This window comes from Lepidochelys kempii, chromosome 18 (genome assembly GCF_965140265.1).
Source record: "Lepidochelys kempii isolate rLepKem1 chromosome 18, rLepKem1.hap2, whole genome shotgun sequence".
NCBI lineage: Eukaryota > Metazoa > Chordata > Testudines > Cheloniidae > Lepidochelys > Lepidochelys kempii.
In genome coordinates this window covers 18,367,946-18,493,963 of record NC_133273.1, presented here as the reverse complement: position 1 = coordinate 18,493,963, position 126,018 = coordinate 18,367,946, and the positions used below count along the sequence as shown (strand labels likewise).

Sequence of the window (126,018 nt, the reverse complement as noted above, 5' to 3'; positions counted from 1 at the left end):
ATCTGATTTGAGGAGGCTGGTTCTCCCCAACAATCAGGGATGCATTTCCTAAGACACTTTGTGTGGTAAATATCACATGGGGGAAAGCTGCCTCCAAGTGGCTTTGACATACCCTAAGAGACTGACCTGTTCCAAAGAACTAAAATTATCACTTAGAGACCCCAAAATGTCAAGAATTGGGTTACTTTTGCATTACCTTTGTTAAAGGAGCAAGGTTTCTATATTTGCTCTATTTTTTTCATCCCCAGCTGCTGGTGTATTTGGCTTGGAGCATTGCCTGGTTGTTCCGTGTATAATGCACAGTAAGTGGCTGCATTCCCAAGTCCAGCTTTTAGCTCATAAAACAAACATTTGCATTCACATGGATTATTGTTTGCATTTCCCTCTTCCCTTCATTTAGAATTGTTACATCACCATAGCATGGCCTCCCTCTGGACAGTTTCCACACAGATCTGGCTTTGCTACACGGGTCAAACTTTTAAGGGTAGAATTCACCCCTGTGCAACAGGCTAGCACAAGGGTTATGCACCACTCCTGTTCCAACAACAGAGGGCTTAAGAATGGTCTCATGTACGCACAGCACCTCACACAGTGGGAACCTGATAATGGTGGGGACCTATAAGCACTACTGGCCCTCTGCACAGGTGTGAATTTCACCCTAAACTAAACAGTGCCATGTGACAGATCAGGAGCCTGGAACTCCTTTTATGTCTCTACAGAACAAGTAGACCATGTGCAGTGGCAGGGCACACTTCCTTCATGTCACCCCTCCGCCGGTCCTCAGCTCTGTTCTGGAAGGCCCACCTTAGAAGTCAGAGGATAGGTCCGTCTTCATCCTCCATTCATGTCACCTTCGATGTCTCAGGGCATCGGCAGCGACCTTTCACCTCCAGGACACCAGTTCAAATCCAGCCCAGGGTGGTGGCAGCTGAACGGTATTTTCCATGCGTTGGCTGCTTGATGGCCCATCTGAAAACGGTTGTTGACTCTCAGTGGAGCTCTTGGTTCGCAGAGCAAAAGCTACCCTTACATTTGGGTAGCCCTGGAGGCATTCCTGCCTGGCTACTTCACTGCTGCCTGTGGCAAAGGCAGGAAAAACTTCTGCCTTGTAAATGGACTATGCAGTATAAAGGATTATTAATCTGCTGCAGCATTGGGAAACATCACAGTCCAACCTGAGACAAAGAATATCTGCCACCCCAGAGCTTCATCTCTCTCAATAGCACATTACTCCTTGTCATCAGCTTTTGCTGAAGCCTTACAGTTATCTCTAGAGGGGAAAACAAAAGAGAGAGAGATCTGCCGTTTAGAACATGAGCTGAAAACAAGGTCTTCCTCTAGCAGGCAAAGGAGATGGAATATTTTGCTAAAGGGTGGATTTGGAGCAGCAGCTCAGAAGCATCCACCATAGCCTGGCCCTACGAGGGCTTCAGCCACACCAGAAGCTCAGTGGTCGGTCAGCGACTGAGAGGACGCAGCAACATTCACCAATGCATGAGGGGACAGTGTTGAAAAGGGGGCAGAAAACTGCTCACCAGACTCACCCTGTAGCAGATATTATTGCTGCTGTACTTTGGCCAGCTACATTAGTACTTGACCTGTAATTCTACCCGTGTATCAATCCAGTGTTACATTCACACTGAGGGAAGCAGTATGGTCCAGTGAGAACAGACCTGGTAATAAAGGAGACCTGGGTTTTGTTCTGAGTTCTGCCTCTGCGTGATTTGGGGCAAGTCATTTCACCTCACTGGGCCTCAGCTTTGCTCATCTGTAAAATAGGGAGAATGGGCCAGATTTCCCAGGGGGATGGCTGGCTATTGAGCACTTTGGAAATGCTGGCCCAATGACACGCTGTCACATTTGGGATAGGAATGGGGCAGGAGGGGAGGGAAGGGGAGGGACGGGACAAAGGAAAATGCCCGACACCTCTAAACAGTCAAGGAATCTTCAATGCTGGGAGGAAATGCTGTTGAAAGCCCAAAGATCTCAATGGGAAAGTAAAATACAAACAAAGAGACAACAGGCATTAAAATCCCAGTCAGCAACAAATTGCTAGGATTTTCTTGGGTTGTTTCTTTTCGGGGGGAAGGGAGGGAGGAGTACTGTAGGACAATTTGCACCAGAATAAAAAGAAACAACATTCTTCCCCAGATAGTGGAAGATTCTGAACAGGCAGAAGAACAAACATTGCTCATAACCGCTGAGAAGTCGGAAATGCAGATGGAGAAGAAAAAACAAAATGAAACAGCTGCCCTCAAAAGAGCTACTCAACAATTTCATCCATTTGTTCAGAGCATAAAAGCAATGGACAGTTAAGCCATCTGGCTAAGGGGATACAATAATAGGCTAGGTAGTGACTTTCAACTTCTGGTCACTGGATAGGGTCATCGTAATAACTGTGTATCATATTTACTTCTTGTATATTAGTCAGCCACTAAGTGTCTGTGTGCCACATACAGACTTCTAGATAGGGTGTTGTCTCTGGTAAACAAGAGACACAAAATTGGAACTCAAGCTCTGTGGTGGACCTGTTTGTGTGATGAGGCCATTTTCTTTAACAAATGCTCCCTGTTTAAGGATGACTGATTCCACACATCATGCTAGTCACCAAGAATCATTTGCCCTCTTATGCCTAGCTCAGAGCCTGGAATGAGTTTGGTGTTTCTTAATTTCAGTTTTTACTGGACAGGTGTCCTCGTTGTATCAGGGGAAATGGGATCCAGTGGTTACAGCATGAGACTACCTTGCAACCCTTTCCCCAACTGAAAAGTGAAATATATCTGCTTCATTCACACTGGTGTTCTGGGTCTGATTTTGCAGGTACAAAGTGCTCGGCAATCAGGGATACCGTACCTCTGATGGACGAAGGGTCGGAGCAAAGCACAATGAGGCCAATGGAAAGCCTCCCATTAACCAACTTCAATGAGCTTTGGATCTGGCCCTTGAGAGGCTTCCAGTTTCCAGGGCTGCTTTTCCCCCCCCCACACCAGCACTAAATTCACATATTAAGAGCAAAGGGAGGGCTGTGTGTGGTGGGGAGATTCCCAGAAGGGCACTCTCAGAGGAAAGCTTAAAGAATGTCTGCCTGTCACGATATCAGCATCTTCTGATGAGCGGGGCAGGGGGAAAGGCTGAGAAATAAAGCAGGCTTTGAACTCCACCGGAAATAATGAAAGCCATTTACAGAGCTCTTACAGACATTTGTGAACCAGCTGTTAGCCCAGGAGCTAGGTCAATGCAAAGGCACAGGTGGCTGTTCTCGTTTAGAGAGATTCCATCCAGTCCTGCTTTATACTGGTGCTTGGGGTCTATGTCAGGGAATCGCACCGATGTAATTGTAGTCACGCTGGTGTGAGTTCTCCTAGTCTACTCTAGACAAGCCCCAAGGATCAAGTATTCCAAGTATCAATATAATAAAGCCAACCCTATTTAACACATGCTCCTGCAGGTTTTAATGGCGTTTCCAGGGCAGGAATCTCTTGACCATGCAGAGTTTTTCCATTCTATAAAACTGGAATTTCTTACAGGCTCTTTGACAACACCATGACCACTGCGAAGCACCTCCACTGCCTTTAAATTAACATTATTGCTTGTCTGCATTAGGTGTTGGCCCTGGGGCAGCAACACTGAAATGGGGGCAAATCCTCTGAGTCTACAAGGCCTTAGAAGAGGCAGGAGGAATCGGAATGAGATTGTGTCCTCTTGCTGCCCAGAATGGAGGCAGGTTTGCAGAAATGACTTTCCGTGCAAGACCAGCTGCACAAAAACTGCAAACAAAATCAGTTGCCAATTCAAATACCAGGCTCCCAGCTGGATGAGAATAGGATTTGCCAGGAAAAATAGAAGAGCACGCACAAAAAATACTAACTCAGCCACTTTCCTCTTGCAGAATTTCTTGAGGCACTTACCCTCAAAGTGAGAGTTGCGGGGGCTAGAGCACCGACAGGGGTTGTTCTGAGGACTCTTCTGTGGTTTTGTCACTGGGTACTCTACTCACCGCTCAGTGATTTCCCCTTTGGGCTGGGCGGGAGTGGAGGCGGGCAGGACTCTAGAAGTCTCTCAGCACCAGCAGAGTGGGGCAATCCTCAGCCCACTGCCCTGACTACATCACTCCAGCAGGGAGTCAGGCAGCTGCCCCATTCACTGCCCCAAGCAATGCCACTCTGCAGGGGATGGCAGGGGAACCGAGGCCCACTGTCTACTCTGGGTTCCAGTCCAGGGCCCCATTGTGAGCAGTTAAGGCCTGGGACTGCACCACCCTTACTGCTCTCTTCCCTGGGGACTGCTTCCTACCATGCTTCTTTTCCCAGCCTTCCTAGTCAGCCCCTTCTCCCTCAGGCCTACGAGATAAACCCTTCCTCATGGGTTCCTTCCTATCCCCTTTTCTCAGGGGTTCCTACCTCCCCTTCCTTCTCCCTTTCCTCAGGGACAGAGACTGCAGGTTTCCTCCCTGCCATGCCCCTCGCACGGTCTCCAGCCTCCTGGCTTTATAGAAACACTTCCTGTCCCCTCACAGGTGAGCCTTCTTCTAATTAGTGCCTTCCACACAGCCTAAATCTCCCCCCTTTGCAGCTTAATTGACTGATTGGGCCCTCCTGGCCTAATTCAACTCTTTTTTTTTGATACACTCCATCACTAGGGTTGCCAACCCCCCAGGTTTCCCCAGGAGTCTCCCAGAATCAGGCCCTATCTCCTGGAGGCTACTGAAGCCAAACTGGGAGATTTTAGGCGCTGAAAGTCCAGCGGCGCAGAACAGCTAAGGCAGGCTCCCTACCCGGCCTGGCCCCACACCACTCCCGGAAGTGTCTGGCATGTCCCTGCGGCCCCTGGGACGGTCCCAGGAGTCTCCGTGCGCTGCCCATGCCCCGACTCCATGGCTCCCATTGGCCGGGAACTGTGGCCAATGGGAGCTGCAGGGGTGGTGCTTGCGGGTGGGGGCGGCACATGGAGCCTCCTGCCCCCCACCCAGGGGCTTCGGGGACATGCCAGCTGCTTGGAGCAGCGTGGGGCCAGGGCAGGCTGGGAGCCTGCACCCCGCACCCTCTCCTGCACTCTAGCCCTCTACACCAGCCCAGAGCCCCCTCCTGCACCCAAACTCCCTCCCAGAGCCCACACGCCCTACCACACCCCAATCCCTTGCCCCAGTCCTGAGCCCCCCCCACCCAAACTCCCTCCCAGAGATTGTACCCTGCACCCCCTCCTGCACCACAACCCCCTGCCGCAGGCTCAACCCAGAGCCCCCTCCCACACTCCGAACTCCTGGGCCCCACATCCCCTCCCGAACCCCACCCCCTGCCCCAGGCTCAGCCTGGAGCCCCCTCCCACACACTGAGCCCCTGGGCCCCACACGCCCTCCTGCACCCCAAGCCCCAGCCTGGTGAAAGTGAGTGAGGCTGGGGGAGAGTGAGCAACGGAGGGAGGAGGGTGGGGCCTCAGAGAAGCGGGGAAGGGCAAGGGTGTCTGGGTTGTGTGATTAGACAGTTGGCAACCTTACCCATCATAAACCTTAACAAAGATTCCTAAAAACCAAGGAGAGAAGACGGACCAGCTCTTCCTCCCGCTAAGCCAAACTGACAATGAAGGGAGGCCCGCGCCTCATTCAGCGATTAGTTGGAAGAAATCAACATGTGAAACCAGTGTCAACTTATAAATTGCAGCCAAGATTTTCAAGTGACTAGCCGTTTTTGGGTGTCCAACTTGGGATACCTTAAGAGGGCCCAGCTCTCAGAGGCAGAGTATTCTGCACTGTCTGAAAAAGATGTCTGAGACTGAGCATCCGGCAACCGAGTCACTGCAAAACCACTAGTCATGTCTGACAATCTTTGCCTGGATTTTGTAAGCCAACATGCTCCTTTAGCTGTGGTAGAGAAAAACACCTTAAGAGCATTACAATGGTCCATTTTAAAAATTCCGTTATTTCCCCTCTTCATGCGGTTAGTCTACAGCGTGTATTTATCTCAACTTGGGCAAATGAAACTAAAAAATATCAAAGAAGTCTGTTTCATTCTTGTTCATAATCATTTTCATGCTCACGATTTCAGAGCCATCCTATTTGGGTGGCAATTACTGCAGGGAAACGTGGATTCCTTTAGGAGGTGATCCTGCCAATGGTTAAGAGGAAGGATGGCAACTCAGGAGCTCTTGGTTCAGTTCCGTGTTCTGCCACAAACCCTCTGTGTGACCTTGGGCTTGTTGTTTAGTCTCTCTGTGCCTTAGTTCCTCGTCTTTAAAAAGGGGATACTAGCATTTCCCCACTGAGGACGAAAAGATCATGAGATGCTCAGATACTACCATGATGGGGGCCATGTAAGTACTTAAGTCAAGCATATTCGTAACTACGCATGTGAGGAGAACTGTTGATTTCACTGCAACATTGCTACAGGATCAAAGGCTTCTACAACATAATTTAAATTCCAATATAGACAGAACATCCATGGGAGCTTTGGTACTGGGTTTAAGCTTTGGTAAGAGCTTGCTTTTCCAAGCTCTAAATGTGGGAATAAATTTGAATCAGTAGGGCCGCTGTAATGCAACAAAAGACATTAGTTTTCTGGAAGAGACTGGAAACCTGACCTGAAATGTTGGTTAAAGGGGATTATATATAAATCTCATTAGGCTATAGCATTAATCTGTCTCAGCTGCTGTCTCTTATTTTAAGTCTTATACCTTAAAGATCCCAGTCTGGGATCTAATCTTTGCTGCCATTGCTGGAAGGTACGAAACAGCATTTCAAGGGAAGACAGGCAAATGCAGAGGCCTCAGAGAACAAGCAGGCAACCCCTTAACCCGTTCATCGGAGTGCCTGCAGGTCTTGTCTTGAGGCAGATAGATGGTAATAAACTGTATCTAACACAGAGTTCATCAGGATCTGTAGCCTTTGACTGAATAAAAGGCCATTGTGTGTTTTTTTGTGTTTAAATGGGTGCTGGCCCACTGGCTAAAGCGATTTAATTGACCCTTCTCGGTTTGTTACCACTTACATGATCAGCAGCAAAGTGGAATATACCACTCTGGGCCTAAACTGGCTCCTCCCATCAAACCCAACTGAATTTAGAGTGAGTGAGTGTGTGTGTGGAGTGGAGTGGAATTCCAATTCCCTACCCTAGTCCCACCCAAATTGGAAAGGTCTGGCTGTCTTAACAACTTCTTCAGACATGGCTCAAGTTGTAGTCTCGGGTGATTGATTTGGGTGCTCTTGAGCCCCTGACCCCACCCTTGGGTTCAGCCTTGGACCTGCCCCCTGGTAATCTCTAGCTAAACTGAATGCCGAGCCCAATCTCACCATCACTTCTTGGCCCATCTCTGCCTAGCGGGAGGAGTCCTCTTGTCATACATTAGAGATTCGGCCCCCACTGTCTCTGTCCTGGGGCTGTCTTGGACCCCTAGCAAGAAAATAGCCTTGCAGGCAGCCGGATGACCAGGCCAGCCAGGTAACCTAGCCTACCCAGCAACAAGTCTCCCCGAGTCAGCAGGGTCACCAATGGAGGCAAATCAGTGCTGGATTTCCTCTCCCCCCTAGCTACCTGGGGCCTCAGAAGCCCTCAGTTCAGCCCTGGCAAGGGGGCAGAGAGACCATAGCCCTTACCTAGTCCATCTCGGTCTCTTTCCTCCCAGAAATGCCTCAATCCTCCAGCTCCAATTGTTACTTCTTCTCCATGTTCTGAAGGAGCCTCACATGCAGAACGTCCCCTGTCCCTACTTCTCATCAGAATGACAACTTGCATTGCCGCAGGGCAGGGATTCAACAGCTGCACTGTTCCACAGACACAGAGCCCACCACGGATGTCGCTGGCCAATGCCAAGGTGCAGAGGTCGAAGGAGCCATCCCCACTTCAGCAGAAACCATTTGATGCTCTTTTAGGCAGGGCGGTATCTGCCTCAGTGCACTAGAGTCCTGGCTCTTCCATACACTTCTGCACACGCTCGTCAACCATCTCATCACTGCAACCGCCAAGCTATGGCAAGGAACTCCACAGACATGCACGATGGCCTTTAAAATGGGTCGTGTGCTCAGGAAATGGATTCTGGGAGTGGACAGCTCAGACTCAGAGCTGATAAAAAAGCCAGGACAGTAATTCCAGAAAGCAAACCTGCATTTGACACGCAGCCTGGAACAGTATTTGTGAGGTGAAGTTTGCGCTGGGGAATTAACCCCCTGCTTGCCAGCGGAGCTGAATATGAAAAGTATTGTCTACCAACCCCATCCAGGTGAACCGATGGGGGTCTGGTATTAATGGGCCAATGCAATGATGTTCATGCTGCAGGGGGAGGACAGAGGTTCTATCAGGTAGTCAGGAATTGAGAACACTTACCTTTTATGTAGCGCTTCCAATCTTCTGGAGTGCTTTATAAACCTTAATCAATTCTCACAACCCAATCATGCATTTTAGAGATGGAGAAATGGAGGCAGAGAGGTTACGGGACTTGCCAAAGGTCCTGGAAAGAATCATCATCAGAGTTAGGAATAGAAGACCCAAGGATTCTTTGGTTTCAGTCCTGTGCTTAGATTGCTAGGTCCAAACCCTCTTGTCTATCTGAATCCTTCCTCTGCCATCAAACGTCGCTTAGGGAATCTGCCTTTTCCAAGTCAAACCCTGGCCTTTGATAATCAGTCTTAGGTCTTCCTAATGGAAAAACAATCTTGATTTCTGGCAAACTGTGCATAACTTGATTATTTTTCCTAAATGGCAGGAAAGGCTGGATAAACTGATTTCCTCAAACCCCTCTGAAAAGCCACTTAGAAGATCTTCCTATCTTAAAGCACCACCGAAAGAGGGGAATGAGTGAAAATTGTACTGACTGCAGTCTGGTTCAAACTTTCAGTATAAGCCTACCAAATATAAGAGACTGGAAAATGGTAAAAATCTCCGCTCAGATTTCTTATTGAAGACTAAACCAATGGCAGGAAATTAATTTTATTGCTCCCTGGAATCCACCTATAAAAAGATACCCATAGCTCTAAAGCGCAGACCATACCAAATTCCACCTCCACTCTGGCAACACAAAGGGTCTTGATCTATGCACAAGATCTGAAGAGCCTGGAAGGAAATTTTCATTGAGAAACCATTAAAGTTGAAGAAACAAATAAAAAATTAAAAGAGGGAAAACAGGAAAAAAAATTTTATTTGCAGCAAAATGGAAAGACATTTTCTGCAGCAGCTATGCACCTTGAAGGTTGAAGACTCTGTATTCTCACTACAGACAGCTCCCCATTTTCACAGGCCCAGCAGTGATCCAAGATACCTTCACCTCGGGCACAAAGAACTTTTTTTTTAAAAAGCCAAAAAGTCAGAGATCCGATGCATCCTTTTCTGTGTACGCTGACAAAGTCCAGCATCAGAGTCTTCAAGATGAGTGTGACAGAAGCTGCACGATATGCAGTCCCCCAAGCAGCACAAACAGACGTCTGACATACAGGAGAGTGCATTGGTTTGTTTTTCCTTTTGTCAAATGCATTGGTGGTTGCTGCAGCAGAGGCATACTTTTGAAAATGTCCTTTTAATGCTTAGTACCATATTGGATTTAAGTACAGCCTGTAAAATTATTAATTTACAGCAGAGAGCAGTAAGAGCAGCAGTCACTGATTGGATAGACTCTGACAGTATTGTACTTTGAGGACTGTAAAGCTTATTTTAATTACAAAGGAGATGCCTAGCACTCTTGATGTTATTTTTCCCCTAACTCTTCAGACTGATTTGGGACCAGCATTCTGATTTAGGGCCTGATTCAAAATCCACTAAAATTAATGGAAAAATTCCTCTTGGCTTTAATTGGCTTTGGATCAGGCCCTGATAGGGACAGCGTCAGGTTCAAAGAAATCAGATTATTATTATTATTATTATTATTTTTAAATGAAAAATGTTCTGACCCATCTTAATCACACCTTAGATTATTAAAGAATTTTGGAAAGTCCATGGTGGAGTTTTCAGATGATCTTAGCACTGGGCTAACCATTCCCACTGAACTCCACAGCAGAACTCCCACTGCATTCAGTGGGAGCAGAGTCAGGCCAACAGGAAGTCCTTATGAAAATCCAACTGTAAATGTACTTCATGCTGTTACATGTGGATTATTTGCTTTCGGCATTTGTCCAAGCTTGGACAATAAAAACAAGGCTCGTCAATGTCACTTTTCTTTACAGAGGAGTCCCATTTGGCCATATTCTATCACTCTTACGGTGAGTAGCAACCTACTTCATAAACAGCCCCATTGCACTGAATGGGATTACTTGAGGCATCGCATGGGGGTGGGGGACATGGGGACCACGGGCCCCGCCCAGATTTTCTGCTTGGCTTGCACTGAGCATGCTCAGTTACACTGCTGAAACCGGCTGTACCTCTCATCATCAGCAGGCACTGGTAGTCTCTGGTACCACTTCCTATGAGAAAGGGTAATAGAAGATGGACATTCATAGTCGTTTTCACTTAGAACGATGCAGCAAACACAAAGAGGGGAGTGTTTGTTTATTAGAAAATCTGTTTTCTTGGGAATAAAATATAGTTCTTGAAACCTACGTCTTAGTTTTGTCAAAGCTTATTTTTACAAATAATCTACATTTGGGGGTTAAATGTGACCCAAGATTGTACCTTTGCCTGGGAAAGAGCACAGACATTGTAATAAACTCGACTGAGAAAGCATTCTGAGATATTATCCGTACCAAGTGGGGACTGTGACATAAGGATTTCCTGGAACACTATGGCGTTACTACTAGGCAATATGTATTCCTGTAACCACTACACACGCACAAGGATTCAAAACTAATTTGAATCCTTTGCCACCCCTTTGGTAATGAACGAATTTAAGAAAGAAACGCTGTGTTCCAGTTGATTTTATGCACTGCTTTCTAGGTATAAGAAAAGATTATACTGGTCTGCAGCATAACTGCATAGAACAAAGCTACATACAACACACACAGGGGAGCTCCTCAGGGAGACACCCTGAGAACCTTGTCACAGGTACAGGTGAGAGTTCACAGGATGGTGCTTCTTCCCAAATCAACTGGTTGGAAAACATGATGCAGTTGGAATCGAGCTGACCCCAGGATTTACACTATTGTTCACACAATCCTATTAATGTTCTATGGAATATAAGGGTCCTATTTTAATAAATTTTTCTGCCAAACAGAAAGAGAAAAACAAATTTCCTCTCCTCTGCCTTAGTCGTATTTTATTTTATATTTTTACATTTTGGTTGGAATATTTGACACCTGCCTTTGGCATTATGGGTAAAAAGCTCAAGAGTCTCTGGAATTATGGCTGCAAAAAAAAGGTAGATTGCTGGCAGAAGAATGTCACTTAGAGGTCAAAAATACGTGCTGCAACAATGTTTTCTTCAGTAAATGTTCACTACTTTATCTCTAAGGCACACGCTCTCTCTCTCTCTGGGAACATGTCAGTTCCAGACTCCTCCCGCCTGCCCAAATCCAAGTACCTTGTCATGCCCCAAAGGCTTGGTTCTGAGAACACATTGTCTAACTAGCGTCCCCCACAACTGACAACCCTGCGGGAGAGCCGGGGCAGTGCCTGATCCCACTGGATAGCGCCTTGTGTGAAGTGCGAGAGTATTGCTTTGCCACAGCCTGCCGGGGAATGAGAAGGACTGGGCCGCAGCCTGTCCTGCCAGAGCTGCGTAAGGCTGCAAATCAGACGCTGCAGAGAACTAGACAAGAGCGGGACAGCCTTTGAAATGTCTGCACATGAAAGCACTCTTTCCAGGCGCTGATTTCGTAGCCCCTCCAGTCGTCAGCACAAAGCACGGTGGCATCCGGTCAGCATTCCGCCTGGCGCCGTCCATGCTGGGAGAGGAGCACAGGGCGGGAGGGCTGGTTCCCCACAAGCTTGGTGGCTCGCTCTCATTACGGGGAGAGCGTTTCCCCCACGACTGACTCTTGTGATTTATGTTCCCCCTTTCAGGATGGCTTCACAGTCAGACAAACACAGTGGATGGGTCATGATTCTCAACTAAATGGACGCACAAAGGGAGAAGGAAGGTAGGAGCGGGAGGGGAGGGCGCAGATCCTCAGACGAAGATCTGAATCCTGTCCCGGATAGCCTGCCTGCAGATGGGGCAGACAGTCAGGGCCTCGCTGCACTCAAGGCAGGAGCCATGTCCGCACTGGAAGACCAGTTTGATCTGGTTGTCGATGCAGATCGGGCAGGTGATGCGCTCCTCCATCTGGCGGTAGCGGCTCTGCAGCTCCTCCATCAGCTTCCGCTGGTCGGTGGACTCGGCACTGGGGCTGCACTCCACCTCTGTGCTGTCTGTGGGGAACAGGAAGCAAGTTAGTGGCTGGGGACTCTGCCTATTTCCTCCGCAAGCACCTTCCAATGCACTCCCTGTCCCTGTCTAGACAGTTTGAGAAGTAAGAGGTAAGTATTTTGTGAAAGGGTGGCCAGTGCTTCTCTCTCCTTTGGTTTGTGCTGAATTGTTAAGGGGCATATAAATTGTAGTCTGAGATGCACATCCTCCCACATCATTCCAGAAGCAGCTGCCACTACCTGGAAGTAGAGAAAAGTGCAATGCTAGCAAAGAGCTGGGCACGCTGCTCCTCAGTAACTGGTCTGCGACATGTTATGGCACTGCATGCCCTCGCTACGCTGAGTTTAAATTCCTGTCTGCAGTACTGTGTCAGCTCTCTGCTCTAGCTTTTCAGGCTATAGATTCAGAGCTGTGAAAGTTGGTAGAGAGCATTGTGATCTCCTGCACAACACAAGCCACAGAATTCAAGAGGGTGATTTAATTCTCCTTATGTGCAAAGTTCAACAGAGCAGAACTTGTAGAGATACTTGGTTCTAATTCAGATGAGATGAAAGAGCTCCGTGTACTAGGCAAATTCCAGCTGGGGTAAATAAATTCCATCTGCTTTCAGCTAGAGATAATACTATTCACATTCTGTTCCTAAACAACTAGGTCATGTTGCTGTGTGCTTTTAAACAGATGCCCTGATTCACCCCAGAGGCAGTTGCATTCCAGTGGTGGGTGAAGTGACCACATCAGTTAAGTTTGTAAGGAATTTTTAGGATGAAGTTAGGGATAAATGGTGACGATGGTGTGGCCCAAGCCAGCTGACATCCTGCTGATATGCTCAAAAGCCTGACTGCTTCCATAAATCTCTTTGCTGCAATGGACTGGAATCTTCACAGAGATTCCAACTCGGGAGGGCAGAGCCATTATATTTTCCTGTATTCTATATGGCTGAAGAATGCAGCAACAACAGGGCACTCCTGCCTATGGATGCTCCTAGGGAGGATTTCTGCCCTGGCCAGCTCTGTACATCTATATCATGTGACAGATTCTTGGCTCCTCTATACTTCTGTTGAGGCAACCAGCTGGCATCAGGCCCATTTGCAAGATCACAGCCTGGTGCCACCCAAGTGAGCAGCAGCATGTTTGTCTTCAGTGACCTCTGCCAGAGGGGTGCAGAAACATCCACTCCCACATGTCCTGTTTGCCAGTGCTGCAGCAGGCGACATGGGTGAACACCATGGCTAGCAGGAGTCTGCTGCCCCATGGCATGGAACCAGCATGCAGCCTTCATTACAGTATTATTCCCTGTGCAGGAGATTGAATTCTGGGAATGAAAGGCACTCTCTGTATAAAACTGCGGCGATCCAGGCTAAGGTAGGAGAGGAATTCCATCAAAGCAGTCAAACCTAACTGCCCTGGGACTAACCGCAACCCCGCTTACTTGGCTCCCATAAGTGGACTTAGGTTAAAATGCCTTTAAAGCACAAGGGCAAAGCTAGGCTCTTGCATGTTACAAGCTTTCCTGGATCACAAATTTCCACCATGAAGTCACTGCTGGTGCAAGGAGCTGGACGGACGGACCTGGAGACAGATGTCTGCTATCGATTCACAGCACAGGCTGTGGCAAGGCAAACACACTGCCCTGCCAACGGGGCCCCTGTGCTGGCCTGTAACAACTGCCTCTAAAGAGGAAAGACAGTTCACCCGTGGCTTCTCTGCTGAGACTAGCTGTGGGGTGATTGCTGTGAGAGCGCTGCAAGACAGACTGAGAATGTCTTCCCCAAGCTAATTTCACCGAGATCAAGCAGTCATCTGTCGGGCTGTAGCCTAAACAAACATTCAGCGGGGCCTTTTCTATTCAAAGCCGTGGACAACAAGAGCAAACCTACCTTGCTTGAGTTTTTTGGTTATTGTCACTTGACATTTGATGCACTTCTTCATCCTCCTGGAGCATTCTACCGGGAGCGGGAGAAGAAGAGAGATTTCAGCTAACCCCAGTGGTGCTTGAATGAGCCCAAAAGCAAAGAGGATACACAAGGACATCACATTTTTAAACCATCCAAGAATCACCTGGACTGTAAGAGACTGTCTTTGCCTGCATGGAGCTGAGAACGCTGACTTCTCCCTGAGTTACATGCTGGTCCTGTCGCTTCAGCTGCCCCTTCCCTAGAGTTACACATGCAACAGTCCAACACTTGAGCAGCTGCGGTACCACAATGGCCATTATAAACCCTGCCCCTACCCCCCAGACTCAAATCCCCGCAGAGCAGCTGCAAAATGGTCCCGTATTCTGACAGGAACAGATGGGGCTCTCTCACTTGTTCCTAACCAAAGTCTGCGGCCAGACGGAGGGACCCGGCTGAGGTAACAGACTTGCTGATCTGTTAATACGATTTAAAGGGAAACAGAAGACGACAGCCAGAGGGGGTAGGGGTGGAGGTGGGGGAATCCCTTGGAAGTGGTTTTGTTGGAGAAAACATTGCTGGCTGGAACTGGACCGTCCGCCACTTCCTTCTAAACCATCCAGGGCAGCTGCAATGGGTCCCAATCCAGCAGCACAGTGGGAGCTTCCATGACCAGACCCTAGGGTGTCACATCTAAAAGGCCATTGCAGGAATTGCCCTGGGGTTGCTCTGGTGAGCACCCAATAGTCCCATCCCAAGATGCTCCCCAGACAAGCAGTATGGGGAGGTGGAGTGAGCACTGGCAAAGGAACCAACGGGAGCGACCTACCTTCACACACGATGCTGTGCTGACATGGGATGAAGTGAATGAGCAAAGCCAGCTCAGAACAAACCAGGCATTCGGAAGGGGCCATCATGCTGGCCACGCTGAGGTTGGTCATTGTGTTGGGGGTGGTGTGCACTCTGTGCAGGCTGTAGGTCACCACAGAGCCGTCTGAAGAAATCTGCTCATCCCTGCAACCACCACATAGAATTACCATCCTCGCTGGCTGGAGCAACACCCCGCACACAGAAGGCGGCTCAGCAGCTCTCCCCAATGGCCTTATCACGGCAGGGACGGGTATGGGGAAATGCTTCAGAGCCAGACAACGGGCCAGATCCACAGCCGGCGCAAGTCTATGAAGCTCCATTGACTTTGACAGAGCTCCCTTTGTTTACGTCAGCGGAGGATCTAGCCCAAATGCATGAGGGGGAGGGGAAGATATTTGTGCAGGATGTAACACTTCCTATGGATGAGGACAGCGGGCCCCTGCCAGTACAGCCATCAGAAGTGCAAAGTCAGCGAGCTGGGATATTTAGAAAAGGCCTTTGATTACACTGCTCTCGTAAGCACATGGGACAGGCCTGACCTCAGTGCCTACATCTGAATCCCAGAGAGTCTGGATTCTGAGCCGGACCCTGACCTCAATGGTGTGACTCCTGAATCCACAACATTCACCGTAACTTTGGGAAAGTCTGGATTCAACTCCACAGTCAAACTGCATAGACCCCCCTATAGATTTGGATTCTTGTCTGGAATCTCAGTGCAACTTTGTGGAGCCTAGGTCATGACACCCTTGAGCTTTGGGGAAGATCCTGAGGCAAGTACCACCAATACCGCCCACCTCAGCTCTGTGTTGGCACAGAAAACAAAGACAGGCTGGTTTTGGTATAGATGAAACCTGCCCTTAATTAAATCTGCCCCTCCATCATTCTGGAGCAGTTGCCGAGTACAAAGGACGTAACGTAAATCAAAGGAGTTACTGAACTGGTAAACACCATCTGTCTTTTTCACACAGCATTATTTAAACTTGACAGGTCTAAGATGGCATCTGTCACATGATGAGCCACTAAATCGTATTCAAGTTCCCATGCAGAAGACGCAGAATTGTTCGGTTAACCCCTTGGCGTCTGATTCTTTCTGTGCTTCTCCAATAGCCAGCTACCATTCTAGCAGACACTAACGGCATGGATGCTCTTTCCTAGTTATCCTGTATGTATCTAGCAGTGTGCGAATGGAAGGGGCCAGGGAAGGAACAATCATGTTGCTGATGGAGTCTACCCATCTTGGGATACTGCTAAGTCATCCCCTCTGAAGAGGATTCCCCTCTCCCCCTTTTTGAATGCACCAAATTCAAAGCATTTTCATGGGGGGAAATGTTCCCTAACCGCTTATTGGGTTTTATTACACACAAACATGCTTCCCCTGTTCTCCATTGAGCCAAGCTAATCGAGCAGAGGGAAGAAAGTGGATACATGCTAAATCACAAAACCAAGGAACTTCACAGATTATACGAAAATGATCCCAAACCCTAAACATTTACCGAACCCTTGCTCCTCTCCAGAGGTTGGGGATGCAAATAAGTAGGACCCTACTAAATTCACGACCACGAAAAATGTGTGTCAGACCCTGAAATCTGGTCTCCTGCCATGAAATCTGGTCTTTTGTGTGCTTTTACCCTGTACTATATGGATTTCATGGGGGAGACCAGCTTTTCTCAAATTGGGGGTCCTGACCCAAAAGGGAGTTGCAGGAGAGTCACAAGGATATTTTAGGGGGGTTGCAATATTGCCACCTTTACTTCTGTGCTGCCTTTAGAGCTGGGCACACGGAGAGCGGCGGCTGTTGGCGGGGTGCCCAGCACCCCACCAGCAGCGGTGCAGAAGTAAGGGTGGCAATACCAGACCATGCCACCCTTCCTTCTGTGCTGCTGCTGGGGGCGGCTCTGCCTTCAGAGCTGGGCTCCCAGCCAGCATCTGCTGCTACTCAGCTCCGAAGGCAACGCCGCCGCCAGCAGCCGTGGAGAAGTAAGAGTACCGCAACCCCCCCCCCCCCCCAATAACCTTGCAACCTCCCACCCTTGCCCCAAACTCCTTTTTGGGTCAGGACCCCTACAGTTACAACACTGTGAAGTTTCAGATTTAAATAGCTGAAATCATGAAATTTAGTACTTTAAAAATCCTATGACCATGAAATTGACCAAAATAGACCGTGAATTTGGTAGGGCCCTACAAATAAGATAGAATTCTGATGACAACCACCTGTAGTTTCAGGTCTGACGTGCCAAAACCCAAACAATGAGGTTTTGCAGAACTGGAACCAAAGGCCAAGCCATTTTTGATGTTGTTCTTCCTGTGGGTGTATCAGACAGATTTGCTCATCTGTTTCACTTATCAATTTAAAGATCGACATTGTCCAGCTACAGGGGCTTCCAGAACCCACCCTTTACATGGCATTTGGGGTTCACTGCCTTCTGTACTTTGCTTGGATCCTGTAATTAGCAGATTAAGAGTGAAACAAATCCCAGAACTGCACTGCAAGATAGAGGTCAGCTCCAGTGATTCGATGTTCAGAGACCAATAGGGTGAAATTCACCTCTGTGCGAAGAGCCCAGGTAAGCGGTGCCCAGGCCCTGTTACAGGGCCAAATGACATCCCATCCTGCAGTAAGAGGCTGGGAGGCTAACATGCAGTTGTCTCTTTATTCCAAGTCAGGCTGCTGAGTTTATCCAAGTGTAGCTAGTCGGCTACATCCTTCTCTATGAGCTGCAGAGGACATCCTGGAACCCAGCAAGAAGCTGGAAACACATTGCCAGCAGCCCCCAAACAGGAGAGGCTCAGACCTCGTAGAGCTGTTTTGCTGGTCTAGCTTATACCAGTTCCCCAAATGAAACAAACAAGGGCTTTTTCGCCAGCATAAATGTGTCTACACTAGGGCTTTTGGCAGCATAACTACATGGGAAGTGATGTAGCTATACCAGCAAAACTTTTAAGCATAGGCCAGGCCCCCAGACTGGCATCAGAGAGATGTCAAAGGCTGGGACCGACCACCAGCCAGTTCTCCTAGAAGACACCGATTCTGCAAGGCATTCACATAAGATCAGTTTCTACAGAAGTCAATAGCAGCTGAAGGTACCCCACACCCTGCAGAGCAGACTAAGAGGGTCTGGCATGGCTAGCACCTATACATTTGGGGTTAGGAAGTGGTCACACTGTGTAGCCTACCTGAATTTCTGGGAAAAGTTCTTGACGATCTGGACTATCCTTCCATCTGCAATGAGATCCAGGGGAGACTTTCCCCTGTGGTTGGCGTAATTAATATCTGCTCCTTCCTGTGCTAGGTAACACGCAATCGCAGCACCAACGTTCAGCTCTACATTTCCAAGGAAGCCGGAAGCCTGGAGCTAAGAGAGGGGGAGAAAGTCTCTGTTAAGGCACTCAGAAACCTGGCTATGGGTCAGACCCTAGAAAACCAGCCTCAGTTCTCGGGCTTGCAATTTGCAGGTGCAAAGAGCTGCGGGTGTAATTTTGCACCCCTTATCTGTGAACACAATCAGATACTTGGACATCTAAGTCACATACTTATTTTTACTACAGTAGTGCCTAGAGGCATCAGCCACGACCGGGCCTCATTGTGCCAGGTGCTGTACATTCTTGTAGTAAGAGATATTCCCTGCTCCACAGAGAGTGATCTAAACAGATGAGACAGACAAAAGGTGCGAGAAAGGAAGGATTATCATCCTCACGTTAGAGGTGGGGACCTGAGGCACAGAGAAATTAAAGTGACTCAACCAAGGTCACACAAGAAGTCCGGAAATTGAACACTGATCTCCTTAGTCCCCAGTCCAGTGTGTTAACCACAAGGCCTTCCAATCTCTCTCAGTTACCCTGCCCATAACTTACACATACAATTTTTCAGACATAAAACTAGTGACTCATTTAGTGCCAGGCTGAAGAGCAGGGTCTAACTGTTGGTATTTGCAATTTCCAACACAATAAAGGAGAAGGAGGAGGAGTGTGCGTGTTACAGGGAGAAAACCACAACAGATGGCTCATTAATTTGGCAATAGCTTATAAAAACTGACACACAGCAAGGCACCTAAGCTCTGCACTACTCTAATGAGACATGAGGGTAAGGGAAGGAAGCAGCCTGGTCAAATCCATCCATGTCAAGATGAGGCTAAAGTATAGGGAGGACAGTGTTGTTGTTAAGGCATGGGACTGAGACTCAGGCCACCAGGGTTGTATTCCTGGCTCTGCCACCAGGTCACTTTTCATCTTGGGAAAACCGCTTCCCCCCTGCCCACTGGGCCTCAGTTTCCCCACCTGTGAAATGGGGATAATAGCTGATGCAGAGAAGGCTCCATTTGTTAGATTTGTGAAGATGCTAGCTGGTTTTGTAAAAAATGAAACACCAAGTGCCAATTTCACACACCCCAACAGCCATTCTATTTTACAACTCTGCCAGCAAGACCCAACTTTGCTTTGCCTTTCTATGCTGCACTGAAGTCAGAGAGCTAAATTCAGAGCATGTCTGAGTGGCACCAGATTAGGCTGGCAGGCTATCAGTCAGTTTGTTGAGCTTGAAGGTTTGCTGCAGATAAGTCCAATGATACAAGTCTGATCTGCTACACCGAGAAGCTTAAAATATGGAAATGTAATTCAGCTCTGGGGATTCCCTGGGGGTTTGGCCTGGAGACTTATCAGAACAGCCTGATAACAGAGGAAGTCTGTGCTGTATCCCATCCTCCACCCCAGCCTCTTCCACTTGACCCTTGTTCTGCCACCAATTCCTTTTGTATTTTGATCTTAAGGCTCTTGGCAGAGCTAGTCCCAGCGCAGGCAAGCAGGATTTCCCCCTCCCACCCGCTGCTCTGATAGCCAAGCTCTCAGCTGCAGGCCTCCTGAGATTAGACTCCTGGGCCTCCTGGGAGCAGAGACAGGTGACAAAGCTGCATTGCACAGAGGCAGCACAAACATATTTCCATTACAAGGTACATTAAAGACACTACATTAAAGCTTCAGGGATGAATAGTTAGTGGATGGAGTCCCAAGTGGCGGCTATTTAGCGGGAGGGGAACAGGGAAGGTCCCTGCCTTCTTAGATTATTGAATGCACCATTGCATCCCAGGGGAATATCCACTGGTTGGCCCAGTAGGTCATGTGCATGCTGCAGAACAGAAAGGACTATCTGAATCTCAGCACACTCCAGCCTCCAGTTAGCAGCGGGTAATGCCATCTGCTGGCCCACCTGAAATGAATGCAGGGATCTCAGCCCAGGCCCCAGCAGAAAGGCGTCCACAGCACAGAAACCACCACTGCTATTTGCACCCTACTTGCCAGTCACAGCACAGAGGCCAGGACTGAATGGGTCACTGAGACTAAATTGCCCCCCATGCCTGGGCGATGGTGCCCCCTCCATGCTAGAGCTAGGCACGTTAATAGCTAGGGGGAAGTGCATATGGGAGGCTAGCCTGGGCTGCTGGGTGCGTAACTATTCTGCAAACAGAGGATGTTATTTGACAAGGGCTTTACATCAGGCCCTATAAACTTAGAGTGGAAGGAGTTGTACATTTAGGCTGAGACTGTCAAAGCCCCCGGAGGACACAATCCAATTAATAGTAATGGGAACTGGGTATCCAAAACCATTAAGATAGCTTTGAAAAATCTCTGCCTGCAGTATTAGCTCCTAGGGCCTGCAGCATGGCAGTCCCAAAAGCTAGTCAGCCTCTGTAAAAAGAGCTCAGTGAGTTACTAGAAACCTGCCCGTTCTGCAGCCACCTTTGCTCATGTTCCCAGACTGGTAGAATAAAGAGTGAGGAATGATTGACAGACTGCCCGCGACTAGCAAACAGTGGGGATGCTGGGGCTGGGCTCTGATTACCGAATCAGCAATCAGCCTCTGCCCTGCTGGCGGGGACCTATTTGTGCCTCCCGTACCACCCACTGGCATCATCAGTTCTTGCAATCAAAGCTGGTGCCATGGCTTACAGCAAGCTAATGAACGGAAGAGGTGGAATTTTCAGAGCAGATATGGGTAGGATGGGGGTGGGGAGAAACAGGCAGTTTGGCGGACTGTGTGCAGAACTGAATTATACTGATTTGTTGGTTTTCTAATCATTGTAAATTGCGTTTGAATTTGATGTCAGATTTTTAATTTGTCAAATTATCTTTGCACTGGAATAATTCTCAACTCACCCAGACTGTGTGCACTTGGTATTTGCCCACGCAGCTTCCGCTGTAAATTGGCACACAAGTGTAGATGTACGTAAACAGGTGATGGAGTAGTTTGAAGGGCTAATTTTATGCCGAAAGCCTTTGCAGGAGGGCTAAGCTTCCAATAGCTGACATGCCCGGCTAAGCTTCCAATAGCTGACGTGCCCTGGCCCCTCTATTTGAGGCCTAAGGATCGAGTTTTCCTGAGTTCAGATTGAACGTGAAATTCAGCCCTGGAGCGATTACAACTGAAGTCAGCCATGTGACACCAGGGACAAGTTTGGCCCAGAGAGATAGCAGGCATGCTGAAAAGCAGCTTTTCCACTACACTCGTGGCCTTGCAGGATAACGGCTCCCGAGGTCTGGTTGGGGGTGCCCCGCAACGTTCCCCCCTCCTAGCGTGTGTTTGTTTTGCAAGCGGGAACTGTAAAAGGGAAGCCTCCAGGCCTTCAGAGCATGCGCAGACAAGGACTATAGCAAGAGGTGGAATGCTGGGAAGCAATTACTTCAGTCTCCAGCTCCTCCTCACAGAGGGGAACGGGAGATGGGGGAAAGACGTGAAACAGCCACACTCCTCTGCTCAAATTCCACTGCCTCTCACACCTTTTGCCCCAAACAGAGTGAAATCAATGATGGGGGGGGGGGAAGGGGGAGGGGAGTAGGCATGATTCTGGCACCATTGACAGTAATGAGTGTGTTGCCATTGACTTCAGTGGGCCAGGATTTTACCCTTTATAGAGTTCAACAGGCAGTACGTGATACTCTCTCTCATGCCCCTGGATGGAGCTACGGTGACAGATGAAAACTACCCCTTGCTTGGATACGACGTAATCCCCCTGCCACATGCACACGGTGTCTTGTTCCCTACCCAGCTACTTTCACACCATGCAGGTCAATTGTCCTTATGTTCTTAGTACCATCCAACAGGAAAAGTAAGCCAGTGCAGCACCGTCTATGAACTAAGGCCAGGACTCCTGGCTCTGCTACTGGGGCCCAGCCACTTCCCCTCTCTCTGCCCCATCTGTAAAATGGAGAAAGGGATACTGATGCAGCTCTTGGGGGCACGATGGGGGAGTTCACGTCCGAGAGCCAAGTATCATAGGACTCAGAGATAGAAAAAGGCCCCTTCGGTCACATCCAGCCCTTCTCCCCTTGATCAAGGCTGGGTCATTCCCTACAAACACATTCCCAAGTGCTTAGTACAGTCTGGTTTAAAAGGACTCCACCATTTCCCACTGGAGACTGCCGCCCACCCTAACCGACTGTCCATGGCCCTTCCAACGCCACAAGGCACTTCCCTGGAGCGGCGCTGTTCCCTCTCTCTCTCACCTTGGAAAAGAGGGACGGTCCCTCCCCACCTTCCTGTTCCTCTGCCATGATTGACATCAGTTGCTGCCGTTCTAAGACAATGTGCATGGCTGTGTCTCCGTCCTCGTCCTCGGCGTTGACATCGCTGCCTTCGCGTACCAGCAGCTGCACCAAGTCCATGTGCCCCTGGGTGACTGCCAGGTGCAGGGGAGTCTGGTTCCGGCTGTTCCTGAGGTTGACATCACAGCGACCCTTAAAGGGAGAAAAACACTAAATGGAGAAATAGTGGCAGAGTTCCAGGAACACCCCCATTGAACACTAGTTTCATGGCACAGGGAGAAGACCTGGACTATCAATTCCATCCCCATGCAAGTGCAGTGTAGGGGGGATCCAAAAGGGGGCAGCAAAGGGATCCTACTTTTCATCCTTGCCCCAAGGTCCAGAAAGCCTCGACAGTCAGGTGATGCAGAGGTTATTGCAAGGGAACAAGTGCATGGGAATTTCCTCCTGGCTGGTAATGATCTGGAGGTGACAGCTAGTAAATTACTTGACACCTGCAAACTGAAGGCCTGGAACAAGTCCAGACAGTCACGGACCAGCTCCTAAACTCAACAAAGCAAGACTGATTCCTTGTTGTGTCTTTTGCTTCGGTTTCCCTCAAGGACTCAGACCGCTGAAGGAGTAATAGGAAAATCTCTCTAATGCCAGGAGACAGGATGCAGCAAACACACAGCTAGCCTCTCCTGAAAGGATACCCTATTAGAAGGCTCAACAGTCATTTTGCCAGCACTGGGTCTGCAGAGGACAGTGCTGGCGAGGAGTCAGAATGCACTTTAAATTGAAGCTGGGTTAGCAGTGGGGACTACACCAGACATAATAAAATCACCTTAATACTTTGCATTACACAGTGCCCCCTAGGGATCTCTGTGGCAACAAATATTGATTAATAAAGCTACTGCATCCCTGTGAGGCAGAGGTACCCACCATTGCAGAGGTGGGGAAACAGAGGCCAAGCACAACAAATCAGAGTCTGAAACAAAACCCAGGAGTCCTGAACTCCAGCCACCACTTTCTCCAAAGCTGGAACTAGATCCCAGGGTTGAAACCCTGGCCCCACCAAAGTCAACGGCAAAACTCCAATTTACTTCCCAACTTCTGGTCCCCTACTTTCACCACTAGAGAATATTGTCCTGAGGGGCAGGAGTAGCACCTTGAAATCAGGGCTCCTAGTCCCCTTTGATCCAAGCTATGATACTTCACTCCTAGCCAGAACCTGCAGCAGTTGCCCTAGTGATTCCTAGTCCCTCTGCTCTACGCTCTGGACACCGCCCCCTTCCTTTTAGGCTCACACCTTTTAGACTCACACTCCTTTCAGAACTGGCGATGACCCGAAACATGAACTTGCCACTTCTCATGCAAGTTATTTACCTCTCTGATTAAAATTTCTGCTGCTTCCATGTGGTTATTGAGGGCAGCAAGATGCAGGGCGGTGAAGCCATCTTCCTTTTTAGCATCAACCAACTGCCGGGCTCTTGCCAGAATCTTCTTTATGGCTCTGGGAGGTTAACGAGATTAAAGGAGAGCCCAGAGAGTTACTTGTCAACAGGAGACTGATGCACAAGAGACAGGCCTACCTCCTCTGTTGAGCAGTGATTAATGTTCCTAATGTTATAACAGGCAGTGTCACGAGCAAGGACAGTGATCCAGAAAGCTCCATCCATCTTACAGATTGGATTAGGAAAGTCAAACAAAAGCCCTCTGTTTTCTTTTAATAAAGCGGGATAAATTCACAATGTCAATGTTAGTAATGAGCTGGATGTATCCCCAGACCAGTCTGATGGAGGACGCACACAGGGCGGATCTGACCCAGTGTTTTCAGTCATCATCAGCAATGTCCCACCCCTAACAGCTGAATGCTCCAGGCACAGGACTGGGGCAGACAGTCAAAGGAGATCAGTGATCGGAAGCCATGGGAGAAGTGGGGGAGGTCTGAGACATGGAAAGAAGGAGGCTGCTACAAGTGAAGGCACAGTGAGAGGAGAGGGGCAAAGGAAGAATCAGGGGGCTGCCTGACAATTTTCCATCAAGACCCCCCCCCCCCCCCCCCCCAAAACCAACAAAAAAGGGAAAACTGATTGTGTGTTCTATATTTATTTTTGGTGTCAGCAATTGTACGCATTTTCCCCTGGTTCTTTTGCCTCCTCACAGAAATGGATATCTGGCTATCTTTGAGTGCTAGCCATTTGACTTGAGGCGTCAAAAAAAAATTATTCTCCTCTTCTCTAACCAACACAGCAGGGTTCACTGGACCCTCTCAGTCTTTTGAGAAGTCAGGAAATCTGTAGCCTTGTCTCCACTAGAGAAGGTTTGCTCGGATAACTCCCAGAGTGGAGAGGAGGGTTATATCAGTTCCTCCAATGAAATAAGCTACACCAGCAAAAGGTTTTTTTTTCCATCTATACCAGAGCTTTTTCCTGGTATAAAAATGTTGTAAAGAATCCCACCCCTCACACTGACACTATTACACTGGCAAAAGTTTCTAGTGTAGACATGGCCTCAGTTTTTATAAAAGACACACAGAACCATGATTTTTAATGGATCTACAGTGGCAGCTTTACCTAGGCAATCACAACTAGACACACAAGACTTCTCCAACTGCTTTAAAATACAGGTCTCAGACGTGTAGCTGGGAAGTTTGCGAGGGGTGCAGCCTGTCTGCAGGTAGTTGTCAGGAAACTGAGCTATTTGTACTTTCACAGATCTCATAATCCTTGAAAAGGCTTCAGACCTCTGCCAGAAATCGCATCTGTGTGTGGGTCGCTTTCCAGGGCTCAGAAACAGAGGCTGCTCACAAGGCAGCAGAGAAGAAATGAACAAACGAACGAAGCACTTTGCTGCCATTTCTCCTGAAAGATGAGATGAGATTTTAGGAATGTGTTCATTGCTCCCTGGGAGCAGAGGGACGGGACTCTTTTCAGCTAAGGCTTAGGAAATCGCCTTTTGGAATATTAAGCACCTATTTCTGGTTCCATCTCAGAAGATGACTCTGCTGTGCTTCGCAAGGCTAAATGCACGGGCGTATTGTAGGAGAGAAGGTGGGAGAGGGGCAGAAAGGTGACTGCTTAAGACACTGCTCTGTGTTTGCACTGCCGACAATCACCGATCCTTGGTGTAATGATTGTGGTGATCTCAGCCTCGTCTTCCCTGACTGAGGAGCCATTTCTGCAGAGAATTAACAAAACTGATACAGGACCATGGGGTTAGAGATAGGGAAAGGATCTGAGAGGTCCTGAGTCCACCTCCTTTTGCAAGGGAAGCACCTGTCCCCTAACAGGACAATATCAGATACTACAAACTGGTTATGGAGAAGCACCTAGTTCACCCCCAAGGAGAAGGGGATTTCCTCTGGGAATTGGCAGAAGGGGTCTGGATGAGGGGTGGCACAAGCAACGGCAGCCAGGGAGCCAAGTTCTGCTGGGAGGGTCATTTCTGCTCTGTACATTTCCATGTCCTCAGCCTCAGCCCTTTCCTCAAAAGGCTTTTCATCCCCTTTCCCCAGCCTCATAGAGAGTCCGCTGGTCTCCCAATGTCCCTTTCACCAACCGCGGTTGCTGTCCCCGATTCATCACCAGCAGAGCAGGGAATTTCTAGCTCAGACCCAGGCTCCGCTCCCTGTCAGGATTACACAGCATGTCCTCAGCCCGTCCCAGGGGGCCTCCCATGCCCTGTGGGTTTCCCAGCGACGCACACCACACCCTGATCAACAGGGTCACACGCTAAAAGCTCCCCCCTTTCACTTACAGCTTGTTGCCCTTCAGAGCAGCATGGTGCAGCAGGTTGAAGCCTTGGCGATTCTGGATTGTGAAATCGATGTTCGGTACCTCGGTGAGGATCTCGATGATGTTTTTCAAATCGGCAGTGATGGCATAGTGCAGGGGGGTGTCATCAAATGAATCCTACAGGGAGCCATAGCAAAGCACAGGTGACATCAGAGAGACTCCCCTCCAACAAACCATCCCTGAGGGGCTGGCTGAGACAAGGATACAGGGCAAGTGCAGGCCAAACAACCATGAGTCACCACCACCCGATGGCAGTTCGATGGCCTACATGAAATGAATTTTTTGGGCCTCAGCTCCTAGTAGACAAGCATCCACATCACCGAAAGAGCCACCTCTGCCACTGGCCAGCCTTGAAGCTGGCAATCTTGATGATAGCCTCAGCAGGGAAGCCAAGGTCTGAACGGGACTGCTGGAGAGTGGGGGGTCTCTCCTTTCACTCCTAGGAGGAGTCCTTATGAGTTGAGGCTGAGGCACACGGACAGGGGAGATGGGCATGCTTGTGTAGCCAGAACCTAGATCGTGGGGGACAGACAGAGGCCTTCAGTTTCCTGGGCTGCCAATCCCCTAATTTCATACACCCCACAAGAAAAACTACTTCACTGGTCTCTAAAGACTAGTTACAGACCAGTCCGGTAGCCCTAGAAACGGGACAGGCCCAGTGACTTCATTGCTGCTCTCCCAAGTTCCTTTATACCAAATTGAAAAATAAAATCTCACCAGCCCGATATCGGGAACAGGAAGAGGCATCGTTGGAGCCTTCAAATATAATGCAATTAACGGGTCACCCTTTGCTGGAATAGCAGAAGGTGCTACTGGACCGGATTAAGGCAGTGGTGCAAGTAGGGCGGTTGGTCCGGTCCGCCGTACCAGTAAGATATTTATAGCCAGTCCGCCACACTGGAAAGACACAGGAGGAGCAGAACGTGGGGCCATCCCCCTCCAGCCCGGCTGTACCGCCCCCAGCCCTTCCATGCAGCTGCGTCTAGCGTCTCCTGTCTGGGGTTTGGAGGCAGCCCCGCCTGGGGGCAGTACTGTTACAGCCGTGCCGGAGCAGCTGCTGGCATGGAGCTGCACAGCAGCCCCGCATTCTGCTCCTTTCGCTGCTGCGGTTCCCGGGAGAGCCCCACGGTTCTCCCAGGAATGGCAGCAGCAAACGGAGCAGAACCCCACACCAGCTGGTCCTCTGGCGCGGACAGAGAGGTGTCGGTGTGCAGGGAGGGACCCAGAACTAGACTAGCAGGGTGGCTGCGAGTTCTAGGCAGAAGCCAGCCCAGCACCACAGGACACTGCCAAGCTCTCAGGATCGACTTTCACCCACAACCGTTAAGCAGCAAAAATATCTTCAATTATACGAGGCATGAAAATAACCTACTGGGAGGTTGACGTCACAGTTGTGCTCACAAAGGATCCGCACGATCTCCGTGAATCCTTTGTTGACGGCGACATAGAAGGCTGTGCACTTGGCATTGTTCAGCAGGTTTGCATTGGCTCCTTGGCTGACGAGCACATGGACAACCTCAGCTTGATTCCTGGTGTAAAAAAAAAAAATTGGACACTACGATCAAAAGATGGAGATTCTCTGTCTACAACTATTAGACATGCAACATCATGAGTATCTTGGTTCTTGCATCCTTCTCTTGTCTCATAAAAAAAAAAATCCTAACTGGAGCACCAGGCTTTGCTCTCTGTTGGCGTAATGTAAATCTGGAGTAACCCCTGTTGACTTTGATGGACTTCCTCTGGATTTACACCAGGGTAATAGAGAACAGAATTCAGCCTCCTGTCTGTCTAGACTGTACACAGACATTCAAAAAAGGAACTCAAAATTCAGTCACCTTCTCTTCCTTTCACATACCCCAAACCCCAGTAACCCCCGTTTTCTACCAAGGTGTTCATACTATGGAGAATTCACCTTCGCATGGAGATTGGGGCTTCATGCAAACCAGCCCCTGGAGTTTGAGGGCCACATCCTCAGCTAGCATATATTAGTGCAGCTCCATGGTTGGAGGCCTTTTCCCTCTCTGTGGTGCTGGTTCAAATCTAGCTATGCTGATTTGCACCAGCTGAGCATCAGGCCCTTGGCACAGAGCATCACTGAGGTTACACTTGTACGAAGGGAGAAAAAGCTCCTACCCAAAAGCTGCATAATGGAGAGCTGCGTCCCCCTCTTCATCCCTCAGATCGATGTTGGCATTCGCCTGCAGTAAGATCTTCACAACCTCTACCCGGCCCAGGTGGGCAGCGACTTGCAGTGCGGTTCTGCCCTGATTCTTTATATCAACCTGCAATAATGGAAGGATCCAGGCACATAATTGTTTAGGAAAGGTCTCAATGTGCACTCAGGCACTGTTCCTGCTCCAAGACTCTGTATAACTTGATGGGAAAGAGAGATGATTACTTGTATTCTACAGCACCCAGAAGGTCCAAGCAGGATCTGGGGCCCATTGTGCTGGGCACAGGCCACGGAGCTGAAGATTGGAAGAAAGCTAATGTACCAATCTTTAAAATGGGTAAATGAGATGACCTGGGTAATTATAGGCCTGTCAGTTTGACATTGATTCTGGGCTGACACAGGACTCAATATGAATTAAATAAGGATAATGTAATTAAAGCAAATCAACATGGATTTATGGAAAACTACTGTCAAACAAACTTAGTTTTGTTTGTTTTTTTAATGAGAGTCTGAGTTTGGTTGATAAAGGTAATGGTGTTGATGTAATATACTTGGACTTCTATAAGGCATTTGACTTGGTACTTGCATGACATTTTGATTAAAAAATTAGAACAATATAAAATTAAAATGGCACACATTAAATGGATTAAAACCTGGCTAAGTGATAGGTCTCAAAATGTAATTGTAAACAGGAAATTGTCATCAAGCGGGTATGTTTCCAGTTGGGTCCAACAGGGACCAGTTCTTGGCCCTACACTATTTAACATTTTTATCAATGACCAGGAAGAAAACATACCATCATCACTAAAAGTTTTCAGATTACATAAATTGGGGGTGTAGTAAATAACTAATAAGGTAGGTTGTTGCTACAGCGTGATTTGGAATGGTTACACTGGGAGCAAGCAAACAATACACATTTTAATATGGCTAAATGTAAACGAATACATCTACGAACAAAGAATGTGGGACTCTACCCTGGGAAGCAGGGACTCTGAAAAAGATTTGGGGGTCATGGTGGATAATCAGTAGAACATGAGCTCTCAGTGTGATGATAAAGCCAAGAGAGCAAATGTGATCCTGGGATGCATAAATGAGGGAATTCCAAGTAGGAACAGAGAGGTTATTTCACCTCTGTAGTTGGCACGGGTGCAACTGCGACTGGAATCCTGTGACCAGTTCTGGTGCCCACAATTCAAGACGGATATTGAAAAATTGGAGAGAGTTCAGAGAAGAGCCACAGGAATGATTAAAGGATTAAAAAACAGGTCTTACAGTGACAGAGTCAAAGAGCTCAATCTATTTAGTTTAACAAAGAGAAGATTAAGGTGTGATTGGATTATAGTCTGTAAGTATCTACATGGATAACAAATATTTAGGCTCTTCAATCTAGCAGAGAAAAGTCTAACACACTCCAAGAGCTGGAAGTTGAATCTAGACAAATTCAGACTGAAAATTTAAGACAAATTTTTGACAGTGAGGATAATTAACCATTGGAACAATTTCCCATCTCCATCACTGACCGCTTTTAAATCGAGATGGCTGTTTTACTAAAAGTTCTGCCCCAGGAACTATTTTAGGAAGTTCCATGGCTTGTGTGATACAGGAGATCAGACTAGATAATCACATTGGTCCCCTCCAGCCTTGGAATCTATGAATCAGAGGCTTGCTGTGCCCCCAAAAGTCTGATGCCCCCCCCCATTGAGAACCTCTGTTCTAGGGTTTAGGAGCGGGGCGGCGCACTGAAGTTTACTGTATGCAGGAAATCTATGCCCCCAACACCACTTTAAATGGCACTGCACAGCCCTGGCTGCTGTACAAAGCTAAAATAAAAGGCACTTCCTGCCCCAACCAACATATTGACTCATTCCAGACCCCAACGGTGAAAGGGCACTTCCTGCCAAAAAGGGAGTGGTGCAAGCACAGACCTGGATGCTATGTCAGGAACTCCTGGGTGTCTAATCCCAGATCTTGTGTCAAATCCCACAGGGACCAGGGCTGATTCTTAACTTCTCTGCCAAAAGCTACAGTAGCCAACAATATCTCCCTGCCTGGCAGGGGGACGAGAGGTCAGTTGATGTTCGCACTGGGCTTTGAAGGAGGCGAATATGATATAAGCACCAAGTATTCTCAGTCACTCAGACTTACATACCGGGCAGCCTGGAGGGCTAATCACAGTGCTGACCTGCTGCTGTGAGATTTAAGGATCAAGGAGTTGAAGATCAAAGTAGAAGGCCAAGACAGGAGGGCAGGGACACTAATGAAATCAATGAATGGCTAAAGGGAAAGAGTGAGGGATCTGGCAAAGGCTTCATGGCTTGGCAAGTAACACAGGGAGTTTTTCTACAGCTGATCCTGTGCAAAGCAGTAGTTTGTGCAGGGTTTCCTTCTTGGGCTTAGACAGGATGGTGATTCTGGTAATGACACACTGGATGCCAATGCATCCCCCTTACGTAAAGGGCTTAACATTGGTATCTGCCCCATTGGGAGCCCCTTGGCAGGCAATTCATCTCACCTTGCTGAGCAAGCCCTTGGATCCGCCTGCCTCTCGCTATTTATAACTGTCTAGTAGAAAGAACAAATTCCTCTCCGAGGCCAGGATGCAGCGAGACTATTCCTGACCTAATCCTGACACGTGGCACTTTCCCATTTCAGATTAGACCCCATCACTGGTGCCTGGCTATATTCTTTCCCTCCCCGTATCTCCTAACTTTGCATGTAATGAACTGGAACAATTATCTGGCAGCAAACCATTAAGTCAGACCTTAGATCTCAGCTTCATTATAGTCCTCTCAGAATGGATCCTGGTGTTTGTTAATGTCCCATCAATCTGCTCTCGCTTGCCACATGGCCAGGGCCTCCAGAGGATTTATGTTCCTTTCCCAGCTGCTTCCAAGGACACCATGCGAAGGCATTCTGCTCTCTAGTTCTCTGGCTTGTGACAGATGCATTTACTCACGCACAAACCTGCAGCTTTTAAGGGGGTAGCTAGGATCTTGGGCAATCTTCCAGTGTTTGAATAGGTGGCTACAGAGACCACCCAGCCCCCAAACTGTACTGCGAAGGTATCTGTATACAAACTCTTCTCTTTATCGGCAATGCATTAGGATGAGGGCCACATCATCACAAGTGCCTAGTATGTGTGCACGGAGAATGCAAACAACAGGTACATAGTAATACGGGTTAGCTCTTGTATAGCACCCTTCATCAACAGATCTCACTATCCCTATTCTACAGAGATGGGGCACTGAGAAGCTAAATGACTTGCCCAAGGTCACAGAGGAAGGCGATGGTGGAGGTTGGAATAGAACCCAAGAATTCCGAGTCCCAGTCGAGTGCCCTGACCACCAGACCATGCTGCCTCAGTAGAATGGTTTCTGTGTTCATGTAATTTATTCTGGGATTGGCTCCACTGGTCTGATCCTACCAGACATCTCTACTCAGTCCCGATGCAGCAGAACATAGCAGGTAGCCTGGGGCTGCACCTCTAGCCATGCTGCCTGGCTCCTGGAGGATTCAAGCAAAGCAGGCCTGTCACTGAAATACACATTTCTTGCGTTGGTTGCCACTAGAAACTGCGCATGTCAGGTTGCTTATGTGAATTCTAAAGAGTGGATATAGGAAAGGAGAGGGCAGAGTTCAAGCTGGTGGGTCTGTTAGCATAGAGCCTGCATGTACTTTGGTGCGTAAGGGAGACTGCCCAGGCTAGATCAGTGGGGTTTCCTGCCCAGCCCTAACCCAGGCAAAAAGTGCCCTGCTATGACATGGCAGTTATCCCGGCTAAATTCCTGGGATAATGCCTCAACGCCCTCCACTGGATCTCAAAGCAACTTACGCACACCAGGGAATTCAGCCTCCCGCCCCGTGCTACAAAGCAGTGAGTTTTGGGATCCACCGTTTGGGAGGGGAGGAAAGGAAATTTAGGCACACAAAAGGTGTCTAAGATACCACAGCAACTCAGCTCTCGACTTCTAGTCCCCCCTGCTCTAACCACTGGACAACGCTTCCTCTTGAGCTACAATGGCACAGGGCAATTCTGCATGCCAGAGTCCCACAGCCCTGCCAGGGGGAGCAAAGGACCCCTTGAAGCAGAGGCAAGCTCTAGGACTGTCAGTTAAAGCAAAAAACCAGTCACCTGCTGTTAATTCCTTACAGTAGGTTTTAGCAGCCCCCCATTTGCTTTACACATCGACGACAAAAGACATCGACCTTGGAGGGTTTCTCTGAGACTTGCCTTGTCTGGGTATTTTTGAACCAGGTCCTCAACTTTAACAGCATTGCCATGCGCCGCCTCAACGACCAAGCGCCCTGGATGATCCAATTCCATCTTCTGGCACAGCAGTTTCTCTAGGATGGAGATCAAAGTGCCTGTGTGGGGATGAGAAACAGCCCCAGGTTACATAGTGGCAATGAGCAGCTGTATGGGTGACCACATGGACCCAGTATGGGCCTTTGTCCCTCTATACTGACTAGTCCATATAAAGAGCTTTATGAACTTGTTACTTTACTGCCTCCAGCTAACAGACATAGTCCTTTAGCTCAAGCAACAGAGGCTGATACTTCTAAATCCAGAGATCCCAGGTTCAATGCCTGCAGAAGACCCCTCCCTAAGGGTCATTATATGTGGGCAAGCAATAACATGAATTCCTAGCTGTAGGGAAGGAGGGAGTTGGAAGACAATAAAAGGCTTTCTCCTGCAGGAGAAAGGAAAATCCTGACCACAGGATTTCAGATTTGGTTTGCACTCACGACACTTCCCTAGTGTCTGATGGGAGTTCCACTTGTTATTTTCCATCAGAGAAAGTGCTAAGTCACCGAGTTTGGCTCTAGTTTCCTCCAAAGTTCAACAGGATTTAAACTAATTCCTGAATGGAGCCACAAACTTTGTTCCCCAGCAGTTTCTCTCTTTTTTTATGCTAACTTTTCTTGGGGTACGTGATGTAGGATCAATTTATTCTGCAAGACAAATCAACAAGCCTTCCCCTTTCTCAAACATATGGCCATAACTTTCATGACCAGATTCACAAAACAGGAAACAACAAAACCAAACCCCAGCTTCACTGCTAGCGTGGGCTAACCTTCCCACCCACTGCAAAGTAGGGAAGCATCATTATACTCATGCTATGGACTGGGAAACTGAGGCACATGAGGTTATGCCATTTACCCACTGCCAAAATAGCAATCCTACAAAACAGCCAGGAAAAGAACCCAGGAGTCCTAAATCCTAGTCCTGAGGCTTAACCTTGAGGCTATCGGTGCTCCCCTGATTTGGTTAAAATGGATTTTTGGGACTCTGCTTGGAGAAGGGTAATGAAGCGATTAGTCAATTAACATCTGACACGTTCTAAAGAGAAATACTTTTGTTACCCTAGAAAGATGAAGTGGTTATTTTTCAGCCCTGGCCAGAACTGGACCACATCTCCCTCCCTGCTCTCTCACTTTTAGATTCCTTGGTGTTCTCCGTTGTCATGAGGTTTGCATCCTCGTCTCTCTGGTAGGCCGTGAGACAAGCTGGGTTAAAGGTCCAGGACTGCCCTCCGACAGACACTCTCAAGTCTCCATCCCCAAACACCTTGATCACCTTGCCAATGTGCCCTAGCGTCTGCAATGGGAAGAGATGGGTTTTTTTTGTTTTGTGTTTTTTTTTTTTAAAAGGAAAGCAACGTATTTCCTGCTTTTCAGAACCAAGGTAACGCTTCTAAGGGTGGATTCCCAGGCAGCATTCCCAGCGTGTGAAGAGAAGCATTCACTGAGACGCTGCAGACGACAACTCCCACTTCAAGAACACACAAAAGTGTTCTCAACAGTTTCTTATTTGGGTGTATACAAAACGGATGTCTTTTCACATACTAGGGGAAGAGGGAGGCCAAGGTACAATACAAACATCTGGAGAGGAAGCCAGTGAATCAACAAAGCATGGTTTACAGAACCCTAAGAGGCAGACAAAGCTGGCGGTCTCTGCTGTGCATTTTGCTGCTTATGGAGCACTCTGTATTCTGCTCTTTTGCCCCATGAATCTGATCAGAGGAGAGTTTTCCATTTGCAATGGTTTGTCCCTCACCCTTGAGAATTAGAGAAGAAAAGAGGGAGACATTAAATTTGTTTGCTTAAAATTTCAGCAGAATTTCCTTTTAAACTCATGGGTAGCTATCTCCTTTGACAGGTGTTTCCCCGTCCCCAACTCACCCTTTGCCCTTATTTTCTGAACGCTGCTGGGAGGCCGCATTGCTGAGGACCAGATACATTAAGCAACATTCTTTCTCAAAGCCATTAGCATGCCCACATGTCTCCATGCACTGACCAATAGGGGGTGCTGAAGAGCAAGGAGGCTAGCATATCCAGCCGCTAACGTTTTTTTTTTATGGATTAGAAATTGCAAGTTACTGGACTGTCTTGGAACTGGAGCACACTCACAGGTGCCATTTCATCTGTCCACTCCCCATGACCAGCTTGGAATCGCTTCACTGTTTCCATATCATCTATCACACGGACAACATCATCAACCCAAAAGGTGTTGAGCTAAAAGAAAAAGAAAGGCATATGCTTTTATGGGATGAAAAACAAAAAACCAAGGCAAAAAAAAAAGATAACCCATAACAAAACAATTCCATAAAGCACTAACCTTTGCAAAAACATCAGTCATGTTATTTAAAAAAAGCCACGTGCAGGATTACGCAGGGCAAATGTTTTTCTTTTGCAGCCACTCACACGTGATTTTACACGTATGAATATCAGCTGGGATTGCACAGGGATTTCCCCAGGTCTGCCCCGTTTCCATGCCAGATGCAGCACTCAGGGTTCAATAATATAGTTAACTCTGTACTGGTGTTAACTTTGTTCGCTATTTCCACCAGATATGGGAAGTCAGAGATCATCCATTTCCTTCCTTTGCCAGATGTTCCTGCTCTATGGAGAGGGACCAGTTTGCCCGTCTATGCCCGTCACCCACATAACCAAGTATGTTTAAATGCATCCACGTTCCAAAAGACAGATCACTTTAGGGAAGGCTGGTAACCTCAACTTTATAAAGCAGGGCCCCAAGACAGGAGGAGTTGGACAAAAAAAGACTTGTATCTGTCAGAGAGCTCAGGCAGAGATGGGAAGGGAAGCCAGAAGTGACCAAAGAATGTGGCAAGAAAGCGTGCAAAGCCAAGAGAGCAAGAGGAAAGAAAAGGTTAGTTCCAGTTTGTCAGGTGCTCTGAGGATGACAGGTGCTTGCTAAAGGCTAGGTGTTATTGCTGGAAGCCTGGAAGAGCTAAAGATCAGCAGCCGAGACAAGACACACGGGCACGGCGGAAGTGTGGGGAAGAGAGAAGCAGCTGAAGGAGATAACCAGAAGGAATTGCCGAAGACAAGCGAGAGGTTAACATGTCTACACTGGCATTCAGACAGGTGCAAGGAAGCAGGAGCCACCAGTGTGGCTGCACTGTTCATACAGGTCCTGCCTTGGAGGGTGAGGCTCATCAGCTTCTCCTGGGCTCTGTGTGTCTGGCAGGGGGTTCATTTTAATTAAAAAGAAAAACCCCAGTAGCTTCCCTAACCATAATCACTGGGACTTGTCTGCTTACAGCCACCTCCTCACTTCTCAGGCCCACAAAGGGCCCACGGAGTCCTGACAAGCAGAGTGCTGTGTGGGACGAACACAGAGTTAAATAACTGTCCCCAGGCAGCACCCCTGGGAACGGAGATGCAATTTAGAGGGGCCACCTCCCCTTTCCCATGAGTAAAGCTGCTGTGTTACAACTCATTCACACCAGGGATACAATTGTGGACAAGGAGAGGCCAGGCATGCCATAACAGCAGCGTCGGCAATGGTATGGCCCAGGAAGGGGACAAGGGGGTACTTTCCCTAGAAACCAGGGGACACGCAAGCTTTTCATACCAGACAGAGTCACTAACTAGGTGCAAGTGGTCAGATAAACTACATGGTGTTGCTCTTGTTCCCTGATTGGAGGAGCAGCGCGAGCGCAAGCATGCATGCAAATATAAAATGTGATTAGTGCAAATTCTCCGGCATGTGACTCAAGCTCGCTTCTGGCAGACGTCTATTCCAGTGAAACACAAAGAGGCTCAGAGAAAGCGACGCAGAAAGGGGCCTCAGTGCAGTGGAAGCAAGTCAGTTTTAAATCAAGAACGAACGTCGGCAGGGAATATTTTTGCACTGCTCACTCAGACCTTGATTCAGGAAAGCATTTCAGCATGTAAATAATTACCTTCCTGAATCGGGGCCTCCGATCTCATTATTAGAAATCACTAATAAACACAGATAGCCCCATATGTCTACCCTTTACATATGTTGACAAAGAATATCTGCTGGTCCCAAAACCGACAGCCTAATGAGCAGACCCCTGACAAACACTGGGTCAGCCCTTCCTCGACCAACAGCCCCGTTGGCGTCAATAGGGCCACTCGAAGAGTAGGAAGTTATCCAACAGGATTAAATCCATCAGCCACTGGCCCCAAACAACACACACACAAGGCAGAGATTAACAGGGGAGGGGGAAATTACTGATGAGAAAATGGATGGATGGATGGATCATAGGAAGAGGTAGGATTTAAAGGTGAGCTACAAAGGATTTCTTAAAAATTGGGCTTATTTCTTTGCTGCTTGATTTTTTTTAACCTAACAAGTATCAGGCATGTCACATCTGGTCTTCCATGATGCTGTTGGTTGTCTCAGAGAAAGTGTATTCACAATAAACCATAAACTGAAAGGGCCAGGAGCAGAGACATCCTCTCTCTAAAACTTAACTGGCATTGGAGTTAAATATTAACTAACTACAAACCAACAACTGCATCCCCCACCCAGGGCTTGAAATATTCTAACTAAAAATTCCCTTTCCCCCCCATTTGCTCAGCTTTCACTCTTCCACATTATTTCACTAATTGTCCAGTTGCCAGAGTCATCCAAGGGCAAACAAGGCTTGAAATCCTAATGCTGACACAAGCAAGAACAAAACCAGACCAAAACCCTTCTAGGCCTTTTTAAACAAACAAAAGAAACAATACACCCCACCATGCTCAGACCCAATTCCCCACCCATTTTTTGCAGATCAGCTTCAAGGACAAACCTGAAGGAGCAAAGAGAAGGTGCTTGCCAGATGTGACAGGGAAAGCATTTCACTTCCATATAGCACTCCAACTTTTAATCCATTAAAGGCCTGATCATGGACGACTGATGTCAAAAGAAGTTTAGCTCCCATTAGCTCTTAGAGGAGCAGGAGCAGGCCCTAGCTGTTACGAGATTTTGTCTGTCAACAACTTTTCAGCTTAGTTATTGACAGAGTCCAAATTATTTAGGTAAATACAAACCCCACATTATTTTTGCCTTTTACCCACAACCTTTTCGTTGGAGAAATCTGTGCAAGTGGTTTGAAGAGTCGCACTGCAAAGGAGAGAAAACCAACCCTACAGTACCTATGCCTCCCTCATCCATGTTAGCATCCTTCTGTAGGAGATAGGCATTAAAAATCACATCCTTCCGATTACCACCCTTCTTTTGAACCCCAACCTCTTCTTAGCAGACTCTCTCAAGAGCTTATAGAGCTAGAAATCAAGGATTTTCTTAGCCTTGATGGCTGGAAAGAAATTAAGCCTGTCCCCACTCTCTCTAGTCTAGCAGCGTTTTCTTTGGCACTTGTCCAAGACTAATTATGGCACATCCTAGGGGACCACAGTCATTGTCATTCTACGCACAGCTGTTGTTCTGCTCAGTTTCCCACATCAGCACTTACCTTAGTCAGAGCTCCTGGGTGGAAAGTCCAGCGGGTTTCACTGTTGAATTGAACTCTGACATCCCCTCTGTCAGTGATTCTGTGCACAGTGCCTGTCTGGCCAATGAACTTTAAATATGGAAAGAGAAGAGAGAGAAATATTGATGAGTTAGGATAATTTTCATCAGCCAAGGATCTGCCGCTTGCTGGTTAGCCTATTTTTAATCATTATTTGTATTACCATAGCACCTAGGAGCTCTAGCCATGGACTGGGACCCTAATGTGCAGGCGCTGTACAAACTAAGATACTGTTTGCTAAACAACAGATCTTGTTGAGCTGCATAGCACTGGCTGATGCAGAGGCATATTTGAGTTGCCATCTGATGGTGTTCATTCGAAAAAAAATTGTTCACGCGGACTTCTGATTTCAAGGGTGTGACTTTTATTTGCTTTTTTTTTTTAAAAAAAAAAGTACGTAAAATACACAAAATATTGTTTCAGACTCAAACTGGAAAGGAATTGCACCTGTTCTCACCAGGCTTCCATTGAATGAGTCTCACGGACTCGGGCTGAGCAGATATTAGAATTGTGAGCGCGTACGCATGCAGCCTATTTCATGCGGATTCTTGCCCCTCCCCGACAGAGTCATCTTTAGTCTGTTTTGTAATAGGTGCCTGGAAGCAGTGTCCTTGCAGTCAGGACTCCAGGTGCTTTTCATGTATGCACCAGAGGTCACCAAAAGGTGTCATGGCCTCACTGGAAAAGTCCAATGGGACAGTGACGCTACTCAGAGACCTGCATTATCTTCTGTGTGGTCTGATGGTACATTTACTGAAGGATGACTACCTATTTCTGGCAACCTCAGCAACGTATTAAATCCCAAGTGAATAGATTTGTGGGGGCAGGGAAAAGATGGATCTCTCCATTAAAATCAATTAATTTGGCATTCATCATTAAAACGTCCATCATTGGAGTTTTTTAAGAGCAGTTTGAACAGACGTCTGGGATGGTCTAGATAACACTTAGTCCTGCCATGAATGCAGGGGATTGGACTAGATGACCTCTCGAGGACCCTCCCAGTCCGACGATTCTATGATTTGTGTCAGGGCCTTAGAGTTGAATATTAAAGCTTATAGCTGAATGATCTTTCAGCTGTGTGACTTGCCAATCAGGGCACCTTATATTGGGCTCCCAAACCCACATTTAGACTCTGAACGGCTCTATCCAACTTTCACCGAACTCAGCAAAAAACCAATATCATTGACTTTAACGTCTGCAGTGTTGTAGCCATTTGGGTCCCAGATGATGAGTCCCCCAGAACTTTTTCAGCAGTGCTCACCAGCTCCAGAGCCCATGAAAGTCAAAGGGAAATACAGGTACTCCGCACCTTTGAAGAACATGACAGTTCAATGCAGGTGGGTAGCTTTGAGCATGCAGGTTTTAAAATTTTGGCCAGTGATCCAGTCCGGTAAACCCATGATTCATGTGAATAGTTTTTACACAGTTAATCCCAGTCATTTTCAGTCTGCTCAGGTGAGAAAGGAATTGCTAATAAGAGTCAAGGGTTTGCAAGATCAGGCTTTTTTTTAAATGACTGCCCCATTCTCCTGCAATGACAACAAAACTTCCCACAGCATTTGCTCTTTTCTGCAGCTTTTTCGTTCCTTCCACTATGGCGAAATGGTCCCTTGAATTACTCTAATTGTTCCACTAAGCCCTGGTCTACACTAGGACTTTAGGTCGAATTTAGCAGCGTTAAATCGATGTCAACCTGCACCCGTCCACACAATGAAGCCCTTTATTTCGACTTAAAGGGCTCTTAAAATCGATTTCCTTACTCCACCCCTGACAAGTGGATTAGCGCTTAAATCGACGTTGCCGGCTCGAATTTGGGGTACTGTGGACACAATTTGACGGTATTGGCCTCCGGGAGCTATCCCAGAGTGCTCCATTATGACCGCTCTGGACAACACTCTCAACTCAGATGCACTGGCCAGGTAGACAGGAAAAGAACCGCGAACTTTTGAATCTCATTTCCTGTTTGGCCAGCGTGGAAAGCTGCAGGTGACCATGCAGAGCTCATCAACACAGGTGACCGTGATGGAGTCCCAGAATCGCAAAAGAGCTCCAGCATGGACCGAACGGGAGGTACGGGATCTGATCGCTGTTTGGGGAGAGGAATCCGTGCTATCAGAACTCCGTTCCAGTTTTCGAAATGCCAAAACCTTTGTCAAAATCTCCCAGGGCATGAAGGACAGAGGCCATAACAGGGACCCGAAACAGTGCCGCGTGAAACTGAAGGAGCTGAGGCAAGCCTACCAGAAAACCAGAGAGGCGAACAGCCGCTCCGGGTCAGAGCCCCAAACATGCTGCTTCTATGATGAGCTGCATGCCATTTTAGGGGGTTCAGCCACCACTACCCCAGCCGTGTTGTTTGACTCCTTCAATGGAGATGGAGGCAATATGGAAGCAGGTTTTGGGGACGAAGAAGATGAGGAGGAGGAGGTTGTAGATAGCTCACAGCAAGCAAGCGGAGAAACCGGTTTTCCCGACAGCCAGGAACTGTTTCTCACCCTAGACCTGGAGCCAGTACCCCCCCGAACCCACCCAAGGCTGCCTCCTGGACTCAGCAGGCGGAGAAGGGACCTCTGGTGAGTGTACCTTTTAAAATACTATACATGGTTTAAAAGCAAGCATGTGAAAGGATTACTTTGCCCTGGCATTTGCGGTTCTCCTAGATGTAGTCCTAAAGCCTTTGCAAAAGGTTTCTGGGGAGGGCAGCCTTATTGCGTCCTTCATGGTAGGACACTTTACCACTCCAGGCCAGTAACACGTACTCGGGAATCATTGTAGAACAAAGCATTGCAGTGTATGTTTGCTGGCATTCAAACAACATCTGTTCTTTATCTCTCTGTGTTATCCTCAGGAGAGTGAGATATAATTCATGGTCACCTGGTTAAAATAGAGTGCTTTTCTTCAGGGGACACTCAGAGGAGCCCATTCCTGCTGGGCTGTTTGCCTGTGGCTAAACAGAAATGTTCCCCGCTGTTAGCCACAGGGAGAGAGGAAGGTTGAGGGGGTAGTCACGCGATGGGAGGAGGCAAAATGCGACCTTGTAACGAAAGCACATGTGCTATGTATGTAATGTTAACAGCAAGGTTTACCCTGAAAGAGTGTAGCCACTGTTTTATAAAATGTGTCTTTTTAAATACCGCTGTCCCTTTTTTTTTCTCCACCAGCTGCATGTGTTTCAATGATCACAGGATCTTCTCCTTCCCAGAGGCTAGTGAAGCTTAGAAAGAAAAAAAAACGCACTTGCGATGAAATGTTCTCCGAGCTCATGCTGTCCTCCCACACTGACAGAGCACAGACGAATGCGTGGAGGCAAATAATGTCAGAGTGCAGGAAAGCACAAAATGACTGGGAGGAGAAGTGGCGGGCTGAAGAGAGTAAGTGGCGGGCTGAAGACAGGGCTGAAGCTCAAATGTGGCGGCAGCGTGATGAGAGGAGGCAGGATTCAATGCTGAGGCTGCTGCAGGACCAAACCAGTGTGCTCCAGTGTATGGTTGAGCTGCAGCAAAGGCAGCTGGAGCACAGACTGCCACTGCAGCCCCTCTGTAACCAACCGCCCTCCTCCCCAAGTTCCATAGCCTCCACACCCAGACGCCCAAGAATGCGGTCGGGGGGCCTCCGGCCAACCAGCCACTCCACCACAGAGGATTGCCCCAAAAAAAGAAGGCTGTCATTCAATAAATTTTAAAGTTGTAAACTTTTAAAGTGCTGTGCTTAAAGTGCTGTGTGGCATTTTCCTTCCCTCCTCCACCACCCCTCCTGGGCTACCTTGGTAGTCATCCCCCTATTTGTGTGATGAATGAATAAAGAATGCATGAATGTGAAGCAACAATGACTTTATTGCCTCTGCAAGCGGTGATTGAAGGGAGGAGGGGCGGGTGGTTAGCTTACAGGGAAGTAGAGTGAACCAAGGGGCGGGGGGTTTCATCAAGGAGAAACAAACAGAACTTTCACACCGTAGCCTGCCCAGTCATGAAACTGTTTTTCAAAGCTTCTCTGATGCGTACCGCGCCCTCCTGTGCTCTTCTAACCGCCCTGGTGTCTGGCTGCGCGTAACCAGCAGCCAGGCGATTTGCCTCAACCTCTCACCCCGCCATAAACGTCTCCCCCTTACTCTCACAGATATTGTGGAGCACACAGCAAGCAGTAATAACAGTGGGAATATTGGTTTCGCTGAGGTCTAAGCGAGTCAGTAAACTGCGCCAGCGTGCCTTTAAACGTCCAAATGCACATTCTACCACCATTCTGCACTTGCTCAGCCTGTAGTTGAACAGCTCCTGACTACTGTCCAGGCTGCCTGTGTACGGCTTCATGAGCCATGGCATTAAGGGGTAGGCTGGGTCCCCAAGGATACATATAGGCATTTCAACATCCCCAACAGTTATTTTCTGGTCTGGGAATAAAGTCCCTTCCTGCAGCTTTTGAAACAGACCAGAGTTCCTGAAGATGCGAGCATCATGCACCTTTCCCGGCCATCCCACGTTGATGTTGGTGAAACGTCCCTTGTGATCCACCAGAGCTTGCAGCACTATCGAAAAGTACCCCTTGCGGTTTAGGTACTCGGCGGCTTGGTGCTCCGGTGCCAAGATAGGGATATGGGTTCCGTCTATAGCCCCACCACAGTTAGGGAATCCCATTGCAGCAAAGCCATCCACTATGACCTGCACATTTCCCAGGGTCACTACCCTTGATATCAGCAGATCTTTGATTGCGTGGGCTACTTGCATCACAGCAGCCCCCACAGTAGATTTGCCCACTCCAAATTGATTCCCAACTGACCGGTAGCTGTCTGGCGTTGCAAGTTTCCACAGGGCTATCGCCATTCGCTTCTCAACTGTGAGGGCTGCTCTCATCTTGGTATTCATGCGCCTCAGGGTAGGGGAAAGCAAGTCACAAAGTTCCATGAAAGTGCCCTTACGCATGCGAAAGTTTCGCAGCCACTGGGAATCGTCCCAGACCTGCAACACTATGCGGTCCCACCAGTCTGTGCTTGTTTCCCAAGCCCAGAATCGGCGTTCCACAGCATGAATCTGCCCCATTAGCACCATGATACATGTATTGGCAGGGCCCATGCTTTCAGAGAAATCTGTGTCCATGTCCTGATCACTCACGTGACCGCGCTGACGTCGCCTCCTCGCCCGGTATCGCTTTGCCAGGTTCTGGTGCTGCATATACTGCTGGATAATGCGTGTGGTGTTTAATGTGCTCCTAATTGCCAAAGTGAGCTGAGCGGCCTCCATGCTTGCCTTGGTATGGCGTCCGCACAGAAAAAAGGCGCGGAACGATTGTCTGCCGTTGCTCTGACGGAGGGAGGGGCGATGGACGACACGGCTTACAGGGTTGGCTTCAGGGAGCTAAAATCAACAAAGGGGGTGCCTGTACATCAAGGAGTATTTCAGGCAGGACTTCACGGAGGGTTCCAATAAGAAATGGTGCACCTAAGTTATTGTTCTTATTGGAACAAGGAGGTTAGCCTGGCCTCTGATTGATACATGGCTAGATTTACCTCGCTGCACCTTCTCTGTGAGTGACTGCAGTGTGACCTAGAGGAATGAGTCCCCTAGACAGGGGAGGAGGCAAATGAGTACAAAACAAATCTGGTCTATTTCTTGTTTTGACCCACTCCATCTATCTTTTACATCTTTGGCTGGCAGCAGACGGTGCAGAAGGACTGCATGCCATCCACATCTCATGGCTGCTCGGCAGAAGATGGTACAGTACGACTGCTAGCCATCCTCATCTCTTGCCTGCCTGGCAGAAGATGGTACAATACGACTACTAGCAATCCTCATCTCTTGCCTGCCTGGCAGAAGATGGTACAGTACGACTGCTAGCAGTCCGTATCGCCTGCCCGCTCACCATAAGATGGTTCAATAGGACTGACTGCAGGACTAAAGAGAATGACCTGGTCAAGTCACTCCAAATTTAGTCCCTGCGCCCATGTCTGCCCAGGCGCTCCCAGCCGACGTGGCCAGGAGCACCTCGGACACGACGAGGACGACTACCAGTCGTATTGCACCGTCTGCTGCCAGAAGGCAATGGGTTGCTGCTACTGTGCAGCAAAGCCGTACCGCGTCTGCCAGCACCCAGGAGACATAGAGCGACGGTTACCTGAGCAGGCTCCATGCTTGCCGTGGTATGGCGTCTGCACAGGTAACTCAGGAAAAAAGGCACGAAATGATTGTCTGCCCTTGCTTTCACGGAGGGAGGGAGGGAACGGGGGCCTGACGATACGTACCCAGAACCACTCGCGACAATGTTTTAGCCCCATCAGAGTGCTCCATTGTGACTGCTCTGGACAGCACTCTCAGATGCCCGATTGTTTGCTTTTGCTCTGACGCCGGGAGGGGCGACTGAGGACACGGCTTACAGGGTTGGCTTCAGGGAGCTAAAATCAACAAAGGGGGTGGCTTTACATCTAGGAGTATTTCAGGCAGGACTTCACGGAGGGTTCCAATAAGAAATGGTGCACCTAAGTTATCGTTCTTATTGGAACAAGAAGGTTAGCCTGGCCTCTGATTGATACATGGCTAGATTTACCTCGCTGCACCCTCTCTGTGAGTGACTGCAGTGTGACCTAGAAGAATGAGTCCCCTAGACAGGGGAGGGGGGGAAGCAAATGAGTACAAAACAAATCTGGTCTATTTCTTGTTTTGACCCACTCCATCTATCTTTTACATCTTTGGCTGGCAGCAGACGGTGCAGAAGGACTGCATGCCATCCACATCTCATGGCTGCTCGGCAGAAGATGGTACAGTACGACTGCTAGCAGTCCGTATCGCCTGCCCGCTCACCATAAGACGGTTCAATAGGACTGACTGCAGGACTAAAGAGAATGACCTGGTCAAGTCACTCCAAATTTAGTCCCTGCGCCCATGTCTGCCCAGGCGCTCCCAGCCGACGTGGCCAGGAGCACCTCGGACATGACGATGACAGCTACCAGTCGTACTGTACCGTCTGCTGCCACAAGGCAAGGGGTTGCTGCTACTGTGTAGCAATGCCGTACCGCGTCTGCCAGCACCCAGGAGACATAGGGTGACGGTTACCTGAGCGGGCTCCATGCTTGCCGTGGTATGGCGTCTGCACAGGTAACTCAGGAAAAAAGGCGCGAAACGATTGTCTGCCCTTGCTTTCACGGAGGGAGGGAGGGAACGGGGGCCTGATGATATGTACCCAGAACCACCCGCGACAATGTTTTAGCCCCATCAGGCATTGGGATCTCAACCCAGAATTCCAATGGGCAGCGGAGACTGCGGGAACTGTGGGATAGCTACCCACAGTGCAACGCTCCGGAAGTCGACTCTAGCCTCGGTACTGTGGAAGCGCTCCGCCGAGTTAATGCACTTAGAGCATTTTATTTGGGGAGACACACACTCGAATATATAAAACCGATTTCTAAAAAACCAACTTCTATAAATTCGACCTTATTCCGTAGTGTAGACATACCCTAACAGGCCTTGTTTACATTTACTTTTCATCTATAGCACTGGATCTACTGTCTGAACTTCTTTAGAACACAACAGATGACAGCAGATGGGTTGCTGCTTCAAAACAAAATTTAAAGAACCAGCTAAGTGCCAGCAGGAACATATGGACAGGGAAATCTTAGTCACATATAGGGATACTTCTTCATGTAGGGGACTGCATGTAACTGCCGTTAGCACTAATGCACATTACAGCAGAGCCAAGAAGGGAATGGAGTCCAACCCTCAAGGACCTGACCCAATACTCACTGAAAATCAACAGGAGTTTTTGCATGGACTTCCAGGCTTTGGATCAAGCTCTTAGAATCTGCAAGACTAGGTATGGCAAATATCTCGCACTACAGATTTATATGCACCTAGAAATAATAATCTGACTCCAGTGTTCTGGCACTAAAGAATACGAGTGCACTATGCTATGTATTTAGAACAGAAGGTAATAGGTTATACACACAGAGTTTCTGGAAATTTCTTAGCCAAAGTAACCAGTAATTTTTCTAAGGGTAGCAGTGAGCGGAAATAACTGTACCTCAGCCATTTTAGGGTTCCAGCCACCATGCCCCTCTTGCATCTCTCGTAAGATGTCAATGTCCAGCAGGCATTTCACTTTGTCCCCATGCTGGAAGGGATGCCTCTCTGTGCTCTCTTTCCTCTGCAGTTCAGCAGGCTTTCCTGAACGGAAGAAAGACACCCCCCCACACACACACACATAGAGAGTAAAGCATCTGTATTTGTTGCTCCTTTCTAACATACCAATGAACGATCCCCCAAATGGGAGATGGGACAGCATTAAGGCCAAAAATCCTGCTCACTTTCCTCAGGCAGTCGTGGACACACACACTGTGGGAGAGCAGTCTATGGGATTACTTCTGTGAGCCGGATTTGGCCCTAACTGGATAATACTACAAGTCAAGAAGGGGGCATCTCTTGCAAAGGCATTTTGGTCCCTTATGCAAAGGAATCTATTTGAAAGCTGACCCCTGGTGACACCAAACTCCTACATCTGCTTCCACCAATTAACATCTCCCCCACCTACTCTTTGGCAAATACCTGCTCGCTGCTGAAGACTAGCTCCTCCACAAGCAAGTGCAGATCTTGCTTTATGGAGGGTCTCACTCGTGTTCTCTGCCCAGATGTACTTCCTGCCCAACCCTTCCATTCCCTGACGCTTGGACAACAGCCTGCGTGGGCCTGATCCTACCCCCAACAAAGCCAGTGGCAATCCTTCCATTGACTTCAAGAGGAGCAGGATTGGGCCCTGAATGCCTGGATTAAATATACCTCAGTGGGCCTTAACGGAAAACCTTGAGGCTTCAGAAAGGATTCTGTGCTGATTCCCTCATTCACTTCCCTAGAGCCTTAGAAGCTGAGATCGGCTGAGGCATGGTGCTGAACTAGACATCACCAATTACCACAGCTACATTCCTATCTTCCCAGGTAGGGCAGATATTCGGTGCTGGATTCTCAAAACCTCCCTCAAGCCACAGTCCCCGCAGCATGCCAGTCCAGCACGAGTATGCAGCTCAGACCCTCCGAACACAGGAGCACTGGCTGCCTCGTTACAGCTTGAAAGGATGAGAAGCCTTGGATTAGCAAGACGCCCATTGTGCTGAACTCTCTGCTCAGTTAATGGACACTCCCCAAAGAGTTTCCTACATTTACAAAACCAACTAATTGGCCTCTACGTACCTTTCCTACCAATGGGACTTGATATCCAAACCAAATGTCCAAAGCCAACTACTCTCATATCACTGGAGGACCAGGCTACCTGACACACCTGTTTTTTGACTCCTGTTATTGTTTAAATGGCATGTATTACATGGAAACTTTATATATCTAGCTATTCAATCTTCTCTGCCAAATCAGGATGGGCTTTAGTAATAGATGCTCAGGCATGTTTGACAACGACCAAGTGTTATGACAGTCCCGTATTGTAAAGTCAACATGCCACGTACCTAGTCTCGGGAGATGCTCTTTGTAGTAAAAGCCGCCAGATGCTTCCACAATGCATTTCAGGTCCACCTTTCCCTTGTGCCCGACTCTGTAAACGTTTGTGGTGCCGTCAGACCACGTGACGCTGGCCACGCTGCGGCCAGTCTCCACATCCCAGCCACGAATATCCACCACTCTCCCGGTTTTACCTTCACCACCTGATTTAAAAAGAGAAATAAGAACCAACTAACTTACACTCCCACAGAGCCTTACTACACAGACATCGGCCTGCCACTGAGGTGTTCATTGCCTGAAAATGGGATGACAGACAGCTTTGTAACACCAGAGCAACACTGATTAATAATGCTTAGCATGTCTATGGTCCTCCAGAGATGTTAATTAACTGATTCCCTGTGAAGGGCAATAGCTAATATTATCTCTATTTTATGGATAAGGAAACAGGCAAAAAAGAGCTTCTATGAGCTGCTCAAGGCTACAAAGGGAGTCAATTTCACAGCAATAATTAGACATTTCTAACTCCCAGTCCCATATTCAGACCACATCTCTCCCTATTCAGTAGTTTAGGTCAGGAAGGGACAATGAAATACCATTTAGATGTCCATCACCATGTTCTAGCCTAGCAAGAATGGACTGGAAGTTAGTATTGGGTTGTTTTTTAAATTTATATAAAGTGATGAGACTAAGATGGCTATTGCATGAAAGCTCATCTAAAGAGTGAGTTTTGTATTTAGTTCCAAATCTGTAGAGGGATTTATGTTAGCAGAATGTAATTAGCTAGACTAGAATTTAGCCTGGACATGGGGGCCAAGACCTCTAAATTATGCAAAAAGTGCACCAGGGGATGTTTTTAAATGATTCCAGATGACTGGGGTTTTGGTTTTTATCCTCATCTTTAAAAAAATAAAAAGTATGTTCTCTGTAGAATTTTAAGTTTAAATAAATAAAATATGTATGTGAGAGAGAGAGGCCAAAGCAAATGAATACACTTGTCAGCTCTCCAATAAAGTAATACCACAGAACAGTGGGCACAAAGCCACCAGATGGGCATGGGGAAGGAGGGAGAGACTGTGGCAGTGAAATTTCTGCAGGTGAGCGTTTGGGTCGGATTTCTGCAGGGCCCTTTCTGGGAGACCACAGGCTGACTCCACAAAACCAATGCAAATGCGCGCTTTGCTGGCAGGCAGCATGCCGACTCCATACAGCACAGAGCCCCCCCAACCACCTATCCCTTCTCGGGGGAGAGGAAGAGGGAAAAATCAGGAGACTTTGCAATTATTCTGGCCCCTTTATGTTTTTCCATCTTGAGCCTTGCAACCTCATTTCATGCTGCAAAGGGCACTGTATGAGTGCACAGTTATTTTTAACTGGGGAAACTGAGCTATTACAGACCCCAGTCTCTGCTGGCTCAGAGAGAATCATTACATAAGGCTCTATGAATGCTGGACAACCCTTCCGCTCGCAAGCATGGATGGGCAAAAGCCACACTCTGCAAGAGGATCCTTTAAAAAGCCACTTCCCTTGGCCCGTAGAAATACTGTCCAGACAGACAGTGCATGGTGCGAAGGCGACACAGTGTGGCCAGGCAGAAACATGGCTGTTCTCTCAACTCCTACCTAGTTCTCTTGCTCTCTATCATTCGTGAGATAAGCCAAAAATGACAAGCTTTGTTTCACCGTCCTCTTCCCTGTAGGTATGGAGACTGAAGGGTATGAACAAGCTTCCCCAGATCAGGCGAGCATTGTGGCTCTGCTTACAGGAAACATTCTCTCTCAAAGGCAGTGTGGGCTATCAAGGGATAAGGAGTCGACTCATGGGTTCTGTTCTCAGATCTGCCACTGCCTCACTGTATGACCTGGAGCAAATCTCCTGCCCTAGTTTACCACGTTCTAAAATGGGCACAGTAACACTTTCCTAACTCACAGTGTCGATTCTGAGGCTCTGATTGTTTGCAAGGCTCTCGGAAATCCTCAGATGAGCAGTGCTGCCTTCTGCATTTATGACACACCCATAACAAGAGCCAACTGTGCAATGTAAAAGAGGACCAGTTGGCCCAGGAGACGTTCCCAGTCCACTCCATCACGGATTAAGAGGGAGATTTTCGAGACAGAAATAAGAATTTGACTCCCAGTTCCTGCCAACTTACAGTGGGAATGGACTACCCAACTCCCCCACATTGCCTCTGAAAAATCTTCCCCCAGGAATAGCAGACACAAACAGCTCAGCATGTGATTCACACCTACACCCGTTCCTAGGTAGTGAGCTGGATAACCAGCCAGGCAGTCCGTATTCAGTAGTTGCAATTCATAATCGGTTGCCGACTGTGTCTGCAGGATGCAACCTTCACAGTTAAGCCTGGAAGAGCCTTTAAGATTACGAGAAGGCCCCTAGCTAGAAGGCAGCTAGTCACAATCTTCATCTGCCGAAAGACTCTTCCAGTCAGTACAAAAGGTCAGCCCAGAAGGGACAAGGCATCCAATCCACATTCCCCTCTGTTGAGCAGGGCCAGCGCCTTGCAGAGCAAGCTGTTTGCACTAACCCAGCGGAGGAGGATAGCATTCTGGGCTGCCAGTGACGCACACGAGAGGCAATTAAACACACTAGTGGCAGGCTAAGGATAAAGGCCTCATTGAACAAGTGGACGCAGCACTTGATTAAAACTCGGGGGTTAATGCCCAGCTCTGCCACAGACTCCCTGTGTGAACTTGGGCAAGTCCCCTCATGTCTCCGTGCCTCAGTACAATAGGGAAGGCAATACTTTCCTTCCCCTCCCAGTCTGTCTGGCCTAGTTAGACTAGGCTCCTTGGTACAAGGACAGTCCTTGAGCTCACTCGGAGTCTCTTAGCCCCACAGCAATACAACAAATGTCAATAAGGTGACCACTCTAGATCAGCAGCAGCCCCATAGGAAATACACAGGACTTCACAGCGTGGCAGTGGCAGACCACTATTGACGAGCATGGAGGTGAGGAGTCCATGCTAAGTGCGTTCACCTTCCAGGAGATCTGCATGAATGCTCTCTCCTTCTGGGCATGCTGGATTCGGCTCTCTGAGGAGCAAGGACAGAGGAAAAGGAGGAGGGGAAGACTAAATCTCTCCAAGGGGCAGTGAAGGAGAATTCTGCCCAGGCAGTGGGATCCTTCCTGCTTTAAAGATTTACATAAAAAGCCAGCTGTTCGCTGGGCAAGTGAAACAGGAACGTTTGCTTCACCATTGGGGTAGCTTAGAGCTCGTTATTGAGCAAACAAGAAGAGCAAGAGAGAGACTCAACCTCCCCACATAACTTCTATTGTGCTTAGAGGGGAAGAGACATGGGCCCAAGAGGATGGTGGGGCATGAAGCCTTGTTAAAATAGTTGTGGGAGAGGTGAAGGCAGGGAGACTGGGAGCAAAAATATGCAAGTTCCACAGTTGGACCAAGACAACCATCAACAGGAGAGCGAAAGGCTGGTAAAGGTAAAAGCCTCCCCTCCGCCGTGGGGTCAACAAGCTGGGGTGGGGTGAGGGCTCCCCAATCGTACTGTTTGTTGTTCACGAATACAGCACCACAGGTGTGCTTGGCACTTACAGACACACAAAACCCAGCAGGTGCCCTGGACCCTGAGCAGTGTGAATGCAGCTACAAGTGACAAACAGCATTCAGCATTTCTTCATGTCAGTAGGGATCTAGATAAAAGTCACCATCCTTCCTTCCCCTATTCCATCTGTTTTCAGATCCTTCACTATAAAGCAGGGAGGTGGCAGTTATCCACATTTCATTTCAGGGACATTTGGGCTCAGATCGAGGTAGAAAGAAATATCATCAATAAAAGGGCTAAAGAGCCAACACAGCTGCCAGAGCCCAGACCAGGTTGGAGGAGCTCAGTCCAGCATGAGAGGGGCATTTGGTTAATCAGCAAATTCTGTGGCAGTCCATGCTAATTTCCTTTAGAGGGTTTCAGGCAGCAGGGGGCGGGATGGAAGCCACAAAGCAAAATTAAAAGTGAGATTGTTAAACAGTAGAAAATTTCACACTTGGCTGCTAATGCCCTAATAAGACACATGGGGCTGTGAGATTAGTTAGCCCAGCTCACTAGTGTCCTCTGACAGTGTTTACAGGATTTATTACCTTTATTTGCACTTTTAACCTGCCCTGAACAGCAAAATATATAATTGGTGTGGTTCTAGGAAACTAAAACCTGAGGGCCAGAAGCTCAGCTGATAGAAATGTATGCAACTCCATTCAAGTCATATGAGGTGATGCTGAGTTACACCAACTGAGAATCTGGCCCAGATCTGGTCCCCACCCAAAAAAAGTTATTCTCAACCAGGAAGTTTTATAGCTAACTCATGCTGGGGAAACAAGCTGTAAATACTCGGGCTTTGGAACATGGATGTGCAGGAAAGATTCTTTAACTACTGCACATCGTGCGCCGATGAAACCCCACGGACATCAATGGAAGGATTGACATCGGACTTCAGAGCAGGCCCATAAGAGATCATGATTATACTTAGGGCAGGACCAGAGACAGCACAGACGTGTTCTCTTGCCTCACTCTCCTGTTTTCAACTCTGCAGTTACAATTCAATAAGGCGGCAGAAGCTATTCACCACTGACCATTGTTAACAGAGAACCTGACTATTGTCAGGGAGAAATGGTAACTTCCACTGAGACGGTAAGCTCCTTGGGGCAGAGTGTCTCTTTACATTCTGTGAAGCGTAAATTTGCAGCTTGATACAACTGTGCTAGGGTACCACAGCGTTCCTCTTCTGTAAAATGGGCACAGTATTATCTCACAGCCGATACAGGAGCCGCTGCATGGAACAAAGTGATGCCACGTAAACACCCTTGCTGGAAGACAGAGTGGAACAATTCGCAGTCGCTGGTGACAGTCACGTATCTTGAGACGGTTGAGCACCTTTTCCGGGCCCGGGAAACAAGCACTTACTGGTGAGACCGCATTGTTATGCGGCTATGAGACCATGAGCAGTGGCTGCAGAACTTGCTAATGTTTAAGGCCCCTTTCCAAGAACTGTGCCAAGAACTTTCTCCAGCCCTGAAGCCCAGCAATACTAAAATGAGAGCTGCTCTGACAATAGAGAAGCGAGTGGTGATAGCTCTGTGGAAGCTTGCAACACCAGACTGCTACCGGTCAGTGGGGCATCAATTGGGAGTGGGTAAGCCTACCGTGGGATCTGTTGTGATCCAAGTTTACAGGGTGATTAACAGACTTCTGCTAAGAAGGGTAGTGACTCTGGGCAACATGTAGGACATAGTGGATGGTTTTGCCGCAATGGAGTTCCCTAACTGTGGTGGGGCGATAGACAGAACGCATAGCCCTATCTTGGCACCAGACCACCTTGCCAAAGAGTACATAAATTGAAAGGGGTACTTCTCAATGGTGTTGCAAGTGCTGGTGGATCACAGGGGCTGTTTCCCCGACATCAACGTGGGATGGTCAGGAAAGGGGCATGATGTGTACATCTTTAGGAACACAGGTCTATTCAGAAAGCTGCAAGCAGGGACTTTCTTTCCAGACTTCAAAATAACCATCGGTGATGTTGAAAGATCAATCGTGATCCTGGGAGACCCAGCCTACCCCTTGCTCCCATGGCTCATGAAGCTGTACACCAACAGCCTGGACAGCACTAAGGACCAGTTCAACCATAGGCTGAGCAAGTGCAGAATGGTGGTGGAATGTGCCTTTGGTTGTTTAAAAGGTTACTGGCATTGTTGGCTTACTAGATTAGACCTCAGTGAAAGCAATATCCCCATTGTTACTGCTACCTTCTGTGTGCTTCATAATATCTGTGAAATAAAAAAGGGAGAAAAGTTTCTGCCAGGGTAGAGGGTTGAGGCAGATTGCCTGGCAGCCAATTTTGGTCAGCCAGACACCAGGGCAGTAAGAAGAGCAAATTGAGGGGCTGTGCGTCTCCGTGAGGCTTTGAAAACTAGTTTCAGCAATGAGCCAGAGCAGAGCAATGTGACACTTATCTGTGTTGTTCCTTACCAAGCTGTCCCCTCCATTGCATTTTCTCCCCTGTAAACTCCAACCCCACCAACCACCATGTGTTGAATGAATAAAGAGCTTTTTCTTCTCAATATGTTAAAAGATTTATTATGCTCAGAAACACAGACACAGCAAAGAAAAGTAAGATAAAATAAGCAATGGGAGAAACAAGGAAAGCTTGCTTACAGATGAACTGCAACAACAATCAAAGGTGCAAGAATGGGCGCCTTCTGGTCCTTATACCCTCCCCTGGTGTTGAGTGCAAGGGATACTGAAATTCTCCCCTCCCCCACCTCATAGGACATTTGGGGAAGGAGGATGTAGAACTTGGCGATGATGGCAGCAGGTTCAGCACTGACTGCAGAGGGACTATAGCATCCAGCTGCCTTTCTTGAACCTCAGACGCCTCAAAATGTCTGACTGCTTCTTCATAATCTGCAGCATCTCTTCCTGTGTGGCACGCTCTTGTTCCCTGAATGCTCTTTTGACCTCCCTGTCCACGTCCAGGTTCTCAGACCATGTAATCCTCCATGCTCTAAGCTCCGTCTTGTCACTCTCGGAGACGTGCATTAACTCATTGAACATGTCCTCCCAAGTCTTCTTTTTCTGCCTTCTAATCTGGGAAAGTCTCTGTCCCCATGTGGAGGATGTGCCAATGGACAAGGTTTCAGCTGCAAGGAACGCGAAGAACAAGGGTAGCACTGACCGTGCATACATGGTTTCTGGTGCAAGGTCAATTTTTTTTTTTAAATAACAAAACAAAATACAAGCAAACACGTACTAAATTAGAGCTATTAAAGAAAACCAGTAGCATCTGAATAACTTAATAATACACTTCACTGCAAGCCACCACGTAATCACAACTGCTGGCTATTGCAAGAGTCTGTTTGCTGCTCCAGCCACGAGGCATGGGCAAGAGGCCTTGTGCTTTTGTGAAGACACCCTTGGGAACACAGGTTGGAACTTGAGAAAAGCCCCCTTTCCCCTAGCAACCTGGATGGTGCTTGAGGACAGGCACCAGTGTAAAGACCCCACAAATAGTTTTTTTTTTTTTTTTTTTTTAAACACAAAAGCGGCACCAGGTTGGGGGAAAGGGAGACAAATAGGAAGTCGCTGCCCCTTTTTTTCAAATGCTGCTTGCAATACATGGTTATCCCTTCCAACCATAACTATCCCACGTTTGGGAAAAACTGGTTGTGACACCCAGAGTTCACCTAATGGGAGGGTGATTACTTGTTGAATTGTTTGCAGTTTAAGGGCTAGCATTGAAAACTTCCGGTTCCCCTAGGTGACCCTGTGTGATATCACTCTCCTGCGGGTAACAGAGGTAGCAAGGGGGCTGATGCTGCAAGCGACTGGGTACAGACCTGGTCCTTATGCTGCAATGCTGTGTGTTGCAATGATGCCAGCAGAGTTAATTCTGGAGTGGCACAGGGAAGTGTCCTACCATGGAGAACAAAATAAGGCAGCCCTTCCCAGAAACCTTCTGCAAAGGATTGCAGAGTACCTCCAGGAAAGCTTCCTAGAGATCTCCATGGAGGATTCCCAGGCCACCCCTGTGCACATAAACAGTCTTTTTCGGAGAGCACCCTCTGCATAGCTGGAGTGGCCACCAATGCCCACTACACCTACTTTTTCGTTCAGATTAAAAATAAATAGCAGCATGTAACCCCTACAGTTTGATTGGAAATGTACACTCACCAGAGGTGCCTTCCCCAGCATTGTGCTCCGCCACCAACTGGTCCCGTGAAGGGATGGGCTCCAGGGTTTAAAAAAGGCCATTCTTGGCTGTTGGGGGGAACGTATCCTCCGCTTGCCTGCCTCACATTCGCCTCTTCCTCCTCAACCATGTCCTCCTCGGTGTTGTTAGAGGTTTACCGGGGCTCCTGGGAGGTATCCACGGAGCGTTTTGGGGTAGCAGTGGGGTCGCAGCAGAGAATCGCAAGCAGCTCCTCATAAAAGTAGCATGTCTGTGGGGCAGAACCAGAAAGACTGTTCGCCTCCCTCGTCTTCCGGTACACTTGGTGAAGCTCATTTATTTTCACACAGCACTGCTGCACGTGCCTGGTGTAGCCCTTCTCCCACATGCCCCGTGCAATCTTGGCATAGACGTCAGCATTTCTTCTGCTGGATCGGGCCTCTGCCTGCACCGACAGCAGTAAGATCCAGCACCTCCTGTATACTCCATGCTGGAGAGCGTTTGCGGCCTTGAGTCTCCAAGATCAGCTGTGCTGATGAGCTCTCCCATCTCCACACTGATCAAACAGGAAATAAAAATTCAAAAGTTCCCGGGGCTTTAACAGGCGAGCAGCTGTTTCCTGTGTACCTGGCTGACATGCAACACAGTTGAAAGTGCTCTCCAGAGCGGTCACAGCGGAGCACTGTGGGACACCTCCTGGAGGCCAGTTCATTTGAATTACACAACGCCGCATCTACACTATCCCCAGGTCGACCTGTGGGTGTCGAATCAAGCGCTACGCCTCTCACAGAGGTGGAGTACAGAAGTCAACTTTACAGGCTCACATAGGTGGGTGAAAGGGACTTGGTAGAGTAGACACATACATTATTAGATCGACTTAAGGTTGACCTAAGTTTGTAGTGTAGACCAGGCCTCAGATAGGAGAGAGATGCCACAGAAATGAATGAATACAAGCAAACACATACTAAATTAGAGCGATTAATAAAGAAAACCAGTAGCATCTGAATAGCTCCAGCACGGTCCCTGCTGTAGTGTGCATTTGCGGTTCGCAGCTTGCTATCTACTGTTTTTATAGAAGATTTTGTAAGGAGGAGGGTTGTGTGTAGGGGAGGGGAGGGGGAGTGGAACTACAATCCTTACCATCCTGATTACCCCACTCCCAGTCTGGGCCACGGACAACTTTGGCCCCCTGGAAAGTGCCTTTTAACGTGATACGAGGCAAGTTCTGTCGTGGACCCACTGTGACTCTGAAAGACAAAAGCCAGAGAAGATAGACCCATTTATTATTATTGGCATTGGGGTAGGACTCAGTTAAGACTCGGGCCCCAATGCTCTGGGTTCTGTACAACCACAAAGTGAGGCACAAACCCTGCTCTGGAGAGCTTACAATCTAAATAGGCAAAATGGACAAAGGGCTGGGAGAAAGGATACAACATACAAGCAAACGCCCTGATCCTGCAGGCTGATCTCTATGGAAGACCCTTAGACTTGTGCAATGCTCAAATTACTGCAGAAGGATGGGTTTGATTCCACACTCTGCCATAGACTGTGATCTTGGGCACGTCACTTAGCCTCTCCATGCCTCAGTTTCCCATCTGTTAAATGGGGATAACAGGAGTATTGTGAAGATAAATACATTCAGATTCCTGGGTGCACACTGTGGTAAAGTGGACAACAGAAGTACGAATGATAGGCAGACAGACAGACTATATTAGTGCACAGGTCTGCCCACACTGATCAGACTGCAGCATAAGAGCCAAGAGCACATAGAACAAGGTGGGGATGAGTTAACAGAAGAGGAGTAAGACAAGGAAGGAAAGGGTTGTGGAGGATTGACATTGAGGGAAAGGACAGGGAGGCTGGCAACAGCAGACACTCAAGATGGTCTATTTCACATAGCTCTGGACTTTAGAACACCCTCTGATGACTGAGAAAGGGGAATTCATGTTGATCTAAAGTTTTAATGCAGTTTCACACACCACTCAGCACATCCAGGACCAAGGACTAAAAAGGTAGTGTCCCCCTTTTTCAATATGCTCAGTATTCTTGAGGTTGCTGTGTGGGGAAACCAGAGTTTTTAGAAAGTTTGGGTAAAAATTATTTCATGAGATTTGCAAACCTGAGATCACAGCAGGGAAACAAGCTTATTAATGGGTCAGACTTGGATACTTTTAACTCATGTCTAGTAATACCTTACTCTAGGAGGACTCTACAAACTACCTATAGAATACAGTGCTATTCATGGTAAAACAGACGAAGAATCTGGCCCGAAGTAATCTCATTGATTAACTGTTCACAGAATGCTATGGAAGATCTAATGCTCAGAGCATTATTAAATGGTCTTGCACCATATTATGAGGGTATATTAGTCTCAGTACAATGCATGCAAGGTTACTCATGTTTCAAAAGCGGAACACCAGAACTCAGCAATCCAAACTACCGTGCTCAAACACTGAGCAGAATCCTTCAAAACAGATCAATGAAAGAAGAGGGGGAGGGGGGTGGGGGTTGAGGGTGATGTAATTGCTCCTCCCACAAACCTGACACCACCACTCCATCACACAAGGGCACAGAACTTTGAGTAGCCCCTCAGGCACCCACTGCTCCCAAAGTCTTCTATACAGGGCACAACTCTAGAAAGTACCTAGTAACAAGAAAGCAACTCAGTTGCTCCCTCCACTGAGAAATTAAATGGCTAAACACAGCTTTCCAAGAAATCCAGCAAGTCAAACACAGAAAGCCCAGGTTTAAAAGCGATACCTACATGATGGTAAATATGGGTTCTGATGTCCTGTTAAAACAGCTTCCAATTCCCATAACGTTTAGGCCGTTTCTCCGCCCTTCCAGAGTTTGCTGCTTCGGTCTCTGCTCCCCCTACAGAAGACTTCTATTCCACAAAAATCCTCAGCAGCTCAAGTTCTTAAGAATCGGTTTGTTCTACTCAGTCTATGGACAACGGTCCTTTTTTCTTGGTTTGTACAAAAGTAGTGCAATCCATATCTGCACAGTGACTGGGTGCAGCTCGGAGGTTAGGAAAACAATAGTGAAACTGCACTGAACTCTGAATGCTTTATTTATTCCTCCTCTAATACCCCTAGAGTCAGGAGACTGGGACTCAGGAAGATAAACTCCTTACGCTGATTCTTGGAAATGGTGTTTATCAACTCACCGAAATCCTAAATCTTGTGTCTTCTTTAGCTTGCTGATGGATCTTCCATCATGTGCTGAGCATCCTAATGTGTTTATAAAAAGGACATATTTGCACACACATCCTGCTAATTGCGGGCTTTTCATTATCTAGAGTGTAACTTGATGGAGGGAAGATACAAACATTTTTTTATACCATCAAGGCCACGGCAAACCTGACAGCTATCAGCTTCATATCACAGAGCATAATCAGGAAGCAGCGTCCCACAGCTCAGCTAATTAGAAACACCAAGCAATGATCATTTTATCGCATCATATTATATCCATGCCTTGAAAGATACACCTAATATTTGCCCTCAAAGCTAGTGTTTATCTGTGCACTACATGGCTAAAATGCAACGTAGCATTGCACTGTTGTTCTACTGTATTATGTGGAATGCTTTTCTACTCTCATTGAAGCACCTTATAATCAGTCATGCACACAGAGTATTTGATAAAAGTTGTGTTTATTACACAACATCTGTAGCTTTAAAACGAGAATGAGGGAGGACAGAGTGGGTTATGGTTCTGACACTCGGCTGCAACGTGGGAGACCTGGGCTCTGCTACAGACTCCATGTGTGACTTGGGCAAGTCACTTCACCCCTGTGTCACTCTCCCCATTTGTGAAATTGGGAGGAGGAGGAGGAGATTTCCTTCTCCCACCCTTTGTCTGTCTTGTTTATTTAGACTGTAAACTCTTCAGTGCAGGGATTGTCTGTCTGTACATCACTTCGCACAATGGGGTTCTGAATTCAGATTCTGGCTATTACTGTAATACAGAAATGAACAGTAAATTGTCCTTTCTTCTTGAAAGCTAGATCCAGGCAAGATGACGGTTTTGTTCCAACAGCAAGATAGCTCACTCCATGCATGGAGTTTCTCACTATGATTTCCCTTGAAGTTTGATCACATTATAACAGGGATTTTGCATCTGTAACTATTGAATGTGCTACTGTCATTTCCAATGGGATTTGTAGGCTGTTAACCAACAAAGAGGAAAAGAAGAGCTGACAAACTCAGCAGGTTTGGTTTTTAAGACCCGAGACTGTCTTCAGTTAGTCTTATGTATAAATACAAATCCCACCGTCACATTTTGCCTGCTCAAGTCTATTTTTAAATTAAATATGGTCTCTCACACATCCTAAACTATCACTGTGCTGATCTCAGTGCTAGCAATTAAAGATTCATTTGACTCCAAAGTGCAATTTGCAAGGAGACAGCAGAGACACACTGCTCAAACCATTTGGAGACACAACGAGCAAGTGGAGAACAACCATAAGGAAAGAAAGATGTATTATGCTGTCTCTCTTTACGGGTTTCTTTAATTTCTCCCTCTGCTCTATTTATGCAACTTAGGGTTTCCCGAAGTTAGAGTTACTTCTCTTAAGCAACCATTTGAGGGTCAAGCAAAAACGAAAACAAAACCTCCTTTCCCGGTAGGAGGTGGGTCTTCAAAAAAAGGAAACACAGAATTGTACTGGGAACCATGGAGAAACTTTAAAATTATCATTTAAGTCAAACAGTTGGACTATGGGAGGTAGGATCCTCAGCTGCTTCAGTCTTGAAACAAACGTTTAACCCTCCTCTCCCCTTGATGAATTGCTCTCAATTTCTCCAGTTAACTAATCAGTCACAAGGCCACTATTTACTTGACTGAATTCAGACCTCAACCGAGCAGATTTTTTTTTCTTCAACTTTGTGATGCAGGATCAAAAGCTGGGGTGTGTGTGTGTGGGGGGGGGAGTGGTGAAAAATTGATTGTCTTTTTGTTCAGAAAAATGTGGTCTCTTAACTCTTGCATCCTACAAACCATATGGCTCAGATCTAGACAAGAACAATAGTTCTGGAGCTTGTAAACTGAATGAGTTTTGAAGGAAGTCTCTTTCAGAGCAGGATTACAAGTCTTGCTGTATCACAGGCACATAAAAAAACCCCTCAGCTCAACTGCTAAATCCACCTATTTAATTAAATAACTTTAAAACCATTTTAATTTTTTGTCATTTGAGCAAGAACTAAGATAGGACTGAGAAAATAAGGAGACATATAAAGTGGTTCTCCAGTAGATGGGCTGGATCCTCAGCTGGTTCACATGGTCATAGCTCCACTCATAGAGCTATGACGAACATTTAGGCCAGCTGAGGATCTAGATTTATAACTTTTGAGGCTTGACAATCAAAACGAGCAGTGAAATCAAAAATCCTAAATTAAGCTTTCATGGCACTCATAACTTTTCTGCAATTGTAGTATGGTGAACTCCATCTTATGAACTATTAGTCAGATCCTTTCCTTCCTTCCTACTTTTTTTTTTTTTTAAACTGAAGGTCAAAGTTCAGGTTACAAAAGATTATGGGGCAATATTTTCAAAGCTGGGTTTCCCAAAATTAAGCTCCTAAATCCAGATTTAGACACCTAAATAAAAGTGGCCAGATTTTCAAAGGTGCTGAACACCTGTAGCTCCTTGAATACAGTGAAAGACACATTTGCTCAGCAACTTTGATCTTTCGCTGACTTCAAGGAGCTACAGGTATTCAACACCTTTGAAAATGAGGCCACCTTTATTTAGGTGCCTAAATACAGATTTAGGAGTTAAACGTTGGGAAACCTAATCTTTAAAAACGTGTGTCCATAATCTATACATATAGCATAATGCTATTCTATAAAGCAGCCTCATCTACTGTGCGCAGTTCTGGTCACCCCATCTCAAAAAGGGTATTGCAGAATTAGAAGGGGTTCTGAGAAGGAAAATGAGAATTATTAAGGACCTGGAACACCTTCCATGAAAAGAGATTGAGACTGTTTATCTTAGAAAGGAGATAAATGAGAGGACATGATAAGAGTAATGTATGGTTTAGACAGGGTAGACCAGGAACTTCTGTCTCTAAAACAAAAACAATAGGACATTCAACAAAATTTAAAAAGGTGATAAATTGAAAACTGATGTAAACGGAAATACTTTTTCACATCAAACACGAGACTGTGGAACTCCTTGCCACAGGATATCATTAAGACCAATAACTTAGCAACATTCAGGAAAAGGTTTTGACATTTATATGAATAACAAGATACTCAGAATTTTGGAAAGGATACAAAATCCCATGCTTCAGGGTTTAACACAATCTAACTACTAAAGATTAAAAGGAGGACTACCTGGGGGGCAGATTATTTCATATCTGTCCACTGCAGGGTTTCTTGCACCTTCCTCTGAAGCCTCTGCAGTTGGCCACTGTCAGAGATAGGACACTGGACTAGCTGGCCTGGATCTGAAGCCATCTGGCAATGTGCACGTTCATATGTTCCCATTCAAAGTGATTGAAAACAATGTAAAAGGAAAGGACATTAACATTTATTCATGGAGAACACAGACAGCAGAATGTTTATTTTATAACAAACACTCCCAACATGAGCAAACGGAAAGTCACCAAATGTTAGATTTCAAGTGACCTATTCGAGAAAAGATAAGATTGACTGATGTGGCATTGCACATAAATTACACAGCTACTCCTTCTCTGTATAAATGAACTAGCTTTGACAGTGTGTGAATTTCCTGCTTGAACTTTTATCTTCAGGTCAGTTACCAAGATGCTCTAAGGAAAAGGGGACTGCAAAGTCTATCAGAACATTAACAGGTCAGGGCAGCCCAGAGCTTGCCAACATCGCTGCTGGAGACATTATGCCCCAGCCAAAGATCCAGTATGGTTCAGTTTCACCCTCTGCTGCCCTTTCTTTACAAAGCTCTGTAGGATCGAGTCAGGTCCTCTCCCTGCGATTGACAACACTATGCCCAGCATGTCGCTCATGAATTTTAGTGATGATTAATGGGCAGAACAAAAAAGACCTCACCCTCCCAGCAAACAGCAGAGAACAGTGAAAGGAAAGTGACCCTGTCTCTCAGGAGGGATGGAGGAGAACAGCTTTTTGCTTTTTCACTTACATTTAGGACTCAAATGGGCTTGTTTGAAGCCCAAAGGAGGCGAGATGAGAGTGGGGCCGATAGGCAGCATGAGGAAACCGGTTGCACAGCTAATTCCCATACAGGAGACGCTGACCTTGTCTTTACTGACAAAAAAGGTGCATTTTTTACCTCAGAATAACTAACCTATCCGGAGGTAAAAATAACTCTGAAAACCTGGCATTTTAGTTTTACTATGATGTGAACTCGCCAAAGTTACTCCCTGGAGGGGGTATAAAGCTGTTTATCTCATGCTAAAACTAGCATGTCTTGCCTTCAGTGGCTTTTTAACCTCAGGATAAGCTTATGCACGTTAGCTACCCTGAGGTAAAAAATGTACATTTTTAGCACTGAAGACAAAGCACTGGGAGGGAGGCACAGGCATCAAGAAGTGACGTATGAAGCTGACAGACACCCCAATCATTGTATCCCTTTGCAGGAATGGGTCACTCTTACAAATCAATATTTGAAATATGGACATTAAAAGTTCGATTTATCACGGTCTCCTCCAGTACTCATCCCCCACAGAGGGGTCAGTCTGGTAAGGTGCTGAGCATCTTCAACTCCCACTGAAGTCCAAGTACTCAGCACATGGAAAACAGTCAGACCCCGAATCTTGGCCCCGAAGATCTAGAGGTTCGATTTCCCCCTTCCATTCTGGGATCAATATTTTGCACGATCACTTATCCGCTTACCAACACCCACATAAGGCAGAGAGTGAGAGGGATGGATGATTTTGGTGAGAAGGCACTGGACTGGGACTCAATTCCCAGCTCTGCCACAGACTTCCTGGGTGACCTTGGGCAAGTCACTCCATCCCTGTGTGCCTCAGCGCCTCATCTCAGGAGTAATACACCTTCCTTTTTCTCCACCCCCTAGGTAGGCTGGGAGCTCTTTGGGGCAGGGCCTATTTCTTACTGTATACTTGCACAGGGCCTAGCACAACAGGGCCGCAATCTCAGCTAGGATCTGCTACCGTAATACTAATAATACTGACACTTCCCTTTTGGAGAAGAGGATGAAGATTTAGTTCTGTTCAAACTTTTGGAGGTCACCCACTCTAACCGCCCCGTTCTCCTGGCCTCACATAAGGGGTGACTTTGCCTGCAACTACGCTGCCTTTAGAGCAGGCTGCTGACCAGCCATATAGAACAACGATGCAGGGGCCAGATGTCCTGAACCAATACATCTTGATTTGTAATCTAATTTGAGGTGCTTTGCTCCAAATACCGGACAGCAAGCAAGGTTACGAGCATATTGCAAAAATACCCTGGGGATAAATTTAATCATTTCAATATTGCCTTTAATAACCATTTTAATTAAGACAGCCATTTGCAGCTGGGCCCATTTCTGCCCTGGAAATTCCAGCAGTATTAGATTTCTATAAGGTCCCCCTGACAGCATTAGGAGCATATCACTGTACATAAACGAAGCTATTCTTCTGCAACCAATATGCTGAGAACCGAAGTGCTGAGGGTACTCAGACTAAGCTCATCTTCTGTCTAGGAATTATTATGGCTCTCCCCATCCGTGTGCCACACTGACATTAACAGATTTACCCTGAACACCCCTGAAAGCTAGGGAAGTAACACTGTGCACTTTACAGATGGGGAACTGAGGCACAAGACTATTATGATTCACCCAGGCTCAGACAGGTGCTGTTGCATTACAGTGGCAACCGGAGACCTCAACTGAGGGTCCATTGCTCCGGCTCTGTACATACGCCTAGTGACAGATGGACCTGCCGCAAAGAGCCTGTAAACTACAAAACAACCACCAGAGGCCCAGAGGAGGTAAGTGCCACAGCCGAGGTGTGGCCACAGCAGATCGGGACAGAACCAACACCTGGGCTCCCAGTAACATCCCATCCGCTAGACCATGCGGTCTCTGTTGCAGTTGGGAACCGTACCCAGATCGTGAGTCACTACAACACCTCAAATGCAAGACCATACTTCCTCTGAGGCTACTTAATGATCTAAAAGGTGATAAAATTTGCTTCTGACAAACAAAGTCAGTGTGGAAAAAAGACCCTGAAGAACAAGAATCCTTTAGGTAAAGCTCTGAGTGATCTGGATATCAGCAGACAACTACACAACCAGTTCTGGATTCACTTTACTCTCACAGGAAAGCATTAAATTGGGCCACTCCCAGCTGGGGATAAAAGAAATTCTAACAGGTGTAAGCAGCACAGACAGCTGCTCTCCGGCCAAATACAAGGCTTAGATGGATGACACTGGTGACTAAGGGATCAGGACTCACGCAAACCTATTTTGGGGATGATCCTACCAAGAATTTCAGTGAGTTAATCCGCCACTTCCTTACGGAGATGCAGCATACATGCCTCCTCCCCATACCCAGACAAGGGCAGATGCTTTGGTTTTAGAGGTTACAAAAAGTTCATGAAGCCACCCTAGGGCAAGTTTTCTAACTGAGGCCCCTAAATGGCAACCACAAAATATATGTGCCCATGTGCCAATGCTGTACTAAATGTGTGCTAAGTAAAAACCTGCAGAGAATTTCTAAAAACGTGCATTAAACTTTGGACCTGCCAATCTCACCTAGTATCTTCTTTCAGTGTCTGCATTGGCCTCAACCAAAGAATTTATAAATTCCACTCTTCCTCTACCTGCAGATGACACAGGTATTTTAATGAACCAAAGGGGAATTTCCTGGAAGGAGTGAGTTTAATACATGCACACGTAAATGCAACTGACATCACCAAAGACAGCAAATGGCTAAAAACTTGTCCACACAAATGTCATTTCTTTGGCTGTATTTAGATTTACAAGGGACTGTATTTTTAACAGCAATGGAGGAAGCTCAATGAATAAGGTGAGAAATATTTGGTTAGGAGTATGTAGCCTCTGCTTGGGGGCTGGAGAAAGTAAAAATCATGGCCTGTTTACCCAAGAAGCCTTTGTTAGATTTCTTCCAACACTGGGTCGGAGGGGGGGGGGGTGTTCTGTTGCCTTTTCAATAGTCATATCCCAATACAAACACTCAACACAGAGGGTGAAATCCTGATCCCATTGCAGTCAAGGCTTGTTTTCTCTGATCAGACTACCAACAGGAGAGTAATTATATGGTTATATACAAGGCGGTGGGCTCTGCGACGTGGACGTTAGTTCACTGGGAACTGAACTGGGAGTAACTCATTTCACTCAGGCCACCCAGACACCCTTCACTACCAAACTGACTAGGATGCAAACCAGCGACCTAGATGCAACAGGATCTATATCCAATTACCGATCTCCTGATCCATCCAAATCCCACACGTCAGTTATTAAATGCAGCCCTTTTGCCTGACTCTTGCTAGTACTCAATAGTTCTGAATCATTAGTGGCTGGAGACGTAATTAGTGATGGGAATTGCTGTGCATCAGACTCTGAGCAGGATTGCCGAGACAATGTCACTCAGAAAAGGTCACATGATTTGAAATCTGTTCCAACAGATTGTTTCTGGGAGCTGCAGTCACAGGTAGAAGAAAACATAAGCTGAGTGGGGGGGCCTGAGTGTACATATGCAAACCTGAAATGTCAAAGATGCTGCCCTGCCTTGTCAAGGGTGCTCTATAATATTTCGAGCATCGTAAATGAAAATAAAACTATTCCTGAAGCGCTGGACTGTTTGGGGCCAAAATGGAATTAGCTTGAGCTCAGAAACTACTTGAGCATCAAAACAACAGCCTGGCTGACACACAAATCCACTAAAGGAAGACAAAGATTTTAGATACGGAATATGAAAGACAAGGGAATGCTGAGAAAGAGGCTGCCACAGTACCATGACCCTGGGCACTGCAGCACAAGGGAGGGGACAAAAGAGACAACGTGAAACAAAAGATACAAGAAAATATATGGAGATTATATGCAAAGCCCTACAATTAGGTTGTAGAAGGAGCCTGGCAGTCCCCCCTTTCACAGAGGGCCCCACAGCAGCTCTGAGCAGATGCAGCTTTTACACTTAATTGCTCACATAGGAAACAATCACATTATAGTGCCTTAGGTCATTTAGTCTAGCCCGGTGCATGCCAATGAAAGACTGCTCCCTACATTAAGGCTTCCTAGGGCTTTGGCTGCCATCTCCCTTGGCAAAGATATTCCTCTGCCTAACAGATCTCACTGTCAAGAGCTTATTCATGCCTTAATTTTCCATAGCTTATTTTCATGCTGTTATTCCTAGGAAAGAGAAATTCAAACACCTGCTAATGGCTTCTCCAGTGCCTCGGATGTTGTCTTAGTGCAGAATCTATGGAACAGATGTCTCAGAAAATGTCACAACATACAACAATACTAAGTTATATCGGAGGATTCGCTCTGACAGCAGTTATTGGGGCTGAAAGCTCTGAACTCCTCTTTGCTAAGGCTTGCGTCAGAAAAGCAAGAGTCAGACTTTCAGAAAGGGAAATTTTGGTTTTTAATTTCCATTACCCTTTGTGTAGGCTCCTCCTTTCTATAATTGAGGAATTTTGAAAGTGACTGTCACATTAAATCAGGAAGCAGGAAGAAAACTCTTGGCTTATTTTAGAAAAAAAGAAAAATTCAGGAGATGAGAAACAGATACCAAATGCAGTCACACATGTATTAAAACCCAAAATACATTTTATTTTTTCCTCTCTCTCTCTCGGCAGATCATAATGTCAAAAGGTAAAATTAGGTCACAAGAGAAAATGAGGATGAAGATTTTGCCCCATGCCAGCAACCGAGATATAGCTATATAAAAACCTCACAGGTTCAACCCAATTCCAATGGTATAAACCAAGACAAATGGAATGGAACAGGAAGGAGGTAGGGTTACTGTAGTCAAAATTAAGGTGCAATAGGGCTAAATGAAAGAAGGTTGCAAAAGATCTGGCTCCAGGTACAGCTATTGACCTTTTGTCTCCTGGAATACCCAGTTCATGCTAAAAATATACCAGACAACACCCCCTTGAAAAAAGTAATGATACTCTCAAGGTAACTCCCAGGCATACGTTGATAGCACTCTCCATACGATAAAGAAATAACATGGAAATCAAGCACGAATGGCATCAGACTTCTGGATTTTTAGTACATCTCTATGTACATAATATTACTCACAACCACACAACCTTGTTTAAGGCTACAGAGACCTAGATGGCTTCCATTTCTTTTTTTCTAAATGAGGGCTGCATAACATCCATTAACCTCAATAATTTAATCATGAAATCATGCAGCAAGAGACTAGATAGCTTCAGCTTGGCTGATTCATCGCAATCGCCAGGACTTTGACAAACACACTTCATTCAGAGCTGCCAAGTTTCAGCCAGAGGGAGACTTTAAAGATTATCAACACGATCAATTTTATAGCATGAAACAGCAATACAATAGCCATACACCACTGGTTTGCCAACAATCCCTAATGTGCCTTCCCTTCAACGTGGCTGCACTGCCTGAAAAGTGACTTATCTGTTGGACTTTATCTGTTGGACTTTAGCTTCTTCATCAAGAAGCTTAACATCTGAAGAGATTCCCTTTCCCTTGCTCCAGCAGGTCCCTAGCAGCATGCAGGGTTGGGGATGGGATCCCCATTCCTGACTCATTCATAGAGCCCTGCACGGATCTGAATTTACCCAGAGTTCAGGGATTTTATCACCTCATAATAAATACGTTCATATATGCAAACGAAAGGAAACGTGTCTGTGGACTGCCCTGGCTAAACAAACATCAGCTCCTGCAAAATGTTGCAGCACTTGGCTAACAGCTTTACGAGTGTAATTTATGTCTTTTAGCTTCCATCAAATAAAATGTCTCTCGCAGACAGGGAACAGTTATTGATTGTTAGTGGAAAAATCATTTTACATTCAACCAGTGACTTGGAAAAAAAACCCTCAAAAACCACACTGTCCACTGAATGAAAATTAAGTTCAATTTCTAGAAGGCCCAGGGACATTACCGAGTGCCAATATCAGATCTCTATGTGATGTCTCTACCAGGGTATTTACAGCCTTAGATGCAATAACTCAGGAAGGGGAAGGGGAAGGGGAGACATATCGGAATATTTCAAAACTTTAAAAACGGTTGACTCAGATAGTTTAGTTCTGAAAACAGGCAACTACTTGGAAGATTATTTTATCTGAACTGGTTTTCTGGTTCAGAAAACACACCTGCCATTGTGTCTCCAAATATATATAAATATTACAAATAAATAAATAAACACATAAATGTATAATTAAAAATGCTAGACTGGAAGTGTTTTTGAATGTTCTACAGCCCCCCCCCCCCCCAATGATGTTCATAAGACGCCCTTTTTTAAATGGCAGATTACTGTGCTGGGAATGATGCAAAGGCCCTGGGGAGAATGCCAAGTGACATATTTTGTTACTCATCCTTTAACATTACAATTAGCTCAAAACAAGGGCTAAGAAGTTCTTTGAGCAGTTCCTACTGGCAGTTTGCTCACATAGCCCAAGAAAGATCAATTATACAAATGAAAGAGAAACTCCATTTTCCTTAACAATTAAGAAACTTTTGGACAGACAATAGGAAACACAACAAAATCCAAATCCCAATTAATCTGATGGTGTAGGTTTGAAAGAACCAAGTATCTTAACAACTGAAAGATCTGATCAGAATTATTTGGAAAGAGTTTTAAAAAAAGCATACTGCAAACAATAGCCTATACACCTTCTTACTGGTCCCATTCACTCATCTTTCCACTCCTGCATCACATAGAATCCTCTCCTCCTAGCCAACACAAACTTGTCAGCCAAATGTAAAACCAAAAAAAAAAATATGGCAAAACTGAAAACAGAGATCTTTTGTTCAGACATACCCTATTGCTTTGCAATTTACATTGTTCTTAAATGGACAACACTGTTTGACAATTAGGCCCCAAGTCGAAAATGGCTTCATTTTATTATTTTTTACAAAGGCAAAAAACATTCTGGCAGTAATTCTAGTGTATTTTTTGCAATGCAAATATTGTTGTGTTGTGCTAATGCAGGAGAATCAGAAAAGCCTTAGCTACATTTGGATCTTTTTGGACTAGTAATTCCCAACAGGTCCTGCTGTATTACTGGTAACTCTGCTGGGAGCTGTAGCGAAGAGGGGCCTTGAGAGGGCCCAGCTATTTTCACCTCCATGCTACCTAGCGCAAGACTAGACAACATGGAGGTAAAAGAATATTCAAACTCTGTTGACACTGTAGCTTTCCATCACAGAGAACTTCACCTGTTGGCAATTACAAATCAGATATCCTATTGCAGCCAAGACCAAGCGGAGAGGAAATCAAAAAGGGCCCAATCCTGCACCACCCTAAATCAATGGGAGCAGAGCCAGACCCATGTGAACAAAAAATTCATGGTGAAAAGTGCATGAGATGATAAAAGCCTTTCCCTTTTATAAATTGGAAATGTTATTTGTGAAAGCTATTTGCAGCAAGTCAATAGAGAGCGAGTGAGAGCTACGTGTTCCTGATGACCACGTTGAAAAGGTTGATGCAAAGAGGGGGAAGTCAGGGTGTGAAACTGGGGAAATTCATGCCGTTCATCGAAACACGTTACACAGACTCCGCAGTCAGCCTGAAATGCCCCTTGCTGTAGATTTTAGGCCACCAGCTCTCTGACATGCCCTGCGCTGAAATGCTGAACCCCAAAGAGCCTGGCTGGAAGCACAGGAGCCAGCAAACTCTAGCTTCATTTTTAAATGGACCTGTTGTGCCTTCCTGGAGCAGCTAGTAACTTGCTGACCAGTCCCAGCACATACAATATTCAGGCAATACCAGAGCCAGGTTACAAGAGTAACAATCAGAATTGTCTGCTGCCAGTGGGTTGAACTAAGGTCCCCCGGGGGCTTTAAAGGACCTTCAGGTGAATAGGTATTTTTGGGGGTATTTCCAAAGCTGATTTGGGACCCCCCAGTGTGCTTGCCAGTGCTTAGGGCCTCTTAAATCCTCGGATTTACCGAGCCTTCGCACACACTCCAGTGCCTGTCTCGTCTCGGCTTAGCCGCAGAGTTCATCCACTTGGGGTCCAGCAAGGGAGAGAAAGCGGATGGCCATTCGTTACACAAACATGTCCCACAGGCTATTTATGGAGCACTTTTCATCTGCAAAGTCACAGGGGAGCCCTAACGATGGTGATATACTGGGGCAAAACAGTTCATAGGACACAGCCATGTCTCTGGGCCAAGCACACAGAGACAACGGAGCCAGGATGGGAAGAGACACGGACAGCTGGCTACTGGTCCATGGGAAGAGGGGATGTCCCATGTCAAATTAACTCCCTCCTCCCCCTGAAGGCCAATGCAGTTCCATTGAGGGGACTGTGTTCTCTTGTCACCCAAAACGCCAACATTCAAATCCACCCCATGGGGCCACAAATAAGAGGTGGAAGTGGTGAAAATGTTGTAACAGAGCCAGCAGTTTCTGGAAATGGTTCCACTGAACCAAGATCATGGGACACTGCAAACTCTGGTGGGCTCTCCCCCGAGCAGCTTCCTTGCTCTAAGTGTTTGTGCTCATTAACACCCAAGTGGGCTCAGCACAGTATGTTGCCCGAGGCTTGAAAAAGTGTTGCTACGCTAGGGGCTGTTCATTTCCTAATCCTAAATAATCAAAAGATCCACACATCCAGAAGGAGAAAGGAGATAAGAGGTTCTAAATATTAAGTCTATCGTAGCCTATTTAAAACAAACAAACAAAAAAAAACCACAGTTACAATCTCCTTTTAACATACAGGCTTTGCGGGTCTCTGGAGAGCTGCCACAGGTTCCCTCTTCTACTTTACAGAAAAAAATTAAAATGAATGATACAAGCCACATTCTCTTTGCAGCTTTCCCATTGGCACTGCTCAGGGTTCACTGATTCATAAGTAGGCAAGTTTTGTTCTTCGGCAAGGCTGCCCCCTCGTCTAGGGAATTTGCTTTTGCAGCCGAAATATCAGATGTTCAAGAGAGGCACTTAAAAAAAACCCACAACACCAGGAAGCATCTATGTGGGATCTCTTTTTTTGATTACTTCATTCCATTTTTTTACATCAGGGCTTTTACTCCATTCTTAACCCGAAACAAGACTACAGCAGCTAAGACATAAAAAGTTATGGAATTCCCCTTGCACCAAAACAAAGCTATACCTAGTCTCTCCTACTCCCAAATTGCAAAGCATCTCTTAATAAAATTGCTTCATGTAGTTTGGCAATTCCCAGCGTGAAGGTTGTTGCATAAAAACATGTACCTCACAGTTATATTACAATATCCTGCAGGGTAACAAACAAAAAAGCACTCTGATATCCTGCCTCCCTTCTGAGCCCAGTGGTTTGAAGAGTCACTATGTGTATTTCTGATTCATTTTTAAAATTGCAGCCTTCCAAAATAGGAAGCTCCCACCCTGTGTTTCTGGAGCTACAATTTCTCTGACCCACGCAGACCTCACAGAGTAAATTACAGAGACACTGAATGTAGCAAACAGCATGAAAAACCAAGTGTGCAACCTAGATACAACCATTGTGCTTCCTTCTCTCCCTATTTAGGCTCATGAAAGCTCTCTCACATCGCTGTTAGGTTTGTGCTGGGTCCCGTTTTGTCATCCATTCCATACCTGGAGGGACATAGCTCAAGCTAACGTATGCTCCATTTATTTGGGATTACTGTGGGTTTAAACACAATGAGAGGTACAGCTCATGAGCCATTCCCACACACCTCCCACTACTGTTAAAAATCCATCGTTCGATCTATGCCATACTCCCCCACCCCACAGCAGAACAATCCACCGCGGAAAGGAAATGGATGGAAATACGAGCCCTTTCCTACTGGACTGAGCAAAACTCGAACTCAAAACAAGCAAGATGAACAGCAGGTGCCATGCACCCTTACACTCTGCCTGGCAGTGGCTACTGGATTCTCTTCCCTGCATCTTCAGAGACGACAGGACCATGGTGAGGGGGCCAATGGGGACTTTTCCTCCAGCAAAAACCCACTATGCCAAGCTGTACGTGGGACGCAAGCGGTGCGCAGGCCTTGTGCGGGCCCAATGCCCATGGTGAAGGTCACTCACATTGAGCCAATAAGGGCTGCATGAACTGGCCATTAGTCTGATTATGCCCAGCCTCCATCCTTCCTACTACAGGCCACACTCATCTGTTGAGTCATGTCAAATTAGGTCTAGACCCTGCAGCGAGGCCTGCCCACATGGAGTTCACTGCAGGATTGGTGCATTCAACTGTAGGCTCTTTAAGGCAGGGACTGGGCTGTCATGTGTGTTTGTACAGTACCTAGTTTGATGGAGATCTCCATTCAGGCTGGGTTTTTGGGAGTGACCAGAATAGAAATAAAATAAAATAAAATAAAAATAAGAGGCCCAGAGCTGAAGCCTAGGATCCAAGCCAGAATCTTTTCTGAAGTCCAGTGTCAAATAAACTAGTCAATAAGGTTTCAGGGGCTTTCCTCCCCTCTCTCACTTTGGTTAACAAAGTCCTCTTTGGAAGCTAGAGACAGGAATTTCTGCCCTTGCAACAGCACAGATACAGGGCGGGCATGAGAGGATGGTGCCAATTTTAAAAAGCAAAAAAAATTGAAGCATTTTTGTTGAAAAAACTGAAAAACCAACAGCGCAACCATAGGACTCTGGTGGTCTTTGCAAACTGCCACGTGCAAAAAGAACTGTGTCTGAATTCTGGGCTAGCCAACCTTGGCTGTGTTCCTTAGATGCTTGCAAATGGTGCTATCCCACTGAAATCAATGGGAGTTTTGTCTTTGGTTTCAATAGAAGCAGGATTAACACCCTCGTCCCCTGAGATATCGGTGTTAAAAGTCCCTCATAATCCCGATATCCCACCGAACACACATCATAACTCTGATACCATAACAAATATTCCCCTGAACACAGTCGCATCCTGTGAAAGCAATCCAAGCGCCTGACACACTACTGGGAGGAGGAGGATAGGATTAATTGAGTGTATTATGGAAGGCTGGACTGCAGAATGAACAGGTTTTATGGAGGTAGCAATCAAAACAGGTAGTGACCTGCAATTCTGCTGCTTAACGTACGAGTCCCAACCAGACCGAGTTCAGAGGACAAGGCAAGTCCTTAATGCTGTAGTTAGGACTTGTCTACACATAGAGTTGTTCCTGATTAACGCAGTGCAGTTACTCCTGTTCTGGAATAAGAGTGACTTGTTCCTGTTCAGTTTAATGCACTTTCAAACTGAGTTAAGATAAACAGGAAGGAATCAGTCTAGGTGTGTCTACACTGCACAGTATACCTGGGGTCTGTCATATGTTTATGCCCAAATACCCCTAATGTCCACACACAAAGCTCCTTAACATGCACCACCCCCTGGCCAAATCTGGCCTCAGTGGCTGACTCAGGGGAATATGTACAAGCCAGCATTCTGGTATAGCGTTTGATCAAGCCTCGTTCCCTCTGCATTGAGGTCACAGCTGAAGCTCATGTTGCCAGTTCACATTTAAATAGTCCATCAATACTATCCCACAATCCCCTGAGTCTGTCTGTTCTGGCCCTTCTATCTCCCAGCTTCCCACTTGCCTCCTATGTACCAGAAGCAATTCCCTGCTTTACATTCACTCACTGAGTGTTTAACCCTCCATTTTCACACGAATTGCCAGATTTTCAAGCCAGCTTGATGAAGAACTGAGAAAATGGCCACCACCCACCATGCTGCTAGCTAGCCAGAGGAACACACCAGGAGTTTCGTCAACATGTTGTGTGAGGGCTGCAAGAGTTATGAATTTAGCAGGACTACAAGCAACATGCATTTATATGAAATCTGGGAACTCCCCGGCTAGCTGCCTGAAATGCCCCATTTGTTGGCTGGCTGTGAGCGTTTCCAACCAAGCGTCAGGGGATGGACAGGCAAGTTGGGATTAAAAACTGAATTCTGGGGATGTTCACCAGCAAACACAGTCACCTCATGGTAATCTTACACCTGCACGAGTTAGCGGAAGCTGCTGGCAGAATTAAAATGCAATGGGCCTCTCTCATTCAATGGCAGGACTCCTGTGAAAAAACAGGAAATTACACTAGCTCCATTCTCTGTTGCAAAGCTATTCCGAAGGAAAAAAAATATATTGTACGTAAGACAGACAATGGCAGGAAAAGGGTAAAAAACAAAAAAAACCCTCTCATCTCAAGCCTGAGAAAGTTCTGAGACTTCTTGGGGAGAAGACTGCCTCAGTATGGTGCCAAAAAGGACCCGTGTGCCCAGTCCAAAGTGATTGTTAGAGTTGGCTCAGGCAACTCTCTGTGCACTAGACTGTAAAACTGCCCCCCTCCCTGAGCTGTCTTGGTAAATCCAAGCAGACCAGGCAGGAACAGGTCCAACAGCTTTACTGGCATAGCTTCCAGCAGTTTGCTTCACATTGGCACCCTGTGCACCACTGCCCAATTCCAGCAGCTCAGGAGTTCACATTGTGCTGTGGCCTTAAGAGGACAAGTTGATCCATCTACCTCCTTTCCCATATAGCATCCTCAGAAAAGACCACACATTCTGTATACAGGAGAGTCGGGGAGAAAGCTGCCCAGCAGCCGCCTTGATTTAAAAAAAAGGGCGTTATTCTTGGGTGTTCCCGATCAGGGTCAGAAAGGATGGCAGAGCTGGCATTGAAAGGTATGCACGGTATATACAGCAGTGTCCTATGCAATCATTGCAAGTCCATGGGAACTGGAGCGCTGAAGCTGACTTGGGTCAGCACAGCCATTTACAGTAATTGTTTTTGGACTTGGGATCATGCAACTTAACGGCTAAGCTCTAAACCACTCTGCTGAATGGGATGAATGGTTACTTCTCTGTAGCATTGCAACAGACTAATTATTATATGTGGAGAGAGAACGCATTGCAGGAATCCCAAAGCTCATTTCACAATGTTATCTGGTTGGATTGTCATATTAATGCAACCGTGAGAAATGTTCTAATCTTAATGGATAGCACAAGCCGCAAGGCTCAGAGAGACCGTCTTCTTTGACAGAATATCAAATGATTTGCATCATTTTGCTAGAACTCTGAACAGTGTCCATGCTGATTCAATTCCATAAACAGAACTTCCATTAACTCCAATGGGAGTCACTCCCACGCAAGGGAAGGGGGTACAGTAAGTCATCTATGTGTCGATTGCGTAACATACCAGGAGGCCTTAATCTTTAAAAAAACACCCAATATAATAAAATGTTTGCACTGACATGAAGGAGAAAAGATTTTGCAAATGTGTCTTTCAAGGGAGGGAGGAGAGGGTACCTGGCTCACCAGGGCAAATACTCATCCAAAAAGGATTATGGGATTCAGCTACAGGTCAGACTGCTAGCACCCCACCTGCTATCCTACTGCCAGCCTCGGGGTCTTGTGCCCCTCAAAGCTTTGCAGTCAGAGAGGAAGGATGGCCTAATCGTTAGGGCACTAGTTGATAATCTGGGTTCACGTCCTTGCTCCACCTCAGGCTTTCCTTGACACCACAGGTAAGTCGCATCATCACTCAGCTCCCCATCTGTATAATGGGGACACCAGCCCTGCCCTGTAGGACTGTTGCGAGAATAACTATGTTGAAGTTTGTGAGGAACTCTGATACTAGTGTAAATGAAGGCCATGGAAAGGCCTTCGGTGGCACTGATGCACTAGGGATTTACTATTTCTATTATCGTAACGCCTACAGAAGGACATCCCCTGCACTCTTCCTCTCTACAGCTCACCCATGATCAGGCCCTCTGCATTCCTTTGACATTACTTCCCTCACTAAACAAACACGATTCACACACCAGAGGCCAGATTCTCTCTCCATTGCCCTGCCACCTGTGTAACCATTTACATCACTGTGAAGTCTGGGTGAAAGCCTATCAACTCAGAATAGTAATGGTTTACTCCAATTTAGCACTGGTGTAGACAGACCTACCAGGTAGAGTCTGGGACAAACTGGCAGGATCCAAGTACACTCAGAATTATACCTCAAACTCCAGGCTTAGCTACTGCAAGCTCAGTGGACTCATCCCAAGTGCTGGGTGGCTCATGGACCACAAGACAGGGAAGAGGAGAGGTTGAAGTTTGGAGAGAAAACTGAGAGGTGGTGAAGGACTGTTGTGAATGACTGCTTTTCCTCCCACCCCGAATCCCAAAAGCAACAGTTTTTATAAACACTGTGTGCCGCATTATAGACAATCAGGAACTGCATTCCACTATATAAGTGAAGAGGATTTGCATAGACAATGAGATCTAGTGGTTAGAAAGAAGGGGTGTTGTGGAGAGAGGGGAGAAGGAGACAAGAGAGCCAGGACTCCGGCATTCTTCTCCCTAATCTGGCAGTCTGTACCCATACATCCATGGGCAAGTCATCCAAGGCTCTGCAAACATTAAGACTCAAAACATCCTCTGTACAGCAATAGGTCAGTATTAAAATCCCCTTTTCACAGCTGGATAGTAGAGATTCAGAGAGGCTAAGTGACACTTCCAAGGTGGCACACAGAAACTGTGACAGAGCTGGGAGTCTGTTCCCCATGACAGCATACACCCAGCAGTTGGGCCTTGCATTGTCTGCCTGTTACAAGTTACAGCAACAGTCGTGGACATCAATGAGAACAGCCTGGTATACCTTTGGATGCTTGATAAATAACATAATTGTGAACATTTCTCCAGAAACACTAGACGTCTCTGTAAATGCTAAAAAGATGGCTCCAGCACACAGTACAGAGTTAATCCAGGGGCCCTTTGCTGTTAAAGAGGCAGTACAGAGTGTGGGCCTGATTCTGGAACTCTTGCAGGCAACGGAACTACCCATAGACATTCAGCGGTTAGACAAGAGTACAGTGCAAGATCCCGAATAGCAGAGCTGGTTGAAAGTTTACATATTTCAAGTTTGTTTTGGTCTAAAAAGTCAAGCAAATTTTTGGCAGAAACACTGAACATTTAACATGACTTTTTCATGAAAATTCTGGTTTGTTTTTTTTCCAAAATCCAGAAATGTTTCAATAAATTACATGCATTTTAAAACTAACAAAAACTTTTCTTTTCCCCAACCAATCCTACTGACAAGAATACAGGCGCAAGCCTCACACTCTTCCACAAAGCTCCCCAAACAGCTCCCTGGGACTTTCACAACTCAACATGGTTAACTTTCATCATCTGGCGAGCAGCCAAGGACTTACGGTCGTGAGTGGGCAGTCTCATAGCGCTCAAAGGCGTGTGAGGTGTCGTGCTTGTTGTTCATGTAACACTGCGTACACAAGTCATAATCAAAGCACACCTTGCACTTCCACCGCATGCCTCTGATCCCGTGCTTCTTGCAACAATCGCAGATGATGTTGGGATGGCGCACACCTAAAAAACCCAAATACACACACAACCCATCAGAGGCTGAATGCACTGGACAGAGCTCAGATGGCATTACTTAGAGCCGCAGTTCTCAAACTGTGGGTTGCGACCCAAAAGCGCGTCGTGACCCTGTTTGAGTGGGGTTGTCAGGGCTGGCATTAGACTTGCTGGGGCCTGAGGCTGAAGCCAGAAGTCCAAGCTGCACCGCCCAGGGCTGAAGCCGAAGCCTGAAGGCTTCAGACCTGGGCAATGGGGCTCAGGTTACAGCCTCCACCCGCCCAGGGCTGAAGCCCTCAAACTTTGGCTTCGTCCTCCCCAAGGGGGCGGGGTTCGGGCTTCGGCCCCCCTGCCCAGGGTGGAAGGGCTCGGTCTTCAGCCCTCCTTCCCGGGGTCGTGTAGTAATTGTTGTTGTCAGAAGGGGGTCAGAGTACAATGAAGTTTGAGAACCCCTGACTTAGAGGGTACTCCGAGTGCTGTACTGTTGTGAACCACTTTCAGCAGGTTCCTGTACAAGAGGATCTGAAGTTCCCATTTCACCTTCCTACCCACACCCTGCACAGAGAATAAGTTGGACTGTTTATTGTTTTATTGTTAGGAAATGTTACACCGGCAGAGTCCACTCACAAAAGGTGATCGGCTTGACACACTAGTCCTGCAGCTCTATTTGTTTTTACTCCTGCCAAAGCCTTTAAACACTGCTTTTATATATCTATGGTACTTCTATGCCCCACTCCAAAAGTATCTGAGCACTTCAGTTTTCCATGCATTCATCCGCACTCCTGAAAACTTTACTATACTATTCTAGCGCAGAAGTCCTCTTCTGGCTCCATCTATAGGAAGCCCAAGGGGATGTCTTGTTAGCCTCAGACAATTTGCTATCAGTCGCGAGACAAGGGCAGGCAGGCTTTAGGATCCTGGTACCCCAGGAAAAGAATCCTTTGGTTCCCTCCCTCTGCCTTTCATCTGAGGCACGACAGCAGGTCTCCATCTCTTCCTTTTCCCAGGTCGCCTCCATCTTTCTCCTCGGTCTTCCCTCCTCTCCCCACTAGCAGTCATGACTGACTCCTGGCCAGCTGGCTTCACAAGCCACCCCTCAAGGCTGGAGGAAGAAGTAGAAAGCTTTTCTGCGGCAGTGCTTAAGCAGCATGGTGCCCCCCAGCCTTGAAAACTGGGCTGGGATTTCCAGACACGCCCAGGAGAGTTAAGCACTCTGATCCCACTGACACTCAATGGGTTTGGGGAATCTCACCTTTTGGCAAACCTTAGCCATCAATGCCCTAGGTGGCTGCCTACCCAGCTCATGCTTAGAGCTGCTCCTAAGAAGAGCAGCAACAAAATAAAGCGGCCCATTCTTCCTGCTTCCTCCACGTCGGCTTGCCTGACCGAACCTAGCCACGCCTCGCCAGCCTCTGCAGGAGGAGGATTAGGCTAACGGCTCAGCCTGGCGCACAAAGCAGAAAGGGTTTCAGATCAGAGCGCTCCCCACGAAAATACATGATCTTTCCCTCAGCCACTGGCAACCCAGCACTCATGCCCCAGCTCAAGCACCACTCCAGTGAGATTGCTTGGGAAGCTTTCCTATGGAACAGTTCTCGCTTTTCAGCCCTTCTGATGTTGAACATGTGTCTCAGAGAATTTGAAACATAACTAAGCAGCAGCAGTGCACACAGTACTGGGGAGCTTGTTCTGCATTCATGGGGAGGGTTACTTTGAAAATGAAGTTTTAATAACGGTTTAAGATGCAAAGTCTCAACAAGAAAAGGGGCCTCGGAAGCTCAGTGAGCATCTGTATGGGAGCACCTCCCATTTACTCTGGATTAGCGGTTAATGGCTGCTTTCAGTGCCTTTTTCATGCTCTTGCGACAGGAGAATAAAGCAAATGAACTCAAATGCTTCATTAAAATGATGTTACATGGGAGCAACTTTTGATTTTCTTCAGAGCAGTTTTTTCTGCTCACCAATGAAAATCTTTATTAAATACATCAATTGCTTTATCAAAATGTATTTTCCTTTATTCTCCGATCACAGATGCACACAAAACCCAGGAGTAATTCATTAAAACAGGAATTCTCCATCTCCAGACACCAGTCTCCTCTCAGATTTCTTTAAGAACAATTTAAAATCAGGGACCCAAAGCAGTCACAAGTGGATCCCTCCCTTACATCCTTCTGATCACTGGCCCAAGAATACTGGAAATCGTTTACATGACCCAGCAACATTGGTAAAACTATGCCAAAATGTTCACTTCTGGCTGCTTAGAGTGAGTCTTCTAAACAGGAGAGGCTTGATTTTCATAGCTCCCGAGGGATCTGGCATTACACAGCAACTATGAAAATCAGGGGCATTTTTATTTTGGTGCCTACATACCTCAGGCATCCATATCTGAAAAGTTGTTCCCACAATCCTTTGCAATAGTTTCCTACATATGTTCAGCATCTCTCTAACTGCTTGCATTAGAGATCAGGGGTTCAACTTCTCTGCTCAGCTCTCCTGGTGCAAGTCCGGAGCAACTCTAACTTTGAGTAAAACATTCTGGATTTACATTGCAGGCAGAATTTGACCCAAATAGTTTATATTACATCTGAAAGCAGCCTTGAGTCTCTGCTTCCCAATAGTATAAAGCATTGGTTTCTGGCTTCAGGGTTCTCAGGACAATAGCTGCTAAAAGTCGCATCAAAATTCAACTGCAAAGTAGAATAAATCAGAGAAATTTTAGGCTGATACCTGGCATTCAAATGATATAAAGCATCCACATCTGGCCCCAGAAACTTACAAGGTATCTATCAAACCATGTAATGGTATCTCAGATCTAACAGTAAGTTTTGTAGGCATTTTGCCAGTCCTAGACTTTTGGCTAGTGCAATTTTCAAGCTGTTGGAGTCAAACACGAAGGTGATGGAAATTAAACTGCTTTTCTTAAGAGTTGGTTCTGAGCTGCAAAGTTTGAGTCTGTCAGCAAGGATAGCTTTAGCATGATTTCAACAGTACCCACAGAAAGCAAAAACGAGGGTGCAAAGACAATGGATTTTTTTTTTTTATACTTCATGGATAGGTACCCACAGGTTCATATTAATGATATTTATGAGGGCAAAGACCACTGGTACTGCAGCTCCTTGTGTAAGGTCACAATAACCGGAGCTGGGCCCAGCCCAATGGGACAGGAGCCACTGCTGCCGGGTGAGTGTGGGGCAGGATCACTCTCCAGCTCCCCTCCACACCAGGCCAGGATTAGTGCGGCGAGGAGGTGAAGGGGGATGACGCTGACCTATGGATTTTAGGCTGCCCCCCATGAATTTACAACAGAGTTTAGTACAGTGCACCCGCTGAATCCAGAAGCTACATCTGGCCTGGGGTCAGACCTTTCCCAAAGTTCTAGGGCTGCTTGGACCTGGGGTTTGGCTTCAGACCAGCCTCTGCTTTTTAAGTAGCTGAGGTTTATCTTTTCCCCACCACCCCTTAAAAAAAGATATTGTTGTTTAGGTGAAAGCGCTGGGCAGTTGTGCTCTGTCATTCTAAATGTGAGAATATTTAAAGGCGTGAAAAGACAATGAGCCAAGAGCAGTGGACAGAATGTTTGACGAAGACCCAGGTGACTTGTTGGGCATGTATGGCTACTACCGTGGCAGCCTAGTTCACATGCTGTCTCTGATGATATTTAACCTCCCGTGATACTGGTACCTTGCCCAGCACTCTGAAAATGGAAAGTGCTAACACTAACGAATACACGCAGAGAAGTATTATCTTCCTTTTACAAATGAATCAGACACATATTTAGTGATTCCCCCCCTCCCGTGTCACAGAATTCGTATGCCAGAATTCCTGGCTACCAATCTACACCCATACCGAGTCTCCCTAGCAGCTCCAAGACCTGGAGATGGAGAGGATGGCTGTCATTTGAGCCAGACATTGTGTATGCTAAAACAGAAAGCTTTACTGAAATACATGGCTGCACCTCTTGTCAATGTCCAACTAATATTTCACTGGCCTTACCTATTTGTGCATTATCGTACAGGAGAAGGTCATAGGCTCCTTGGAATCCAGTCCGATAATTGGTTCTGGTCCCTTGATCCCACTGGACCACCACAGTCCTATCCGGTGTTGTTGGGCTGCCTTGCCGGCCAATCTCAACCACAGTCCCAACGTTCCCTTCGCCATTGTCCTGATTGCCCCATTTCCAGTCAATTCCGCGGACCACCCGCATCCCGACCTGCATGCTTGCATATGGGTCCAAGTCCATCACGCTGTACAGCGGCCCTCACTGGCAGGGAATCTCAAAGGCAAGACGGAGGGAGCCGTGTGCCCAGCACACCTAGTAAGAAAGCACACAGTTAAGATACATTGTACAGCAAGGCACAAGACTTTCACAGCAAGGTGCGCGTGTAAATCATTTTGGCTAAACAAACTAGGCCTACAAGGGCTCACTGAATTAATGTTTTTCTAGATTCTGCATTTTCTGCTCAAGTCAGTCAAACCCAACAGGTCATCTTTGGTCAACTCAGATTCCCCCTGCCTCTCCCCCGCCTGCACCAAAATGGTTGAGCGCTGCTTTGGGTAGCAAGGTGTTATACTACAGAAGAACATCCTGGAACTTCAAATAAAATTCTCTCCCTTGCAGACAGGGTGTGAAATCATGGTTCCATCGAAGCAAATGGAAAAATCTCCCAGACATCAATGGGTCCAGGATTTCACCCAAGCTGACAACAATTTCAGCATTTAAATTGGTATGAATCTTAGCTCTTTCCTCAGGCCCTCAAACAAAACTACATCTACTCACGTAGTGCTCTGTTATGAACATCTGTCCCATCCATAATGTTCCCCCGGCGTGAGAAGCTGGAGGAAATGAAAGGAAGGAAAAAGGCTTCTCTTCCCCACCAACTAGGGTCCTGTTACCAATGCTGGTTCCCACCACACTGTTAGACCAGCCACAGAGGTTTCATCACATGGATGTGTGCAGACACTTCTGTTTGAGGAACTCTGCTCCCTACCACTATGGCCTCAGCCTGAGGTTAAACCAAAAAGACATTTGAAACAGCCAAATTTCACCTGCTTTCACAGAACACTGCCTCCTTCCCCACCTCTCCTGAAAACTGGGCCCACAACAGTGTCCACAAGCCCAGTTTAGAGTGTATAATAAAACCCAGAAATTCAAAGGAGTTCCTTCTTTGGGAGCATGTTGCACAGCTCTGATCACTACAGGGTTATGAACAAAGCCAACTCCAATTTGTGCTTCGCTCCTCCGTTCCACACACCATGATCTGGTATAGCGTCTGTGCAGCAGCTTGTGTTTCGTTAGAGGAGCTGCAGGATCATTTTAATCTTTCGTTATCGCACTGGTGTCCCAGATCTGGTTGGCATCATAACCAACTTGCAGCCAGCTAAGATTTTATGGTTATAGGTATGCTGCATGCCAGGGCAAACTTAGAACTTCCTGCTTTTCATCATGAACGGAGCACAGATCATCTTCCTACAAACGTACAGGCCCCCGCCAAGGTCCAACATTTTTAGTGCTGTGGGTCGGAAGCTCATCATAGGGCACCGCCGTAATCTACCTACTGAAATAGGCGCTCTACAAAATGGTGTCCCCTGCACAGCGTGACCGCACACACACACCGTATATGCAAGGTCACACTGCATGGAGGATTCCTTTTTGTAGAACAGGTCTGCTGGAGAGAGGAGGGGAAGGGATGTATTTGGGGGTTGGAAGGAGTTGGTCCAGTGGGACCACCAAGTTGGACCACCAAGCTTCCTTTAGTTGCTATCAGTATAGGTCTCATGACACATAGTTCAGCAGTCCTGATTCCAACACTAGAGGGCCGCAGTGCCCATACACTACCCAGTTCATTTCCGTATTATAGAGGTTTCACCAAAAGGTGTTCAAACTATTTATCTTCACTATGGTTACAAACTAATAAAGGCCTTTCAAAATCTTTCCTCCACTCCTCCATTGGTCGAGAATTCAGTCATTCAAGCATTTACATTTAGGTCATCTTCAGAAGACCGGAAAGCAAACTGTAGTTCTCTAGACTATGGAAACACTAAAGGAGACTGTAGCAAAAGTTTCTGGGAAATAACAGTGTGTCAGAACACTGCAAAAATATATTGAGAAGGAAGCCTAGAACGCACTGCAAGGATTCATGTGGCTTTCATTCCTACTTATCTATAAGATCAATCCCAAACAAAAAGAGCACAGGGAAGAGTTATAGCCTGTTACAGGGAGGTGTGTCAATAGCCACAGCAAGCGTTAAACAGTTCAATTCACAGGGCTCAACTCTCAACACAATCAGCAAGTCATGATCAAACGAGAAACCAGGCACAGAAGCATCATCCCCACTGGTAACATTTTAAAGAGGGAATGTGCACATGAACTGTACTGCTTTCACACATTAAATCGGAGTCCCTGCCTTGGTTAACAGGTCTAAGATTAGACCCGCACCCCTATAAATAGTTTTCATTTTAAAATATGGTGGGGGGGGGGGTTTGAAGACAACCCAAAGCCTTAGCCTTTGAAAAGCCACACTCAGCAACATTTAAAAAGTAAGCTTCGTCTTTGATGGATGAGCCATCAGCAAGTCAGGGCAGCCTGGAGGGAAAGTATGTCACAGCTAGGGCTGGCTGCTTGTCATGGCAGAAAAGAATGCTGAGGTCACAATTTATTTAAAAAAAAAAAAAATGCAGCAAGTTAAGGGAGGGAGGTCATGCGGTCTGGAGCCAAGTTATTTTCAGGCTGCCACAAAGGTCATCAATTAGTTTCAACTGCCATGGTTGTTTTTGCAAGGATACCAGTCCATTGGGAGCAGAACTGAGATTAAAGAAACCCATTTCATGCAGGTCGAATAACTATCAGATGGTAACAACCTCCTGCCGCTACTGATGCTGGCTAGATTTGAACTGGTGATCCAGAGGTGAAGGAATCTCCAGCCTACCCCCAAATCCCTAAATCAATCTAGTTCCTGCCTATTCCTGGTCTCCCCCAGCCATTCAGTACCGCAGCACTCATTCCCTCCCAAATACTGCGTTAATATTATTCACTGATCTTTTGCACATACAGGAACCATGAAGACAGGTTTCAGAGTAGCAGCTGTGTTAGTCTGTATCCAATCTTGCATCCGATGAAGTGAGCTGTAGCTCACGAAAGCTTATGCTCAAATAAATTTGTTAGTCTCTAAGGTGCTACAAGTCCTCCTTTCCTTTTTGAGGATCCACGAAGCCTCTGATTTTCTTTAAGACATTCACTGTGTTTCTCCAGTAAGACAGATTTGTCCTGGGCTGGAGATGGATGAAAATTAGAAATAAATAATATTCACCCAGAGAGAGAGAGAGAAAGATGTTGCTGGGATTTTAAATTTTAACAGCAACTTATTAACACTAACATGGCTATTTTGACAGGTTTCAGAGTAACAGCCGTGTTAGTCTGTATTCGCAAAAAGAAAAGGAGGACTTGTGGCACCTTAGAGACTAACCAATTTATTAGAGCATAAGCTTTCGTGAGCTACAGCTCACTTCCTCAGATGCATATCGATATGCATCTGAGGAAGTGAGCTGTAGCTCACGAAAGCTTATGCTCTAATAAATTGGTTAGTCTCTAAGGTGCCACAAGTCCTCCTTTTCTTTATGGCTATTTTGGTTTCCAACTAGAGGACAATGAGGGATTATAGTTTGCAATTACATCCCTGTCCCATTCACTAACTTCAAACTTTAGTCAGTTCAGTAGATTGCTTAAGCAATAACCTTTCTTCTGAAACAAGAGTAAAAATCCTGCTCTTAAAAGGGGATTACATTTGTCAGTCTTGGTTAAATGATTAGTGAATAGTCTTTCATCAGAAAAGTCAGGGAAGCCCTCCCCCCCACCCCATTTCTGTGATTTGAAGAAATACTTTTATTTAAAATATAGGGTAAAGTTTTCAAAAAGGACCTCAATGACTTAAGAGCTAAGTCCCATAGAAAGTCAATGAAACAGACTTCCAAGTGCTTAAGTCTCCTTTTCAAAAGTGACGTAAGAGTTGTCATTGAGGTGAAAATTGTATTCTTTGGCTTTTAGCTTAATGGGTTTTTTTTAATCCTAATAGGTCATTCAGTCTCTTCCTAAAGATCTTTGTATTTCTGAATGAAGTACTAAAGAGAGCTAAATTCTGCTTTAAGATGCCGTTGAAACAGCTCCCATTCGGCCCTAAATGTTCATAAATGACATTTGCCATGAATTGTCACTTGAAACTAAGCCCTTTTAGAGGCAGGTGGTTAGAGATACGCTGCAGAATGATGGGGCCAGAATAAAAACGGCTGCAAGGATAGGAAATGTTTTTGCATTGCAATTTATGTGAACTAAAAATAGAGATTAAAATGGATTCTGTATTATTTCTGATATTAAAGAGGAATTCCCGCGATGAGCAACATGTTACAATACTGCATATCACACAAACATTCATCCATTTGACCATCGTGTTCCTTGTAATTTCTGCTAGTTAGTATTTATTGCAGGTGATACTTAGTCCAGACTAAACGCAAGATAAAGTCTTTGGCACCAGCCTCAAGATGAACACACCCACTTCTTCTGGTCTATCTTCTCAAGATAGTCTATCCACCTTCTGCTCTCACGCCGTAGCCCAGCCTGGGCTCCTTTGAGTCTCTCTCCAGCAAGCAGAGACTCTACAGGGCTTCCTACCTGCAGTCCACCTCCTATCCAGCTGGCTTCTGTCCTATCTCCACCCCAGAAGCCTGATATAGCCCCATGACCTGCCTTTATTCATTTTCTCCACCTTGGGAGGCGAGCTAAGTATGTCACAGCTGAGGCTGGACCCATCTCCCCATGACAGCCCTCCATCTAGATGTCCAATCCTGCAAGGTGCTGAGCATCTTCCGGTGATTCCAGTGGGAAGTGAGGGCGCTTTCCATCTTGTGGAATCGTGCCCCAAACCTGACAGCAAAAGTGCAGCACCAGACTTCAAAGGCAACACACTCTGCCGCTGCTATAGCCACCCCTCAGCGTTCAAGTTTCTTTTTCTTTTTTTGTCCTACATGGTGGAAGTTTAAAGATGTGGTGGGAATAAAGAGTCATATACTAAGCCAGACAAACAAACCGAGGATCTTAACTGCATTTCAGGATTCTCTGCATACTGTTCTTAGCACTAGATCAAAATGTTTCTTGCTCATTTCTTTCACAAATGTCTGAGGAAGGTTCATGTGTCAAATACGAAAACAAACCACTTCTGAAACTTCTAGGCTGAACCTAAAGGGCCACTGTCGATTATGCTCAGAGAAGAGGGAACTGCCATGACCCAGCAATACAGACTCATCCCCGAGCATCTGCATTCCCTGTCTGGCCCTCCCCCACAGAGATTACCAACCTACCTGTTGATATAGCTCTGTCCTGGCCTCTCTCCAATGTCAACATCATCTCCAGTATTTTGTCAATAAAAGTCTGGTAAGGAAATATCCAGATCCTCCCACTCACAGGGCTATGAGATGAGGCAACATCAGTGTTCATTCACATACACTCTAGCTGCCCGCTGGTTTCATACACTTGCACGGAGATGGTTTATTAGTGCTTTGCTGCTCTACAGCGCTTTCAAAGCCTGGATCTCGATGGGCTTTACAAACATTCATGAATTAAGCCCCTGGGGAGCTAGCTCACTATTATCATCATCCCCTTCCCATACTACAGATGGAAAACCAAAGGAGAGAAATGACTTGTCCATAATTACATACTGAATCAGGTGCAGAACTGAGTGTGGACGAGGTAACTACTAGATCACACTCCATCCCATGCAGTGATTTACTGCTGGATTTTTAAAACATTTCTTCGCTCTGTACTGTCTGTCTGTTGGTTCTGGTCAGCCACTCAAGATTATTTCATAATTAGGTAGGAAACGAACTGCTAACTCATTTAGTATGAACACACCATACCAGCATTAAATTACAAGCTATTTGTTATTTACAAGAGGGGCCCCACTGGCCAGGGCACATCTTAATTTCAGTTTAGAGTTCAACCTTTGGGAGGAGGAAGTGTTTTCTCCCCTTCCCTAAACATGGTGCACAAACAGTTCAAAGAGCATGTTCTTTGCAGCCATTTTGCATCCCAAAGCAGGTCACAATCGGTGAACATACTCAGCACTCACTTCCCCTACCACAGCTAAGCAGCCACCTCTGGATCTCAGCCACTCTTTTGTTTTGTAACCTAGCGGGCCAGGAGGGCAATGCAAACATGTTTCCTCATGTACATCACTGAGCCTCTCTCTCATATTTGCTATGATCGGGGAGAAAAGGGAAGGTAGAGGAGGCCTTAGTTCTTCTTGCTTCCTTGTGTTTAAGACAACATAAGAACATGCGTGCATGGCCAGGACAGGGAAGCTGTATATAAAGATAATTTGAGATTAAGTTTTAATTTTTGCAAAACTCCCTTCTCAGAGACAAGTTTTGATGATTCAGTGATTTAACACACACACACACACACACACAGATGTATCCTGCACAAGTTTTGATTTTGCCGCCCAGCCATTGAACTGTGAAGGAACTCTGCTAAAGAAACACCTGGACTCTCCAGCGTGCAATGCTATTAGCAGGAAGATTTGTAATAATCATCGCTGCATGAACTGTGAAATCAAACCAGCTTTGGAAATTCTGAAGTGAGAGGATTTGGTTTAAGAATTAAAATAGATAGGATACAAATCTCATTCCATCTCTATACACTGACCAAGTCCATAACCCATCAACTATCCCAGCATTAATGTCCAAACTCGCCCCTCATTGAGGTTTGAGACTTACCAGTAACTGAAAAATAGGAACCGTCTAAGCTTCTTCCCTCAGATTGGCCATTTCTAGAGTTTCACTCCAAGACCTTCTCCAGCCAGAGACATCCCACACCCTTTAGACACTGGTTGGAGACAGTTAAACCCACAGACCTGCATAGCTCAGCAGTAATGACACCAAATCATAATGCAGGGTTTCAGCCCCTGAATGGAGGGTGACACAGCATTAGAGCCATGCCTGACAACAAGAAGGGAGGGAGAGCACCACTTCATGGAGGGCCCTTATAGGTCATCTAGGCCATTCGCTCCTCCTAAGAGACATTTCTGGATTTGTTCCCTCTGATATAGTTTACTAAGATCCCAAAAGCATGGTCCGGCTAGAAGCCTGGGACATGTCAGACAGGATCAGAGCCTAGTAGCTAGATATATTTATAGCATCCATCCATCTTGTGGCTTAGAAGTTTGCAGATGGAAGAGACTGCTAAATCATGGACTCTTACAGTTCCACTTGACAGAGTTTAAACGTCTGGCTACCTAATCTAACACACAGCTTAATCCAGACCTCTATTACTAGCCTTTACAATGAAATCTGAACTGGAGGAGGCTTAGGGGGGGAAAAAAAAAAAATCTACGGCTGTCAAGCGATTAATCACAATTAATCACACTGCTAAACAATAATAGAATACATTTATTTACATTTTTTGGATGTTTTCTACATTTTCAAATATATTGAATTACAACACAGAATACGATGTGTACAGTGCTCACTTTATATTATTTTTTATTACAAATATTTGCACTGTAAAAATGAGCAACAAAAGAAATAAATATCTTGCAATGCCAGCTACAACAGTGCCATGCGAACCCCTGTCCTCACTTTCAGGTGACCCTGTAATTAAGAAGTGGGCAGCATTGTCTCCTGTAAGTGTAAACAAACTTGTTTCGCTTAACAATTGGCTGAACAAGAAGTAGGACTGATTCGACTTGTAGGCTCTAAAGTTTGACATCGTTTTATTTTTGAATGCAGGGTTTTTTGTACATAATTCTAAATTTGTAAGTTCAACTTTCATGATAAAGAGATTGCACTACAGTACTTGTATGAGGTAAGCTAACAAATACTATTTCTTTTGTTGATCATTTTTACAGTGCAAATATTCGTAATAAAAAATAATATAAAATGAGCACTGTATACTTTGTATCCTGTGCTGAAATCGATATATTTGAAAATGTAGAAAACATCCAAAAATATTTAACCAATTTCAATTGCTATTTTATTGTAGAACAGTGCGATTAATTGCAATTACATTTTTTTTTAATCAACAGCCCTAAAAATAACTTATTCTCAGCTGCCTGGCTCTGGTGGGAGACAGACTTTTGGGTGGGGGCGGGAATAGCCGCTTCCCCTTCAGAGCATGGACAAATGAGATGCACAATCCACCATCCGCATTAGCAGCAGCCTCTCAACTCCAGTGCTGCAAGGGAGGAGATGGAGACCACCCAAGAGAATTCAGGTGATGGCTCCATGGCTTTTCAGTTGTCTTTGACATGGGGGTGGCAGGGTTCCCAGGCCTGCCAAAAAAATCCATATTGCTGTCCTGCTTGCTAATCACCACTGCAATTCCCCATGTTACCAAACACACAGTACCAGCAGAACAAACACCTTGGGGCTCTCTGGACTACTGACAGCTGCTGTAGGCATCTATATGCCAGAGTATGAGTCCTCCTCTCCCTCCACCCCCTGACTCCCATCCTTTAGATCAAATCCTTTGCAAACCAAAAACAGAGCCTTCTGCTTTTTCCATCAAGTTACATAAATTGTCTGCACACTGTCCTAATTATAACTGCCCCAACACCAGACTATTTCAAAAACATGTTTAATGATCCAGTCGCTGCTCTGTTTAAACATGCAGCACTAATTCAGCGAACATCTGGCACAATCGTAAAAACAGAAGTGAGGTTTGAAAAAAAATAAATTAAACAGGAAACATACAAACAAGCAGCTCAAGTGGCTGCAGCATCACTTCATGGTTTCAGACACACTACAGCCTTTCCATCATGTTCTCATTTTACCTGTCCCATTCCACTTGATTTGTTTGTATAACCAATTTTTCCCCGATATCACACACGCTCTTTAGACACAAACACGCATCACAGCCGCTTGGCAAGTCCTGTGGAATGATCTCCCCTCTTCTGGCCAATAGGCTCTAAGGCCAGCAGGGACCACTACGGCCATCGAATCGGATCTCCTGCAAAACACAGGCTGTAGAACTGCCCCGAAATAATTCCTGGAAGCAAAGGCCTCGATCCTGTGATGAGCACCATACGGGTGCTCACAAAGAACTCACTGCAGGGTGGGGATACACAGCAGCAGGGAAGGAGACATATCGGTTCACATGGAACCGACTGTCCATCGTGTTTCAATGGGTTTGTCCACACTGGGGGAAAAAAAAAAGATCCGAGGCAGCGAGCCTCAGAGCCCAGGTCGACTGACTCGGGCTCCTGGGGCTTATGCCAAGGGGCTAAAAATACCTGGGTAGACGTCCAGGCTCAGGCTGAAACCCAAGAAGAGGGGGAGGTGCTCAGAGCCGAAGCTTCAGCCCGCTCCTGAACATCTACACTGCTATTTTTAGCCTATGTGCCTGAGCCAGCGGACCCGGGGTCTGAGACTTGCTGTTGTGGGGTTTGTGTTTCCACTGTACATATACCCCAACCTTTACAAAGCCCCACAAAATACCATTCCAGCCTCCCTCTCATCTCTTAGGTCTCTCTCTCTCTCACACACACACACCCTCCTCCGTCACCCTGTTAAGTCTCCTTTCCCCATTTCCATCCGTCTCTCCCCCCACTCCAGATGCTATCACCTACCCATCGAACACCTTCCCATCTGTTTGCCATGCCCTCACCTTTCCTGCATTCAAGACCCTTCTACACACTTCTGCAAGGCCCAAACTAGATTCACACGAGAGAGTAAGGCCTTGACGGATGAGTATCTCCACACTAAGGAACAGTGGCCTTTGCGAGGACAACCCTTGCAGCCAGAGGCCCACACCATCCATCACAGCAAGCCACATGCAGGAGAGGATGCATTCTAATTACAGACTGCAGGCAGTGCAACTTTCACGACCTATCAGCCATGACTTGCTCCCACGCTGATCCCCAGAGAGGCGATTTAGGGGTGGTTTATTATTCCTCTCCCGGCTCCCCCCAGAAAAGTATGACATGTGCTCGTCTTATTAACCCAGCAGGAATGCAAACCCAAGAGGAAAGGAAATGCTGGCAGTATGGCAGCCCCCGGCGCTCCAGAATGCCCTTTGCATGATTGGTCAAATGGATGGTGAGCTGTGAAAGAAACCATGAAAAAACATTTTTATGCAGGCAAAATTAAAGGAACAAAAATGTCTCCATTTACAGATCCACTCGAATGCTTTCAAATCCTTCTCATTCAGAAAAACAATGGCTGGCAAACCAGCTACAGAGCCCGAGCAGCAGGGGAAAAAAATTGAATCATCAGGCCTTTAAACACAACATCATCATCAGTGTTGTCATTGGTTCCTGCATGTGCAATGTCATCAGTGTGCACAGCTGGAAAAATTATATATATTTATTTTACAAGGCTCCTCTCTCATTTAGATTAAATCTTAATTACAGCCCAGCTGTTGCATTTAAAGTGACAGCTGCCTTTACCAAGCAAATTGAAAGCCTCTTTTCTGCACAGAAACAGGCAATTCCAAATCCACCCCATCAATAAATAAATAAAGCAGGGCTGGATTTTGTTGTGTTGTTGCTTCCATTCTGACAGACCCTGGCTATGAAATCAGCCTGGCAGATTGAATAGGTTAAGCTGGTTTTTATTCAGTGCAGTGACCCTCGCACCCCAGGCTTTAAAACAGATGGGCAGGACATGCAAGCTAGCCAGAACATTTCCAATGCACAGTTACAGTTGCATAAAAACCCTGACATCTTCTGTTGAATGCACCGCTCTGGGGTAAGATTTCAGAAGGGCAGACAGGAAATTAAGTGCATAACTCCCATGATCTCCTCTTGATGTCAAACCAGGGGATATTTGGAACTGCAGCCAAAGAGAGGTGATGGCAATGTTTTTTGAGCTTGATTAAGTTGGAAGACTGGAAAAACAATGCAGCACCTTGGCTTTTGTGCTTCAACCAACAGCTTCACAAAGCCCCTGTGTACATTTTTAAAGGCTCTTCACACTAGTAAGGCGGGGGGCAGAGGGGAGGAATCATTTATGGCTGGGGGATCACTGATATTAGCAACAAAGCAAGCCAGGTATTGCTTTTATTGGAGTGTGTCCATTAAGAGGACCCCTGCATTCCAGAGCCATGTCACTTGGAGTTGCCTATTTCACTTATCTAGGGGAGCCAGCTTGGGATTGATTCTGGGAGAGACAATTTTGAATGTGCTTGGAAAGAAAAAGCTGATTATTGGCAGACAATAGCCACCCCTTACACTGGTCTGTGTTGTTACTATCTCCCTATGCTGCAGCTCAGCTGATGTTAGCAGGAGTGCCAGTGTGGACCAGCTACGCATGTTCCAGCCACCCTGCTGTCTAGGGTGGGCCCAGTGAATGGTCTAAGTGTCTACTCCGGATAGCAGATAATACTGGTGTAGATGCAGCCCATTCATGGCCTTTGAATCAGAAAGTCACAAACCGGTCCAAACCCGGATATGGATTCCTTACATAGGCACTAGGGTAGGTTGCCAAAGGCACAAGTGGCAGTTAACTCCCATTGAAAGCCCATGGGAGAACCTAAGACCTAACTGCTATTTGTGTTTTTGAAAATCTGCCCCAGCAGCATCCTTTCATGCTAGTGCATCTCCTGGCTCCCCCGATCCCACGGCAGCGGTCTTTAGTCCCTGAAGAAGAGCTCTGCGTAGCTCAAGAGCTTGTCTCACTCACCAACGGAAGTTGGTCCAATAAAAGAGATTACCTCAGCCACCTTGTCTCTCTAATATCCCGGGACCAAACACAGCTACAACACCACTGCACTTGGCCCCTAAGACATTCTACAAGTAAGCAGTACAGGATACCAAGGTGCCGATGTTGACAAGAAACTACGAACACAACATCCCTTTGCAAATGCTGGATGCAGGGCCAGTTCTAGCCAGGCCGGGCACCTCTCTACCACGGGAAAAACTGAAAGGCAAGTGTGATGTCTAGTGTTCATGGAGTGGAGCAGGAGCTACTTGGTACCCTGTGTGGCACGGTGGTGTTTAAAAATAACATCCAACAATGACAGTAGAATTAGCGAGGCCTAAGAATAAACTCCTCCCCTGGCCATGTACCACCTTCAATGTCCACTGAGGAACAGAATACAACATTTTGGGCAAATAAAAATGGTTAGATTTCTGTTCAGTCTTCGCAGGGTAACAACAGAACTTCTAATAACCTTGTCTCCTCTTATGCTGTTTTCCAGTTCTCGCTCTTTTGGGGACGGGGTCAAAGCGAAATGAGCATATGCAATCATATTTCCATCCAACAATTTATAATGCAGCACTCATATTTCTATTGTGGCACCCTATGGACTTGAGGCATAACTGGACCATCACATATATAAATGTAGGTGGACATTCCAGGGAAGATCAGATTTATTTTTAAGTCTTCTTCAGTGGAAAAAAATGATACGTCAAATGACCAGAACAGAGAAGCATGGCCTGAAAACACAATTATTGGCAAGGAACTCCCACTGATTCACTGCATGAATTTGGCCAACTCACTCAAGCCCTCTGCCTCAACTTGCCACTCTGTAAAATGGGGGTACCGAGTACTTCCCTCCTTACAAAGGGCAGAGAAAGGATCCCCTTTTATAACACTGCTTTAGAGTGGCACTATTAATAGACCACCTGTTGGTCTCTATTTCTTGGGCAGCAGGAGAAAACTCTATCCCCTTAGTATCCGAGCACTTTCCACCTAAAAATCATTAACAGCGATGTCCCTGTTGGGCTTGACAGGATCTCTGGAACCTCGCATAGTCAAAACTCTATGGCTGTGGGGTTAATTTTTTTTAAAAAAAATTCTAGAAAGGAAAAAATCAATCAATTTGTGGTGGTAGGGGATTTAGAAACAGAGAGGGGCATCTCAGTGTTGAGCGTACCATTCTATGCCATTCTTATGGTGGAAAGGCTTTTTTGAAGTAGAAGGTTTTGTAGCATTTCCTAAACATGATCAGTTTGTGGATTCGCCTGCTCTCCCCTTGTTCCAGATCACAGTTCCGTAAATGGGCTCCTCTTGCATTGTTTTGAGCCAAACTACTTCCCTAGGGGCCCACAATCAGCTATTCTGATGGAGAAAGCTAGAGGAGGAGAGCAAGCTAGGGGACCTAAGTGTGGCTAATATGGAGTTTCCCTCACAGCTTCCCCTGGGCAAAGTCTTGCTGTCACACCTGAGTAGGTTAAGGCATGGCATACAAGAGGGAGAGGAATCTGTGACTGACAAAGTGTGAGAGAGGCCTGGAATTAGAGCAGTATGTGGCCCAAGGAAGTGTGGAGAATTGTGTCCCCCTCATTGCAAGGAGCTGAATGCTACTCGTCCGCCCCCAAGGCCTAGAGTGAGCTATGCAGCCAGGGCTCCAGAGGGTTTGGTCTTTAAAGGGAACTAATTATTGCTTTTAAAGTAATCACACCAGGTTGCCTCTGAAACCCCCAAAAGGAAAAAGTTACTGTGATTTGAGGACACTCCCTTGCTACCTAAACAGCGGAGCAAGCTAGCCAGTGGCTACTCAAGCCACAGGTGGATTGACACCCCCTATGTACTGTGAAAGGTGCATGGAAGGGTGGGCTCATAGCCGAGCACCGGCCTCACTTCAGCAGGGCCTGGGTTACGTCACTCTGCACCCTGAGCGCAGCTGATACATCGTTTTCTCTGTGCATCCAGAGACCCCTTCCCCCTTCGCAGCATTCCGCCCTGCATTATGGTTTCACGACAGGCCTTACTTGCACTGTGGCCATTGGGACGCCCACACCTGCATAGGGGCACTTTGTGAAAGAGACTCCGCCACCCCACCGCTCGGCTGGTCATCGCTGGTGTTAGAGCAGACCTCGCTTTATGAGTCGGTACTGGCCATCGCACGGCAGAGCTGCCAGAGGTCTGTGTTGATACCAGAGGGACCTGAAGGGACGCTGAGCTAGTTAGTCCTCTTAAGCTATAAGGAATCCAAACAGCCACTGTAATGAATACAGATCTGAAAGTCAACTACCACCAGACCATTTTACTGCCCCGCCACGCCCGTACCAAGCCTCAGTCTGGCCTCACAGTCTCCAGCCCCTGTGAATAAGGCTCATAAGAAGAGACAAAAGGGTCCAGCCCAACCTTCTCCACAGCTCTGCTCTGACAATCTGAGGTTCCAATAGACCAGTCCGTAGCAAAAGTCATTTTCCAGGCTGTTTCGTATTCCATTGTACGCTTGTGATGCTAATGAAGTTATCTGTGTGGCAGCGACCTTCATGCAGTCCCTTGACTGCTGACTCAGAAGGCTGCCTTTCTGCCGTGTGCCTTTCACGCGCACGCAAGCGGGTACCGAGCATGTTGCCTTCTCACCTAATCTGTGGGAGAGCTGTACGTGCTCAGCACAGTAAGACAAGGACGAGAATCAAAACATTCTTTGTTTCCACCCAGATGACTAGAGCAGTTACAACATACACCGTCTGACAAGTCAGCAGCAGACGGGATCCTGAGTTTTACTGGAGACGAAGTGGGAGTACTCCTCTCCTAACGCACGGCTCATTAAAACAAAGAGCCCCCCCCCCTTCCCTCCCCCCCCCAAGATGTTTGAGTCATATAGTTCTGGGGAACAAGGGGCAGGGATGCCAGGAAGACCAAGGGAAAAGTGCCACCTTCCATTGCCACAAGCCTGGGGCTTAAAATAACTTACTGAGAGACAGAACAGGATCCATGAATCCTGACCCTAAAAGAGCTTCATGTAAATCAAGAGCATCCAGATTATGCTCCAGAGCTTCACACTACTGTGGTGCAGAAGCGAGAGCTACCAATCCCGTTTTAAAGAGGTAAGAAAATACTTCAGCTAACGGAATAGGGAAACACTGCCCGCTCGCTCGGCGCACACAACTCCTCGGTCAAGCTAGCCTTAGAAAGCCAGCCTGCGATGTTGCAACTACACGGCTGTTTGCTCACCTCTGCAGGCACCTTCCAACATCCTACGGCACTGGAAACAAAACAAGCTGTACTAAGCAGGCAGGCTTTCTGGGCTAACTTGCTGGCGCTCAAGTTACTTCTGCGCTGTGGAGAGGGGCAAGGGGAGGAGCCAGGAAGGACCAGCTGGGGCAGTTTTAGCATAGCAACCAACAGCGTTTTTAAAAGCAATGCTGTATTTTCCAGATGTGGTTGTCTCCTCAGACTAAGTTTGCTTGTCCTTGGGGTACATTACCTGCCTTAAAGATGCCCACTTGAAGGGATCAGTTGTGTAATAAATGCAGAGTCCACTTCCCCCAACCCCAATAAGCCAAGCAATGCTACAAACTTGCACTTCTCCCCCCAGTCCTCACTCTCCTTCCCCCAGCTCACACGGGTTAGCTGAAATGAAACTTTACGATTACTAGGACATACTAGGCCAAGCACTTGGGGGGTTTCTGTTTGTTGCTAAACTGTAGAAAGGGGGGAAAAAAATCTGCATTTCCCGTTAATGTTTTTAAAAAGTCCCAAACCTTCTATCTTTAATACACAAAAGACTTTTGAAAATAAAAAATCCACTCTCTCAAAAGTCAGCCTGATTTGCTGTCCCTGTCCTTCTCTCCAGCCCCCAGAAAGACTTTTATTTCTGTAATTGGTCAATGAACCAGCCTGTAACTATGCAGGATCCATCTCTATGGAGACCTGCAGTGTCTAACATTTACCCAGCAGGTCAGAGTGCCCACTCTTCATTTTCACTCTACTTAGAGGTAGTGGGGTGGGTGTGAAGAAGATGGAAAGAAATAGAGGCTGAGAAACCCTTTCCAAAAACTGGTTACAACTGCCTGGTCTTTCAAACGTAGAGCGTGTAATGGGGTGGGGGCAAGGCTCGCGGGGACTGACAGCGGTCAGTGGAGCTACGCTGGTGCCCATCAGACTGAGGCCAGAGTTATCTGAGCCACAAGTTTCAAGTGCCAACACTTCCCCACTCTAAAGTTACGGAGTTAGAACCGACCTGAATCCTAGAGGGAGAATCGGCAGGAGGGTCCCTAGAAGTCAATGCAGAACTGAGGCAAGCATTCGACAAATAACCCTGCGAAGACGCTCGGTCCCAGCCTCTGTTTAAAATGGGTGCCACGGCAACTGCCAAACACGTGCACCTGATGCACCGAGGCGCATTTCTTACGAACAACCCTGCGGCTGGAGGACAGGGGCGTCATCATCAGACCCTCCCAAGCTATTCAAACAGACAGTCTGCCTCGGCACAGACAGCACCGAACGCAACTCAGCTTGGGAAAAGCCGTTACCTGTTAGCAGCAAAGCAGGTGCATCTCCGCAGACATGCCCGAGTACAGACAGTTTCTCTGGAGCACAGCAGAGCAGACCAAAGGTCTGCCAGGAAGATCCAAAAGCTTCCTTGCCACCCAGTAATGCGAGTCCGAACAGGCAGCTGGGAGGTTAAGATTCATGCTACATCCTTCCACTCCCCCTCCAAGATGTATTCCCACCCCCTCAAAGGCTACAGCTGGCATATCTAAACAGGCAGCTATTAAAATAGATCTGCCCTCTCAAGAGCTGCCACAGGAGAAACTGACGGTATCTGGAGAGTCCAGGCTGGGGGGTAGGGGTGGGAAGGCATGAAAAGGGGTTTGTATTCCCAGAAAGATTCAACATTAAGTCTCCATGTTTGACTCAACAGGGAGAGGGTAAACTAAGCACGGAAGATCCCAGGTTCTTCTGTTTGCTGCTATTTTAGCACCCTGGAAGCCTGCAGTCTGCCTCCTCTTTGTACCAGCAGAGTCAAGAAGCTGAATGGTGTGGAGGTGGGGAGGAAGTGGGAGAAAGGTTCCCACAGAGAGAAACAGCTGCTGCAGTTTTGTTTCAGTTCTCAGAATGGCACTGTTCTGGGCACACGCTGGTGCTGAATTGGAAACCAGCAGCACCCCCAGCCCCACACGTCAGTACAAAACAGCCCCTTCCCTGTCTCCCAGAACAGAGAAACTGGCCCACTTTGTTAAATGAAACCAGGTGGCAAGCTTCCCCAAACGGTCCAGGAATGCAGGAGACTTGAGATCGGTCCAGCCTCCCCACGGCTGGAGCAGCAAACTCCTTTGGGGTTTCTCCTTACACAAATTTGCTGCCTGAGCTGCTTAGCCTGGAGATCGGGTGTGGTGGGAAGAAAAATCCAAGCTGTGATTGCAGAGAAATCCCTGCTCTTCATTTACCCTCAACGGGGCTTAAAATACAGCACAAAGCCTCCCTCTTCTCTGGCTGTCATCTGGCACAACCCCCCGAGAGCTGTGACTTGCACTTAAAGGGACAGTTCTTACTAGCCCAGACTGCAGGCACATGCCACCCATTTGCCATTGTCTTCGCTAGGTACGGCACTCAGCCAGCCAAGTGCAAGGCATCAGATTAGGGACCAAATCCTCTTGGGTATGCTCACACAGTATTATTGACATCACCCAACGGCATGCTAGAAACTCCACTGGGGCATAATGGCAGACAGGGCTCAGGAGCCTTGGGTTCTACTCCTATGTCTGCCACTGACTTGCTAGACATCCAGAACAAGTCACTTAACTCTTCTGTGCCTCAGTTTCTCTGCATAATGAGGTTAATGATCCTCCCCCACCTTTGTGAAGTGCTTCTAAATCTATGGGTGAAGAGCACTAAGTGTCCAATATTATTCTAGGAACACAAAATAAGATCCCTGCCACAAAGAGCTTACAACCTAAAGAGATGATGTAGAAACAAAAGGTTGGGGGAACAGGATGCAGCAAGCAGCAGAGTGACAGAGCAGGGAACTTTAGCACACATCTTCCTAGCACTGGTTTTTGCTCAGAGGTTTGCTTGGGTTTTATTTATTTTTTTAGGAATTTTCTAACCATTTTGTTCACATATCATTGCAAAGCGGGTAAAAATTATTATTCAATTTTATTACAGAAGTGCCTTGAGGCCCCCCACTGGAACTGCACCCCCATTTCACTAGGTCCCATACAAATATAGCAAGAGAGTCACCTCCACTATATAAACATGGAAACTGAGGCCCGTAGCGTTTACACAATTGCCTGAGCTCACAAAGCAAATCAGTGGCAGAACTGGGATGTAAATCCCGATCTTACCACTGTCAGTCCTGTACCAGACTGTGCTCCCTCCCAGTTACACATTAGGAAGGTAGAAGGGTGGCAGTCACAGAATTCAAGCCAATGCGGCTGTGATGCTTTCATTGATGAGGAGCAGAAAGCTTTGCAAGGATTTTGAGAATGAAGTGTGAATAAGGGCCCTATTTTTTAAAAATAAAAAAAATAAAAAAAATCAATATTTGGAAGTAGCTGTAATCTCATTCACTGAATGCAGATATCCAAAGGGATCAGTGAAATGGACAAGGATCCCTTGGGATCAGAGATAAATGCTTAACAGGCAGAACAGAGAGGTGGTTACTCAAGCTGTGATTTTAGTAGCAGATAAGAAAAGAGGATTTGTGCTTCACATTGGTCCTCAGCATCTCTCTGTTCATGCAGCACCATCACATAAACACTACCCAAGCCTTGTGGTCAGAGACGCTGACATAAAATGACTGCAGGCCAATTAGCTCCCTCAAAACAAATGCCACTCGCTTTGTCCTTTCCTGTTCCTGCTGTAGGTCAGGCAAATTCACAAGTGGGTTAGTAATTTTCAGTACACAAACATGCAGCACTGCGAACTAGGAATACAGCACAGGGCTGCTCAGACTTACAGGCCTGGGGCACAATTCTGCTCTCCCATCAGTCAGCGTAAATTCAGAGCAACTTAACTCCAATGCCTTCCGTGGGGTTACTCTTGATTCACACCAGTGCCAGCGATGTCTGAATCAAGGTCCACTCCTCTAGGAACTGCAGTAGAGCAGCAAGGTGCCAAACCACTAACTATTACAGCATGTTTACTTGCGAAGGGGAGGACAAAGGGCTAGTGCTGAGCCTGGTGGTGTCCCATTGACTTCAGCTGGATTCTGTCCAGGAACAAGGACACAATAGTGGTTCCCAATCACTGGCACAGCTGCAAATACAGGCATCTCAGGCATTTAGGATCAGTTCCTTGAGTTTCCCTGCCACTTCCTCATCGATAAGGCTCACATGGATCCCACTCACCTTTAAATATATTTAATCTTTGCCAAAAAACCCAAAATTTTAAATGCTACCTTCTGTTTGTTTTGGGGGCTCAGCATCTCTAAAAAAAAATTTATAAAAACCACACACACAGCTCATTAAACGGATAATAGAATCGTTATGGTGAAGTGACACCCATTGGCCTACTACCTAGTTCTCCTGCTGTGGGTGCAAGCAGAAGCCTGAGTTCCTTCCGTCTGACAGCTATCTTCCACTCGTTACATCTGATTTCTTTAAGGGCTTTCTCTGCAGCTGTGTGGGTGGCCTCCAGAAGTCATGCTGCTAAGAGCCTATGCTGACCCTTCAGTGTGCTACTCGCTACTTTCTAGTTATCCACTTTGGACAGTTGACAGGGTTTATCCCTCTTTTGACAAGCAGAGTCTACCCAGCCCTGCAATGTAGCACTAGCCTTGTCATGGGACTTTAAAAGAATGGCTCTACATTTTCATACCAGTGGGTCATGAGAGCTTCAGAGCTGCCCATCTCTTCAAGCATGTCCAAACTGGGGCCAGAGTTTTCTTTAAACTAGAGTGGGTCTAAAACCTTTAGGTCACCAGCTCGATTCCAGCTCATGACCCAGTGAACAAACACAGAATCGTCAACCCTGCAGTATTTAAAAAAAAATGCATTAAAAAAACCATAACTAGTTGGGTCCCCTCAGAATTGACACTTTTGAAAAATAATACACTTTGGGCTCTTTTCTGACCCTTTAGGGGACATTCAGGTCACATTTTCAAACCTTTCTCCACAAACATGAGGCTAAAACCTTCTGCATCTGAATCTTTCCCATGCTGTCAAACGTTGCTATGGGCATGAACAAGGCTCCGCCCTTCCTGTCTATCATCAGCCGCTCTTTGCACAACCTGTATGTCATTAAGTCCCATCAGCTTTTCCCTTTCTGAGTAGTACTCGATGGAGAGATTCTTTTGGTTGGCTCCTTTTGGCGTTCCTCCTGCTACCCGATGGCAAACGTGCCATGGAAGATGATCTGGTTTCATTTTTAAACCCAGATATTTCCATTTTATTTTCTGGACAACTTTACAGATAGGGAGTTGAACTCTGATGAATCTCAGCATTTGTTATAAATCGCTTCCATTTGATACCTTGTACCTTCCTGAAGCACTTGCTTCAGAAGGTGATGAGATGTAAATTGGTACCTTTGGGGGATTTCCAGCTTTCATATCCATACGTTAAAGGTGGAAATAACACTTGAGTTGAAGATTTGTAGTTTGGTCTTTAAGTTGTAGATTTTTGATGACCAAATCTTGTGTAAATTGGTAAATGCAGCTGCTGCCTTGCCGATTTGTGACATTATTGATGGGATGAAAAAGCAGGGCACCCTTCTTCCAGGTTGGGGGTCGAACTATAGGGCAACCATCTAGCCTCAATAAGACAAGCTGTAGAAACAAAAGCTAGCCATTCCTGCAGATCACTAGGGGGGAAAAAACAAAAAACCCAACAAAACTTATAGAAGATGAAAGCTAAAATTCTCACATAATTGCTTGACAGCAGGAGCTGGTGCTTGATGAAAAACCAGTCATCACGAGATTGATGCTGAAATCATGCAACTGACAACACTGTAAGCATTCGCACTGCAACTGGAACTAATTAGCGCTCTTGTTGACAGTTTCAGCAGAGATCTACAGACTGGACAGGGTGTGGAGTCTGAAATCCTTTCTTCCAAGGAATGGGGAATTTCATACCATCTTATATTTGTCCCAAGGATGTCACCAAGGCTAGCAAAATGGCACCTTTCCCCCAATGCTAAACCTCACAGAGGCCGTGAGAGCTGCACTCTGTGTGCTAAGTCCCTACATGGCACTTTAAAATGAGGAGGGACACCAGCCTTCGGAGGCCTCTAAAATAGATCCTCAAGCTCCAATAAAGGACTGAAGCACACATCAATGAGCATGGAGAGGAATTGGATTCCTATGCTACTGTGGCGCCCTCTTTCAGAAATGCTGCTCCACAGCCCAGTTACATTTGGGTTGAGGTGAGACACAAAAAAACAGAGACAGAGGGAAGGAAATGATGCAACTTCACCTCCTGAAGAAACATCTCTGCAGGGCAGGAAGGAGGGAAGCAGTGGGGTCTAGCTGACAGAGTGGGAAGCAGGAGTCATGGGTTCTATTTCTGGTGAATGAGGGAGCGAGCATGTGTGCACGCAGTCCAGGGGGTGAGCCAGAGACATTGTTTTCCCTATTCTCATGAAGTTCTTTGTTAGAAGAAAATGTCTCTTCTGCAATTCTTTAGCACTGTCATATGACACTCCCCGATACAGCCACGGACTCATCATGAAATCATGGCACTTAACCTCTCTCAGGCTAATCCTGTTCACACAAGCAGGCCTCTCTAGACCTCAGCTTCTCCATCTGTAAAATGGGGACAACACTCCCATAGCTGAGCTGCCTGGGGATCCTCTGGTGAAAAGTGCTAAAAGTTAGGCCTTTACCAGAGGTAGATAAGTTATTTGACCCAAGCAGGCTGTTGAGCCGTTAGCAAGTCTCAGCATTAACTTCTAGATTAAACTCAGGTAACACGTTTACACACTGGTTTTCTTGCCTTCAGTAAGGATTTAGGCCCTGAAGCAGCAAAGTGCTAAGAACGTGCTTACATCCCATTGAAAATTCATCGACTCCAAGGCCAGAAGGGCCCATTGTGATCAGCTCATCAGACGTCCTGTGTCACAAGGCCACAGGACTTCGCCAAAATAATTCCCAAAGCAGATCTGTTCAAAAAACCATCCAGCCTTGATTGAAAAATAGTCTTTGATGGAAAACCCACCACTACCCTTGGAAAGTTCTTCCAATGGTTAATAGGTCTGAACATTAAAGATTTACTCTTCCTTTCCCATGGCACCCAACGCTACCTCTCTACCCAATACGAACACGTGTCGCTCTAACAGTTAGTGCATGGTGGACTTTACATTCTAGGCTATTAGCATGATGAATGGGGCATGAGCTCCCCTTGAAGGGCCATCTCCTCTGGCTTTTATCCACTTCCTTTATCCTCAAGCTGGCTCCCCATTTTGGGCTTGCTGTCTGGTCTTCTCATCACCTCCAAAGCTTTACACCACCCCTCTTGACTTTCATCTCTGCCCCTCTCCCGCCCCAGAGTTCCTGCTTTTCATCCAAACTTCTGCTCTTTTAGGATTTCACACCTACTCCCATTGAAAGGTAGCCAGAACTCCCATTGACTTAAAGGCTCCAATCCTGGATCCATTTATCATCTCCCCCACTTGCTTTCAAGTCAAAACCAACCTCCATCCCGTTCCTCCTCCAGCACAGCTCTTCTGCCACATCGTCAGGGAACAAACGTTTTCACGCTGCTCCATACCAGTCTTTGGGGCTTAGTGTCGCCTGTTGTAAAACCACTTTGCACATCTCTGGTGCCCAAAATAATCATTATACCCACACATAACAGAACCATTCATTGTGATTTAAATATGTTTACTGTGGGTGGGAGGGGGGAGCCTGTGATTAACATGCCAATCGTTTGCCACACAATAATTAGCAAATTACACTCAGAATTATCTAAAAATCCTCAAGCAAACCACAACTGATTTTGCAAGGACTTCTCTCGCAATCTCTCATATCCAAATGCAGCCCTGGCACAGCCTCCTGACTGTCTATTTTACACAGGGGACACAAGAGGCACCCATGAAAAATATGAACTGGCATCTGAATGAGAACCATTTATGGGCGAAGGCTGGTGTTATAGTCATGACTATCTTTGGGATTCAGCAGCGAGAATCTGCAAGAGTCCAAACCTCATCCATGAATCAAATCCACAAGCATTGCACTTCACTAAGCTAAACCCAGGTGGAGATATGACACTCGACTGAATACAATTTCTCCACAGCCATGGTTTGGAGTAGACCAAATCTACTGAGCTTCAGAAAATACCTCAAGCCCCATTTATTTGTTCAGGGGGAAGGGCAGGGCAGGAGGAGACTTGGGGTGTGTGAAAGGTGGGGACACTATATTCCAGGGTGGATAATGATAATGATTTAAATAAATAAATGGATTTTATTTAAATAGGATTTTTGAGGAGAAAAAACCTAGCTAAAAATAGTTTTAATTAAGATACATTATAGCTCAAAGATATCTCATCATGGAATAGGGATTATGAGACAATATATTCATGTAACGTTTAAGAAAAGTTTTGTAAAGGAGTTCCAATAGTTCATGGATTAGGATTAGGGATTCAATTTTATGGGGTTCCGGGGGCTTCTGTATAGATTATTTAGGTTAATCTTTCTATCTACCCAATGGGACTCAGTGCTCAGTCTGGAAGATACCATCGGAGATGTTTAGTTTTCCAGTTCTCAAACCGTGGATTTAGGTCTCCAGAGATAAAATGCTTGTTAACAGCAAAAATGGTGGGTTTTTGTTTTTTTTAAGTTTGCTGGGTTTTTTTTAAAAAAATATTTCATTTAACTATTTTAAAAATTAACAAAAACAAACCCGATTTTAAAAAACTTGAATGTTTAAATTCAAAAATTCAGACGCTTGTTTTGTTAAAATGTTACATGTTTGCTGTTGAAGAAAAAAATCCAGAATACGTAACATTGTTGTTGCAGTTAAATAAAACAATTTAAGTGTCTGTCTGGTGATGTTCTCCTCCTAATACAGCATGGCAAGAAAATCCTCCAAATACTAATGATTAACCTGTTGAATTGGAGATAGGTCACCTCCCAGTAACTTCATAAATATCTGCCCCAATTACCTTTGGTAAGTGAAATAACCAAACAATCATTCATTTGCTGACATAGCTGTAAAACTAATCTGAAAAGTTTTCAAAATAAATCACTGTTTAGAAATGTATAGTGTGTACCTTCTAAAAATGAAACCTACATCTCTGGGTTGTGAAGAATATGTTTTAACAACCAACAAGAATCCACTTTTATGTAGAAATCCATGATTAAATCGAGTCTTCCTGACTAGTGATTTAAATCAAATCCACCCTGCTGTATTCTTTTTGGTTCAACATAGGGTGAGATCTGCTGCTGATCCGCTGGTTTTTGAATGAATTGTATTTTTAAATCATCAAAGTGTCTCATGCACAAGGTAGGTGCTTTAATAGCTAAATAAAAATCAAAGCTGTTACCACACAAAGTGCTCACACAGTGGGCCTGCAGAGGAGGTCGGCTCATTACAAACACCACTAACCGAGAAGTGAAAGGTTCCATGTCTCATTGCCAAGCCATCAATCCCCACACCACCTACCTCCAGCCTGAAGCCAACCATTACTTTATGCTTTATACCTCATCAATGACCGGGATGTTTTTCCTACACCATTAGAATTTCTGTTTGGCTTAAATTTTGCAAATTGGCATCCACAAGAAAACTGCAGAGACTCAAGCCTGGCACAGAACAAACGAGACAGAGAGAGGATGATGTTTCTGTAGGTTAAATATCAGTCAGCTTGGAACAAAGCCAAGTCTCAGATGACAGACCCTACCCAGTAGCAAGCTTTTAAACATGCTACAGCTGCCTCCCTTAAAAAAGAACAAGGACAGAGCTTTTCCACGTCACTTGTAAGCACTTTGGCTTGTTCACATGCCCTACACCTTGTCTGCTCTTAGACCACATTTAACTATAAGTAACAAAGAGGGAATTACTCACATGCCTTTGCTCAAGGATCAGCCTCTCCCCATTTCATTATGCATAATTGTTTTGTATAGAGCAGCAACATCCTGAAATACTGGAATGTTCAGAGAGAAGATGCTAAAATTAACTCAGCCGGCGCGATGTGTAAAAGCAGCACAGGCTGAATGCATCTCACTGTTGTGATCAACACCTGTCCTTGACAAATGCCATCCCATTGATCCTTTGTCTAAATTGAATTTCACATCCATCTTTCGCTGGCTTTATTCTAGTCTAAAGCAGCTATGCAGGGAAGAAAAGGAGTACTTGTGGCACCTTAGAAACTAAACAATCTATTTGAGCATAAGCTTTCGTAACCTTTTCTTTTTGCGAATACAGACTAACACGGCTGTTACTCTGAAACCTGTCATTATGCAGGGAAGAAGACCTTGTCTGACCCTTCAAATGTATGGAAGGGGAGCTGCAAAGACGAGATAATGACTTAACATCCCTCCCTTCACCTTGATAAAGACATTGCTCTGGGGTTATCTAAGTGCTATCAGGTTTACTATTATTCAATAACCTTACCATGCAAGCCTCTCTCAGAAATTTGACCCCTGCTTTGAAGTTCCCCCCAAACCAGCAAATAGTCTCTGAGCAGGTCCCAAATGTGGGAGAAGTTGGCAAAGTTAAGACACCAACTAAATTTTTTTAAAAAGTTGGGGTCTGTGTGTGTTATGGTAGCGCCTAGAACTTCCAGCCGAGTTCAGAGCCTATTGTGCCAGGTGCTGTACAAACACATAGTAAGAGACAGTCCCTGTCTCAAAGGGATTTCAATCTGATCAGACAAAGGGGTATATCTACACTGCAATCAGGGTGTGTGATTGCAACACATGTAGCAGAGCTGTGCGAGCAAACCACAGCTTGACTACTATCGGCCCACAAGCTAGCTAGATTAAAAATAACTCAGGTGTGCCTACACATACTGCAATTACACACGTGCACAGACTGCAGCATAGAAATACCCAAAGAGTGAGCAAAAGGGAGCTTTTTTTAAAATCTCCATTTTACAGGTGGGAAACTAAGACACAAGGAAGATCAAGCAACTGGCCCTAAGAAGTTGATGGCTATGCCAGAAATTGAACCAGGTCTCTCAAGTCACACATTTGATTTTTGAGCCAAGTTCACGAAGAGGGAGAGAATGAACTCAAGTGAATAGACAGAGGAGTACAGTGGTGAATGATGATACATCATCAGAAACAGCTGGTGTACAACTTGCTCAGTGGTCCACCGAAACTAGCCACTCTGTGCTGAATGGAATCTCCCATTTCAGTGACAAGGGATTCAGGGCTCTCCTCATAATACACATGAGAGCCATCCAGACCCATCTTCTGTTCTTCCTGCATCCCTAGAACAGCTGGGTGTTCAGCAAGCACCCCTTTCAGCAGAGTGTTGGTTCCATGTTTTATCCTTTTACTGCTATGAAGAAGATGCGCCAGAACTGGAACCTCAGGTACGAACCCCTGCAAATTTCAGGGTTGTCACATTTGAATCTCTAGGTCTGAACCACCTCCACTTCATGGCTGTGCTCAGAGATCAGATCCAAACGCCAGAAGTTCCATTTCCCAGAGTGGATGTGGCTGAAATCTCAAGGGCGATTAGTTGCTCCCAGGAGATGTTTTCCCCACATTTTGGAGGTGAAGTCAGATGAAGACAGCTTGGGACATTTCAGGGTTCTGATTTCACAGCTGTGATTCAGCGTCAAGCCTGAACTGTCACCTAATCTGATCCCAGCTGCAGGCTCCTGATGATTGGCAGGGGAGGGGAGTGTTACCAGAGTGAGATCTCAAGTGCCCAGGCTCATTCCAGACCAGTTTGATGGACAAGGCCTACAGCCTGCGAAAATGAACCTTTATCATGGAAATGTTGCCAAAGCATTAAGCGGAGCAGCAGGCGCCATGAGGTTACATTGTCTATCTGGAGCAAGGAGGGAGCATAGTACTTGCATAAGTCAGCTCAATACTGAACTCTTTTTTTAAAAAAAATTTGCATAATCGTCAGTCACTCCGGTAAATGCTCTGCTGCCCTCCAGTCAGTTACACACACACACTCTCTCTCTCCTCCCCCCTCTCCCCCCCCATATCAAGAAACTCCTCTTTTTTACCCAGGTCAACCAAAAATAAGCAGCTCTGGTTTCCCATTATAGAAACACCCTTCCCTGCCCCGACTAGAGGCTAACACAGCCCCAGTCAATGTCTGCTTGAAATTGAGGTTTACAAGACACCGGACAGTCTAATCCTGTAGAACAATTAATCCTCCCAACTGGCTTCTGCTGGATACAGGAACTTTCTGGCTGCAAACTGGTGGGGGTCAGTATTCAGCTGCTCTCTGAAGAATTAAGAGCTATTACAAGCCAAAGTCCAGGTGGGTCCTTTGATGGACCTCTCCTTTATTACACCTCCCCTCTCCTCCAAAACAATTACTCATAAGCATGTTGAATGTCCTTCTGGCCTTTAGTGGACAGTCTTCTCTGCAAGCACAAGGAACCTATATTGTCTGTTCCAGCAATGTGTTTTAATCACAGAATCACAGAACTGGAAGGTCATCTAGTCCAGTCCTATGCACAGGTGACAGGACTAATTATCTAGATCTAATGACATCTAATAATTCGCAGGTTGCAGCCTAGAACCTTAAAAGGCTCCGTCACTGAAGCTGATCAAACCCAGCTCTGTCAGTACGAGATTTCAGTGCCACAAAAAACAAATCTCCAAAACTGGTTGCTTTAGAGGCAACTCATTATCTGGCAGGACTGAAATGATTAGGATGATTTCTCATTTGGTATACATGCTGGGAGGATGACGTTTAGCTTCTCCCACATGGCATAAAGACAACACTTGACAGTTTACCAGGAGAGTGGAAGGGAATAGATGTAAGCATTAAGAGACCCATGACCTGATTCATTACTCTGCCCTTTGCATAGCAATTTACCCTGGTACAAAGTGGGTGCAGAATGCTACCAAATCTGAACAATTATCAGGTACCTGCTTTTTATCAGTGTGAATGGCTGGGTAAGGTATAAGGGAATAGAGAATCAGACCCCTAGTTTTCTGCAGACATTTGACACACAGGTACTCTGTAGGGACTGGATTGTGCAGACAGCAGGCTGTTGATGCCTTAGTTTCAGGGTTCTTTTAATTATCCAGTAGTGTACCCACAGCATTGGATAGTGGATCTTTTCATATCTATATGGCATGCTAAAAACAAAGTAAATACACAAAATATTCCAGCTTAGGAAAGAAGCCATGAATATGACCTGGAAGACACTGAACCATACAGAGATGAGCAGAGGATTCCAACATCTAAGGGCGTGTCTTCGCTGCACAGTTAACTCAAGCTCTGACCTGGGTGTTGTCCCTAACCCAGCTTCCCCACACACACACACACACACACACACAATCCTGATCAGTGGAGCTTTCGCTCCAGGCTCGCTGGTGCAGTGGAAGTTATAGTCTAAAGCCCAAGAGCTGCTTTCACTTGGGCTAGCAACCAGACCACTTTGCAGTGAGGATGCGACCTTTAAAAAAAAAAAAAAATCTCAAATGCTGATAGTCCTCCAATGCCTTCCCGCCATTCCTGCGGCGTGCCAAGGGCAGCCAAGTTCTCCCACAATTGATTGGAAAAGAATCACAGTGCCTCCGCTTCCTGCGGCACAAAGGACTCTGGCACGTGCCCCCACAAGTCCTAGCAACACAGAGAAGCGAGCAGTACCAGTGAGGACACAGTAACTCGAGCATGGCTTTTCCGCATGGCTGCTCAGACCCGGGTGCAGATCCCCGAGGTTAACTCTGCACAGGAGACGTGCCCTAACAGAGCTACAATAGGAGTAATGGACAGTAGTAATATCAGCACCTTGGGCACTTGGACGTCAAAACGAGAAGCTGATCCCACAGGGTGCGGGGCACAGAACAAGGCAGGAGTAAGATTTCAGATGAGCCTTCATTGCCTGCCCCGCCAAGTTCCAGATTCCCCTTCAAGCGAGCAGAAGGATCAGAGTGGAATTTCTGTCACTTTTTCAACACGGGACTGGGCCTTGCCCTTTCTCTGCTGAGAGAGCAAATCAAGATGTTTAAGTCTAATATGTCCGGACGTGCCTGCGGCCAGAGAGGCACCAGCTGCTCAAGGACAGAATGAATTGTGTAGCTAGCTGTTGCTTTCTCTTTTGACATTCAAAATAGGTTTTAGGGATCAGATTTGTTAGCATCAGCTGGTTTACTGGCTACACAGCGTACTTCAAACTCATACTTACCATCCTTCCTCCAGTGATCTATGTGCTTTAAGAAGAGTGTGATAGCACTTTGCATATAGGGAGACAGAAGTGAACAACTTTGCCCAAGATTCCACAGTGAACTGGTGGCAAAACTAGGAATGGTTCCTGATCCTGCACCCTGGTTGCCAGACCATGCCTGCCATAACCTGTAACCCATCTCTCCAACTTCATGCACAACTCCTGAGGACAAAGACAGTTCCATGGGTGGACTGAGGGGAAGATGTAACTTGTTGTCCAAACCACATTTCAGCATTCAATAGGCACATGGAAAGCCCCACCGATGCCAGGGTAGAGTAAAACAGACACCTAAAATGGGTCCAAACAGCAGGTTAACCCAAAAGTTTGATTCTGCCATCAGCCTGGCATTCCAGTGTATGTAACCCTTCCAAACCCTCTCTTTGCTACCATTTACTTACAAGATTCTGTATGCCCCAAATCCTGTAGGTAGCTGGGCCTGATCCTGAGAGGTGCTGAGCACCTATAGCTCTCAGACTGGGGGCTGGATCCTCAAAACCCCTCTGCCCCACAGAGAAGTGAGGGCATTTTCTCTCCCCCCCCCCCCTTTTTTTAAAAGCAAAAACAAAAACCGAACTCCGTGTTATTCAATGGCATTTACCCTGCAGGGCAAGAATTCTAAGGTGTCAGGACTATATCCAAAGTGCTTATTGCTAACCAAGCAATTGGGATTTTAAGACTGTTCCTAATGGCCCGTGATGGGATGTTAGATGGGGTGGGATCTGAGTTACCCAGGAAAGAATTTTCTGTAGTATCTTGCTGGTGAATCTTGCCCATATGCTCAGAGTTTAGCTGACTGCCATATTTGGGGTCGGGAAGGAATTTTCCTCCAGGACAGATTGGAAGAGGCCCTGGAGGTTTTTCGCCTTCCTCTGTAGCATGGGGCACTTGCTGGAGGATACTCTGCTCCTTGAAGTCTTTAAACCATGATTTGAGGACTTCAATAGCTCAGATATAGGTGAGGTTTTTCGCAGGAGTGGGTGGGTGAGATTCTGTGGCCTGCGTTGTGCAGGTCAGAGCAGATGATCATAATGGTCCCTTCTGACCTTAGTATCTATGAATCTAAGTCCCTTGTTTGCCCAATAGCAGTAATCTGCTTTGGAGATGCAAAAATGTCTCTCACTTGCCCAGATCCTATCTGCCCCACGCTTAATAAAGACTCAACTCTCCTCACTTATCAGATGCACCAGACTCTCTGCTTGATGAGATTCCCCCTCTTCCCCCCTGGGTACTATAGTTCCACGCAGAACCTAAAGCAACAAGACAGAGAAAAATAGAGGGTTTTTACAGTATTTAGCAGCAGCCACAACAGGAGAGGCATCAGAAGTCCAAAATAAAAGACAGAGGCTAGCAGAGTCTGGGCAGGCAGGCTGGCCTCTGGAGCACCCAGGCAATATCGAAAGGTTAGAGACCTGGTTCTGTCCCTCCCCCAAGAGTGTTGAGCACCCAATAGCCATAGTGATGTCAATGGGAACTGTGGGTGCTCAGCACCTCTGGAAATGAGGCCATGCTATCTAACTGGCATGTTTGCTTGCAAGGCCTGCCCACCTGGCAAACAAGTCTACTTGTTTAAGCCCCGCTGGGGCTGGATAAGCCAACAGGGTAATGAGGTTTTCCATCTTGAGGAGGATACTGTTGGCCAAGAAAGGTTCCTTCCCTGAATCCTGAAGAGACAGCACAACCCGCCAAGAAGCTAGGAAAACAGAGGATGTTTTTCGTTGCTAATAGCAACCTCCATTAATCTGACCTCTTTAGAGGAGTATGGCAATTGGTGCTTTCCTGAATCAACAAGAGCAGATGACAAGATTCTGTCTGATCACATCTTAACTGAGACAGGGAGCAAGGAGAAGAAATAAAACTGGAATCAACCAAGTCCTCAAGGTCTTTCAATCTGAGTTTACAAAAGGACTGAGGCAAGTCACACAGCAGGCTCCTTCCCCGTCCCCCAGCCCTGTGTTATGACACCAGTCTAGCGCCCCGATAAGCACCCCTGGTGAGCTACAAATCAGAATGCATTGCGGGGGGGAATTGCAAGCTGTCCGCTCACTGAACCTTGCATTCCATGCCATCAACCCCTGCACCCCCGAAAACAAAACCTCAAACAGAAAGGCAAGATCAGAGCTGTCACAAGTTGCATGGCTCCATTCAGCACGACCCTGAAGTCTACAAGGCCTGGGGAAGAGTCATATCTGAGAAGAGGAGAAAAACAAAACAGATGAAATAGGAACAGGCAGGCAAGGGCAACGTGACCCAGTAGTTGCGGACGTATCAAGTTGGAGAATGCCTTTCAAGTTACCACCACAGCAAGCCACTTCAACCGCAAGTGTGGCTGGCTGCTGCATGCAACGAGCAGAGATCAGAGGAGAAAGGAAACTGGCACATTTCAGGAGCCATCAGAAGAGTGCTGCCATCTCAGAACAGCCTATGATGGTCAGTTACTCCCAGAATCATCAGTCAAGATGGTTCAGGTTCCCATGAATATATCCCTCTCCAAACAAAGAGAACAGAGATGGTTGCAGCCACTGCGACTGCATATGTGCCGCTCCCGCAGGCTCTGAGACTTCTGGGGCATCAGCTGAAGCTCTGATAGAGACGTGACATTTCCAATACTACCTCTGCTGCTCCCGCTGCCATATGCCGAGCGTCAGCAAGGAACAGTCAGTGACATCACAGCTCCCGGGGAATTAGTCGTGAATGCTGATCTGAAAAAAGCCACCATGCTACCAAGCGCCACAAAAGGTCACAAACTTCACTGAGCATAAAAAGCCACTGCAGACTGAACAAGGACAGTAGGACATAGCAGGGGGTTAGAGTAGGTCCCTTCTAACCTTATAGTTCTAGGATTATATGCTGTGGGCTCTCTATGTGGGAGCAGCAGCAAGAAGTGGGTACCATACCTTGGAGGTACAAAGTCCCCAACGCTCCTGTATAGCCTATTCAAAGAAGCAATAGAAACCCACCAGGTTATGGAAAATTCTCCAAAGCTTGATTCTCCCCACTCCGCTCCTCAAAAAGCACGTGAAAACACATAGGCAACACTGACTGCCCCAAATCAAATGTAAACAGCTCTACAAAGTATTCCCCAGACCACGAGTCTGAGGTGGATGCACTGGGGAGGGGGTCTAGAAAGGGAAATGTATTGGGGTTCTGCATAAAAACAGAAACAAAATTATTACCCCAAGAAACAAAGATGGTGGTACCAAATGACAACTCGGAAAGTTATTACCTATTTGTACTGCAGCAGCCCCTTAACTGAGATCAGGGCTCCAAATACATGAGACAGTCCCTGCTACAACAGAAATAGACAAGCAGAAAGAGTAGAATGACAAAGAGCAGTGACATGACTCACCCACGGTAACGCAGTAGGTCAGTGGCAGAGCTTGGAATAGAATCAGGTCACCTGACCCCCAGGTCCATGTCCTATCCACAAGACCATGCTGCCTCAAGAAAGAGAGCTTTGGTGGTGAAGGGACATGAATCCTCAACCTCCTGATTCAAAGTAACTGCCACAGAAGCACAAGGTCATTAGTGATGGTGAGCAAAAGGCAATGGACTGGAACAAGGGGACACCGATTCTGCTAGCTCATTGTCAGGGTTACTCAAACATGCTCTTTCTGACACCAATCAACATGTGATGTGTGGAAGCACTCCAACCATAACAATGCAGAATATTTACAGAAAACAAAGCCTCAGAAATCAGGGATTCTCCTCCCAATTCCTTATTCACTCACCAACAAGCTGAAGCCACAGACAAGTGATTTAGCTACCACAGTAATTGGTTGCTTGGCATGGGATGGGGGCGGGCAGGTGAGGATTAGACTGATTAAAGCTTCTTCCCTCATGGTCTCTTCATTGCCCTTCATGAGAGTAGGTGTTATCTAATTACCAGCTCTTCGGTCTTCTAAGTAACAAAGGTGCCCAGTCTGAGCCAAGTAAATCCCTTCTCCAGGGATGGAGAGGCACAAAGGATCTGGTGATAGCTCTTAGCCAGAAGGGTGAGTGTTGAGTTGCAGGGGGGGGGGGGTGTCAAATCCAGCTCAGGCTCAGCACCACTAAAGTCACTGGAATTGAATCTGCTTGTGTCAAGACTAAGCCTGGCTCTTAGAATCATATACATTAAAGATGGGAAGTATCCGTTGCTTCGGCTACTCTGTCCCTTGCTGTGCAAGTCCTACATGCCCACAGTGTATTTTGGCTTTGTCTGGCCTAAAGCATCTCCAGGGAGAACGCCACCAGCACTCCGCTGTGTCAGGCACCCAGTGACATTCACAGCAGGGTAAGTGCATGTGGGCTACTCTTATTAGGCCAAATGCAGACCTGGTGCTGGGCCTTTGATGGAGTCGCAGCTGCTGACTTTCCAGGTCTGAATTTGGCCCTCTCCCTACCACCACTGACAGGCTATATTCCCCTGCCCCTGTCCCAGGTCTGGACAGCTTTTAAGTACTGTACAAACATAAGACCCCTGGTGCGCCAGACAGAGAAAGCAGCATGTGTTTCACTTGTGAGCAATTTCCAGTACAGAGCAGCAGGTGCTTTACTGATTGAGAAATCTATTGGGAAGCTCTTAAAGCTTTTCAGAGCACTCACCCATCTGCAATATACATTTAATTAACAGCGAAGTACATGAATTCACCCCCTAAGGGGACAACTGAAACCACCCACCAAAAATAAAGCCAGAGAGAAGAGAAACAAAAACCAAACTGCACCTGACTCCAGCAGCCCTGGAGAAACGGCCACAGGGAGCCAATGCCACAGATAGGAGCTCATCCGTGAGCCATTCCACCCCATGGAAAGGGAATGAAATTTACACACCTTGCCCTGGCTGTATTCATACCCTTTCTCCTTCACCCTTTGGAACTGGGACTGAGAGGAAGTGAGATCAGACTGAGTGCAACCCCGAGTATATCATTTGGGGATCACAACATTAACCACAAAGCTTGATTTGTTTCTTCCTCTTCCTGCTGAGGTGTCTCTGAGTGGGAATATCACAGGCTGGTCTACAGACCGAGCAGAGGGCCTCAGAAGAAGCTCAGATACACATTCCCACCTAGCATCTAGCCAGTCATTCATTTCTTACACAGATTGTGTGTAGTACAACCAGGAGGATTACGATCAGCAGATTAATATGCTGTACAAGCCCCATTCATTCCCTCTGAAGTCACTGAAACATCAGGGTCTGTTGGAAACAAATCCAAGGAGCAACCTGATCAGCCCTGGGAACATCATGAGTGCCACTAGGGGGACCAACGGGACTCAGCTCCTTCCCACAACACTGAGCAACAACAAGACACCAAGCGTTCTGCTGGTCCTAATTCTGCTCTTGCACTGAGTCAGGCAGCGGTTTCATTCCAACAGAGTTGCTCTGGATCTACATCAGTGCAAGATCAGAACCCGTCCCACCACCGCTGAAGTGAGACTGTGCACATCCTGACTACAGTACACATCCTGCTACACTTCATCCCACCATCTATCCCTGCCCATCAATCAACAATAACCAGCATCAAGCCTTCCTAGTTCCTGGGGATCAGCTTTCAGGTCTCCCCAGTTGGTATCATTGCGTGACTGCTTTAGCAGCCTCTCCTCTTCCCTCACTTCTAAAGTTTCTTCGTTGGGTCTGGCCAGGCCCAGGCCCAGCAAGCTTTGATAAGCTCAGAGCACGCTCGATGGCCCACCCCAGGCTATCTCCCACAAGCGCATGGCTCTGAATTAATACCGTATCCAGAAGATACATTGCCAGGAGGGGTTCTACAGGAACCAGCCCAGCCGATGCAGAGAACGCACACAGGAGTCAGGTTCTTTGGGGCAGAACAAGCAAACTGGGATTTCAAGGAAAGCCGAAGATTGACTCTTACCTGTACTCCCACCCCACACACTCTTCTTTTAACAGCCAGAGACTCCCCCAGCTCCCTCCACAATGGGGGAGTCTGAAGAGCCAGCCGCACAATTATTCCTTCTCCTCCCAGATTGCACCTGATTGTCCTTAACCCAATCCACACACCCCCACAAGCCATCCGTTTCCCTGGGGCCCCTCAGCCAGCGTGATGCAATGGCACCATGTGTGAAACACAGGCACAGACCCCCAGCCTCACGCGCAACAGAGAGGCAGGAGCAGAACACAGCTCTGCCCTGATGGAGGAAGGGACCAGGACCAAATACAGAGCCAGCCAGGGAGATGCTGCCATGAATGAGCTGCCAGGCTACCCTGCTTTGCCACCCCCCTCTCCTCCTGTCCCCCCCCCCGGCCTTCCCCCTCTTCCTGTCCGTCCCCCCCCGGCATTCCCCCCCTCCTCCTCTTCCTGTTTCCCCCCCCCCGGCCTTCCCCACCCCCCCTCCTCCTCCTCCTCCTGTTCCCCCCCCGGCCTTCCCCACCCCCCCCTTCTCCTCCTCCTCCTGTCCCCCCCTGGCCTTCCCACCCCCCCCCTTCTCCTCCTCCTCCTGTCCCCCCCTGGCCTTCCCACCCCCCTTCTCCTCCTCCTCCTGCCCCCCCGCCTTCCCTCCCCCCGCTTTTCTTCCTCCTCCTATTGTACCCCCTGGCCTTCCCACTCCCCCTTCTCCTCCTCCTCCTGTCCCCCCCTCCGGCCTTCCCACCCCCCCTCCTCCTCCTCCTCCTGTCCCCCCCCCGGCCTTCCCACCCCCCCCTCCTCCTCCTCCTCCTGTCCCCCCCCGGCCTTCCCACCCCCCCTCCTCCTCCTCCTCCTGTCCCCCCCCCGGCCTTCCCACCCCCCCCTCCTCCTCCTCCTCCTGTCCCCCCCCCGGCCTTCCCACCCCCCCTCCTCCTCCTCCTCCTGTCCCCCCCCCGGCCTTCCCACCCCCCCCTCCTCCTCCTCCTCCTGTCCCCCCCCCGGCCTTCCCACCCCCCCCTCCTCCTCCTCCTCCTGTCCCCCCCCCCGCCTTCCCACCCCCCCTCCTCCTCCTCCTGTCCCCCCCCCCGGCCTTCCCACCCCCCCTCCTCCTCCTCCTCCTGTCCCCCCCCCGGCCTTCCCACCCCCCCTCCTCCTCCTCCTCCTGTCCCCCCCCCGGCCTTCCCACCCCCCCCTCCTCCTCCTCCTCCTGTCCCCCCCCCGGCCTTCCCACCCCCCCCTCCTCCTCCTCCTCCTGTCCCCCCCCCGGCCTTCCCACCCCCCCCTCCTCCTCCTCCTCCTGTCCCCCCCCCGGCCTTCCCACCCCCCCCCTCCTCCTCCTCCTCCTGTCCCCCCCCCGGCCTTCCCCCCCCCCCTCCTCCTCCTCCTCCTGTCCCCCCCCGGCCTTCCCCCCCCCCTCCTCCTCCTCCTCCTGTCCCCCCCCCGGCCTTCCCCCCCCCTCCTCCTCCTCCTGTCCCCCCCCCGGCCTTCCCCCCCCTCCTCCTCCTCCTCCTCCTGTCCCCCCCCGGCCTTCCCACCCCCCCTTCTCCTCCTCCTCCTGCCCCCCCGGCCTTCCCACCCCCCCTTCTCCTCCTCCTCCTGTCCCCCTCCGGCCTTCCCACCCCCCCCCTCCTCCTCCTCCTCCTGTCCCCCTCCGGCCTTCCCACCCCCCCCCTCCTCCTCCTCCTCCTGTCCCCCTCCGGCCTTCCCACCCCCCCCCTCCTCCTCCTCCTCCTCCTCCTCCTCCTGTCCCCCTCCGGCCTTCCCACCCCCCCCTCCTCCTCCTCCTCCTCCTCCTGTCCCCCTCCGGCCTTCCCACCCCCCCCCTCCTCCTCCTCCTCCTCCTCCTCCTGTCCCCCTCCGGCCTTCCCACCCCCCCCTCCTCCTCCTCCTCCTTCTGTCCCCCCCCACCTTCCCACCCCCCCTTTTCCTCCTGCCCCCCCCCCCCGCGGGAGCTCTCCCAGCCCCCGCCCGCTGACCTGGCCAAACTTGCTACAAAGTTTCCGCGGCCCGGGAGCGCCTGGCGCCGGGAGACGCCGGAGCAGCCCCGACCCGCAGCCTGCGCCCCACGGCCGCCGCCGCCGCGTCTCCTCCCCATCCAGGCGCCGGCTCCCTTCGCCGGGCTTTCGGTTTCTGCCGACGGGCCGCCTGGCGCGCGGAGCATTGTGGGAGTCGTAGTTCCCGGCCGCCCCTGCGCACGGGGCCTGCCGCCGGGCCGGGACTACAAGGCCCAAGCGCCCCGCTGCCCCCCGAGGCTGGGGCGGGGCGGCCGCGCGCTCCCGGCCCCGCACCGCCGGCCCCGCACCGCCGGCTGGGGCGCAAAGGGCCCCGCGCGCTGCCCCGGGGCGCGCCGCCGGGTGCGGAGCGGGCCCCCCGAGCGGGAGTTTCCTGAGCTCTGGGGGTCTCGCTGCTGCAAAGCCCCCTTGTCTCAGCTCCAGCATGCGGATCCGGGGGGCGAGGCGGTGCACGCGTGAGCTGCGCCAACCTTGGGGCAGAGCTTGGCTTTGTTTTCCATTATGTTTCCTCTCCCTTGTGGAGGGTTTTTGCCACCCCCCCAGCACAGCGATTTTGCACGTTGGGGGATAGGTCAGTCCCTCGCTTTCTGGGAACATTTCACAGCTCCCCGGCTGGGCTGCTCGCTCTGTTCCTTTCGCTAGTGTGACGGGGGCGGCTGATTAGTCATCCTGCTTTCTGCTTCCAGTTCTGCTACCGACCTTCTTCTACCCGTAATTTGACCGCACTGTGCCTGTTTCTTTCTCTTAAACAGAGGATAAGATGGCCCGAGTGTCCAGATCTGGCTACATAAAGTTAGGTCCTCTCACGCCATATTTGGGCATCTAAATAAAAGATTAAAGAGTCGCTGAGCCCACCCAAATGCCACTGAAATTTTCACAGAAATTTTTCATTTCATTTGAAATTTTGTTTTGTCAACCGAAAGCCCTTGTTTGAGGCAGTTGTTTTGGAGGTTTTTTTAATTGTTTACTTGTGGCACCTTAGAGACTAACCAATTTGTTTGAGCATGAGCTTTTGTGAGCTTGTAGCTAACAGGGCTGCTACTCTGAAACCTTTGAATTGTTTGTTTCGCTATTTCATTGAAAACCCAAAAAATTTTCAGAGGAAATTAAAAAAACAAACAAACCGCTAAATCTGCTACAACACCAACTGGTATTTTTCAACCAGCTCTGATTAATTTGTAAAGCTCATGGGGATCTTTGACTGAAAGGTGCTATAAAGGTTGGAACAGTTGTTGTTGTAACATAGACACGGAGGTGGTGACTGCAGCAAAAATCAATTTGTCAATAAATACTCAGATCTTGATATGAATTCGTTTCTCTTATGTTCCCGTTCCCTGAATATCCCTAGGACTGGGTTTTACAATCACAAGTGTTTATCAAAAAATACCTCATTCTACACACCTATGTTCATACTCAGCCACCTAGAGTAAATCTTGCTTTTGCCTTCTGGCATTGCTTTTTAAATAAATTAGACTAAGATCAAGTATCCTGCGGCTCCATCAACTCATCTCTGCCAACGAGGAAATCAGCCACAGGAGGAAACCATATTCTCCTGTCCCCTCGGAAGTTGTGATATGATTCTTATGCTGGATTCAGCTTTACCTGCATAGAGCAGCTTTGAGAAGGTGATCTTTTTGCCTTATTTAACAGTGAAATTACTAGCCATGATGCCAAGCCTCAAAGGTAGGAAGAAATGTTACTGTTTCTTTGATCTATTTTCTTTACCTTTTATGAAGTGTGCAGTGCACCTTTACTCTGTTTTCTGCTAACAGCTTGATCAGGCTATTGGAACAATGTAGAGCAAAGAATATTACATGTGTGAAGAAACTGATTGGCCCAAACTGTCCATCCGTCACAGGTCAGATAACAAAAAAGCCAGGAGGGAGGTTGCAACCAATCATCAAAGCACACATCCTCAGTGGGCACCCTAACCACTGGGTTACATCTGGCTCAGTGCCTATTGAACTGCAAGTGCAATAGTCATTGTGGGAGAAGGAGAGAAACAAGCAACATACAGAGTCTGTAGCCTAGTGATGAGGACACCCAGGCGGGAGATGGAAGACCCAGGTCCAGTCCCACTGCTCCAGTCACGCTTTCATTATTTATCCACAGTAGAACAGCTTATATAGGACAGATGGAGGGCGCACTTTCCTCCTTTCAGAATTTCCTGTACCCCTGTGGTTAGAGCACTCTCTTAGAGGAGGAGCAGACACCCTCCCCCATTCAAATCCTTTTTCCTACCCTGGCAGAAGGGGTCGGGGGGGGGGGGGCATTGAACCAGGGTGTCCCACCTCGCAGGTGAGCCCTCTAACACTGGGCTAAAAATTATACAGTCACTTGCACTTTCCCCTCCTTTGGCCAGCCTTGGAATGGGACCCAGTCCAGTAGGTGGCCTCTGAGCACACCTATCTTTCCCTGGTTTGTGACTCATCAGGGGCTTAGGCGGGAGATGGGCATCCAGACACCTAGAAGGAGGGAGCAGCGTGAGCACCCAGAGGCAGAAACATAAGTGCTGAGGGAACTTTTACCTTAAAACTTAGGTGCCGAGAGAGCTTAGATGCCAACTGAGTTTGGCAGGAGTTTTGTAGAGTGCAGTGAACTTAGGTTTCTCAGCATCTTTGTGGATCTGGACACCAACCTCTCTGTGCCTCAGTTCCCCATCTGTAAAAATGGGGATAACAGCACAGCTCTGCCTCACAGGGGTGTTGTGAGGATATATACTGATGTGCTTTGAGAGATCTACTGATGAAAGCGGAGGGAGGAAGGTATTCTTATTCTTATTTAAATATATTGGCGAGATGCTGCTCCTATTGAAACTGATGGCAAATCTCCCGTTGCTTTCAGTGGTGGCGATATTGTACCCTTCCTAATTTCCCCTCATCCAAAGAAGAATGAGCATTGTAGAAATGACTGCTTGTTTGTCCTGGAAGACAAAATGCTAGTCAAGAAACATGAACTGTTATAATAATTTACAGCTGAATTACATTCTGGAGAAAGTCAAACCATCATTTCAAGTCAATTCGCTCTGTGTGTGCAAGGCCATTCGCCAGCTCCCTCTCCGTGGTAGATGGTAGTGAGCCTAAAGCAACGCTGGAGGGCCTGAGATAATGAGTTAAACCATTATAATGTTTCGGGAGTTTGTAGTGAGAGGGAAATGAATGGGAAAAGCCAAATTTTTGCTGGGTCATGTGGTAAAATTAACAGCATTGTTTTTCAAGCTGAAGTGTGAATATTTGCCGAACCATGATTGTGTTTATTGGGTCATATTTTACTGCTCAGGATAAAAGGAGAAATGAATGATGGTTGACACGGCCTTGTTGCCTCTACATGAAATGCCCTCATATTCAAGTTGCAGAGGAGGAATTACACAGAGGCAGGGCTAAGTGATGATACAGTCTTGTGGTAGGTCTGTTTGGCCTGGGACAGACTCGTGATACACGTCTCCCATGTGTAGGGCCCTAGATAACAGCAGGCTTCCTCTGCTACTGGAGGACAGGGCTGTAACTAGGCATGTGAAATTTGAATGAGTCACCGATTTCCCCTCCCCACTCACTGCACAGTGGTTGAAGCTCATCCATGGATAAGGAGCCAGTACAAGGTCTGTACACTACTTAACTCCTTAAAATGGGGCTATATTGGGACTTCCATGGCGCTTAGGATCATGTGCTGGCTCCCCTGCATGGGGTGACTTTCCTCCATTAGATATATTCTCCCAGAAGACGCACGTGGTTCTGATCTGGTGTGAGAAGCATGGGACTGGGAGCCAGGACATCCTGAGTTCTAAGTATGACAAGAGATGTCTGTGTGTATGCAAATAGTTCACAAATAAGGTGGCAGCAGATGTGTCTCAAAAATATGAAGCAGGGTTCCTGAGTTATGTAGGAGCAATCAAGAAGAAGAACTTTGTGCACTGCAAATGGCTTTTTGTGTGTGTGCACAGTTTGTTAGATCAACTGTCTATTCTATTCACGCTAGGTTTTTATTCTGCCTTCGTCACCATAGTACCTGAGCTCTGTCCAGTCATGCATTTAGGGATGTGACTGACATCTGCAACGTGTCCATTCATTCTCTCGTTTCTCCCTAGGGCGAGAATTGTGTATGCAGTGGAGCGTGGTTTTGGTGGTGATGGTGGTGGGGTTTGTGTTTTTTAAATGTCCACGCTGCTCTATGTTTAGGTTAGGAAAGGCAAGTTGAACAGTTGTGCCTGGCACATGGAGTAGAAGGTGATGTGGTTTGCAATGACCCTTAGTTCCTGGGGGAATTCATTCCACGGTCTCAGACCAGCCCCTGAGCAAGCTGTGTCTTCTATACAGACAAGCTTTACCCTTATGGCAGAAAGTTCCCCTGGGCCTAAGGAGTGGAGCTGTCGACCGCAATCTTCATCCCGGCATTTTAAGTACCCTAGGCCCAGGGCAGTGAGCTCCTTGAAGATAAGGACTGAGACCTTGAACTTGACTCTCTATTCTGTGGCAGGCCGGTGCAGATAGTGAAGGGCAGGCCTGATGTGCTCACGGTAGCCTGTGTTGTTGAGAAGATGTGCTGAAGTGTCCCCAAGCGGTGAAGTCTTCCTAGCCAGGTATATTGCATTGTTGGGGTCCAGATGGGAGGTGGAGAAGGTGTGTACAACTGAGGCCGGTCATCGCCCACCAGGATGGGACGGAGTCCCCTAGGCAAGTGGAGACAGTAGAAAATGTTACTCTTGGGTGCTGCTATGTGCGAGCTTAGTGTTGGCAAGGACTCCAAGAGAGGCTGTTGTGGGTGTGCCCCTTCAGCCAAAGGCGAACTCAATGCTCAGGTCAGCTCTGGTTTGCAGCATGCCCTTGAGGAGAGCCAAAATATGCAAATGTAGCCACTGATTGTTGGTGCCTCAATTTTGTGTGCCCAGCTCAAATTTTAGACATAAGATTATTATCAGCTACTGCAGTAGCACTAGTACTCCACTAGGGGAGCAGGGTATATTGTGCTAGGCACTGTACGTACACTAAAAGCACCAAGCACACTCGGCTCCCTTTGACTTCCACCAGACTTGCAAATGTCTGAAAATCAGGGCTTTGTGGTGTTTCACATCGGGGCACCCAAAATTTGGGCCAGTCAAAATCAGCAACTGCTACTGGAAAATATTGGCCCTAATCTTTCTGTGGTGCAATTTCCCCTTCTCTAAAATACAATTTTGAGGATATGAATAGGATGGCAGAAGAATTCACTAGTAAAAATTAGTAAAGCACTTTGAAAATGTAAGGCTGGCTCGCTGTAAGAGAACACTAGGATGGAGAACGCCCAGCTGAGGACGAAAATACTCTTTGGTCTCCAGAATCAAGCAGGTGCCAAGCCACATTAGGCTGTGAAACCTCTATGGTTAGCACCCACAGATGCTCCATATGGTGACTAGAATCACAGTGGTGAAATCCTGGCCGCATTGACATCGCTGGCAAAATTCCCATATTCTTCAGTGGGGCCAGGATTTCATCCCCATTGTTTATAGCCAAGTCATGGGCTTCTTCTTTCTTGCGTTTCTGACAGTTCATTCTATCCAATCATCATCTTTTTAACAAAGGGGACAAAGATCAGCAGAATTGAATTACGATGAGCCTTTTGTGTACCTTCATTCCTGAAAATGGTCCAGTGTCTTAAGTGTTATGATGCTTCCCCTTCCCACCTCCAAGACCTAACTCCTCTTTGCACTGATGCCAAGAGAGGTTACAATCATATCCTTAATTCTGCTTACCGGTGATTGTTTTGCATGCCTCTTTGAGCATCTTAGGTGTGCAGTAGATCTTCTAACAAATACAGCCATGGGATTGTCTTGAGCAGAAAAAAAACCCCTGCAGCCTAATTACCCCTTGCCCAGCACCTTGTGTAGTCAGTTACCCCAGTGACAAGTGAATGTACTAGTACTTGACTCCCACAATGCACTGAGGTAAATGACTGCACAATGAAGAGGGCAAGAGAAAATCAGGCTAGAGATTTGCATCTAGCTATTACTTAAAATACTAGCTTCCTATGTTAAGAGTGCATTCGCTCACCTCTCCTGTTTGCTGCCATTGCTTTCATTATGAGGAAAAAGTGCAGCCAGGTGCAGCAAAGGCATTGTTGCATAGTTAAACAGTAGTCCACTGGAAGGTTAGATTTTGCAGCTGACAAAGCTCTTCTCAATGACAGCTCAATTAATACGCATGCAAAGACTGAAAGACTGTCCAGCATCGCAAGAAAAGACGGAGTTAATAACCAGCTATGAAAAAACAAATCTAATGAGAATCCCAGCAACCCCCAACTCAAGCATTATGTTAGAAGGCAAAGGAATACAAGAGGTGAGTCAATTCACATACCTGGGCTGTAACATACCGATAGGGACATCCAGAAGGAAATAATGTCATGAACTGGCAAGGCACAACTGCATTCACCAGCTTACACAAGATTTGGCCATTGAAAATCTACAGCTTAAAGACCAAACTATTAATCTTCAACTCAAATGTTATTTCCACCTTAACATATGGATGTGAATGCTGGAAATCCCCCAAAGGTCCAGACAGATATCTCCAAGCCTTCCAAAGAAAATGCCTCAGGACAATACTAGGTATTATGGTGACTGAATTTATAATAAAAGCTGGGATTTATCTGTGAGTTCAGCAGTGCTTTCTCTTCAAAGTTATCCAGAAAAGAAGATGATGGAAATATCGGGGACATGTCTGCTGCTGGGCAGCTGGAGGAACCCGCAAGTGAGGCCGACCAAAGAATCCCTCCACACAGTTTTCAGAGAGGGAAAATTCATGGGACTTAACAACACAGAGGACAGGCAAAGAATGGCCCAGGATAAACAGAGATGGCAGAACACTGATGGTGCAGGAAGGATTCAGATACACACATAGCTATAACTGAGAGTCCCGTGATCTAGTTACTAGCGGGGCTGGTCTGGGGCTCAAAAGACCCACATTCAATCCTTTGCTCTGCCACAGAGGTTCCTGTGGGACCTTGGGCAGGTCACGTTGTCTCTGTGCCTCAGTTCTCCTCCTGTACAATGGGATGATAGAACTTCCCTCCCTCACAGGAGAGTGGCGAGGGTAAATACTTTAAAAGGTAACAGGGGCCATATCAGGACCTAAGAGAAAAGGGATCAGCTCACATTTGCTCCTCTGATCTGATTTCTGTTGTGTACGTTGACGCGCAAACGACGGTTACAGCCCTATTTGTGGAAGATCAGGGCGGTTACTCAAAACCTTTGCCGTGGGGAGGAGAAAATGGGGGAATGCCATTTTGGATAAATGGGAGATAATTATTTGTGCTTATTGGGTCAGGTTCTGGTTCTCTGTTACCTTTGGTGGCAATCACCCGCCTTTACCACTGGATGTCACCATTACCCAGAAATCATGCTCCCAGACAAGACAGGCCGAATTCTGCA

At 47.0% G+C, this 126,018-nt stretch overlaps 1 protein-coding gene across 10 annotated transcripts; it reads right to left on the bottom strand.

The window, feature by feature from the left end:
* Positions 1-9,105: 9,105 nt before the first annotated feature.
* On the bottom strand, positions 9,106-118,733 carry MIB2 (MIB E3 ubiquitin protein ligase 2). 10 transcript variants are annotated; one of them, XM_073317014.1, is made up of 19 exons: positions 118,587-118,733; positions 81,798-82,116; positions 77,642-77,813; positions 56,546-56,652; positions 47,724-47,918; positions 46,298-46,440; positions 38,237-38,344; positions 34,917-35,021; positions 33,942-34,104; positions 32,737-32,870; positions 28,466-28,614; positions 27,705-27,861; positions 26,295-26,449; positions 23,922-24,048; positions 22,515-22,745; positions 18,195-18,373; positions 14,980-15,164; positions 14,136-14,249; positions 9,106-12,260 (listed from the first exon to the last, which is right to left on the bottom strand). In XM_073317014.1, exons 2-19 carry the CDS (start codon positions 82,042-82,044, stop codon positions 12,019-12,021), a joined length of 2,913 nt encoding a protein of 970 aa, XP_073173115.1. In that variant the 5' UTR covers positions 82,045-82,116; positions 118,587-118,733; the 3' UTR covers positions 9,106-12,018. The 10 variants fall into 10 exon arrangements, with proteins under 10 accessions (XP_073173115.1, XP_073173119.1, XP_073173117.1 ...); XM_073317018.1 differs by having other exon boundaries at positions 14,136-14,201; XM_073317016.1 differs by lacking the exon at positions 118,587-118,733 and adding an exon at positions 100,429-100,606.
* Between the last annotated feature and the right edge of the window lie 7,285 nt (positions 118,734-126,018).

Excerpts from the sequence above, each read along its gene's own strand:
- MIB2 (XM_073317014.1), bottom strand. The coding sequence starts at position 82,044 with ATGGACTTGGACCCATATGCAAGCATGCAGGTCGGGATGCGGGTGGTC. Across the intron at positions 47,919-56,545 it reads GGAGTGGGGTAATCAGGATG|GTGGTGAAGGTAAAACCGGG; the intron begins GTAAGGATTGTA and ends TTTTTAAATCAG. Across the intron at positions 28,615-32,736 it reads TTCAAAAATACCCAGACAAG|GTTGATATAAAGAATCAGGG; the intron begins GCAAGTCTCAGA and ends CCATTATTGCAG.